We start from the raw sequence: 121,814 nt of genomic DNA on the forward strand, positions 1-121,814 counted from the left end.
TTCAGTTGAACAAAGTGAATTCCAACTGAATAAGTGGAATTGATCTGCTCATATTTACTGCAGGGGAATAGAGTGTGCTTTATATAAATCACGATTTTAATATCTTTAATGCCTCTCAAAGACTATTGTGACTGCTAATAAAAACATATTGCAAACCAATGGAGGAATATCTCTTTTTTCTCTCAGGCCAGCGTGTGTGTGTGTGTGTGTGTGTGTCTCTCTCTCTCACACACACACACCTACATGCACTACACACTCCTTTCCCCTCTCAGTGGGTTAATTTCTCCCAGGGATCAGCCGTGATTACGGGCCCAGTGGTGCGAGGCGCCGCGGAGAGATGGCCAACGGAAAGATCGATTTCTGTTTTTACCGACTTAATTCAATGCAGGCTATTTAAACTGGCAGGGCAGGGAGAAATTAGATTGTATTTGCGGGGTATGGATTTTTTTGCCTTGTGAAAGCAGCAAGAGCAAAGGGGGTGTGGGGTGGGGTGGGTGGGGGTTATAAAGCCCGACTCCCATATCGGCGCTCCGCGCATACGTAGCAGGGTAATCAAGAGAGAATAACCTTCTATTGATTATTCAATATTTTCTCAGATCATGTTGTTTTCATCTCTACTAAAAGTCTTAACAGGTTACTAATAGAGAGAAAGGCTAGTGGGGGGGGGCAATGTGTTAGCAGCAGTCACTTTAACCACCGCACATACACACACACATACCAGTGTCATGTAATAAAGACAGGAAATGAATAGGTTCCATGATGTTTTAGCACAGGGGTGAAGTGGGCGTGTTCCAGCAGAGATTAGAATATGGTGTGTGTGTGTGTGTGTGTGGCATGTGTGATCATGTGTGTGACAGACTAATAAACGGGTCTGTCAATGCTGACCTTTTGTTAAAAAATCAGATATGGGCCTTTCAGAGTTGTCTATCGCAAGTGTAATTGAGGTTTCGACTGTTTTTTAATCATTCGTCTGCAAAACGTCCAATAAACGTTGCTGAAGCCAAATTCTGTATTCATTCATTAATTGCTTCATATTTCCCAAAGGCTTGGACGTTTCAAATGTTTTTGCTGCCTTTATTGGAGCTATAAACTTATATACATGGATGGTATAGTTATGGACTTTAAATGGACCAAAACAGAGCTGTGTCTTTTAAAAGAAAGAAAAGTTAAATACAGTAAAAAAAACGACGAAGTTATGCTTCATTTGCAAAGTCTGCGTTATTTTACTGCTGAACGATAAAGGGTTACTGTTGCTTCATCCATTGTTTCCAGCGTAAAGACGACCGACTCTATGGAAGATTCTAAATGCCGAAATGAAAACGAATCAAAAACTGAAGTAAAGACAAATACAATACACATTTGCGTTCACTCTGCGATAACATGACCATGCTTTTTAACCTTGTTAATAGCCGCATGAGGAGTTTTTCAGTGTGACATGTATTCCCCCCACACCACGTTAAAATCAAATCACAAAGTGAAGGGGTGTGCTGCATTTCAGTGCCAATAATAAAGGCATTAACTGTCATGAGGAGGTGCAGAGGAGCTTTTTCCTTTTTTTGAGATGGAGACGCAACGAATGCTATGCTAATGCTGTTACACCGCTGAGTGGGGAATGCCTCGTTTATCTATTTAAAATCGAATCCCGTCTTACTGTACCCTGTGTCGTTTATTATGGGCTTAGTTTTAACCTTTGCCATCTCTGTACAATACGGGCTACGTGCCCCCCTGGTCTGTGGTGCCACCATTTTGGGAGTAAATAACCCCCGGACCCCGCTTAAATAAAAATAATAAGTGCTGCCTCGGCTGACCAGCAACTGGGTTGCCAGCCCCCTGCGGTTGGGTAGTAAAGTGTGTCAGCCTCTCTCTCCCAGCCAATGACTTTTGGTCCTTTCCCTGGGGACAGCCCCCTCCCATCTCTGTTAAGCGGTAACATTTGCGTTATGCATAAATAGCAGACAAACAAAAGGCAGACCCAGATTTTTCATTGCGGTTGTTGGCCCGCACTGTAGCTACTAGTGCAACTGAATTAAAACTTCTTTAAAAGTAACAGTACTTTTACTTGAGTATTCTAGTAATCTTTCCATCCCTGGCTGTCGCACACCACGGATATCTTGAGTACACTGCCGCTGCATTCTGGGCTCAGCGCCGCCCCAAGACGGCTGTGATTGGTTTAAATAAATACAAACAACTATCCGGCGTGTTTTGTTTTAAATGGGATATATTATATGGGTATGGCCCTTTAACAAGCAGGTAATGCCTGATTTTGTGAGCATGGGTTGAACTGAATCATGACATTTGGTTTGCCATGACGACGACGACGACGACGACGATACGTACTGTTTCAGAAGCTTTGAGGCCTCCCCCTAAAAATTTAATTATACACACAGTGCTTGTAAATCTATATTTCGATTGTGTCATAAAAAACTGTCAAAGTGAACATCGGCACAAGATACCAGCAGCTCCTCCATGAGAGGGCTGGCATGCAGAAAGACACCCGAGTCCAGTGTAAGCGTATTGGGCAGGCATCTCTAAAATGGAAACTCCAATGACTCCCAGTCCTCTCAGGTGAGTGATGCGCAGTGACACCAGCGTTCTTCAGCCGGCGCAGGGCCGCAAAACGACGGCGTTTTTTTGGGGGGGGGTTTAAAGCTTGCTGCCAATGAATGACTCTGGATAGATGGTGGAATTCAAAGAGACAGATGTTGCGTCTAAATCAGGCGAGCGTTGCAAGCGTCGCAGTTTCCAGAGAGCAAACACACTGTAAATTATCTTGGGGAATTAATTCGACCTTCCACTGTTGGGATTCTCGTAGAATTATGGATCTAATTTCATCTGGAGGTTATGTATATGGACATTCACACCTGGCACGGTTCACTCTGTGTATGCTCTTATTACAGAATTATTAGGTTCAAACACTATACCACACAATACTATACTATACATGTATGCATAACTCATCACTCCAAACCCTTTTTGACAGCTCAACCGTGTGGTGACCTAGGTCACTCTCCCCTATCGCTGCTCTTTCTATGCTGATTACACGCTGCCAGCCTTGGTTCTAATAGCTCTTAACATACAGTCCCAGTCATTCGTATTCATGCTATGGAGATGAGCTTGCTCCGCAGGCCTTCAGAGGAGGCTAACGGGAGACAGATGTACTGATGCCTGCTTAACCTTACATAACAAGGCTCTGACCTGCTGGGGCGGCGGGGGGGGGCATGCAAAAGGGCGCGTATGCATACGTGAGAACGCATCTGCTGTGCTTGTGTGAGGTAGCGTATATGTGAGGCTGAGGATGCTTTGAATATCAGCGACCAGACCATGATATATATGGAGTACTGCAGCATTATATGCAATGTGTATTATCTCACAGTATCTCAGGCACACACACACACACCTCAACAGCAAAGGTCAGGCTTCTGACAGGTCCAAAGGTGACAGCCCACTGCAACTCAGGACTGTAGATTTAAACGGCGCGCTCAGCCTCCTCATTTGATCCGACTGTTCTCTTCAGTGCAGTTCTTGACCCCTGCCCTGAGAGAAATTGATTTAACCCCTGCTGCCAATAGTTAGAGATCCAATTATGAAAATGTATTTCAAACAAACAGACTTTAAAAAAAAGAATGTGTGTCCCATGTGAGCAGCCGCCCCCCTTTGTATTTCGTGTTTTGTTTTTTTTTAAACTGGACCAGGTCTGAATCCAACAACCAGTCATTTCCTTTTTATACTACTTAACATTAACATGACTGTTCCTGCATACATTATTGGTTGCGTTGCTCAGCTTGAAGAATACTTCATATTTGCAGTTGCCCTCTCTGATGAGACGGAGACGGACTTCCGGTTTTTTAGGTGGTAATTGAATTTAAAGGCGCAATAAATGGGGAACTTTTAACTTCCTGGAAAACTGTGAATCATCCTGCTCATCTAATCCCACCCTTCTTCCTCCCCTATCATATCAAACAGCTTTTCTCTGTTCACTGCTTCCGCCCTCTGTTGTCTCTGTCGGTGTTTGACACACACACACACTGTCTGTCGGCCTCCTCCACTTTCTGTTTCAGTACTTCTTCTAGCTACTTGGGCAGTGTTGCCAGGTTGGTTCAAAAACATAATTATTAGCCAGAAAATAATATCAATATTGAAAAAAATAAGAACAACGTCAAACGCCAAAGTTTTGTCAACCCACCCAAGCTCATTTTTACTGACACAAAACCATCCTACAGCCACCTACCATGGGCGGAAAATCGCCCAATCTGGCAACATTTCTTTCCGTGTAGTATTTTCATATTACACACACACACACACACCGACGTCAGGGCGGACATAAGGGCGCCCTTTATCACACAGACAAAGACTGTAGGCGGCGCTCTTTTGTCATGGCACGTTTCTGTTATAATGTATGATATATGCGAGAGTAACAACTTAAACGTTTTTTCATTCAAATACATATTTCACAGTTGGAACTGCAGGAGGGGAGGCGCCCCCAACATATGCAGGTATGGGCCCAATATCACCATCTTGTGTCCCTAGCTGTTCTGCAGAGCTCCCCCTTCCTGTGTCAGGTGGTACTGTTGTAATCCCTGAACGTCTCACTGGTTTGGAGGTGTTTTGATTAATCTGCTGAATTTATACTTCTTTCCTTCTTTCTTCCCATTTCGTTGTCAAATCATTACTTAACGTTTGGCCAATTTAATTTCGGAATGTCATTTATAACAGTGTGATTTGCCCCTGGAATATTGTTAAAATGTCTTCTAAGTATGAACGATTTTAAGATTGTTGGACCTCTACACCAGAAGGTAATGTGCTGTGCTTCCATTAGCCTATTTGTAACACTTTGGTAAGTAATACAAATGACTGGAACGACAGTGTAGGAGCAAAAAAAAAAGCTTGGAGCTCCGAGCCTTTAGATGTTTTGTGAATACAGCTTCAGAGCTCAAATCATTTTCAAATCAAGCTTTGTGGTGCACATCGGTAAATAGGGAATGAAACTGCAGAGAAAAACAGAAGAATATATATCAAAATACATCCTAACAAAAAGACATCTAGACACCCATACCTTGAAATCCAAACAACTGCAAACCATTGCACACTCTCTCTTTCGACCCACATTCCACAATATTTAATTTTCCATTGAGCATGAGCTTTTCACTGATTTTAGAACAACTACCAGGTGTTTGTTAGGCATTTTGTGAGGCGATGCAATGTCAAAAACTGACCAACAATCAGTTACAATACCTTCGTTTGAAAGTTGGCTTGATGGCGCATTAATAGCAAAAGTACTGTTGATGCAGTGTGCAGTACGGGCAGTGATTTTTAGTGCTTAACAGTTATCCCATCACTGGTATTTTTCAGCTTCAGCTGTGACTACACCAGTGATAACTAAAGACCGGCCCTATCTGGTTAATAAATACAACTTGGCTAGGATGCATTCTCAAAGTTGAGTTTGACAGCCTATACATCTAAAACCACCAGAGCATGCATATTCATACATAATAATACGAAAAACATAAGCTCCAAAGAACAACTTGATGTCAACGCGCCCCTATGAAAACATCCTCTCATCAACAATCTTCAATAAACTTCTGAGAAGAGCAATTAGAAATCCCCCCGCCGATGATTATTCATCACGGCCCATGCAAACGTTGATGGTGTGGAAGCGCCGGTGTAATTGAAGACGAAGGGTCGGGCATAAATCCTGGCGCTGAGATAATGAGTGAATCTGGAGCGGATCCATTCATCTCAATGATCCCCGTCTCCAACCGTGATGGATCACTGCCGGATCCCTCGCCGGCCAATCATAAATCACCGCGCAAGCCTCGACCAACCTGAGCCACCCTGTGTGGTTCATTAGGCGCGTTAGTTAACTTGCTCAACGTGAGCAAACTCCGGAGGCGCCCAACTTGACTACCAACCGAGCCGCGTCTGCTTTTGGGTGTTTGTGTGCAGGTTTTTTCCATCTGCGCGCGGGTTGGCTGGAAGTTTTTTTTTCGAGAGGTGAGGCAAAGTGTTTTTGAACAGACTGGACTTCCAGGCTCCGCCATCAATCAGGGAAACAGAGTGAGAAAGAAAGAGAGGGAGCCGAACACGGCGAAAATGAAAGGGAGGCAGAGAAAGAGATCTATGGAAGGCACAAACTTTAACAGCTCTGTATTAATCTCACTTTCCTCCCCCAAAACGCCAGCAACCCTTCAAGGTCATCCTCCAATCACATCTCAGACAGCTCCAGCACTCCCATTGGAACGCGCCTCGGGCAAATTGACGACACGCACGTCCTCTCCCCCCCAAAAGCCCTCCCACCTACCCTGAAAAACGCTCCGGCGTCCATTACAGGGACGAAGTGGCCGGTAACGAGCACAGAGTGTCTGACCTCCTTGACCTAATGAGCTGTGTGTCACCATTAAATGTGTCCCCCCCCCCCCGTGCCCCGCTCAGGGCCGGAGCTCCCCTGAAGGAGGGCTAATGTGATTCATCGAGCGTCCGAGGAGGGGCCGGGGGCCAGCTGCTGGTCAATATCAACAGCGGAGCATGATGTTTTTTAACACCGGGATCACATTTAGGGTGTTTGCAAATATGTACAGGCAGAAACATCAATGATGAACATCCTGCTCCCATCTCATGCTGTGTCACCTTAGGACAACCACTTTCTAATAATCACAAGATAAATAATGGTCATACTATATACTTCTAACATGAGGCCAATTTTTGTGGTAATATTGTTTGCAGATGTGTGTGGTGAAACTGTGAAACTTCATCAGTTTGAGTGTAATTTTTAATGTTAATGAAAAGTTTGAGCTTTCAAGAGCTGGAAAAAGATGTCTGGCATCTGAAAATGTGCGTGGTGATCTGTCTGTAGCTCAAGGTTGTAATCGCTCTGAAGCCCTAAAACACAATTTACACATTTTAGGCTTCAACGTTGGGAAATGAATTTTACAGAGAGTATATCGAACAGTTGCGTTCCTATGATCCCAAGAGCAACACCATCTGGAGCTCCACCACCTTCCACTGACTGCACATTCCTGTTTTCAAAGTCTGTGATCTTAACGGGTCCAGCGAGCTCCTCCAGAGCTCAAGTATAGGCGGGCTTCAACTCCAGGACACCGAGGATCAAGTTGTGTGTGAAAATGTAAATGTAAATGTCGTGAAATCGCGGTCTACACGTCGTTTACTATTTTATGTGGCTGGCTGAATTTTGGAGAAATGTGTTAAGGGGTTAAATATAGCTTTACAAAGTGCTGATTTTGCAGGCTTTGCAATGTGGTCACGTGCAAGTTGGGAAGTAACTCAGTGACTTCAACTCTGACTCCATTTTTAGACTTAGCCGCAGCACAATACTTCAGTGGGTTTACGTTTTCACGGCAGATGCTCGGGTATCTCAAACTGTGAACCACCCTATAGATATATATTCTGTGTTCCACCATTCAGCAGGATCCTTCTCTGTGCCCCCCACTAGCCCCAGCCCCATCTATAACATTTGGAACCTGGAGCACTGAGTCAGAAAATTAAGTCTGTGCTCAAATATGACCCTTTTCACGATGGTAGATTGAGATTCTAGCAGTGCCCGTGGTTCACCATGAGAGAAGCCTGGTCTCAATGGTATCTGATGCAGGAATTAGACACAACAATTAATCTCCCTTCATTCAAAACGAATCATAGATTCTGCTAATGCTGATTAATGGAAAGGCGAGACAATTGAGTGGGAACAAAAACACAAAAATGGCACACACAAACGTGCAAACAAAAACCTATGCGCGTTTGCATTGTGTTGTATTTCCTCTGTGCAGCCCTTTCATAGATTCTGGCTTGCTCCTTGAAGGATGGGAGCTGTAAAAAAAAGAAAAGAAAAAAAAAAGAAAAGCAGAGAACGGGACAGTGTCTACGTGAGCTGTCATCAAGAAAAATGATGTTGCCACCAGAAGGTTCCACCAGGACTTACCCGCAATTCACAATGGCCGGCTGCGCAATAAGTGTTTATCAATAGCCCAGGAGTCGGCTGGATAAGAGAGGAATCCCACCGCACACAACAACCTCTGTGTGTTTGTGTGTGTGTGAGGACGTGGGGACATAAATCTATTTACACAGTCACATTGCGGGGACTCACCTTAGGCATAAAGCATTCAGGTCTAGGGTGAAGGTTTAAGGTTAGGCTTAAGTTTAAGCTGAGGTTAGGGCAAGGGTTAAGGTCAGGCAAGTAGTGGTTAGGGGTTAGGGTGAGGGCAAGTCCCCAGGAGATGAAAGTAAGTCAACGTAATGTCCTCTGAAGTGATGGAAACCCGTTTGTGTGCGACAGACTGACAGACTGACGGGGAGAGAGGCAGGGATTGGTTGTAGGAAAAGGTGGACAGTGTTTTTAGAAAGCAATGAGGAGACATTGAAAGAGCAAAAGAGGGGATGATGCAAAAAAAAAAAAAAAAAAAAAAAAACTCAAACAGGACAAAAATGCTCGCTTAAGCCCCCGGCTGCTGTTTCCATAACGACTAACAAACCTAGCGCCGGCGCACAATAACAACCCAGTTCTGACGAGACCAGTGCACCGAGCTCGTGCCAAATCTGCATAACTAACAAGGAGGATGAAGTAACACTCACACAGTCTCTTTTCTTTTTTAATAAAAAAAAAAAAAAACATTCCGAAGATGTCTGAGAGACTCAAACTCTGAGAGAGCCATTGAAAAAATGCAGTGCAAGAGTCTTTCATGTTGGAAAGCTCTTTCAGCACCAAGGTCTCACAGGCACACTTATCTGATGTCACGACAAGACGGTTACATATTAACAGCTCTTTGATAGATCTGTTGATCGGTGTCACTGACTGACAACTTGTGCTCAGGGTTATGGCTTTCGAATTCAAGTTTCTCTGTTGGAAATTTAAGGAAAAAGGACATTTAAAACACACGGGGGCACCTCAGACGCCCACTCACATTTTCGGCCGCGAAACAATTGAGGAAAGTGCTGCGCGGAAGCAATGCAAAATACTGATCCTGGCTGGCTCCTTTCAACCAGCTATATGCTGCTATAGGCCTTAGACTGCTGGGGGGGGTGGACTTCCCATGATGCACTGAGCTTTCCTCTTCTCCCCTCTCCATCTTTACACATTCATGTCCCTCCAATGCATGTTACTAACTTTACATCTTCCCCCAGAGCTTCTTTGCGCTTTCTCGTCTCAAGGGTTCCTGCGGATCGTGGTCCTGGTACGCCAGCTTCCGTGGATTGTTGTCGCGGACGCCTGCCACCGGGGGGCCTGCTTGACTCCACCGCAGACATTGCAGCAACATTCTCTGGTTCCATCGCCTCTAAAATAAGGACTTGTTTCTCTGTTTTATGTCATTATAAACTGCATAGCTTTGGGTTTTGCACTTTTATCACAAAAAAAAAAGAAATTTAAAGACGTCGCCCTCAGCTCTGCAAGCATTTTACATAGTAAACACTTCAATGATTCATTGAATCGATAGATTAATTGATAATGAAAATACTTCTCAGTCGCAGCCCTAGCAGCAGACCATCCATGTGAGGGATAGACACTGGTTTATTCCTTTCTCCAATTTTGGGCCAGAAGAGAGTTCAAGGAAAAGTTAACTATACCGAATATTTTTTGGCCAATTCTTTGTTGTGAACATTTACACATACAGTTGCGAAACAGGTACTAGACAACACAGTGAAAGCTTTTACACTGTCTATAACCCATCACAGTTTTGTGAGAAAAAATTAATAAAAAAATTACGAAAAAGAATAAAGAGACATTTTACAGCTTTTTCCCCATCCATCCTGGAGCCTACTTGTTGATTTAGTCCAGGTTTGATATGTGTAAGTATGGTGCTTTTTGAACTACACCTGGTCTTATGTAGTCTGGACGTTGGGTCTGACATCAACCTCCAACGTTGGACAGACGTGACATTTTGATTGGAAATGAATATCAAGTTGACGTCAAAAACCTATTGTTGTCTCCAACGTTGGACACACATTGAATTTTGGTTGGAAATCAAAACTCATCATTAGTCGATGTTGAAATTTGGTTAGTATGGATATTGTTGGCATGACATCAAACTTTTAACAGCCACGTTTTTTGTTGTAAATGAAAAATCTACATGCTACGAAACTTGGATGATGTCAAGATCCAAGCCGGGGAGACCTTGCAGACACTGTTTCCCTAGAGTGCAACCATAATGAACCTCATTGGCGGTTCCTTCCGCAGACCTTTTGATCAGCTGAATGCGTTCATGAGGTTCTCACAGATGTTCTACCAAGCCAGCGTGACAAGAAGGAAGGCAAACATGACTCCAAATCCACGTGCAACACGGTGGAACTCCTGGTTTACTGCAGTACAGTAGCATTCAGAGCACTTTGGACTGTACAAGGAGTTCATAGAGATAGCACCAGTGCCTTTGTGATTAACTTTGATTGTTTGCATTGGCATCTATTAATCGATGTGTTGCAAAAGCACTTCACAGTCTGTAGAGAGACTCCATGAAATGCTACAAAGGCTCGAAGTCTCCAGGTCCAAATCAGCATCACGGCAAGTAATTGTTCAGCTTCTGGACATCTTCCAGAGTAGACGCCCTGTATGACCACTGAGGACTTTTGACTACCTGGAGGATCTGCGGATTAACTTTGCTGCAAATCAAGAGCTCCATTATGAAGCAAGTGCCCAGTGCTTTGAGGAGCTCGACTGATGTCTCGCCATCAAGGCTACATCCAGGCTTCAGTGTTATTCCTGAAGATAAAGATGTCTATTTAATCCACTTGGGTCCAGCAGCACTCATTGGACTTGCAGGAGAGGATTCCTGTGCTGAGCATCTAGGCCATACGATGCAAAGATGTCATCGTAAACTCAGCAGATGCTGAACAAAGAACAGCATCAACAAGCTGGTGCTTGTCCAACCGAAGGACATCGATTACAAACAACAACTTCAAAAGCCTTGGGCTTCTTATACCACAACCAACGACTTACCGGTGGGGCTTTTGAAAGGGATGAAGTGGAGGAAGATTCCGAGGACATGGAGGACATTGAGGCCTAGTCAGCTTTCAGGATTTATTATCTGTCCTATTTATTAGGACAACAGACGGGTCTGCAGAATGGCATTTACCTATTTATTTACAAGCCATGTAAACGATAAAACAGAGAATTGGCACTCTACCTTGATATAGCCTCATTTCAGACAATTGTAATATCATCAGGTATCAATATCAAGTTGTTTTATTTCACACTAAAAAAACGTATATGGACAAATTCTTTAACTCAACCAGTTATTGTCATTTTGCCGTACTTATAATTTTAAATTGACAATATATGTATTTGCTCAGAAGAGCACGCCTATATTTTCACATTTGATGTTTATTATTCACTGCAAAATTGGCCTTAAATTCAATGAATTGGTGGCATTAAAAAGTCTTAAAGTGAACTTGCAATACATGTAGTCACCCTGAGGGCTCCTGTCTGTCTCCAAAGTTAAAGAAGTCAGCTGGCTGCAGGGCCTTTTCCTATCGTGCTTGCCCTCCTCTGGAACAACCTTCCTGCTGATAACAGGACAGTCTGACTCTGCTGGGGCCTTAAAATCCAAACTTAAGACTCATCTTCACTTTAACCTACAGTTAGCTGCTTATTCTTTTGTCACTTCAGGCCTTCTACCTGTTACCGTTATCCCTCCCGGCGGGTCGGGTCTCAGTCTCATTGAATCCGTCAAGCCTTGTACTTATAGTCCATTTTTGACAAGAATACTGTTAACTTTCTGAAAACCCCCGCGCCTCTTTAACCCTCTCCCCCTTGTCTTTTCAGTGCGGCTTCTCTGTGCTGGACCCCATCGGCCATCCTAGGACCCTCTCTCTCGCTCCGCTGGCTGTTGGCGCCTCATTCCAGATGTTTGTCCTCCAGGGGGTTCGGCCTCTCCCCTCCCCTCTCCCTCGGCGTGTGTCTGTCCCTTTCTCCTACCTTTGTGAATGGTGTGATTGTGAGTCTGTGTAGACTGTCCTCTTCCAGCTCTCCATGGCGGAGAGGAGGATGCGTGGCTCAGGTCTTAAGTTTCTTTTACATTTTCCTTTGTGTACAGGGTAAACAAAACATGACACAACATGATTAATCAGCTTCTTTTTTTTTTACTTTGAACAGAGCCAGGCTCGCCGTCTCCCCCTGCTTACAGTCGTCATACTAAGCTAGGCCAATCATGTCCTGATGTCCAGATCTGATCTTAACACACAGACATGAAATGAATACTCGATTTAGATTTTTTTTTAATCTATATTTGTTGGTGTGAGAGGGAAGCCCAAAGAAGAGCAAAAGATGTAGATTTAGTAGTAACACGTTAATGTAGTTAACACATTACATTAACACGCATACGCTCTGAGGTTTACTCTAACTTTCACTCTCATGCTAATGCATCATTTACGTCAAAGTCAAACCTTGACTCGCCTTGGACCTTTATGAAAACTGACAACAAATGTAATTTTAAAAAATGTATATTAAAAGACAAGGCAGATCAATTTCACACCATCAACAAAGCTCTCAAAAGCTAGGACACGAGCACACACACACACACACACACACACACACAAGGAGACAGGCAAGCTAGCAGGCAGGCCTGAGCCGGCCGACCCCTCTTCACAAACTTTATCATAAGTCGCCTTTAATGGGAAAACCAATGACAAGCTCAAGGAGAAGTCGCGGCCCCAGCGAAAAAACAATTTGCGGTCCCGAAGAATAAAAGAGAGAGGGGGGAATAAAAGACAACACAGAAGAAAGAAGAAAAGTTGCTCAAATGTGTTGGCAGGAGCCAGATATCATTTGAAATAGTTACTGAGTGTTGTATTTCTGTCAGGCAGGACTCAGGACAACCTTGAGCAGATGGGGCTAAGGCTAGTTGGAGTTCTGAAGAGTGGGACTGGCAGGTTGAGAATAAGAATACGCTTTCTGGTCGTATCAGGCGAATGCTGAATATGGAAGCCCTTGTGGCTGACATTGGGAGAAGTGTTGTGATGGTTTAGGAAGTTGGTAAAACTTTCACATAACGGAGAGAAAAAAAGGGGAAACAAAAAGTGTTAACCCCACATCAGTGTTCAAATAACTGGCACCGACTACAGGCGTAATTTGCACAAATTCAGACGTTTATTACCTAATTGTTCTCATAATGATACAAAATCATTGAAATGACATTGTCAGCAGGTCAGAATAGTAGTAGTTTTGTTATTACTGTTTAATTTTAGTCATAATTTTGGTTGAAATAACTAATTTTGACCATTGCATGTCACTAAATCTGAATCAGACAACCAATCAGGGCAATCAGGGGTTCTGTGTTCTGATTCTTCTCTTCCAACCGTTCTGACCATCCAGACACTCCAATCTAGAAGGTGGAAGCCCTCGTTTGTCGATGTGATCGTCCAGTTACGTGCTAGCAAAACCCTGATTGGTTGTTTGATTCAGACCTGGTCCAGTTTTATTTTAAAAGACTAAATACAAAGGGGGGCGGGTGCTCACAGACACATTTTTTTTAAAGGAGTCCATCAATTAAATATTGTTCGTGACATGCAATGTTCAAAATTAGTTATTTCTGAGGATGTCTTCTTTGCTCTGGTATTTTGGTGCGTAACAATAAACATAGCAAGAAAAAATAAAAAGGATTTAAAAAAAAAAAAAAAAAGTACTCCTAAAGTCAAGAAATATGAATTTTAAAACAGAAGAACTGACAATAAAAATATTAAAATGTGAAAAATTATTAGAAATGTATAGTATATTTGTTTTGATCATAAAAGAGCTGCGCAGTTTGTGAAGGAATTGGCAGAATATTGATAAAAGAATGTGCAAGAATAAAAAGTATTAAGGAATATGTGCAAAACACAAGATAAAAGACACGCGTTAATGTAACGCATTTAGACAGATGTGGAGACTTTAAGTTAACGTAACATGTGAGTCTGCAAGTCAGGGTCCAGCGTTGATGAGGCCAGCTGCAGACAGAAAGAAGCAGCCTGAAGACAACTTATGATTAAGATTTGTGTGTACGGTCGCAACAATCTGGGTACAGATGTGTATATATGACCTCCTCCCACTAAACTCACTCCAGACTGCTGTTTTCTACCTACCTACCCGTTTACTTGCCACTGCCTTGACCTCGCTTTTACTCTCCATCCCAGTCTCTCCTATGACCGATTGGAGTTTTGTTCCATCATCGAGTCTGTCACAGTCGAGTGACAAGAGCATATATATATATACAGAGACACACACACTGGACAGGCACACACACACACAGAAACACACAAAGGGCATAAAAACAGAAATAACCAAGTATACACACGAATGACAACACAGCAATGGCACAAACGAGATATAATACCTTATTTCGATATCATACGCTGTGTTGCTGCATTCAAAAATACATGCATCTAAACAAATGTCAGCATGCACACGCGCACGTAGCGTGAGATTCCTACTCCGTCCAAACTCTTCCAGCAGCGCTAACGATCCTGCTGCCTCTACAGGAAAGATCAAATGCTCATTAGCTCTTGGGAGCATCATTAGTCACACTTTCCATGAATCACAAAGCACCGCTGGACCCCAAAATAAATATATCTATCCCCATTTTCATCAGCCCACATGGTCCTGATCAATCAACCCTCAGCCTCGCCTCGTTATTCATTTTCTATCTCAACCAACCATGTTTACGAATTAAAGCTGTTGATATGGCTCTGTATCGCGGGCCGTGGAGCTGCCTGTCAGTCAAACACTAAAATGTGTGCTGAGGTGGAGGTCTAATTCTTTCCTGGGCCGGGTCCTGAGTGAGAGAGAGAGAGAGAGAGAGAGAGAGAGAGAGAGAGAGATCAGGGGTGTGGAGAAATGTCAGCACCCAATGAGGCTGCCAACCATGAGGTATACCTGATGAGACCCCTTATATGTCAGTCGTGAATTGCGGACCGTTGGACCTAGACCCTCTATCCACCCTATGCAAGAAAGAATTGCCAGGCACACAGCATACGACCACAACACAAAACCACCCGTATAGCCCAGTCCATTACATTTTAATTACATTTGAGGCCATACACAAATAATCTCATTCCTAAAATAATGATTAATGAGCTGCTGTGGTTGAATAATCAGGTTCAGTGCTCAAAGACACAATGATGATGGGATGAATCAGCCATTCTTTGACGGGACACTGCACATCATCCACAGTAAGAAAAGCCCAGTATGGCTTTAGAAATTACATTCATATTGGCGGAAGTCATCGTTATTTTCAGAATCAGAATCAGAATCAGAAACTGTTTATTGCCAAGTAACATACATTAGAAGGAATTTGCCGTGGTCTGATGGTGCTACATTGTTTTTTAACATATAACATATAATCTGACAGACAACAAGCATGTAAAAATATAAAAAGGTAAAAGAATAAGATAAGATAAATAGCAAACAGTGCAGTGACCAAAATAAAGTGTCCAGATAAAGTGTCCAGTAGGGGGTGCGTGCGTTAATGTAACGCAGGGGGGGCAGGGGCGGTGTAGGTTAATATAACGTATAACTTGGGTTTGTGTGTGTGTGGGGGGGGGTGGATCAGTGCAAGACTTTGGCCGTGTTCGTCAGGTTGACTGCAGAGGGGAAGAAACTGTTTTTGTGGCGGGAGGTTTTGGTCCTGATGGACCGCAGCCTCCTGCCAGAGGGGAGGGGGTCAAACAGATGGTGTCCGGGGTGGGAGGGGTCGGCAGCGATCTTCCCTGCTCTCCTCAGGGTCCTGGAGGAGTACAGGTCCTGAAGAGATGGAAGGTTGCAGCCGATCACCCTCTCTGCAGAGCGGATGATACGCTGCAGTCTGCGTCTGTCCTTGGTGGAGGCAGCAGCGTACCAGACGGTGATGGAGGAGGTGAGGATGGACTCTATGATGGCAGTGTAGAAGTGAACCAGCATTTTTTGTGGCAGGTTAAACTTCCTCAGCTGCCTCAGGAAGTACATCCTCTGTTGGGCTTTCTTGATGAGGGAGCTGATGTTCAGCTCCCAACGGAGGTCCTGGCTGACGATGGAGCCCAGGAAACGGAAGGACTCCACAGTGTCCACTGGAGAGTCACACAGGGTGATGGGGGCGGGTTGAATTGTTCAATATTAGTGCATTTTTTAGGATAGGACACATTGGGGGGCTGTAACAACCGGGTGCACAAGGAAGAGGATGCAGTCTAACCAGGCAGACGAATCCGACAGGGAGCAGGCAGAGGCGTCGTCAGGAGAAGTGAGGTCAAAAAAAGCCAAAAACCACGAAAGGAAGAGGGGAGCACGCAGGCTAAACATACCCAGGTGAAACCAATCGGGGCGTGGCAGGTAATCAGGCAGGCGGGAAACACATATGAAGGCAGGAAATGAAGTGTCTGAAATGAAAGGAGAGGAAAGTACTCCAAAATAAAACAGGAAATGTGCAACATACAACATGGAGCATGAAAATAAGAACAAGACTAGACGTTACAGGGGCCCCAACTGAACAAAAACTAAGAAGTTAACTAAAAAGGTTTTTGACTTGACTGAGCAGAACCAAAACTCTCTTCAAGAGGAACACAACTCTACAACCGAGAGGAATTTCATATTTTTTTAAAGGACTTACATTGAACTCAGGAATTAAACTCGTATGTTAACAGATATGTCAACGGGTTAACAATGACTTTTGGTTTGGTAGTTGAATTAACAAAGCTCTGAAAGGAGCTCTTTTTTAAAGGCCTATTCATTATTGGGCTAAACCTGGTAGTTACTGGATGGTTCTCACTAAACAAGACAAACGGGGGTCTCATTCAGAACCATTGCATACTCACATAATGGGGCCCGAAGGAGGCGTACGCCACGTCCTGCACTGTAAGTAAACTCTCACTCATGCATGCGGACATTTTGGCGACGGTTTTAATTTCATAATCAGCATCAAACGCTTGTCATAGAGCCACATTATCATAAACATTCAAAGCAGCAGTGTTACCTGTACTTGTAATGAACCATAAATATTCCATGAGAGCCTTTCAATTTGAAAAAGGTATGAGCCAACTTCACTCTTAAATCAAAGTCATCTCAGTATTTCATCAGCGCTCTCTCACCGTCACATCGCCCGGCCCTGGAGTGCAGAGGGGCCAGGCCGCACACGACCTGCCGTGATTTACCGCGACGTACCGTTGATCGGCAGGCTCGTTTACATGCATCAGCGTTCATGTGGGTGCTTTGCATCGACCGTGTATGGCTGGATGTGGGCGTGTAGAGGGCAGGACACTTCCACTTCCAGGTGGACTGTGATTTATGAATGGAACACCGTCTGCTGTCAGGTGTGCATATATGCACTGTTTTACAAGTTTCGGTTTTCGAAAATGAGGCCCCTGTACAGAACAAACATAGGTACTATATTTTATATACGTGGTTGGTCATGTATGTTCGTAAGAGGGATAATCTCATGACGGCCTGTAACATCTGCCCTTGCCTCCTCTGTATCGTATAGAGGTATATTTGTTTTGGACGAATCCGCCTCCTCGAAGACACCCATATCCTCTCTTTCACAGATAAAAATGAAATTGCAGAACTCATTGGTAATCAAGAAAGAAACTCCTGCAAGTGAGTTGAAACAGTGTCTCTGGGCCCAACTAAAATTATCTTTAAAATTATATAATTAATACCATGGTTGAGAGAGAAAATGATTACATAGTCAATCTGGATTCAAATTACGGAGAAGCTTGATGCAATTCCCCTACCTAGAGCGACTAACCCAAATCCAAATGGGACTATAGTTTCCATTATATTTCTTCTGGGTGTGATACAATAACCAGGTCAGTCGTAATCAGGTGGCGCTGCTACAAATAGGGACACTTTTTCTTGGACATGGATTTTATTATGGAGGGTGCACCATCCAATTTCGGGTGCAAACGAAAATCCATGAGATCCTATGTGGGAAACCGATTCATGGCGCAAGTGGAAACAAACAACAAAAAAGGAGCAAGTCAATAGCAAGATAGCATGGTAGGCTGAACTGTAGGCTGTCGCCACTTTCTAGATGCGCTGTTGCATGTTTGCACCATCACAGAAGCAGTAGGCCCTTAAGGATTAAACAAAAAAAAGCAGAATATGACAACCAATAGGGGATCTTCCTGCGTGGTGAGAAAAGAGACTAAGCTAGACAACAACATTGTAATTGTAATTGTGTGTAAATAGTCTCATTAGTAGTACTGATAAACAGTAAATTCATCAAATTCAGGTTAAAAACAACAACATATTTGGTCTTTGCAAACGGAGGTTATGTAAGTGTTTATTTGCATATAGAGACGTATGTGGAGGCGCATTCTAATACCAGTTGTGAACTAATATACTTGAAGCTGTCCACTTGTGATTGGACCACTCGAGATGCATGTCAATGCCAGGTTGCTCCACATCCCCCAACTTTTTTCATTTTCAAACTTAGTAGTCTTCAGCCCCAACTGACGCTGACTCAAGTGACATCACGCGAGGACAGTTATCAGACTTCACACAGGTCCCTCCTTGTTTGGTCTTTCACAACTATCATCTATGCAGCCCTGTTTCTTGCAGTTATGAAGTTTCCATCATCCTATCATCAACAGTCTTATGACCTAATAATATATCTACTGTCATAAGATTCTGTGTTTGATTCAACTGTTAGTTGCTTGATTATACTTTAAATGGCTAAAATCTATATTTTTATAATAGCAACGTGAAAACAAGGTGACAATGCGAGAGGGGTCACTTGTAGTGATGAACCTACAGAAAAGTATCACCTGAATCTTCAGCTTCCCTCTTTACGGAGTTTATCGTGAATTTCAGCTCATTGTTTTGCCGAGTTGGTAGAGACCAAAACAGAGCTAAGACAGTGGATATTAGATTCACATTTATCAATTGGACACAAACACCACTGCAAATTAATGATAATATTACTCTGTTATTGCTGGATGTATAAATAAGCAATGATTGATGTCCGACCAGTACGTCGTGGAGAGGATGTGAGACATTGTCCAAGATGCCCCGCAGCTTGGACAGCATCCTCCTCTCTGACACCACCGTCAGAGCGTCCAGCTCCACCCCCCACAACGTCAACGTGGCCTTGCGAATCAGTTTGTTGAGTCTGTTGGAGTCCGCCACCCTCAGCCTGCTGCCCCCAGCATGCAACAGCATAGAGGATAGCACTGGTCACCACAGACTCATAGAACAACCTCAGCATAGTCCGGCAGATGTTGAAGGACCTCAGCCGCCTCAGAAAATAGAGACGGCTCTGGCCCTTCTTGTAGAGGGCATTAGTGTTCACCGCCCAGTCCAGTTTATTGTCAATGTGGAGTCCCAGGTACTTGTAATCCCGTACAATGTCCACACTGACCCCCTGGATGGAAACAGGGGTCATCGGCGCCTTGGTCCTCCTCAGATCCACAGTCAGTTCCTTAGTCTTTGTCACATTGAGCTGTAGATGGTTCCGCTCGCACCATTTGACAAAGTTGTCCACAGCAGCCCTGTACTCCTCCTCATCACCCTTACTGATACATCCAACTATTGCTGAGTCATCAGAAACCTTCTGAAGATGGCAGGTCTCTGTGCAGTAGCTGAAGTCCGTGGTGTAGATGGTGAAGAGGAAGGGAGAGAGGACAGTCCCCTGCGGGGCCCCGGTGTTATTGACCACTCTGTCTGACAGTGTTATCTGATAGCAGGCTGTTTTTGTGGTATTAGTAATTAGTAAATTGTGCTGTGTCGGTTAACTTTTCATGTTTAGTCTACATTCTGTTTTGGGCTAGGGTTTGTGAAAGCTAGGGTTACATGCATCTAGGGTTGTGGTGAGCACCAATCAACAGATTAATTACATCACTAATTAGCAGCTTAGCAGCTTCAGCATCAGGCTCAGCATACAACATCAAAGGAGTCTTTCGTGAGAGGACAACTCAATTGAGGGGCTAACATTGTCAGGGATAAGTATCTTTTGCTTTGTCTATTTACCTGCTTTTTCCATATCCTATTCCTTATCTGACGTGTATATTTTCCACTCTTCTCGTAGATCCTATAGACACCTTGTCACAGAGGGTCTGTGGAACTGCCAGTTAGCTTACCGCAAGACTAAGTTAATCTATAGCAAACGCCTCCTTGTGATCTCTGGACTTCCTTGATCTCACAGAGACTTGGATCACACCAGAGAACAACTCCACCCCTGCAGCCCTCTCCTCAGCCTTTCTGCTGTCACATAGGATCCAGATCCTCCTCCCCACCCTCCAAGAACTGAGAGTGTGACGTTCTGCACTCTCCCTATTCACATCTTACCTCAAGGACGCACTTACGGGGTAACTTGGAGAAAATCTTTGTCTGAACCTTGTAGCCTCACTACTGGGGTCCCTCAGGGTTCTGTGCTTAACTACAAGTCACTTGGCTCTATTATACATTCACATGGCTTTCCTACCACAGCTATGCAGATGACACTCAACTAATTCTGTCTTTTCCCTGGTCTGAAACCCAGGTGGCAGCACAAATCTCTGCGTGTCCAGCCGACATCTGTCAGTGGATGTCTACATACCCCCTGAAGCTTAGCCTCAACAATACTGAGTTGCTCTTCCTTCCAGGGAAGGCATCTTGTAATGACTGGGTGCACAAGGAAAAGGACTCAAAAGCACAACTCAACTAAGGCAGGGTTTGAAAGTAAAAATAGTCTTTATTGAAGGCAGGCAGAGTTTGGTACACAGATAGGCAGTCAGATCATGCAGATAAATCCTGAAGGGAAAAGGCAGAGGCGTAGTCAAGCAAAGGTGAGTCAAAAACCAAATAACAAAAAACACACTTACACTAGGAAATTGCTGGAACCCTAGACCCGGAGGACAAACACGAACTGGCACAGAAGGAGGGGAGAAAATACATCCAGTTGAGTAACTAATGAGGGACAGGTGAAACTAATCAGGGCGGGGCAGGTAATCATGCTGACGGGAAACACATGAAGGCAGGAAATGAAGTGTCTGAAACAAAAGGAGAGATAAGTACCACAAAATAAAACAAGACAAGACTAACGGTGAGAACGAGATGTTACACATCTCCCGCCCATGGCCTCTCCGTTACCATTGAGAACTCTGTGCTGTCCTCGTCCCAGACTGCAAAGAACCTGGGTGGGACACTGAATGACCAGCTGTCCTTCGCTGCCAACATGACTGCAACAACCAGGAGGATACGTCTGCTCCTCATTCAGGACGCAGCACAGGTTCTGGTCCAGGCTCTTTTCATCTTGCATCTAAACTACAGCAACTATTATTACTTACACTTATTGTAAGTCGCTTTGGATTAAAGCAACAGCTAATTAAATGTAATGTAATGTAACGAGTTCACCATACCAACTTAAAAGATGATTATATATCAATGTTGTGTTCACTGCTTGTTTTAGCTGCTCCCTAGTCACCAAAGAAATTAGTATAGCAGCAAAACTACTTGCTATGTAACAATATGGTGGAGTAATGGCGTCCTGAGCAGAGAATGAAGTCACACTCCCTCTGTATGTGTTGTCAAGATATCAAGTTGTATGCCATAACATGGGAGAGAGGAAAACCTGGTTCAAGCCGAACTGCCACCTGGGAACTAGCACACCTGAGGATGCTCAATCAAGCCCCAGAGAGCTGTGCCACAGAGACACGACATGCCTCTCCGTCCTCCCTTCCAGTGCAAGTTCTCCACTGGCCATCTGAACCACCAGGTGAAATTTTACTTTTCCTGTGATAGTGGGGTTGGTGCTATAGATTACTAAAGGTATCCTAATTTTGCGTTAGGAGTACTTCAATATAATCACGATAAGGATTCGTAAATTATTATTTGATGCTGCCTTCATTTTGAAACATAACCATGTTACATGTTACCGCTGCTAGCTTCCTGATGCGAGGTGGACTTGGAAGAGTAACCTGGGTTGCTGTCGCCAGCAGGTGCATCCTCAATCATAGGCCTACCACTGGCAGAAGCGATTGGTGTCTCTCTGGACGGAAGACTAACACTAGAGAGGGTATACATGAGTGTATTTTCGACAATGCGACTGGGCTATTCAGAATATTTAAGATTGCATGTCTATTTGTAGGTCAGTTTGAAAATATAATGGGACTATTTGACTTTGTAAATGCAAGTCACTTGTTTTTTGGCCAACCCCCTACGTCACACACTTTGTGTACCCCAGTTTGAGAATAAATACACTAATGTCATCAGCGGTCCACAATGTACAAGCAAGTCAATGTAGCTCAATGGCAGGAATGAGGTACATCCGACTTTGATGACGCAGATACTACTTGTTTGCAGCATCAATTCATTGTTGGTTTGGATCTATCCCTGGGATTTGTTGATAAGAAAACATTTAAAATCAATCAATCGAGTTTATTTGTCTCATGTAACCATATAAGGTACAATCACAGTGAAATGTAATTCTGCCAGTTCCACACAGTGACTTAGTTTAGAATCCTAGTGGCCTGAGGTTAGAAGGTCTTCCTGAGCCTCTCAGTGCTGGCTTGGTGTATCCTGTAACTTCTTCCTGACCACAGCAGGGAGAAAATGCCGTTGTCCAGGTGGTTGGGATCTTTAATGATTCTCCTTATTAAGCCTTGCAGTCCGGTTTGGTGCTGTTTCTGTACGAGGCAGTGATGTTCCCTGCTCTCGGTGGTGCAGGAGTAGAAATTCCTCAGTATCTGAGGGGGTACCCGGAATTTCCTCAAGCACCTGAAGTGTAACAGTATCTGACTTAACTTCTTTCTCACCACTGAGTCAGTATGCAGCACCCAGGTCGGTCCCTCTCAGGTACTTGAAGCTGTCCGCTCTCTCTATCGAGGACCCGTTGATATGAAGGGGGGCTCCTTCCCAAGGTCCACTATCATCTCCTTAGTCTAGCTGACATTCAAGAGTTGGTTGCTGTCCTACTGACCCACAGGTGTCAGTAGGACAGGGTGGGGTGGAAGATGTGTGCAATGGTGTTTTCTGTAGATCGGGTTGGACAGTAGGCAGACTGTAGTAGGTGCAGTGTACTGGGTAGTGAGGAGCAGGTAATCCTTTTTTCAGGCAGGCTGGTCTTATTTTCTTGGACACAGAGATGATGGTGGACTTTTTGAAGCATGTGGGTATGGAAAACTGAGCCAAGGACAGGTTGAATATCATTGTGACCACCAGTGTAGTTGGTCAGCACATAGTTTGAAAACATGCCCACTAATTCCATCTAGTCCTGCTGCTTTCTTGGTGTTCACACCTGACATAAAAGAAGTGAGAAAGGTGCACCCACCCATCCATTAACCCCCAGCTGTTTTTTGCTTGTCGGCTGCCAATGGCCTCAAAGCGGGCCTAAAAGTTGCTCATCTGCTAGAGATGCATCAGCACTTGACAAGGAGGAGGGGGTGGGGGTGGGCTTGTACACATACAGACCTTTCCATTTCCCCAGACCTCTCCCTTCCCTTCCTAGCTCTTCAGATCAGCATGGATGTGAAGCCAAACGCTGGGAGGGGGAGCTGAAACAGTGCTTTGGAGCACCGCACTTGACAGACCACTGCCTGGGGCTATGAATGAGTCGGCAGCCTCCTTCACCCCCCCCCAACCCTCCCAAATTCTCATCTCTCTTTAGTTGTATCAAAGACTGCCCTCTACCTTAAACCTGGGAGAAGGAGGCCTGCTGTCTATTTGAACAGTGACCTTCTGGAAGGATCCCTTAGCGGAAAATTTAAAGATGGTGGAGTGATGTAGGACAGGAGGACGTCAAATCAAAGAAGATGATGGAAGTGCAGGTATGGACAACATGGATGGAGTGAAGTTAGGGAGTGGTGGAATGGTAAAGCCCGGTTAAACATGGGTGGAGAGAATGGAATGAGTCTGCAGAAGGGAGGAGATCAGGAAGAGAGGAGGAGAGGAAGTGGATGGTGGGGATAGATGGGGGGGTGGGACTTGTGAAACCTCACTGTCTGTTTCAATATTCCCGGCAGAGAGAGAAACAGACAGAAAATCGATCGCTTCATTTTTTTTTCCTCTGATATGAAAGAGTTACACAGAGGGCTGAGCTTCAAGTCTTACTCTTTCTCCCTCTACCACCTTGAAAATCATCTCGTCTCTCATCTGTAAGTCATAGAGACAGAAAAAAGCGTGTCTAAGGCAACGACCAGGGAAAGAATGAGAATGCAGGGTGAAAGGAGCACCCTACTTTATATCCTTTTCTTTCCAAGCATGACGAGTAGTATCTCATTTAGCTGTTTCCTCTTGCATTCGCTCACTCACTTTTGATAGTACAGTAGGTTCGTGGCATTTTGAGTTTTGCTGCTCCATTACTGATTGGTGTCACACCTTTTTTCCAGTTAAGTCAGTTCATGTTCTAAATGGCCAGTATTAGTGTTATTTCAAATGTATTGTTAATAGTTTTTTTATTTTGGAGTATAAATCAGGGAATTTCTGGATAAATATCAGAAATGCTCCTTTTCAGCTCAGCATCTGGATGGGTGTGTCAGTGTCTGTGTTTGATTGACAGCAGCTGGAGGGGCAAGGCAGGGTACCTTTATTTATACAGCACATTTCAAACACAGAGGCAATTCAAAGTGCTTTACACAGGCAAAGAAAAGAATTAGAATGCCATTTAAAAACAGTGAGCAATCAAAAAACAGAATAAAGTCAGTCACGATCAATAGAAATTAGATAAAAAAAATGAAATTAAATAAAATACAAAAAATGAAGTAAGATAAAATTGAAATAGACCAGGAGTACAGTTACAGTGCAGTACTAAGTAGTAAGTTACCCCAAATGCAACAAAGGAAATAAAAGTGCAGTAGAGAATCAGTCAAAGGCAGATTTGAAAGTGGCTAGGGTTGGGCCACATTTGAGATCATCAGGAAGTTGGTTCCATGTCTCAAGGTTCTACCAGTTGACTGCTTCCTAAGGATCTTTGGGCCGTACGGGGTTTATATTCTTCAAGGAGTTCAGAAATGTATTTTGTCCCAAGATTATAGAGTGATTTATAAGCTAGTAGCAGCACTTTCTAATTAATAAGTAACCGGAAGCCAGTGTAGAGAGAACAGGAGTAATGTGCTCATTTCTTTTGGTTCTCATAGCAGCGTTCTGAATGACATGAAGTTGTCTGGCTGCCTTTTTTTGGGAAGATCAGACAAGAGACCATTAAAATAGTCCACCCTGCCGGAAATGAAAGCATCAGTGTTTGCATTTTGTATTAAAAAAAGTTATTTAGTTGAATCAAAACAGGTTTCTCACTAAGGGGAAGATAAGAGATGGGTCTGTAATTATTCAATATTGAAGGATCCAGGTTGCCTTTCTTTAGAAGGGGCTTAACAACGGCAGTTTTCAGTGATTTTGAAAAAAAAAAGAAGCCAAATGAACAAGTGAGCTATTGACAGCATTTTTGAAAAACCATTCATTACACTTACTGAGATGTAATACTGAATGCTGAATGGAGTCCTTCCTGTGCAGTCAGTTTTACAGTGTTCTGATGGTCCAGGTTGGGGGAAAGTGGTCGCTCCGTCCTTTGTTCTCCTTACAGTTAGCAACTTGGCGCTAACTGGCTTTGTTTCTCCTGTTGCTTGTAAAGTTACCTGGCAGACTGTTTCTGTTAAGCTGCTGCCGCTAATTAAACTTGTTTACAGGGATCTGTATCTGATAGGAGGAGAGGTGCACCTGTTTATATTTAATAATTTATATAACTAAAAGTTCAGTTCAAGTCACAAAATGAATAAATTTGTCTGTGGAGCTCCAATGGTCCCTACACAGTCCTTGTTGAGACCAGACATCACCCTGGACTCTGAGGCCAGAAGACAGCTCATTTTGCTGGAGCTAACTGCCCTGGGAGGAGAGGATGGAGAAGGCACGAGAGAGGAAGAGGGCGAAGTACCAGGAGCTGGTGGAGGCGGGTGGAGGACCAGGTGCATGCCAGTGGAGCTGGGCAAACAGGAGTTTGCAAGTCATTCCCTCAGCAAGGTCTATGGAACCCTGGGCATTACGGGACCAAGCCAGAGGAGAGTCATCAACAACAACACAGAGGCGGCAGAGAAAGCTTCTAGGTGGTTCTGACTGAAAAGGGGAGACCAGTGGGGGACACAAGTCGTGGGTATCTCACTGCAACACTGATGATGTATGTCTGTGTATCAGAAGATGTATGTAAAAACTCCCTGTAGCCTTTTGCTTTCAGTCCTTATCCTTTTTTTGTGAGGATGAGAGCCTCTCCAGTTCATCTGACGGAGATCCAGGCCCCTGCAGCATTATTGCAAATCTGTTCTCAAGTTGTACACTCTTCCTTTTGCAGCTGTCCACAGCTGTGTCCTAGTACACACAGGGGGTACATTGATGGTAGTGCAGGCCAGCTAGCAGCATCGCAAATCTCAGGGCACTGGGCTCTGGCTACCACTTGTCCTCCCATTTCCCAGGGAAATAATTTATTCTTAGGCTTTGCACCAAGAGAGTTCCAGAGAAGACTACTACTTGCAGATGTCTTGCCCTGTTAGTCTTGTTGGTGTTAGTTAGCCATGTGTTAGCCTTCTTTTGTAAAGTGGTAGCATTCCCACTCAATCCATTCACTTCTAATCTTATTTACAAGCACTGCAGTTTTCTGAAGAAGTTTGTGAAATTCATCCGTAGAGAAGAGCGGCGTCTTGCTGCTAATCCCAAATTTTCAGTCCAATGCACGTGAAAGTGCTTGTGTTGTTTGTAGGCTACGTTTGCGCAGTGAAGAAATATGGCAGTAGCCTTCGGTGTTTTTCATAAATTAAAGCCCCAGTGATTTACAAGTGCACAGGATTCTCTGTCCATAACATTTAGCAGAAAAAAAGGATATCAGGAAAAGAATGTAAAGCAAAGCCCATGTTTGAGCTGGCAGGCTGAGCCCCAGCAGGGGAGCGAGAGACAAAGTAAACAACCTTGCGCTGTGGCCTACATGTCATAAGCAGACAGCGTGTTGTTAGTATTATTGATGTGGGTTAACGCAGGTTATTGTTTAAAGTGTGTGGCTGTCTGGCTGTTATTCAGTGTGACTAAGCAGAAAATATAGCTCACAACCAGAAATATTGCAGAATTTTGAAAATAACAGCACTACCCAAAAGTTACTGGGAAATGTGAGTAAACTTTTAACATGCTCCCAAACACAAATGCATAATATTGCAGCAAAACAGAGTAGAATATTGTCTGTATATTGAAACACACTTCCTTGCATTGCTTCTCTTAACACACTGCTTCCCCCCTGAGAGTACCTGGAACTTGGATTTAGTACCATCTCCTGAGCAGTGCTGAAATTTAGGTTCAACAAAGTAGGGGGAGTACAGTGGATACAAAAGCAGAAGCTGTGATAATTGCTACACTGTAGGGGGGGGGGGGGGCTGTATGATAGAACGGTGAAGTTACTGCTATGCAAATATGGTTTAATCTACACAGTCGGAGAGCTAAGGAGGACTACAGAGCAGATATGCATTTCAGGAAAAAAACATGGAATTTCATTACTGTTGGATTTTAAAACCGTGGTCACTACTGGAGCAGAATACAAGCCTGCTGTGTGTTACCTGTCCAGAGCAAAACAGGACACAGCCAGTGTCAAGATTGGCTGGTCAAGAAAGCTAAACATGTAGTAATTCAAAGAGAGGGGGCTATTTGTTACGCACCTAATGGACAGAAATACAAGGACAGAAAAAAGTTGCTTTGTTTCTGCTGACGTGTAAAACAAATTTGTTGTGCTAACACCTCAGCAACAATATTCTTATATTAAAGAGTTATTCCACTTTATTACTTTAATTCCCTATCATCATCTGGGATAATTGTACAGCAATATTAAACATAATTGGACAACAAGAAGACACATCTTTTCACAATTCCTCTCTAACACAAATAGACTACTGCATTATGCAGTGTTACACTCAACCCTGGGTCCTACTAATTTCATTCAGATGCAACTAATCCACATCAATTATTCATTTTTCGTGACAATGCAGGAAGGGGTGTGATGATTACATAGTGTCAGTGAAAAGATTTGAAACAGCACTGACATTTCTATTATGAAACCATAACCACGACCTTTCGGGACCTTAACCGAATGGTTTTAGATACCCAACCATACCACACTTTAAGCAAGCTAAATATTGTAGGAATAAGATTAAAATAGTAGATTGTATAGATATGCTCAGTATGAACACGTGGGATGTGGGATACACTGAAGAAATAACAATCAAGGCCGACAAATTTGAGTTGAAACTGTTTCATCGAATGCTGTTTTGAAGAACAGCACAGTTCAATGTTGCGCGTAAGTTTGAAGCACTGGCTCAAAATATTTTGAAATTTCCGTTATTTGAAATATTTTTTTCAAGTATCATTCAAATCTTTACAAGAACAGTTGTTTTTAGTTTTTTTTTTAATCTTCAAATAATTACCAGCCTCCCGTGTTTATTTAACGTGATATAATATCTTCATCCTAGAACTTAAGTGAGAGAGCGGTCAATTCAGCAATATCTGAAAAATCCTGGCATCTCAAAAACTGTGTCTCTGTGCTGTAGTTAAAGCCCCCGCCCGTCCTGCTGCATACGAGATAGGGCTGGAGTTGTCCAACTGTCCTTTGACTGATAAAACAAGGAGACGCTGCTGGCTTTGGGTCGTCTGGATGGAGTCTGACTGCCTGCCCGTCTCTCCGGTCCAATCCACTATCAGGTTTGGTGGTGCCACTCAGAAACCACTTGCACAGTCATACACACACACACACACACATGTGCACACTGACACACACCGGAAGAGAGAGACTCTGTCACGCTCTGATGCGTACGCACCCCACAGAAATAGTACCAAAAGCAGATTTGCGCTCGTACTCACTCGGGAGGGCGGGGGGGGGGGGCACTGTAAAATATTTAAATGTGCTTGAGAATTCCAACATGCATGTCACAGTCATGCACATCCCTGTAAATACTTCAACATTCATCCACACACACACACACACACACACGGTTAATGAAAAGCAGGATTCCTGGGAGTGTCTGGCCAGAGTTTGATCTTTCTCTCAGATCAATGTCAGTAGATTGCAGGGGAGCAGTGAGGCTCACATCTCCACTCAATACTGAGACTAGACCAAGCGGCTGTGTTTGCGTGTGTGTGTGTGTGTGTGTGTGTGTGTGTGTGTGAGAGAGAGAGAGAGAGAGAGAGAGAGAGAGAGAGAAGCAGAGCAAGACAGAAACCTGTTAAACAGTGATTTTTAAGAGTAGCCATATGACAATCTGCTTAACTCGGGTTTGTAAAACTGCCGCCTCAGGCCTCGGACACGGCTGTAAAGGTTAATATCTAAACAACTGTAACTGCTTCAAGTGCTTCATTTCGAAACAATCCGAGATAGAGAAGTTTTTTTTGGGGGGGGAGTAGTCGCAGATACTTAGCCCTGACAACGTTAACTGGTCATTTCACTCCTCCAGTCCTCCCGCAAAAGACTCTTTTGCCTCAATCGGCCACTGAACTGCTAACCACACCCCCTGTTTATTAGCAACGCCATGACTGCACTGGCGATGGCCTGACAATAGAAAGTTGGCTCCACCGCGAGATCAACAAAACAACCGGTCAAACAGTCAAAACAGATCGGGGAATTACTAAAAAAAAAAAAATCCCAAACTGTTATGATATATTATAGCAAATCATTTGGGGAAGAGGCTGTTGTTGCATGTGGGGGTCACACACACATGTGCACAAAAGTTCTGGTAAATGCTCTTATTGTCATTTGGAAGTGTGCTCAATAACTCATATGATGTGAAAGCACTCGCATTTGTGTGTGTTTTCTTCACCCCCAGTACAGTTTACAGAGCTCCCCAATAACTTGATGATCTACAGACTTGATACATCATTCCAGACCATTCCTGAGCAGAGTACTGGCCGTGGATTTTCCCACAGCCTAGTGGGAAACAGTGTTCTGAGGAAGCTCTTTAAGCTCTGCTGATCAAGCCTGCCAATGGACAGCAATCAATCCATGTCAACCAGCCTATTATTCATTAAAGCACCTCCAGTATGGCCGAGGGAATTTTACTTTTCTATTAAACCAGCAGACCAGTAGGGGGGTACTTGACCCACTCTGAGCCTCTCTCATATACACACACACACAGCTGTCAGCGGTGCCCCCCCTCCCTCCTCTCCCCTTACACTGCAGTGTGTGGGTTAGCCGCTGCTTGTAAATGAAATGAGACTTAACCATGCGTTGGCCCCTCATCAATCTGGCTGGGCTGGCTTGGCTGCTCCCCCCTGATTCATGGACAGACACCTTTACAGGCCCTACACAGCTGCCACATTCTATGACTGAGGACTATCAATCTCACACACACACACACACACACACACACACACACACACACACACACACACACATGTTCACACACCCAAAATCCCCTTTTCTCACACAGTGTCATGCAAATAGCTCGCCCTCCATTTGACAATACAGCTCTGTGTGTATGGGAAGCTGCAAGCTACCTGCAGCTCCTGTACCTGGCGATTAGCAGTCATTATTTCTACATACTGGGAGCAAATATAATTAGAAGTTATTGGTTAGATTTACATTAGATTTACATTTACCTTTGATTCCATGTGATAGCTGTATATAGAAACGAACCAATAAATGCATCATTTCCCCTCCTTGCTAATGAGCAGTAGCAGGTAACGCATAACACACATAGTTCTAATGACGGTCTGCACCATCTTCATCACACTTTTGGCAAATAATAATATATACAAAAACATGTAGTCATACATTTTGTGGTATCTAAGAAGAGAATGTAAATAATAGGCAACAGGAAGTGTTTCCAAATTGCAATAATAGTAGCAACTATATCTGTTAGCATGGAAATAATGTCTGTGCCCCCCCCCCAAAAGCAGCTGCGGTCGAAGGTGCCCATAATGGCGAGCTCCAACTTTGGACTCAAAAAAACAAAAGAATGAATGAAAGACGCAATGTGAGTCCTCTTCATCCCTGGTATTTTGCAGCACAATTGGTATACGGTACAGGTAAAGGAAATACGCCACAAACTTCAAGGGTTGAATGTTTTTTATTGAAATTGTTGAGTATTGATGAGATGTGTTTGGTAGATATTGTAGCCCAACAAATTACCTCAAGGGGGGGCCTTCTTCACTTGACTTGATCATCAACCCTATATCCTCAATTGGAGCCTCAATTTACTTTACCAATGAGTTCTAGGAAGAAGTTTGGGGTAGAGACAACGAGGCCCTGGACCGCCATGGACGATGGAGACTGCAATCCTTCTTTCAGTATGAAAGTGTTCATCGTCTTCGGCAGCCTATACTGCTGAGTTAGAACAAACTTTACTATCAAATGAGAGGTATTGGGCATTGTCTTTGCCATTGTCTTGACAGCGTCCGTCAAAAGGGTAAGAAATTCCAGAGTACGCCCACCGGTGTGTCCAAAGCCTCTTCCATCAGTCCAACGTCATCTGGGAACTTCACCATCATTGCCGTAGGTAGGGTCATGTGGATCGCTTAAACCCTCCTCAGACAATTGGCCCAGATAATGTTAAATCTGCTACAGGAGCTTGTCTTTAGCTTTAGCTGAGACCACGTCTGATAATAATACTTTCTTACTGCACTGTGGATATCAGAATAAAGTCTTATGACTGATTTGTAGAAGTCACTTGATCTACTGCGGTGGTCACTTGGGGTTTGATTGCAATCTTGGCCTGTAGTGTTGATAACACCACACAGCACAATAAGAATTAAAAAATCGCAAAATAACCAGGTAAAAGGAAGAATCTTATCCATTATGTGACTGTGATGTTGATGACTAACCCAAGTACCCCAAACAGAGAGCTCTGTTCTGTTTGTGCAGCCATATCCTCCTGCACAGCTGTAGCCTCGGCCTCTCTCAGCTGCGCTTGTTCGGGCGTATACTCAAATGAATAACTGACAAATATGTGGAATAAGAACGTAATTCAAAAACACAATCACAAACAGCAGTGATGGTATTTCTGTATAGTATAGTGGATGGGCAGATACTGAAATTTCATCATGTGGAGGGAAGAAAATCGGGGGAATTGAAACTCCAGGAGACCAGCACGGGAGAGGGGCGGGAAAATCAAAAGGGTTGGCAAGCATGGGATGCATATTTGATCATTTATCAGAGTCAGATCATTTGTATCGTTTGTAATAGATCATCAGTGTATTTCCTGGCCAGGAGAGGCGCAAGGAGAAAATAGAACCTGCAGATCGTGAGCTGGAGCACGCCCTGTCTGAACACCCCAATTGGTTAACATGGGTGGCGAAAGGAAGATACAGATCTTCATTCTAAGTCTTTTTGACAACATTTAGCAACGTGCCCGTCCCAGGCAGGAAAGGCGACGAGGCGACCCATTTTAGATCAAAACGGAAGGTAATGGCAAAGAAGGGGTTTGAAGGACAGATCCTGAAGGAGATGTTACATGGCATGAAACAAAGCCAATGGTAATTTGATTTGAAAACAATTTAGCCAAAAGCTAAATGAAACATTTCATTACCAGCATTATATTCAGTCCATCAAAGACAGGGAGAAGTAGGTGCTGATGAACAGAATATCTTCAAGTTGTAGGTACCAGTTACTGTATATTAGCCATAATTAGTGAGGAAAATAATGACATCAATTGTTTTGACACTTGTATGCAGGTGTAATTAAGGGAGGACATGATTGCCCAGTAAAGGACAAGGATACAACCACTTGATGCTGTTGAGGAAAAGAAGAACTGAGTTGTTGCCGTTCAGCTACACAAAAGGAACCTTTTTTTGACGGAGGATTCAAAATGTTCCACATCAGCGGCAGCCGTCTTGGCTGTTCACAGAATCGTATCCCACCCTGCCCCATATTAGATAAACAGTCGCGATTGGCCCGACCCAACGTTGGGTCGGATGGAAATCTGCACGAATGGGAGGGAGGCTCGGCGTATTCGCCGGAGCTCACAGATTTGTCTGGTTCCCAGGCTAAGAAGCGGGTGGAGGAGCGGATGTATAGAAAAGAGGCTTGGATAATGGGAGAGGAGAGGAAGGCAGAGGGGAGTAGTGAGGGGAGAGTGGAGGAGAGGAGAGGATTAGGTTGTGTGTCATTGTGGAGTGATCGCACACTGCCGCCATCCATCCACAGACCCAACAGGAGGGAGGCCCTTGCTGTCTGGTCGTCCACCTCACGGCTACCGGTAAAGAGACACAAGGACACGAAGAGAGAAAGAGAGAAGTCCCGCAAACAATGGGTTGTAGTTCCGGGTCTGCAATTAGTTCCTACAACTGGGTTTAGAACTGTCTGATGGGCCAGGAACTATGAGGGTGCTGCCACTCCAGGTATCAGCAGCAAGGTCAGGTAGACTACATCCAAAAGCGTGTGGAATATCTGGACAAAGTATGAGAACACCCACAACATTCCAGCCATATGTAACAGTTGGTCATGTTATTCAAAAGCCATGGGCGTCGCCATCTGCTGCTATAGCAGCCCCCACTCTTCTGGTTTCAGGACTCTCCACCAGATGTTGGAGCCTGGCTGCAGGGCTTTGCTCCCATTCAGCCACAAGAGCGTTAGTGAGGTCCTGCGCTGATGTTGGGCGATGAGGCCGTTATGGACCTGGTTTTGCACACAGGTATGGAAGATTTGAAATGCCTAAATGACAACAAATCAAACACAGAAATAAAATGCAGGCATTATATATATTTCCTTTTGTATGTTTGCATTTACCGTCATAAGCAAAACATAATGTTCAATGACAATTATTTAGCCTCGTCTTGAATAAACGTAATTGTTTTTTCACGGTGACATGAATTTTGCCACGCCACACACCACATTAAAATCAAATTAGGCAATTTATTCATTGATTTATTCTGTGATTTAGTGCTGCAGGAGGCTGTACAAACACACTAAGAGGGATCTTCTTGACTGAATTCTCAGCAAGTCTTGACAAGATAGTGTTAGCTAGTGCTAACTTACAATAAACAGCTGGTGTGATCAGGGGATAGGACAAGGACATTATTATTGCTACTAATGAAAGCAGAAAGTCTAGAAGGCTTTTTTTTTTAGCACATACCCGGGTACTGTACACAGTGTTCACACTAAGGGGGCTTTTGCATCAGGGACCTGGGCCCGGATCAGAGTACACTTGACCCCAAAGTCCAGTTTGTTCGATTAGCGTGAACATTGTGTACCATACCCGGACATGGCTCACTGATCTGCGCCCAGGTCCTCTTGAAAAGGTGGTCTCGAGTACTCAGGTACGGTTCACATCAGGCGTGAAAGCTACCGTACCAAAACACGGAAGTGGACTGCTATTTAGAATGCGACGCCGCAACCGTTCGACTGTACCGTTCGGGTCGCGCCGATCTCATCCCTTGAACTGCACGGCTGTGGCTGATAAAGTAGGAAGGACGGCCGGAGGGTCCTCTTGACACAATGAGGAGCACACAATAGCAATAGCAATAATAGTAGGCAGAGAGTGCTCATAGTACGCTTTTCTACACTGGAGCGTCAACATAACCAAATGTGCGTAGTCGATGACGCAAGTGTACTCTTCTTCTTGATGTGTTACGGCGGTTGCAAACAACGATATGGGGCATTACCGCCACCAACTGCTATGGAGTGTGGATCAAGTGCATTCAGTTATAGAACAATGTGAAAGCTGACCGGGGCGTGGAGGTATAGAGGGGGGGCAATCGTACTCAGGCACGGTACTCAATCAATCGTACCTAATGTGAATATGCCCGAATCAAACGAACTGGACTTTGGGGTCAAGTGTACTCTGATCCGGGTCGGGGTCCCTGATGTGAACCCCCCCCCCACCCCACCCCCGAAGTTATTCCAGTGTTATTGATTGGGACAAAATCCACAGTCAGTAAGGAAACACTATCCAGGGAAACAGAAAGAGGGAATTCTGCGCTACAATTCCATAAAGATACTCACTTAATATGGGTAACTTCTAACTGCTAAAGCATCATATTCACGGCCAGTATGGGCAGGGGGTATCCAACAATACCTTTACTTGGAAATTTGTGGGCTCCAAAGCTTAAGCTCTTAATATTTTGGTCAAATATTTTGTCGTTTTTTTGCTCCCACAGACACTGTGTGATCGCTGCGACTTCAATGCGACTTGCCCCAAGTGAAGGTTTCCCATGTTATTAAAAAAGCAGTATGAAGACATTAATGAGGAGAATGTTTGTGACAGTACTAGGGCTGAATGGTTATCTGTGTGTGTGTGTGTGTGTGTGTGTGTGTGAGAGAGAGAGAGAGAGAGAGAGAGAGAGAGAGAGAGAGAGAGTCTATATGTCTATGCTTGTAGCCATCCCTCAGAATCACATGGCGCCATCTACACTCACAAAAATGCACACGCACCTCGTCTTCCTCATTAACGGGCTTAAAGCGCCAGAGGCTGAAGTGGCAGAGCAAACAGGCAAAGTCGTTGCCACGACAATGCCGCTGACCCCTGGCACTGAGGTCACATGACAAGTTCACACATTTAACGAAAACAGTGTGTGTTGGTAGACACACAAAAATCTGACAACGAGTTGAAGTTCATCAAAAGTGGTTTGTATGAGAAATGTGAAAATTTGTATTTTTTTTTTTTTTTTTTTTATACATTGTAATGTCAGTGAGTGGGCTACATTACCTCTTTGTGTGTGTGTGTGTGTGTGTGTGTGAGAGAGAGAGAGAGAGAGTGCTGAAGTGGATGTAGATGAGTTTTCTCAGTGCTGTAGGGGAATGGGCTGCGGTTGGCTGGCCTGACTGCAGACTGCTCTGTGGAAAAGAATGACTTTTTAAATTACCCATACATCACTGTCACCGCAGCACCGACTAGGGCGACAGTGCTACAATCGCATACACACACACACACACACACACACACACACACACACCTTCTCCCTCTGCCCCTCCTCACTCTGCAAAACTCAATCTAATGTTTACAGACATGCAAACACATGGCTTTGCACTGCGAACCCGAACACACTTGTGTGTGTATGTGGAGAAAGGCAAAATATGGAGACACGGAGACTCTAATATTGACGCAACCTCCGTGAAAAAATGTGTAACTTATGAACTAAATACACATAAACACACATATATATATATCTGTAGTGTAACTGCAGAACCATCAGCAGCTGTCTTTCTCCCCGCTCCTCCCTTTGCCTTTCTGCTCCGCATTCTCTTCCTCCTCCTCCTCCTCCTCCTCATCTAACGAGCTGTGTCTTAATTGCAGGTAATTAAACTGCTCATGGCTTACAAAGCAGGAGAAGTGCTAGCACCATATGTGTCTGCAGTAAAACACTGAGACATTACACCGCTAAAGGCTAGCTCGGGGTTACAGATGGTCGGCACTCAGATGGATGTCGCTTCATTATCTCTCGGGTTCTTCCTCTCACTCAACTTGTAATTAGAATCTCGGGAGATGTGGAACGCACTCTGAACACCCACTCTGTGAGCACGCAAATACACACACCCACACCCAACTGCACACGCATGCTGTCCTGAGCAGGGTGTCTGAGCGATTGTTACAGTGGATATGCAGCAGGGGGCGACAGAGGGCCGGGGAAATGATGGAGGAGCAGATCAAAAATAAAGTAGAACTGTTAAAATGTGATGTAAGGCAATTTCTTTTTTTCCACAGTGAACTGTAGGTGAGTTTTAATGAATATGTTGAATTGTTAGGGGGGGGTCTTTAATGTGGGATTGTTGTGAGCTCCAGAGAGAGGGAGCAGCGACTGAAAAAGCCCTGTCACCGCAAGTGGAACTGAGGCAGAGGCGAGGGTGAACGGACTGATAGCTAAGTTATTGAGGGCCTTGAAGGTAGTAAAGAGGATTTTATTGTTGATTTGAAGTTTGAAAAACTGGAAAGATGTGGAAGTTTGTTAAGGAATGTGGTCAGGGAGGTGGTGAGCGTGGAGCAGGCGGCGACGGACAGGACCTTTGAGGAGAGGTGAAGCTGGGGGTCGTCACTGTGCAGGTACGTATATGTACACGTGCATTTACAGTAAGTTACTGGCAGAACACTGCTGTGTTTTCATTAACAATAAACTACTGTAAATTGTAATGCAATTTGTGCACAGTATATAGAACCATACTGTATTACTACTATATTAGCTACTGTTCATTGGTTTGGTTGGTTAGGTTTAGGCTCTTTTCTCTTTTTATGTAGTTCTTTTAGAATAAAGTCAACGCTGAAACCCAGCGTCAATTCATCTTAGCTCTCCTTCTCGGTTTAACTTTGTAGACTGACTTATTTAACTTAATACACATGAATTTGCTACCCATTTAATTCAAATATAGTAAAATACTTCCAAATTAAATAACCAAACACCACACAGGAATATGGCTAAAAACAGAATCTCTTATTATTTAGTAAATATAAGATAAAGTGAAATAAACAATTAGTGCAATGTACACTTTAAACCCAAATTCTTATGGACACCCACAATTCCCTCTTTCACACACAATTGGAACTCTTTTGCAAAATGATAACACAAAATACAGCCATACCAAATATCAGTGGCCCACACCCACACACATACAGCCCAAAACCACTTCACTACAGTGAACGCTGCAGGTCTGGTGCGTGGCTTGGGTACGTTGAGACCCGAAACAGACCGGCGGGTTCACTCAATGAGCACTGGAATAAAAAAAAAGGTACCTGGTAGCTTTGTGTTGTGTTTGAGGAACTCTGAGCCGCCTGGTAGCTCAGAGCGCTGTTCTGTCGGAAACCTTGATTAGCTCGGTTAGCTAACTTACTGCTGGCCTATTGTTCATTCCTATGAACGAGGGTACTGGCACCTTCTTTTGGTCCCGTTCAGGCACAGCTGTAGAGGACTTACAGTTGTTTATGGGTTCGAAGTGACGTCTGTCGGAGAGGCAGGACCTGAAGCAGGTGAGACATTTCTTCTTCATGTGAGGAGAACAGTGACAGAAACACTCTTGACCTATGACATCAATCATTATTAGTGCACAAAACCGTCTCTTACAGAGATGATACAGATGACCTCTACACCATCCAGGTTTAGAGGTAATGTGTGCCTTTGGTCTGTGCCTAAAATAAGAAACTGACTCATTAGACTTTGCCTGTAAACATATCCAGCATTAACCCCAGTCACTGGCCATTCCTCCCCATTGATTTCTACCAATACTCTGTGAGTCCTCTAAGGCTCCTCTCTGTTTGAGTCTCAGCCGGTCCCAGTAGACAGGACCTCACAACAAACCTGAATCCACGAACCGTTTCATGCATATGGATGGGATTGTCTCCTGTCGCATAAACGCCACCAGTGATCTCTTCTCATGGATTAAACATCAGCCTTGAACCCGGCTCGCCTCTGGGCCAAGGCGGGGGGAGAAACGGAACGCACCCTCTGTCAGGTCTTTGCGTGATGGACAGCTGCGGAAGAAGTGTATTATAACTACAGGGATACATTTCCATAGATTAATGAAGAACCCCCTCAGGTGGTTACATCTTAGACATGTACTGAGATGGGATGCAGTACGTCAAACTAGAGTTGAGCTGATATCAGCTTTTATTAAAAAAAAATGTGGTTGGCTCAGTGCTGTCTGATGTGGATATGCTGTCTTTTGATTGATCCCGTATTGTATCTCAGTATTGAAGCTTTTAATGTCAGTTTATTCTTCCAGTTTTATAAGACGCCATGATGACACGAGAACGCATGATGATGACCGTGATGATGATTCTCTTGTGATTGTGTTGAATAGTTGTTTTTTGTTTGTTTGTTTTTTTTGGTGAAATCCTATATTTTTCTTTTTGTCAATAAATCCCATAAAAAAAATTTAAAAAACACCAAATCCAGCAAAGAACTGAAACTACTAAACAAGTATGCATGTATACAAAACATGCTCACTGTTTAAATTAAAGTTCAATTATACACACACACAGTTCAAGCGATCATTTTTGTTAGAATGTGTTAGAATGAGTTGCTTTTTCCGATCTTCAGGAATCAGCTTCTATCCATCAGGTGTAAACATTAAAGAACTGTACAATATATTTCACCAAAATAAATATCTAATCTAGTTCAAAATGCTCTTTAGCGACGGGTTATGCAGAAACAGAGGATACACCCGTGTGCAAACATAATGTAACGTCTGTCATTGTTTCTCAAGTCTTTCTCAAGGAAATCATACAACACTTTTCATTAATACACGCGGACACACGTTACAATTAGGACGAATGATGAATGTTATCCTTGTCTGAGAGGTGAAAAGAGAGATCCAGGGAGCACTTAGTACTGATGGCCTGAATCGTAGCACTGGTTTATGGAGTGGGGTCGCCACCTGTTGGTCCTTTGAAATCATTGTTAGTCTGACTTCCTGTTGTTGTTGTTGTTGTTGCTGTTGTTGTTGTTGTTGTCGTTGTCGTGGTGGTGGTGGTGGATGATCTGGTTTTTGGTTTGGTATCCTTATATGGTTTTTCAGAAGTCCCAGGTGAGAGGTTTTGGGGCGCATTATGGGCTTTTGTAGTACAGGTGAATTGACTCTGCAGTCTCATGCGGTGGTGTGGTAACACGTAAGGTGAGAGGGGTGTCCTTATTTAACTGAACTGTGATTTTCATCCATCAGACGGCTTTCTGGTCCGTCAGGGCCAAAGATTTCAGCTGAGTGAATGAAGAAGTCTTGGTGGTAAATGGCCACTTCCTCCCTTATAACAAAGATATGACTCACCACCGTCACAGTCACTTTAAAAAAAAAAAAAAAAGGCAAACTAATTAAATGTGGCATGTAGCCTCTTAGGGCTCCACTTGATCAAGGATGTCCGAAACCTGACTTGATGTTGGGGGACAAGCTTAAATCGGATGGGTAAGGTTTTATGTGGTTAGAGCGCTTGTATTGTTCCATCAGTCCCCATTTTGACTGGCAGGGTATTTCTTTATGCTACCATATCAACTATTGTATTCACCAAATCTCTTTGTTATACCTAACTGAGGTTATTAGCCTGTTACGGAGAAATGATTACTCCATCCTTACTGCAAAGTACACACGAACATGTTGACAATGTATTATACATAAGTTTTATTTAGTCACTGCAGTAAACAGGTAAAGTAGAAAAGTGAGTCTCCCATAATAGTGATGCCATGGATTAGCACCGCCATATTCAAGAAGTTACTCAAAATGCATTGTTGTTTTTTACTTTGCTTTTAGTATAAAACTTCATAAGTGGATCCTGCAATTTAAGAGGATGAAGACAACGGGTGTCTGCAGAATTACAGACATTTCCAATTGATGGCAAAAGGGACCTTCAGACAGGCGTTGGTGAACAGTTAAGTGTGCTGTGTACTCTTTAAAAGGGCCAATTTTACCATTACATCACAGGGAGTATTACTCAGCTCAGTTATGTAATATCCAGAGTCTTAGTCTTAGCGATCATATTGATTCCAATGCTCAAAGCAGTTTGCTTAAAAGGTCCCATACAGTAGAAAGTGAGATGTCCATGTCTTGTTTGATTCTAAAGCAGCTCTAGGTGCTGTGTAAATACTGTGAAAGGATCAGAACGCTCAGTCCATGGATGAAACGCACAGCGTCTGAATACGGGCTTTCAGACGCTGTGCCTTTAAACAAGCCGTCGGGACTTCCTGTAAGGTTGTGATGTCACAACTATACAGTCACCGCCCCCAGCAGGTCATCGGCTCCAGGCACAGCACCACCCACCAAGTACAGGGACGCTCATCCACCCGCTCAGTCAGTCTGAGTTATTGGAGCGCTCTGCTCAGGAACTACTCTTCAGGTTTTTTGGAGGTGATTCAGTTTGTCTAAAACGGCTTGTTTCAGACAGAGGGGGGGGGGGGGGGGCTGAGGGGCAGCAGAAAGCGCCAGGACAAGATACATAAGGACTTTTTTGAACCATGAATCATGCAAAGCTGCTCTAGTGGAGTCCCAGAATAAAAATATGAGCAGAATACGGGACCTTTAAATACAGAGAGTAAACAGATCATATGAGAAAAGGCCAAGGAAGCAGATAAACTGTGGATTACTGATTCGGCACTCAGAAACTTTCAACCTGCACATACACAGAAGTTTAGTGTACAGTCTAGGTGTAAATCCTCGGTAGGGCTGCTGCTCTGCCTCACTGTCCTCTGCCTCATTGGCAACTCGCCTTGTGCTGCTGCCCCACTGCGGGACACTACAGGACACCGGCAAGCCGCTGCTCATCTCCTTCGAACAGTTCCCAGCTGGGGCTGTGACGAGACGTGGACACCCCTAACCCTGGATAAAATGGCCCAGGACAGGGTGAAGGCAGAATACGTCACACTGCCGTTCCACCAGCCCCACACACACACACACTTCACCCTGCTCACAAGTTTTCTGTAAAAAAAATCTCCAACTATAAAATAAATATTAAAATAAAATATCGAGGTAGGCAGGTGTACAGTAATGATAAAATTAATAAACTGTAATGTAGACAGGTTATAGACAGGACTAATATATATTCTGTGATAGTTAAACAGCTTGTAAACAGGTAGTAAAATATATATGAATATATACACATACTGTGATTTATGCAAGTATAAACAGTAATGATAGACAGAGATGTAAACAGGTGGTAACCAGTATGTAATAGCAGTATAATTAATGAGCCAATCAAAGCCAATTAAACATTTTCAAAATATTACCCACAAAAGTAAGGGCAATTCAGTATTGAAGGGTCCAGGGCCTTAACAACTGCAGTTTCAGTGATTTTGTGGAAAAAAAAAAAAAAAAAAGCGGAATGAATGAGTGAGCTAATTTTCAGCACATTTTTTTTTTTTTTTAAAAGGTGGTTTAGCAGGGTGTCAAAACAGCAGGTGGATGAATTAAGATGCGTCACTACTTAGAGTTTTAGGATTAGCAGCAGTGGTCTAGGTCCATTGTTTGTCATGGAGGAATTTATGGCCACTTTTCACAAAAAGAAAAAAAAAAAAAAAAGGATTCTCACTTATGGAGAGACAGGAAAATCGGGGGCAAATGGTAAATGGACTTCACTTACAGTATGTAATGTTGTGCCTTCATCCTATCAAGGGGTGGAGACAAACCCCGTGCAGTTTGCCGACCAGATTCTGTTCTCTCTCTTTCAGATAGCCCATGAAGAAAATGAGAATTTAGATTGAAAAAAAAAAAAACATCCCTGCAACATTCTAGCAAATCATTTTTGTGTATCATGAACTCTGATTCATACTCCAATTAATAACTGAGACAGACGGGAGAAAATGTGGGTAATTGGGAAGGAGAGCTGCTGAACGATCAATGAAGTGCCGGTTGATGGTATTTAGTGTAAAGTACTTTGGCTGACTGGTCATGTTGGGCAGCTACCAAGTTTGAACGTGTGACAGGCACACACACACATGCACATTTATAGGCTATATCAGGACTTGTGAAAAAAATGTGACAAATCAGGAAAGGTCCCATGGTCCTACAGAGCTGGGAATCAAAGTGTTTCCCATCCATGTTTCTAGGAATACTTCCATCTGTTGAGATTTTGTCTAAAGCTATGTTTTGGTCGGACCTGATTTTAATGCTACTTGTGAGGACATTTTCAGGTTTATGAGACTAATGAGGCCCATAGCAACACACACTGATATTTCATGTTTAAGTGAATTGTGAAGCCCATAGATACACTACATTTTGAAGTTTGTGACTTATAAAGACCTGGTAATACACAAAATAGGGCCTGTATTTGTAAATTTAAGTCATTAATTGAGGAATTGGTTCTCGAGATTAGTAGGCTGGTGACCTAAGTCAGTGATAATTGGGGGTGTTTTTATTTGACTGTGATTACATGGATTATGTGTATTGCAGTATTGCTAAAACTAGCATAAAATGTTGGAGTGTGTTGAAAAAAAAATTACATATGGAGGGCCGGTCATGTGACACCGAAACACGTGACTGAAAGTGTGTTAAATTCCAGAACTGACCACTAGTTGGCATAACGGCAGATGCAAAAACCATAAACACACCTACACACTTAATTTCATAAAATTATGATATTTTAGGAGATTTTTGGTTTAGGGGGATACTGGGGGGGGGGGTCTAGAACACTATAGTGCGCTCGGAAAAATTATGCCAAAAATGTCCTCATTTCTCAGAGAGTCCTGATAGTGAAAGGGTGTTATCATAAAATTGTCCTCATTTGTCATGAAAACAAGTACACACACCACACGGCAGGAGACGAGGTTGGCAAGGCAACCAATCCGGAACCAGATAACCAGGCAGCGAGGCAGACGAACCAGGAGGGAGCAGGCAGAACTCGTGGTCAGGGACAGAAGGCTGAGGTGATTACTGGGATTACAACGAGACGACGTTAATCAGAGATCAGGTAGGTTTGGCCACAGAAGATCCGTCCGGGAACGAGCGTTGGAGAGTCTTGCATCAAGAGAGCGAAGAACAGTCTGGCAATGAGTGAGGCTTATATATGCTGGCTCGATTGGCTGGAGCAGGTGAGTCAAACAGGTGAAAGGAGTTGGTTTGATGAGGTGGGCGTGGCCGACAGGTGGAGTGGAGGGTGAGAAAGAAATGGCAATGACTGTGACAAGTTCAATGGGTTGAAAACGATTCTCTTATCTCCTTTTTACACAAATACACACAGTCTCCCTATCATATCACTGCATTATACCAATAAAGGTATAAAACGTATGTTTATGGGTAGAAAAGGGCAGATCAATATCCCAAACAAACATTAATCTGGGGTGTATCCGCCAACGTTGCGCAATCGAGTCTCATATTTTCCTGAGGGTGATGCCGGTCAAACTATTGCAGTTAGAGGAGAGGAGCAATAAGGTCTTCTTTTAGGACATTGAGGGCTGCAGCGGTCAGATATAAAGGATTCAATTGCACATAAAGACGACACAGCAGAGAAGGAAAGTGGAAACCAGTGAATTTTCAGTTACAACAAAGTCTAAATCCTCTGTCATGCTGCTGCTCTGCCTTGCAGTCTTTGGCGCCATTGCCAGCTCTCCCTGTGCTGCTGCCCCACCGCGGGACTCCGTTCCTGAGCCGCAGTCAGCTTTCGCAAGGTCCACCGGAAGCAAGCTGCTGCTCATCTCCTTCGACGGCTTCCGCTGGGACTATGACCGAGACGTTGACACCCCTAACCTGGATAAGATGGCCCGGGATGGGGTGAAGGCAGCCTATGTTACTCCAGCCTTCCTCACCATTACCAGCCCCTCTCACTTCACAATGCTGACAGGTAAAAACAACAGTTTAGCGCTCGGCCCGTCTGGAATAAGAAGGCTATGCGATTTAACACACATCACAAACAGCAGCGAGACTATTTCTAATGAATACAGTGGATGGGCAGATTTTGAAATTTCATCAAGCAGAGGCGAAAAAACTGAGAGAATTGAAAATCAAAGGGGTTGGCAAGCATGGGATGCGTATTTTATCATTTATCAGAATCGAATATCATACATCATATAAGTCATTTATGTGGTTTGTATGTGATTATTAGCGTGTTTCCTTGCTAGATCGCTGCAGACCACGAGCTGGTCTCGCCACACCTCTTCCTAAATGCACACCATGTGAATGAGCAGAACATCCGATTGTTTCAGTTTTTCCCAATGAAGATGTCCTAACATGGACACTTACTCATTTGCAGAGGGAGAAATTACCGCGGTGCTGTGTGTTAGAGTCCACCACTTCAGGAAGCAACCCCCTTCAATTCATCACTTGCATCTACAAGGGGGTTTTTGGGAGGCCGTGACAAGCATGATCACCTTTTGACCACAGCAGCAGGGTCCATTGCGTCTTTGCCTACCAAAACCTCAAAATGATATGAGTTGGGTTGGGTTTTTCATAATCCTTCCTGACTCTTTGGTGGTTGCCACAGTGGCAATGTTTAAGATTACGGCCTGCAACGTACAGCATCATAGCGGTTAGGCCGAGAATCATCAATCTGAGGGTCAGGCAGTAGGTCAGACAGGCAGAGTCAGGCAGGCAAAACAAACGCAAACGCCGGAAAGCTAGGGTGGATGCAAACTAGACAATCTGGCGGGGTAATAAGTGGAAATGATGATGAGGGGGAAATGGGAAACAGGTGAGCTGGTGGGCGGGGAAGTTCAGTTGTGGCGACAGCGGCGAATGGACCGAGGGGACGCTGGCATCTCTATCGGAACTTGTGAGTAGGCAAACTACATATTTATTACTAAATGACTACGGGTTAACATTTGCGTTTGTACTTTGGAACAAACAGATGTCCAGGGAGAACAGTATCATCCATCAACATACTTTAGGCCTACTTATGGGGTACAACATTGTACTTACAGGGGACTTCAGAAGCCCGATGTGGTTCAGGTTTATGTGGGCTGACACTGTTGTTAAGGAGTACAGTAAGTAGAAAAGCTTTCAAGGCAGTTATAGAAGGTAGTCAAGCACATCTCTTCCATCGGTAATTTAAAACAATTTCAACCTGCATCTAAAACTGAGCAGACCTCATGCCAAGACAATCTACATAACGTCCTGTCAAAGTCCTCTTTGACACCATCAGCAACATTGTCCTTCCTGCACCTCCTGTGGCTAAAGATTAGAGATGTCGGGGCGTCATCCTTTCTTCTATTCCACTTTCCACTGATCCAACTAGTAAGAACTCATTGATCTTGTGGGCAGTATGAAACCTTCCTCAAGCCCTGTAGATATTTTACCAACTTCCATGCTTAAAAAATGTACTTGGGTCCACGCCTGGTCTCTGTTATAAATAGCTCCCTGCAATCTGGTTGTGTCCCAGCATATTTCAGCCTGTAAGCGCAGATAAGACTGAGGTCCTTATCATTGCTTCAGATAGCATAGCTTCCAAGGTTGCTCAGAGTACTGGGTCCCTGTCTTCAGCTGTACAATCTAATCTTCTAATCTGATCTAAACCTCTATAGATCAGGCTATGTACTTTGATCGACATATCAAATCGTACATGTTTCTTCCGTCTAAGAAACATCGCCAAACTCAGGTCTGTTGTATCACAAACCTGAGCCAGAGTTGATCACTCATGCTTTTATATCACCCCGGCTAGACTACTGCAATTCCCTTTTCACCTGCCTCAGCAAGTCGTCTCTGGACTGTCTCCAATTGGACGACTTGATCTTATCTTTTTTATATTGGCTTCCCATCAAGTTGAGGATTCAAGATTCTTGTTGTTCCTGCATGGTCAGTGTACCTGTGTACACCTCTGACCTGCTCCTTCGTTACACCACCTGTAGGTCACTTAGGTCTTCTGACGAGGGCTTGCTGGTTGTCCCTCGCACTGGACTGAAAACAAAAAGGTGATCGTGCCTCTGAAGTGGTGGCTCCGACACTGTGGAACACCCTCCCTATAGACATACGAGATGTGGTCTTGACGCCTTTTAAAAAGCAGCTAAAGACTCATTTATTCAGACTGGCGTTTGTCTAACTTCGTGCTTTCTAGTGTTTGTAATTTTGTGTGTTTTATTGTAGCACTTTGTGACCTTTCTCTGTGAAATGTGGTATACGTTACATACATATTTACTGTTAGTCAAAGGTGAAAAGGTTGACTTTACATCTTGTTTCCTTGTACCTAAATGTATATATCAGTACGACCATAAGTGTTTTTTCCTTCAGGCAGAAGTTTAGTAACTTAACTTAGCTGCAAGGTGCGTGGAGATGTAAAGCAGTTTTGAGGTAGTTGAAGTTCCAGCAACACTTGTCATCTCTTGATTCCCTTCCACACATCCTCTAGCTCCAGTTTTCTCTTTATTCTGTACCTCCCTTGCCATTTTAAAGGGACCTATTATGCGTTTACTTATTATAAGTTCATCAACCGCTCTGCTGGATCAAAAAGCAAACTTAAGGCAAGAATCAAGATGCGCACATTGTGCTAGTAGCTCGCAGCTATTTTAACTGAGCAACGCTTCAATCTCACGGAGATCTTCGTCCAAATCAAACATTGTCAAATCCCCATCACAAAGCAGAACAAGCAATATATAGAGACACGCTCATAAATTACTGCAAACTACCACCATGATGCTTTGAAGGTGGCGGGACACACGCAAGGTCTCAGTTGTGCATTTTGTTGTGCAGTGTACCTGGATTGTACAAGAGATTAGAAAATGACCACATTGACTGAAAACAGAAGAGCCTAATCTATCAATATATATCTTTCTTTCTTATTCATGCAACTTCACTTAATAATGTAAGTAATGGCAGTCTATATAGTGCCCGTGTCCCATGGGGTCAGACTGTCAAAAGGTCACGTTTAAACACGCACTAGTTTCTGTACTTGTCTTTTTTTCTTTCATCAGGACGTCACATCGAGAATCACGGAGTAATCCATAACATTTGGTTCAACACTACGACTCAGGAGAAGAAGCAGTACTACATGACTCAGTTTGTTGATTCCTACTGGGACAATGGCAGCTTACCCATCTGGATAACAGCACAGAGACAGGTTCTTTAGATCTACCTATCTTTTTTTCTACTTGCCTACCTCAAAGATGTCCTGTCTTGCAATAGTATCCAGTTCTATGTGGGATTGCAATATTTGAGTTTGTAATAATTGTTTTATATTCTTCCAGGGTCTAAAAGCAGGATCTCTGCATTTCCCTGCCACAGCAGCCACCTACAAAGGAGAGACTGTGAGGGTTAGGCAAGTGGAACCTCGTTTCTATGACCATTCGAATGAGACAGATTGGAGGCTGAACATCGACAAGGTGATTGGAGAGTGGTTCCATCAACAGGACCTGGACTTTGTGTCTTTGTACTTCGGAGAACCAGATTTGGCAGGGCACAAATATGGGCCAGTTTCTCCAGAATGCAGAGAGATGGTCCGGCAAGTGGACCGTACTGTGGGCTACATTCGAGACAAGATCCAACACCATGGCCTTACGGACCAGCTCAACATTATCATCACTGCCGACCATGGTATGAGTACAATTCTACAGGGTGGACAAGTTGAGAAGATCATCCTCTCTAAGATCCCTGGCTTCAGCTTCAGCGATATCCAGTTCCAACTGTTGGATTATGGTCCCGTTGGGATGCTGCTTCCTAAAGAGGGGATGCTGGAGAAGGTTTATCAGGCTCTGAAAGGAAGCCACCCTCACCTTCATGTGTATAAAAAGGAGGAGATGCCAGCTAGACTACATTACAGTAACCATCCTCGACTGCTGCCCCTCATCCTCATCGCTGACCCTGGATACATTGTCAATGGGGTGAGGGACGGCACAGTTGTGCATGTTGCCCATATTCAGTGGGGTGAGAGTTCAGAGAGTGCATTTGAGTTCTGAGGAACGTTCGTTTCTTCTAATTTATGCATTTGTGCGCTACTGGGTGCCCTGCGGCTGCTGTCCTCCAATAGACGCGATGGCGTCGCAAATGTGCAAGATGCAGTCACAAACCTGCACAAAGGTGTGTAGTTGAGATCGAAATGAAGGTCGAGCAAGGGCCCCGGAAGTAGAGGGGTAAGAAGTCGGAAAGTGGCGATTTGTAATAATGTAGTAATGGCCACCGAGGGTTGAAAATGTCAACATGTTGATGGGCGTCGCGGCTGCTGTGATCCCATCAGAAGTTGGTCTCCGGTTAAATTACTTTTGACCAGCTCCCAAATTATAATTAAATTATTCAATTACAAATGAATGATATTTAAAAATCAATATTATTAAATGAATTTCCATCTTTCATAGAGGCTCCTGGTTAGCAAAGCCAGGCAGTGAGTGACCCACATTCAGCCTAGGTTATGGGAGTTGAATATGTCGGATTTGTTTTGTTACTCACTGGGTGGTTCAACTTCTAGTTTACACGCACTTGCGCACAGTCCCAGCTTGTTCAAAGGCCACCTTCGCACTAGTCTGGCTCACCAGATGTAGGCTGCAGGCGACTACTTCAGGCTTTCACCTCCAGGACACAGAGGATCTAGTTATATTTGTCTTCTTTTAACAGTAAAAGTTGTAAAAATCAAATAGTCTACATACGTCGTTTACTATTTTATGTGCTGTTTTCATTAGTGGGGGATTTAAACCATTTTAATGCCGGGGCCCGCCTCCCCACGTGCAAATGTTCCACCAAAACAGACACTATTTTGCAACGGCATCGTCGCTGCATCCTGGGCTCAGCACCGCCCAAGACGATTGTGATTGGTTGAAAGAAATACAAACAAGCCCGAGCGTTTTTCCCCCCCTATCAGACCAGACTACCTTCACACAAACGTAAAGGACAGACATGCCTTTCATGCGGATGCCTTGATTGTACCACTGCATTTCATTTAATAAGGCACCACATGATCAGGTGGGTGTCACTATTCCTCTAAGACACATGCTACTTAATTGAAATGTCCCGTTTTGAACCTGGATATTTGTTGCTTGTCACCCCCCCCCCCCCCCCCCCCCCCCCCGCCCCCTGACCTCATATATCCTATCTTTACTGTATTCTATCAAATAAAAGGCAACAAATGATGACATGATTCATATGAAACGTCTGATTTCTGTGTCCATGTAGTTGCTACCTATGAACAACAACAAAGGAGATCACGGCTTTGATAACGAAGTCATGGACATGAAAGCCCTCTTCAGGGCGGTGGGGCCTGACTTCCAGAAAAACATGGTGGTAGATCCCTTTGACATGGTTGATGTGTACCCACTGATGTGCCATCTACTGGGGATAAACCCGGAGATCAACGATGGACACCTAGAAAATACCAAACACATGCTGGTGTCCAACGCAGGAGGAGACAACGAAAGTAAGTGTATAAATGTATATGCACTTGTCCCATTCACTCAGTGCTAGACTATTACCAATACACAGAGTACTGTCTCTGACTGCCACTTACTAGCTTTTAACTGCATCTCATGGTGCAGAAAAGTTAAGAAAAGTTGGGATTTCGATCCAGGACAGAGACAAAGTAGTGGAGGAATTAACTGAAAATATGTGGTATTTATTTCACTATTTACAATATCTATGAAGACAAAAAAATAAAAAAAGTTCTCTAAACCATGACACTCACATCTGATGACAAATACTAATATAGTGAGATGCTGTTGAAAGCTCCAGAAAAAAAAGTTAGTAGCTGGAGCTAACCGTGACTTTAATTGTGATGATTTGAGGTGAAAATACCACTCCCGTTACCATAATAATATATGATACACAACTCAACTTTCTCCATGTATTTCCAGTGGCAGCGGTGTTTAGCGGTGGTGAAGATACTTTGACCAAGTCCCAATAAAAACCCAACATTCGAAGCTTCACAAGGGTTACATTTATGGCAGGACTTATTGCATTATCTAACTGCTGTAAAGCCATACCTCATCAGTATTTACTGTCCCTGTCTGTTTTTGGTTGGTCATTTGCTTTTCTTGGCTGATTTGGCGCCTCGTCTGTTTGTATGCGTGTTTTCTGTCTGTCTGCAGTTCCGGAGAAGAGTAATGGAACGCAGGGGGTGCTGATTGGCTTTTCAGCAGCGATTGGGTTTCTTGTACTTGTGTTCACCATTACCACGTCCTACAACATGTGGAAAAGGAGCAGGGCATGATTATGTTTGACGTTTATATCAAAATTCTGAGGGGGGGGGGGGGGGGGGTAAGAAGAAAAAGGGAGTGGAAGAAAATGTTGTGACGCACGAACATTTACTTGGTGTACATACATGTTTTTAGCTGGCCGCTGTCTAGTAGCCTCCATCACACGTCAGCTCGAAGTGGTACTAAACTGTTTTCTGCAAATAAAAATAGTTACGGGGATTTTTGGTGGATTCCTTCACTTCTGCACTCTTCCTGTATCCTTGTGTGATTGCATATGACAAATAAAATTGATTGACTGTGTTGATTAGTTTATGCCAAGTTGCATCTCCCGCCCTCCTGTGAGCTCAAATTAAGTCCATTTTATTTATATAGAACCCAATATCACAAAGCACAGATTTGCCTAAAAAACAAAAACGTAAAAAACAAAACCAAAACCAAAAAAACCTTTAGCAGGGAATAAAATGGAAGACACTTCAGGAAGAGCAACAAAGGAAGGATCTCTCTTCCAGGCAGGACAGAAAAGTGCAATCGATGTCGTTCATAGTGTTAATACTGCCTGCTGCACACAGACGCACGCGTACCGTACACACAGCCTGTCTATCTGTGTAATAAGTCCAGCAGCTATAAAAGTATAATTCTGTTACAGTGAGTACAAAAGTTAAGAGAGCCAGCCATATCAAAGTCTTCCCTAATCTAATCTAAAGACAACTATTAAGCAAGAGGTTGATATCAGAGGTGGTTTGTGCTGTCACTAAGTGCAAACAGGCAGTCAGGCCTGTCGCAGTTATCGCACGATCACCTGAGCGCGATTATTTGAGCTGACCGCAATCATTTTTGCATAATCCTTAGATTCCACAATCAGTGGAGGTTTTGCAGTTGAATATTTTTGTCATTATTTACATGTTGATATTTAGTCATATTTGCTTCTGTTCTTAAGATAGTTTGTTTAATCCAGCTCTACTCTGAGCAGCTGCAGGTGCAGAGTGGAGCTGCACAGTTTTCTGCCCGTGTTGTGGACATCTGGAATATACAGGGATGAACGGAAGCCTTTTCTTTTTGAATGCAGCAAAGTGTTTATTTTTGTATGAGGGAAAGTAGATTAATAAACCCTTTTACTTTCATCTAAGAGGAGTCTGTGTGAGCCGTGTGGATACAGCGTTAAGAAACACTCCCAAGCACTTCCAATGTCAGGAAAACAAAGAGCTTGGCTGTCTAGACCTTACTGCTGTTGGGCAGGTTCTTTTTGTTTCTGAAGCAAGATGATGACAGAGAGGCGTCAATAAGGGGTCTCTTGATTAATAGCGGAGATTCTCCCCTACAGGTGCAGCAGTGTGTTTGACAGCGCTGGGGAAAAGTTCTGCTGGAGATCACGTACAGACCGTCCTCTGCTGCTTCATTTGAGGGTGTTTAAACCCAGTTTAGAATTGTTGTGCAATGTAATCAGACCAAACAGCTGATCTGTCATGTGATACTGGCTATTTGTTGTTTAAACTCTTTACAGACAAATGGAAAATAAAACACCTCGAGCGAGTGTAAAACCTTTTTAGCAATATTGTGGAGGTTTTGTCGAATGTTGACACTTCCATGCGGCTTTTCTAATCAAATAATTTGCATAGAAATGCTTGGATGGAAACATATCTTTGTGTTTCCCCCTTGCATATGAACCTTTTTAAAATACAATCAAACTTCCTTCTACATTAATTAAATTCTCTTACATTTGTCTTAGAAAAAAGCTATTTAGAGCCAGAGGTGAAACATTAACCAGGTTTCCATTCAAATGTAGCCCAAATGGATTGATGAAATGATGGCATTTATGTTTGTTTCATGTATTCGTGTTTTTGGGCATACTTTGTCACTTTGTCAACTTTACGTAAAAAAAAAAACATTTCCGCTGAGGTCTTTTTTTAAGCGCAAATCGAAAATTGGCATAAGAACAGGTTAACTGACACTCCTTTGCCAACGACCACATCATTTCAATGAGCAGCCATTGAAATGAACAGCATGGATTTAGGCCTAGTTGCTAAGCCAAACACAACAGCAATTAAGTGCTGCAATTAATTGTCAACTAAAACTGTAGTATTTTTTCAAATGTTTTTGTGAACTTTGGTCTTGAGTTACTTGGTTCCTCATTATGTGAGCAACCTCAGGAAGCAGTTGCCTTTGGATGTGAAACAGAAACGGGCGACACATTTTCTACACTCTCAGGCTTTTGGCGTAAGAAAAATACAAAGCATGAGAAATACAATATATTTGTATAGCATATAACAATGCATCATATTATATAAACTAATCACGTGTTTTGTAAAATCCTACTCCTAGTAATTAAATATTAATAATAAGATATTAAAGCTACAGTAGGCAATATTATTATAATATTTTAATATACCAGGTCTGAATCAAACAACCAATCAGGGTTAGCTAGCATGTAACTGGCCAATCACCTCGACTCTGTACAAACAAAGGCTCCACCTTCTGGATTGGAGTGTGAATCAGAACACAGAACCCCCCCCCTCCCGATTACCCCGATTGGTTGTTTGACTCAGACCTGATCCAGTTTTAGACTAAATACAAAGGGGGCAGGTGCTCACAGACATATTTTATTTTTTAAAAGGAGCCCTTCAATTAAATATTGTTAGTGACATGTAATGGTCAAAATTCATTACTTCTACCAAAATTATAATTCAATAATATTGCCTGTTGTAGCACATTTTAAAACTTGAGGTTTATCCATTACAAGACAGACATAAAATCAGTACAGAAATAAAATGGGGTTCAAATTGTGAAGAGAAGTAAAGGGAGGAAAATAATAACATAATAGTCTGCATAGTACAAAGTAACTCCAGGTGACAGATAAATGTAGTGGAGTAAAAAGCACATCCCCCCCCCCCTGAAATATAGTGTAGTAGTACTTAAGTGCAGTACTTGAAAAAAAGTAATAAATTACTTTGAAACAACGGGTATTGCTACTTTGACTTAAGAGCAAAAGAGCTGAGCGCTTCTTCGACCACCTCGTCACAGGACACACTCTCACACGCCAGATAAACACCGCCCTCTTGCGGCTCCACCTGTGTAGCACCGTCTAGGAACGACAACAACAACAGCAGCAGCAGCGCGGTGGGAAGAGGAGATACGATTCTTGAACTGGTACAAGCAAAACAGGCGGCAAAACGGAACTGCTGGAATAACAAACCATATAATGACACCGGTTGAATGTTGTTTTGTTTGTTTTTTTAACGTTTCCGCTCAGCACTGTGTTTTCTACAACCACCGCCAGGAAATCTCCGCTGGGTTTTACAGCCGAGAAGGCGTCTTAAAGACGAACAGCCGGGAAGGATAACCGTTACCGTGCACCGCAGCGAGACCGAATATAACTCCCGAATAACTGAAGGTGTCGCGGTGAGCTGAAACGGAAGCATTGCTGTCTTCGTGTAGCATTCTGGCGCAGTCTGTTTTGATATCGCGGGTGCGAACAAAATGGAGGGTATCGTTAATACGCTGCTGTTAAGTTGCCTGTGTGGCTAGCTTAAGACCGTGTGTGCGCGCCGTAGTTTCCCAGGTTGAATTCACTATTTTCAGGATAGTTTTGCTTGACAGAGAGAGATAAAGCATTTTTTTTTAGGACGGCCAGAGAGGAGAGTAATGCCAGGAATAAAGTAAACTCACATATCCGGTTTTTTCTCTTAACTGAGTAACGGCTTTACTTCCAAATAAAAGGCGTGAAGTTTCTCCCAGACCGCTTGTTAACGACATTAATGATGTGCGCGATGAAAACAGCATGTTCCGGGTGTGTGGAGCGCCTTACGCCCAGCCACTAAAACAAGTCCAGTATTATTAAAAGGAGGACCGCAAAATGAGCGACTCGGGGGATGCAGCAACTGTTCCCGGCCCCTCCGGCCTCAGCGGCGCGGCCGGGCTGGGCTTCGCCGCGGGCAGAGGGCTCCCGGGCCGGGTCAGGAGCCTGTCTTCCGCCACTCCACCCGGAAGACTGACGTCCCTCAGAACCAGGGACCTGACACTGGGGGGAGCCCTCAAAAAACCAAAGGTAGTGAACGACACGACAGATGTTTTATTGAGACGTGCATAAATTAAATGTGAAAGTCTTTGGCGATTAGAGCCCATCGTGACGCCATCATATCCTTGGGGGGGGGGGGGGGGGGGCCTTAGTGTAGGGGTCAGGGTCAACTTCAGGGTCTCAGTAAGGAAGTCACTCTGGTTTGATGGCCTCTTTAATGCAGTTTTGCTGATAGGAGGGCCACAATTTAGAAAGTCAACATCACTAACATGCAAAATAAGGGTCATAGTCCTATAACATTGAATCTGGCAGCTAGAAAATCATGCATAGCATATTAAATACGCCATCTATTTGCAGCATCTCTGTTTTGAATCTGAACCCAGAAATACTTGGCGTTAACAATGTTTTATGTTTCTCTCTCTGTTCCCCAATAGAAAACCTTTGAGCCAAATGTCCACGCCGTGAGGAAAAGCAAAGACGAGTGAGGGGCCGTCTCCTGTTTGATAATGAATGAAGGCTTTAAAGCATTTTGAATATTGTGCGCTGTCTGCGCGCGTTTCACAATTAGAAAACATCAGGTCCGATTCTCTCCCCCAGGTTGAAGGAAGACATCCACGTGGCTCCGAAAAGGGAGAGAAGGGAGAGGGATGAGAGGAGGAGGGAGAGCAGAGGGAGGAGGAGAGAGAGGCCTCAGACCATCCAGTCTCACTCCATCTTTGAGCAGGGTCCGGCCGACTCCGTGCGCAAAACAGGTGCGCAACCTCTCTTTTCCTTAATGTCCTCTCACTCTCAGTTGCAGATGTGTTACAGGTGCGCTTCTTTCCCTGCCCCACCCACCCACCCACCCATCTCTCTGTCCAGGCTGGCGTGGTGCTACAGACCTGCACGACTCTTCCACCTCTTCTGTGTGTAAACTGGTGAAGAAAGAGATGAAAGATTCAGAGGACGACGAAGATGAGATACTCAGTAAAATACAGAGGGATGATGTGAGTACTTCCTGTGAGCCACTGGCTGTGAAGGCGTCCCTTTTCTAATGTGCCTCCAGTGTAAGCGATGGGGGACAAAATCCACAGTCCTGTGTCTCTTACACAGCCAGTGTGAACAAGAGGAGCAATAACGGCAATCAAAAACTGTCAATGTTCATATGGCCATCTGACTTGAAAAATTGTGAACCCACACTTTAAAGCTGCATTCATTTCTTTGGCCACATGGGGGCAGCGCAACAAGCTGCCTCACATGTATAGGATGCTGCGCCTAACCTGCACCTGTGCAACAAAGCCCTCTGATTTACCGCAACACCAAAATGTCTCTTTTTAGACCTGGAGGACAGAATATAAGTGGACAATTGGTTCTTTTTATGGATTTCAATGTGGCTGTTTTCGGTCTCATCTGCAAGCAGAAAGCTGCCGTGTCTCACCTCAGTATTTTGCAGCATTACTTTGTAATGACTGACCTGACCGAGTGAGTCAGTGAGGTTTAATCGTCCACAATAATAATAATAATAATAATAACGCATCTCATTATTGTTCATAACTAATATTGTGTGTTGCATCTACAGTTCATAGATGATCCCGGTCTGAGGAATGATGACAAGCTGAAACCCATCCGGCTGCCTCTGAGTCAGTCCAGCAGCTTCACAAAGAGTCAAACACAGACGACCACCACAACAGGTGAGAAAATCACCTCTGACTACTGCTACGACGAGAGCAGGACGGTAAAATGAGGTAACGGTTGCCAAAATATTGTAACTTTTCGCCGCCCTCCACAACGGAATTTACAACCGGATGTTACGTTGCACCGAACACCGACGTGGACAGCGAGAAGCTAAAAACGCCTCTTTTTCAGGCAAACATAAACAAGGAATACACCAAGTGGAGTTCTGCTATTCTGCTATAGTTCTTTTATTCCATTCTTTGCAAAACGTCATCACCATAACAGCATACGTTCTTTCCGTCGGCCTGAATCCATGTGAATGCAGCGTAACAGTGTCACATTACTTGTCTGTTGACAAAACGCTCATTCAGTCACGGACACGCGTCAAGGTTTTTACCAATTTATTGCCGCAATGTGCCTTTTTAGTTATGCGGTGTAGCATTGCCCATGTGACGTAGAGTGACCCTGAGCTCACGCATAACATTTAATGAACATACACAATTCATGTGCGACTAAATACAAATACAGGAGGAGGCTGGGGAGGTGGAAGGAGTTGATCTACATGATCAACAAGTATTCTGTCGCAGTCCTGTTGAGGTCTTTGTGGTTGTCACGTCGGCAGGTCCAGAGAAACCGCCCCTGTTCAGACCGTCCTGCGGGGCTAAGAGCAGAGCAGGCCACAGCAGGACGCAGCCACCCAAACCGGAGCAGCCGTCTCTGGTAGAAGTGCTGAAGGATCTCAGCCTGTCTGGCAGAGAGGAGCTCTTCTTCATGCAGCTACCGGACTGCATGCCGGGCCGAGCGTCCGGACAGAAGGCCGAGGCTGGCGTCGGGCCGGCTGCAGAGAAACCCTCCAAGAGGGACGGAAAGCCTGAAAACAAGAGGCCCGCACATCTACAAGCACAAGTGAGTTTACAGAATAAACACTAGCGTCTGCTCCAAACATGCAAGTACAACTCTGGATCGCAATGTGTTTCAATGTATCCAGAGTAGCCCTTTTCTGCACATATAAAGCACTTCTTACTTTGCTGCATTCAATGCACTCCCCTCTTTTCTTCTTGGTGTTACTACTGACCCTCTTTGGAAGCCTCTTCCCACAGTTATTTGTGAATTCCTGAGCCATCCAACCATTTTGTTGTATTTATTTTGGCCTGAAAATAGTCAAATGTACAGATATTTAGCAAGATATCAGCTGATGTGTGTCACTGCCTCCCCTCAGGAGCCTGCAGTGAAGGAGGGCTGTCCTGTGCTCTCACAATTCCCAGAGGGGTTTTTGGGTAAACTGCAGATCAGGAAGTCAGGAAAGGTGGAGCTGAAGCTGGGTGACCTCGTCATGGACGTCTCCGAGGGAGCTGCGTTTTCTTTCCTGCAGGTACTGTGCGTTTGTGTGCCATATTAGAACGTATTACACCTGCATTACAATGAGGCAGAGTAAGCAGTTAGGTCCACCCAAAGTCTCTCAGTCACAGGGGTGCTCTTCTAAATGTATTTCTCTCAACATGTCATGTCATGAGGCAGCAGTAATAAAAAGCCTGAAAACTAGTTTTTTTTGAAAATGGCCAATTTTGACCACGGCAGGTTTTCATTGAATAAAAACACTAATACTTGAACAATTCCATCTAGACCTGGTATTCATTTACACCACGACGAAACAAAACAGTGTCTTAACGAGGAAACAGAGTCAAATTTTTCTTTCGTCTTCACATAATTAAAAACGTACTTGTTTAGCCAACAGGACAACAGTATTTAAGGCACCACATTGTTTGTGGGCACGCACTCAAGACATCCTCCTCATCGTCATTACAAAGAGAGAAAAAGCTCCTGGTAGTCCTGGCATCAGACACACAGCTAAGCTATACACCTGTCTCCAAGGAAACGTTCGTATCTTCCTAATACGTTCGAGTTAACTCATATTATATATATATATATATATATATATATATATATATATATATATATATATATATATATATATATATATATATATATATGTATGTATATATTATTTTCATTTTCATTATTATTGCCACTGTTTCAAACTGCGGAAATAATCCTGACGCAGAAGCCATCTCTCTGTCTCCCTTCTGCAGCAACTGGTGTCTGTGCGTCTGTCCGATGGTCGGACCGGAGACATAATGGTGTTAGGAAATGTCCACCACAAGCTGGTCTTGTCTCCTGACTTCCAGACTTTACTGAGCCAAGCTTCAGCACAGCAGCAACAAGGACCCTGATAATCTGCTCACGTACTGCGGTCATCACACCGACAGATCAGACCCGCACCTCTGCTTTCAGGATTTATGGCAGCTATGTAGACTCAACATCCTGATCCACAAGGACCCTGTTGCGTATTGTTACCCAAGCACTGAGTATCTATTCACAGACGGAACAGGTTTTCAATAGTGCGGTCAGATTTTTGTGAACCAGCGTGTTTTGGGTTTTTTTGCCTCTGAATCATGCATCAGCTTAACAGCAGCTGTAAATCCAGACGTGGCTGACCCCCCCAGTGGTCGAAGATGTCGCAGTAAAACAGTGATGTTTTTATATGGTGAAACTTGTCATTACAGTTCCTAGAATCCCTGTCAGATCCAGTACAGGAATCTCACTGAGACAGCTCCATTCATTGGACGTAAGTGTGGCTTTTCATACAGTAGATCACGGCATCCTGATAAACAGACTTCGGCAGCGGGTTGGAATATAAAGACTACTTTTAAGGCTATTTGTGGCTCCGGATCATATTTCCAGACACCAGGCTGTTACTGTGTCTAGATTATATACCAGAGGGGGGGCAGCGGCTCTGGAATGACCTGCTTTGAGGAGCTCAGGCTCCCCTTGTCATCACCTTCCTTTAAATCACCTCTTAAAATGAATTTCTATCGATTAGTACACCAGTAACTTGATGTCTTTTATACTGAAATGTCACTGTTTTATACGCTGTGCACTGTAGTTTCTTATCTAATGTCTGTTTTGCTGTTTTAATGACTTCTTTATTTTATATCTGAATCTGTTTTTGTTGTTTCTATGTAAAAGCACTTTTCAACATGAGGTTACGTACCATGTATTATTGTAATAGAGTAAGTGTGCTCAGGGCGTGGTCAGTACGTCCTGTTGTGACTGTTGACTGGTACAAGACAGTGCCAAGTCGGTACTTTATATGTTGCCACAAAACCATTTGAATTTCAGCAAAATCATACGGTGATATATCAGAAAACAGAATGTACTACTGTCCCTCTGTTTGTGTAATTTTTTTTGGGCCCCATAAAAAGGTCATTTTGTAAAAAAATAAAAATGTATGTAATGTATGTAAATGTTTATTCAGTAAATACACACAATACAAAGAAAACAAACCGTAGATAATAGTGTAGTACATTCTACAGGCAACACAAACAAAATGAGTTTGTTCTTCATAATGAACAGGTGTGTGGGTGACCGGGTAGAATCTGGCAGACTTCATACAGCAAAGTCAGGACAAACAAATCGGGGGGGGGGGGCAAACTTTATTATCAACCATAACAGGATTTTAATAGCTGTTAACAGAACAAATAAAAATATCTCTTATGAAGCTTGACTGAATGCATGATTTGGAACTTTCAGTGTTTTAAAAAAAAAATGACAGAAAAGACAAAAGCGGACAGACAAGTGGTGAGCTTTCACAGTTTGAGGTTTGCGACTGTACAAGCTTTTGCTTCACCAATATCAACAATGAGACAAATAATTCAGTCAGGTTGCGTTCATGGGAACCGTCTGAGGAAGTGCTGTCTGTGAATTTGCAACCAAATGGCACTTTTCTTAGAGGAGAAACTTACCGAGGAGCACACAATGGAAAGGATACGGCTGCTAAAAAACTAAATGTATTAGTTCACCTCTCAATACTTTCTGACCTCCCTACTCACTGTGCCCCACCGTTGCACTGGGTGTTCCTTTAATACCACACACACAGACACACACACTTTTTTACTCAATCAGACACATACAAATGAGGACTAATCCGCCACTGAAAATAGTCCCTAAAAAAAAAAAAAGCTGCACTATTTCCACCAGTGTGTATAAAAAAAACTACCGTGAGCAGCTGTTTTAGGAGATTACTGAGCCTTTTCAGAAATGAAACTATATCTGTGAGGTGTTTTGTATGCATGTCTTCAGTAGGAACGAATGGGCTGAGAGCCACAGACAAAGTATTGAGCGACACACTTGACACATTGTTGGTTTTGGACTTTTCATGCGTTTGTTGACAAGACAAAAATGCAGAATAACACCTGACGTACCAATACTCTTTATGAAATACCAAAAAAATAGAAAAGTGTGTCTGGGACGGCAACAGTCGCCTCTATATCCCCCTCAAGTAGACCGTGGTTACACTCAGGGATATGAAACCATTTAACTATTGCAGACAGAAAAGTATAAACTGTACCAACTATAATCACTTTAACACTTCACTCAAAATAATCTAAGCTTCTGAAATTTTTACATTTCATCAAGTAGCTCACTTCCTTAGCCTGGACCAAACCAACCAACCAACCAAAGGCAGGATGAGTACTTGTACAGAGGGTGACAATGAGCCCAAGTTGTGCCCTGTACAATAACTCAAGTGTCATTTTCACTGAACTGCGGCGTTAATGGGGTGTTGTAACGTTTTCTTTATCTGTCTGAATGCTGTAAAAGCTTAGCCCGGTTGAACTTGGTGACTTTCAAGTTAAGAGGAAAAAAAAACCAAGCAGAGCACAGCCCTGGGTTATCAGACACGCGTTTTTCCTCTTGACTCGGTAGATAAAACGCATCTTATGTCTTCTTAGTAGTCCTGACAGTTTTTGCGGAGCTACTTTTCGCCGTCGTCTTTGACTTTCCCGTGGCAGTGACCTTCTTCGCCGCTTTGGCCCTCTTTGTCGCTTTCTTGGCCGCTGGGGTTGCGGCGGCGGGTTTTTTCTTGGTCGACAGCGTCTGCTCTCGGATCAGGTCTTCTCGCCCGATCTCCGACATGTGGTCCTCCCATGACTTCATCTCATTCTTGTAGCGGATTTTGTCGTCCTCGGCCAGCTGTGTGTAGACCTGAGAAGTAGAACGAACGGAGGAGATCCGGATACTGAACACTGGCGTGAAAACTACAAGAATAAAAAGGATATGTAATGATTGTGTGGCCAACCTGTTTCTGATGATTGAACAGGTTCTTCCAGTCCTCTAACAGCGACTTCATCTTTGCCTGAGAGAACATCAGCAGAAACATTATATCATAATATAGAAATGCTCTTATTCTCACATGCATCCCAGTTACATGTCATGTGACCCATCAACTATTTAAGTACTATTTAAGAGTGTCAAAACACGGAAAATAAAGGCCTGAGCTTTGTATTGTAGATACTTCATGTTGTCATCAATAACCGGAAATACATGTCGTAACGTTGACATCCGGCTTTTCTCGATTCCCATTCGGTTTCCACTTCCAAACCTAAGCGCCCCCGTCTTTATAATCTGATGTAAGATTGTGTTGTGAGAGAGACCCTGACCTCCGTGCATCGTGGAAAGCACCAAAGACACTGCGAGTTCAAGTTTTTTTTGCTCAAAATCACCTTCAGGACAGCGGGACCTTCCAGGCTCTCACTGCCAGAGGGGGGGGGACTGACCGTGGCGCCGCGACTTTTCCACATATAGATTCAGCCATTTTTTTCCCCCTCATATAAGTCACAACGTGCTTCCACATCACTGTTGTTTGCTCTAATAACATTGCCGTGTGGGACATTACGCTCTTTTATTTTGAAAGCCTAGCGTTATCCAGCGGAGGGTCTGTTTTGTTGTCACACTCTGAATGTTGACTCAGGACAGGAGAGAAATGTTGTGGAGGAAGATGTGATAAATGATGAAGTTATAGGAAACAGCTATTTACAAGAGTTTCGGTGCAATTTGTTGTTGGAAATGTGTTGAATCAAACTCAGTCTAAAAAGCTACACATGCCACATGTTTGGTGTCAAATCAAAGAGCAAGTTATGTTTTTGAGATAAAGCCGTCTGTTTGGATTCAGGAGGAAAATGCTCATTTAAGTGAGGGGGGGGGGGGGGGGGGGTTCTCAGTGAACTGCAGCAGCATTCTAGAATTCTACTGGGGCCCAGAGGGTTAAAGTAGGAAGCAGCAACAGGTTTCAGTGCAGGGGACTGGCCTTGAAGTAGCAGAACGCCAAGTTCCAACTTGCAGAAGAGAAGAAAGTAAGAAGAGGAAAGACAAATGAGCTTTTCTGCACTGCTGCCGACAGCTGAGCACATTCGGCCTCTTGCGAGAACATTTTTTTTGTATTTTCATCCTTAACCCTTTACACCTTTTTCCCCGAGGTTTGCTAGAACGCCTGCCTCAAGTCAGACTCATCAAACTCCCTTAACTGCAACGATTACTCGATTAATCGAATATTCAATCTGGTTGGAAAAAAAAATGTTGCCAACTATCTTGATAATTGATAAATCGTTCAAGAAAAACAAATAGAACGTTTTATGGTTCCAGCATCTTAAATGAAGGGATCTGCGGCTTTATGTTATGTTTGTTGCTCATTTATGACAGTGAATGAAGAGTCTTTGGGGTTTCTGACTGTTGATTGGACAAAAGAAGCAATCTGAAGGCATCACTTGGTGATGAACACCTTTCACAAAATGTTTTGACATTTTATAGATTAAACGATTCATCGTGACAATAAACTTCAGATTAAGTCGATAATGAAAATGATCGTTAGTTGCAGCCCTACTTGTCATAAATCACTGAGTTTTATTTAATGAAACCCTGCTCATGGAGGAGCAGCGTGATTGTGAGATTTGATCATTAGCATAACGCAAGGCTGCCTGTTCGGCTCCTTCTGTTGACACATTTCAAGTCACAAAAATGTTTCCCCAAGCGTAAAAAGAAGAACTTCCCAGTGCAGAGCTTCATGTCCTGCTGTCGGAAATCAGCAGACGAAAACGACTGATTTAGTATGAGTGGTGGTATTGGGGGAGCGTCATCACAGAGGCATACTACAGATATAAAGAGGGAAAGGTTTCATTTAAAGTTAGGTGCCTACAAACCGGTCACAGGCAGACCAGTCCACGTGTCTGCCTCACGTCAAACAAAAAATCTGGACTGTCCCTTTATATGTTACGTCACGGTGCTGGGGTTACTGACCTGTGTGGTGGTTCCTCTGGCCTCCTCAAAGTGCTCCGACATGAAAATGTTGAACGGAGAGCGAGGACGTTTGGGCTTCCCCAGGTTGGTTAACTCCTGGATCACACACACACACACACACTTATTACTGATTCAAGAACTCATGTTTTACTCTCATAGTAAGCCCTAAACTCAAACACACTGCTTGCTACAGTGGCTGGCATGAAAAATACTGTAAAGTCAGACTTCTATATAGTGTGGATATCAAGCCTAAAATAAGTTTCTAAGAGCAGAAATAAAAACCTATATCAAAGCTCTTGACAAAAGAGCACCCCTGAACTTTTCTTGGTGCCCATCTCCTACTATCTCTCTTACCCTCTTTTTGCGGATGGCCTTCCTCTTGGCCTTCCTCTGCCTCTTCTCCAGGGCTTGCTGCTGGACCTGTGCTGGGGTCAGCTGGGCCTGGTAGCGCTGGAGGTCCACCTTAAACTGCTCCCTGGCCCGCACAGAGGCTTCCTGAAACGGCTACAAGGGAAAGAGACCAATAAAAACTTTGATCACAACAACAGACTGACAAAACATATGTGGGGAGACTGTATGGCAACAGCAGAGAAAGTGTATGTTTTACGCTACAATCAGTATTGCAGAGATGATTTGCCATTTGCACCACTGCCTTACCCTACTATGTATGCACTTAACTCAAAACTTAAATAAAAAGCATTGAGTTTCTACTGCGTAACAAGTGAAGGACTGAAATACCTGTTTCTGTTCGGGGGTTAACGTTCTCCACTGCTGGGCGATCTTCCTGATGATATCCACTGATTTGATTTCTGAAGGCAACAATCATAAGATGACAATTAACAACAGAATCAGAATCAGAAATACATTATTGATCCTGGGGGGGGGGGGGGGGGGGGCGGTTATACCGAATTGCAGCATTTGAGTCCTTGACTTACGATAGAAAAATCACAGACTGATCTAGCTTTAGCCATGTGATGTGAGATTACATTTCAAAGTGTTTTCAATGCACTTCTTTCCCACTGCTTATGTTTGTGTACTACGAGCCGTTATTGCCATATCAGTGCGGCAAGTTTATGAAAGAAATAACTTGAGCTGCCTTCTAAAGAAGAATCAAGTGTTGCAGATTTACCTGGGTTTTGTCTGACCATATTTGGCTGCTGTTGCAGAACGTATCTCATGTATCCGTTCAGAGGTCTCTTTGGAGGGCCACTGGCCTGAGAGGTCAGACATTTCACTGGGTTGACGTATGCAGCTGGGAGGACGCTGGTGCACCTACAGCATACATACACAGGCACACATGATATTATACAGAGAACATAACACAAATCTGGCAATTTAGTTTTGCCTACTCAAGGAAAAGCAGAACACACTAGTTTGAACATCTCTAGAGCTGAAACGATTGGCAGATTAGTCAATCAGTAGATCGACCAAAAAAAAAAAAAAAACAACAGCAACTATTTGGGTAATCGAGTAATAATTTCAGTCTTTTTACAAGCAAAATTTGTGGGAAAAAAAGCCAAACATTCTCTGGTTCCAGCTTTGAGACCATTTGTTTTGATTATTTGCCATGTATTATTATGTCTCCTTGGACTATGTGAAGTTGTAATGGACATTTTTTTTTTTTTTTTTTACTATTTCTTGACATTTCATAAACTGCACAATCCTGTAATCAAAAACATCAATTGATAATGAAAACAATTGTTAGTTGCAGCCCTTAACATCTCTTTTACTAATGAATTCAGCATATACCTATATACCCCCCCCCCCACACACACACACACACACCAATGCAGCACTTCTTTCAATTAATGTGCAACTCTTAAGATTCAGTTTTCCACTTGCTTCAAAAATCCACTGTGGAGATTTTAATCGGTTTCATTCGCGCCAAGCACTGCTTACTGGATCATCTGTGTGTTGTGGCCTTAAGTCATACTCCCTTACAAAAAAAGCACTTAACTGCAAGAGGCTAAAAACTGCTGCACTTGTTAAAGGAAATACTTATTCCATCTCCAGCCCTAACCGCACGTGCATTACTTTCTATGTAATAAGTCCATTTTGAATATGGCTTAACTAGCCGTTTTTACCATTAACACACACACACACACACACACAATAATTCCTGTTAGATATTAACACCCTAAAAGCTCCTTACAACCGTTCAAAGCCCTGCCACTCTCAATAAACGTCCATCACTTAAAGTAACGCGTCAGAAGGGCTGTAATTAACTGAATGTCTGGTTATTCAATAAAAAAGTTAATTGGTAGTCATACAGTAACTCATCTTTTTTATTTAACGTGCGAATAACAGTGAACCTACCCCCTTCCAAACACATTGTCAATATAAGTATCTAATTTCTAATGTTTCTAACACCCGCTAACTTACAATGTGCAGAATGCCAAGAGAGCCAAGCTAAAGCTAGCTCGCTAACTTAGCTCTGCTACGACTTCGGCTAGGCTAGCTAATACAGTCGAGTAACTTCAGGTTAGCTACCTTGCCAGACTGCTTGTGCACGAGAAGACACTGAAGGACTTAGCCAGCCAGCTAACACTTGCCGTCATTAAGCTGAACGGCGCCATGTCGGGTTTTAACAAACGTTAAAGACCTTTAAGCAGTGTGATAAAAGATCAACGTATTGTCCCACGAGATCAGCGTATTGTTATATGCATGCATTAGATGTTTTTCATTGAAGCTAAGCCTCTTCCACTCCGGCTTGTTGACATGCAGCTGCTTCAAAAGGCGCCTTCAGTCTCTCCCGGTGCATTATGGGAAAAGGTCAAACGTAGAAGCAGCAGCAGCAGATTCAACGTTGCCCGCTTCCGTTTCCGCTTAAGTCCCGTTTCGTCAGATTTAATAGGTTTCATCAGAGACAGTTTAGAAGTTTCATGTAGCAGAACGTGATAATTCATTATCTTGAGGCAGGAGACGTTCAAAGCTGCTAAAAGCTTTATGTGAAAAATTATTTTAACAGTAAACGGAGACTCTAGGTGTCCTCAACACATTGAGACTCTTACATTAGAGGAGATGTTGTTCATTGCCAATGAAATCTGTAGCCAGCAGGGGGTGCCATTGTCATGTCTTTACTGTTGGCTACATTGGGTTAATAGGGACCCAGGAGCTTATTTTTGCTCCTTGGACCCCCCAGCAGGTTAATTCGCTATGGTTAAGTCTGCGACTCATTTTCTTTGTCTATTATGCATATTTTCTTCTTTTATTTATATTTTAACATAGTAAATTACAACCTGTTGTTTTAGAGTTCTAACATTTCTTCAATTTCTCCATAAAGAATTTCAAACCTTTGTTTTTAAAAGAGTTAGTTGTTTTTTCTCAGCATTTATGTGTGAGCTTATATGCCACTTAACGCTGGTTACCATAGGCTATTTAGTAATCACAACTGAATTAGACCACATTAAACTGAATGAGACCATATTAATACCATGCAATTTGACCACTAAATTAGATGTCCACAGAACAAGATCACATAAACTGCCTAGCACACATTGACATGAAGCTATGCGATAAAAACTGAGCTGGACCATAAAGTCATGATAAAAACCGTACCATTCTTTAATTCAGTACAAAAGGTGCCACACAGGCCTCAAAGACACAAGTGAGAGACTGTTTACACAGGAACAGAAATTGGGATTTTTTTTTTACCCTTTCTATAGCATAGATAGATATACAGACTAGAGGTCAAACAGAACAACATGTTGAACCCTTAGATACAGGTTTCATTGGGTTAAAAAATCTGATCTTTGTGCCTGTGTAAATCCAACCAAAAAGCCAACATCACAGCTATTCTGGGGGTGGGGGGGGGTTACATTGTTTTAATGACATATTTACATTGTAATGACTGTAATTTAAACAAAACTGAGTAAAACAATAATGTAGTTCCAGAGGATTTTAATAATCTACAATTAATAATAACAGTAAGAGATGAAGAACACAGTAATACATGACTTGACTTGTAATCGCTCCCATTTTTAGGGCAACAATGTTTCATTCAACTTCGTCTGCTACAAGATGCAAAAGAACTCAACAAAAACCTCCCAATCACCCACTGCATAAAGGTGAGGTGAAGTTTAATATTAACGGGGATAGTATGACGTCGTCAGTATTCTTTTGTTTTACAGACATGTGTCAGAATGAGGGACTTACATATTTGGCATTCACCCTTCCACATTCCCACAGTTCAGTGTTTCTTGTTGGCTGTTGATGGACAGCAGCAGGGGCGGAACCTGGACTTTTCCGGTTCTAGAGCAGCATGTCTGCATGTGCGCCATCCTGCTGCACTATTACTCAGCTCCTCTGAACAAAGGCTTGTTGCTATGGTCCACTAGTTTTACTTAAAAAAAAAAAAAAAAAAACGAGGAATGCTGTAAAGCAGTTTGTAATAAACTTGTGTGTTATAAATAACATTTCTCTGATGCAAAAACAACATGCCAAACTTTAAAATGTCAAGATATCCATTGAAGGACTATCAGCTCAAAGTAAAACCCTCTGCTTCCTTTCAGCAATGTATGTCATGGTCTCAGATTATTAATAATAATAATAATAATAATGTGGATGACGGTTCAGTTTGATGGAAGATACCCAAGATTACTTCATGATCCCATACTATAATTTACAGTGTGTTGTGACTTTAAAAAAAGGAAGGAAAAAGAAAAAAAATTCAGGATGTTTTTTTTGTTTTTTTTTAATCTTTGATGGGGGTTTTTTTGTTTACATGGCGTACTTGTGGGTCCATTCTTTTGCTACTCTGTTGTATCTGAGGAGAGAAAAGAAGACAGTGAAGTGAGTGGATGATAACCACTGACAACATCAGGTACACACACACACGTCACCTGATATTAGTGGACAATAAAGCACCACCTGAGACCTGAGACCTGTGTGTGTGTGTGTGTGTGTACTCACTTTTCTTTGTCATTCTTGTAGATGTGTGCTATGTCTGGAACTAAGGGGTCATCTGGGTTTGGATCACAGAGCAATGAACATATGGACAATAACACTGGAAGGAAGAGGAATTATAAAGATATCATTGGTTAACATGTAGGGAAAGGATGTTAAAAATGAGCCCACTCCCGATAGGTCCAGGAGTGATGATTGAGCTGTATCCTGTGCACCCTGTCAGCATTGACAGAGAGGTGGGAGGGGAAGGATATTCATTAACACTGTGACATTTGCGGATTGAAGAGTCTATGAAAAGTATCATGTTGATCAAATAAGAGAGTCGTTTTCAAATGTATTTATATATTATACACTATATTGCCAGTGTATTTGGTCCACCTGGCTAAAACCACAGACTGTATATAAAGATGGATGACATGACAGCTCCCCAAAAGTGAAGCCAAAACGCCCCGACCCCCCCCCCCCCTGGTGGCTGGCTGCAGTATAGGTCATAAGCCCCATAAGTACACATCAAACGCATTTTTCCCAAAGATGGTTCCTGTCATTTCAGGTAGCTCTTAGAGGCCGTAGTTACCTTTAGACACTGTTAGTGCTGGAGACCACTGTGACCGTAAAATGTCCAAGCAGATACTCCCATTGCTGTTTATATTTGGGTGATAGATCTTTGTTGTAAATGCTACCTGTAAAAAAAAAAACAAAAAAAAAAACACATTTTACACATTTCACATTTTATTCCCACAGGTCTGTATGAGCAGAGAACATGCACTTACACAGTCCGAAATGTGGCTCTACTGCTGGTTACAATGCTGACCCCTTTCTTAATCAAGCCTTTATTATGAACATGTCTATTTCATACAGCAATCTTTATCTACTTAACTAAAGTATACTGCTTATGTGTTTTTTTCCCTACTTTTTCTCTGGTGGTGCGACTGCTGAACGAAGAAAGGAAACTGTGCAGAATTGTTGTGAACACAAACGATTAAAACCCGGCACAGCAGGAACAAATTCGAGTTCTTACTTACGTACTTTTAAACTGTTTTTCTTTTTCATACCAGTTTGAATGAAATACGAAATTAAACATATGTGTAAATGACAACAGGCGACAAATGCAGCAATCATATTATATATTGAATTTTTCACTTCGAAACAGTTTGCAATAAAAACACATTTTAAAGAGTTCAAGTCAAAGAACAATCTGAGTCAACATGCTCTGCTTACAAGACGTAATACATTTGGTTTATACCATAGCCACTGTACATTCTCAATTGGCTAGAAGGTGTGGTTTTACAAATGCATTAGTATTAACCTGTAGGCGAAGGCAGCAATAGTGAGGCTGAGGTCTTAGAGCTAGGGTTATTTGTGTAACCAACAAAAACAACCAAAAGAAGATACATTGATTGATTGATAAATTAATCTGAAAAGTGTTTTATATATTGTGTCCCAAATCTATACCACATAGAAACTGTACAATAACTCTATAGAGTATATACATCATTCTAATCGTCATAGTGTACCATTTTAGCAATGACTAAAAATATCAATATACTTTACCATTTTATACTAACAGGATTCCAATTCAACTTCACACACATACAGACATTTAATACTTATTTTTTGTTTCCAAAGATTTTATTGGACCCACAATTTATTTTATTGTTTTCCAGCCGTGAGCAGCTCCTCCACTTCCTTTGTGCATTGCATTGTGGGAGAATAGTTTTAATAATATCTTGTAGAGGGATGCTATTCTATGTTCAAATAGGAACAGAGGGCACCTAATTTAGTTTTTAAAAACTTGTCAGGATTTTAAAACTCTTGAGCGCAACCTTGTGAACCCCTTCCTGTTTCGCTAGATGTTGTCTAGTAAAGCATATGGCAGGAATTCTGAGGTTCAGGAACTATAGCTCATGAAGTTTCAAAAAGAAAGAGATCAAAATGAGTTATATATTTTTCAATTGATGACATATGGCATTTTGTTAGCAAGAGGCCATGGAAAAAGCTTGATAATATCTTCCAAGTTTGCATGTTTCCATGATTGTAATGGATTCTGGAGGAAAATCCACCTCGGCTTTTTCTTAGGCCAGGCGTCATCCATTAACATCAATGGAATGTACTGCTTGTCAGGTATTATCAGGTATTATATGTTTATTATAGGACCAGAGGGTTTCCTGCATAATTCCACAGTTTGACAGGGCAAAGCTTTGAACTCTTACCTTTGGTGGCTTGAATGGGTAGTCAGTGGGGAAGTGGATTGTGAGAAAGAAAACTCCTCCTTGGTATGGACTGTCACCCTGACAAAAAAAAGACATGCCAGACATTGCTGTCAGTGAAACGTTTCACACCGAAAGGCATTCAGCTGGGACCAAAAGACTGACAGCCAGTACATCAGCTACCTTCAGTGAGAACAGGGGCCAGAGTCAGAACGTTTCAACTTATTCAGGCTCCCTTTGAGTTATCTGGATTTTGAAGCCCAACACTGATGATTTTGTTTTCAGCGCTGTCACAAAGCTGGTTACCAATTCTGTTGTTACCAACCAGCGGTATGAGTGTGTCGTGATTACAAGCCGATCACACACACACACACACACACACACACACACACACACACACACACACACACACACACACACACACACACACACACACACACACACACACACACACACACACACACTGCTTACTAATCAGATCACGAACTGATTCGGAAAAAAATCTACTGTGTCCCACAATGCAAAGCGCTTGCGGCGGATTGCCATCAATGTCACGTTAACTTTCACTTACTTCACCTCAGCAGTCACCAAAATCTGTTTCTTAAAAAAATCTGAGGCGCGAAATAAGGGACCCATTTACTGAATCTGGTTTGTTCTGACTCATGAGGCAGGGGCAGAATACCTGCATGACTATTGCTTCTGCTTTCCAAAACAGAAACCCGGCGTACTGCAATATAAAATCGATTTGACAGTTTCATACTGCATACGGATAAGAAAAGCAGTATGCTGTATGTACTGCATACTGCATTTGCCTGACTAGTGTTCAAAATAGCTTTTAGAATCATATGAGCTGCTTAGTGTTAACCGTTCCTCCTGCAGCTTCCAGACGCTGGTCAGACGCTGGTCAGGAGCTCCTGTGGAAAAGCCAGTTGAGCTGACCAGGGATCAGGTAAGGCCTGCATCCTTTCTTGTTGTTGCCAATCCAATGCCAGTGTTAATTAAACCAAAGAACTTTAACCAGTGCTACCTGGGCCACGACATAGACAGTAAGCCAGTGATGGAATTATTATACTGGAGGGGTGACTGATTAGATTGCATTCATCATGAATGATATTGAATCACCATAATGAATAAATGTGAAAAATGCAGAACACCATAGTCACTGTCAAAAAAAATGCTGGAGAAAGGAAACTTGACTAATATGATCAGTTCTGTCCGACTAAAAATCATGTTATGAATCATGTTGGAATAAAAGAATTTCAGCTTAAGTAATGGAAAAGTACACTTTATAATAACTAAGGTCATTTGTTCTATTTGTTGTGATGACGTTGCTGAGATCTCAGAACGCAGCAGCATTACTAGAAATAGGTCGAAGGGGGCAACCGACATGAGCAGTTGGTCATAGAGGCTGTGCTCAAAAAACTTTCAAATAAAGTGGTTTCCATAATCTGGATAAACTGTTGGTTTGTTTCCAACCTGTCTGACTGCTCGTACTTGTTGCCCTGTCGGACATATTTTTTCCAAAGTCGCCACCTTCTCAAGATCTCAGCAGTAGAGCGCTGCAGGGATGACATATTTTTGTAGGCAAACCCAGAAGTTAGCGTCGCCCTGGTTCCCTCGACTGAAAGCCAATGGGATTGTTCCATGGGATTTTGGATTATTGCAGAAAATAAACTCTGTGGCAAAACAAAAGTTTATGATTCTTACACGTTTTGTTCAGCAAGATAATCTTCACTAATGAACACCACTTATATGATGTTTGAAGCGTAAATGGAATCAGCAGAAGTAAAAAGCTAACGTTAGGCTATAAAGGAACTACACCACGGTCGCGTCACTTCAGCGTCACCACCGCTGAGCTTCACTTTGAAGAGAATATAGATATAGATATATAGACAGATAGATATAGAGTATAAACACAACGAGGCTGTGAAGGCGGACTAGTGAATAGATGACTTTCCGTGTTCGGCATGAAGACGTTTAATGTTCGCGACAACCTCTGTAGTCTCATTTAGTCACTTGTTAGCAACCGCCTTTTATAAGACACGTAAAAGCTTCCAAATTCCGGAGTGGGGGGGGTATCTACTGACGTATTTTATGTCGTAGAACAAAACGTGCAAATCTCTTCAGCTTGCGTTAACCACAGACCTTATTTCAGGCATCTAACCAAGGGTTCCGGGTTTTAGGACTCATTCCTGCAGCACTCTATTACTGTGGTGACTAAAATGTATTGATAGAACCAATGACCCCAGCTATGAAAATAAAACCATAGTTTTCCTTTAATGGCTTTAAACATGGTTAACAACTGTAAAAGACTTATACATATTTATTATTAAATATAAATATATAAATAATCATAATAGACAGCAAAATGATTCTGTTGTTCTGTGAACATGCGGCTGTACACTTGTTACTTTATTTTGAATGCAGTAGTTTAGACCACGTCACGATTTCGTTGGAACAATATCTCAATTTTTCCACGGCGTTGGCTCGTCAGTACGTAGGCTGTTGACCTGAATGTCTGAAATGACTCATGGGTTACCATGGTGATCGGTTTCCAGTTCCAGTTAAAGCTATGTGACACCGTAAGATTAGCTTAGACTTTGTGAACAGCTCCCATTAGAATATGTTTCTATTTCTCAGTGAAGTTACTTTATTACAACACTCCCTTACAACGTTTGGATTCCAACACAATGCTATCCTGTTGTTACTCACAGGCAATCATTTTCACATTCATTGTGCACCCTTCATCTGAAAATATGCAAGCATACTTTAAAGCTCAACATCAATTCAATAGCTTGATCCCATGTCACACTTTGTGTTACACAATGTAACTGCATTGAGGCAAATTAATATGAGAGGATGCAAAGCCATTGAAAGGAAATGCAAAAGTAGTACATACAAATCTCCACTGTGGTTTTAAAGGCATATGTAAAACAATGGTAAACAATCTTAAGTACCCACAGCTACTAAGAGATCCCTTCTAATGTGGCACAAGCGCAGGAGTCTGTGTGCGAGGACTGAAAGCCTTAAGTGATGGTGTGATACTCACCGGACCCATTATGGTCGCCTGCCAATGAAACACTAGAAGCAATTGAGGGAGAAAGAGAAACACAGGAGAGGATGTAAGCACAATGTTCATCAGCCATCATCCATCAGTTGCAACACACTGTGTCTGGAGAAGCTCATAGCTCTGCCCAGCGTTCTCTATGTTTGGTACAGGTGAAGCCAGCCTTACTACTGTAACAACTCTTAGGCACATCAGCACAACAATAAGTGATGAAGTGATGTCTCCAGTTCAGTAGTACATTCAGGCTGTTGTTGTGCTCGGTTCAGTAAAAAAAAGTAGCCAATAAAAATCACTGTACATGAGGTTAATGGCCCAGCAGCCTATTATTTACGGATCAGATTGTGGCTGCTTCTGTTTTCGTGGTCTTTTTTATTTAATGTGCTCGTAATGAGGAAGTAATGTACTGTAAATCACAGCTGAGCTGACGACGGTTTGTTGATAATGATTAACGTGTACCTGTGCTTAACACCTCTAGCGGTGTGCATGGGGCACTAGCGTGGTGTTTAAAAACTAAGGGGGCAAAGATCAATCAAGTGTCATCATGATACTTGGACGAACACAGCGCCTGCAAGCAGAGAACTTCAGTATGTACCCCCAGTCCCACTAAAAGCATTGCTGTTAAAGAAGTGGCAAATATTTAACTTCATTTATAGGTAGAATAGAAGAACAATGGCAACAATAATGGGTATCTCTAACATTTGACATTTGAACTGCACTCAAACCCCTCTTTCTCCCCAAGCTATGACTGTCCCTCTTATCAAAGATATAATCATCTTGAAAAAACTCTATTTCTATTTGCTGTCATTTCTATTTCGAGGACAAAGTGTATTTCTATAATTGCCTTATTTGTTGGTTTTACATAAATCCGTGGAAACATTTTGTTTTGAGAAAGACCTTTTTTTTGCCACACTTGTGTACTGTTACTAGCTATTAACTATAAAATGTCCCACAGGCAGTAGGAAAGTTGCCACTTTCAAATACACTCAAGTGAGAAACTGTGACATGAAATGTGCGCGTATACTCACAGTCATCCCCCACTGGTCCAGCAGAGCACTGTGCTGGAGGGTCTTTCTGCAGGTCCAGGAGCTCCTGCTCAACGCAGCAGAAATAATGTTATTCAGTTAAACAGATACTGATCAAATGTAATACTCATTTTTTTTTATCTCTGTATGAGCTTAGCCACAGGTACCGATGCTGATAGTATCTATTCAGTTTTGTTTCTTAATTTCAAACAAACGTCTCTTCGTGTATGTGCGTTTTCCTGGAAAAATGTACAGAAACCTGCAATAAACCCCCCCCCCCCCCCCCCAAAAAAAAACAATCTTAACTCAAGGTCAACTAGCTTTGTCTGGCGTTCTCCCCCACATCTCAGGGTATTCCTCAGTGGTTGGAGTAGTAAGTGAACTCTGAGTTCCAGGGTCAGCTTTCTCGTAAAAAACAAAGAATTCTCCACTACCTTCTCTCTTCTTCTGACTGATGTTAGTGCCACTAGGACAACATACTTTTATTTAACTCGAAACTATTTATAAAAACTCTTGGACAGTATTTGTGGTACTCCAAGCGTCTTTACGCAACCTTAGTAGTACCCAAGCCCAAGCTGATTTGGGTTCTCTTCTCAGATGTTAGACAGCTTCTCCTGAGCCACAGAAAATATTATAGTAGTTCTACACATGACTAGAAAACTAATCTTCATTTGATTCGGTGGAGTGCCTCTTTAAGACATTTAAAACATTGAAAGTATTGCATTTGAGAGGTTTCAGCAAAGTAAGGTATCTGCACTGATCTGGTATCAAAAAGATTCAAACAATACTCTAATCCCTGATCCCTGACCAGCAAATCTTTGGGTGACTTATTACATTATGACATCGCCAAAAATAGGCCATAGTTTGCGAAGTATGGAAAAAATACAGCAGGATATTGTAAGGTTGTAAAAAGTATAATAGTTAACTTCATGTTACTAATTAACAAACATCAGCAGCATCAGGTAAAGGGCGGCACAAGGATTTTGGAGTGGTGGGTAAAAAAAAAAACTGACTAGCTACTTAGGCATATTGGCCTGCATCACCTTTCACAGTACCACTTCACCAATTAGCAGACATCCCCTTCTTGATGTTTCAATAGCAAATAACTTGTCCTAAGAGGCCTGCAGTTTACCTCAGGTCACTTCCTTATTGGAAAGGAGTGGCATGAGGGGAGACAAAGAGCTTTCAAGATCTTTCCTGAGAGCTACACCCATGTTGCAGCTTTCATCAAGTGCGCAGCTAAATCACTCCTTACATCATGATATTATACACCCTACTTTCCAATGCTAATGGGGTGGCCTTCGTGGGGACTTGCGGCTGTTTAGAATGGCGTGACGCTTCCCTGGTGTCTATGCACCTCTAATGTTCTATAAAAGGCAGGTTCCCCTGACAGCACTGACCTAACTAAAAAGCAGCAAAACGAAAGCGAATGGCACTGTGTTTCATGAAGTAACTTTCTTGGTCAATGAGGTACTTGTCCGCCGCCATGAGGACGAGTATAACAGGCATGCTGTCCGGTTACTTACACATGTTAAGGAACACAAGGAGCGACAGCTTGGTTAACAGTGACAGGATGACATGGAGGCAGCCCAGTGTAGTTACAAAGCTAACTAACTTGGCTATTTGTTAGCGAGCTAGCACGAAACTTTGAAGTTGTCATTGGCTGCTGTATCTGTTCCGGGAGGTGTCAACAAACACATTATTTCCCAAAACGTAACAAAGTTCGCCAGAAGTTGTTTTAGTGCGGAGATAGCGTTGAAATGTTTGTCAATAAACCCTTTTTTTCTTGAAATGAATTCTAAAGTTAGCCCCGGGCCAGTTAGCTACCATTAGCTGGCAACCATAGCTAGCTCGTCAAATTTACCTTATTTATTCTTTTCAGTGCCATGTTGACTGATGCCGTTCGCTCCTCAACTCACTTCGACTCGCTCTTTATTTGACTGTCAAATTATTGCTGGCGAAGTCAATGGCTGTTGTTTATTCCCTGAGTACTTCCACAGCCGGGGATGTGTTTGTGTTTTTATGAAAACCTCTTTTGTTTCCGCTTTCTTCTGTTTACGGTCGCTCTCCTCTGAAGTGGATCATGGGAAACGTAGTTCTGGATATTGCATTTGGGTGTAGGGGAACACATCCATGGGAATGACACTAGAAGTCTTAACACTGATATTATAAGTTCTTACATAGCTCTGTTTCTGACTTGTCTGAAGCCTATTGGAGGTTTTTGTATAATTTAATGCTAAAGATGTGATGAGGTCCTGACTGAAAGTTGCCATTTGGTTGTTTGACTGACTTTTAACACCCCTAAAAGGAAATGACTGTAATTGTCATGTAATATCCACCTGTTCATAAAACAGAGAATAATAAGTGTCATTTGGTCATTTGTGACCACACTGATTTTGATTTTTTGATTCTAAAATTGGCAACATTTTTTGATTTAAATCAGAGGCTCGAAATAAATTGAATCCTACCCAAAGGTAAAACAGTTTGTGAAATCATTATCGCAATACTTGAGAATGTTGTCCCCGAGCTTCACGCTTGGATTCAGGAACAGCTGCTGAAGCTGCCACCCTGGCTGATGTGTTTGTGGCCACCTGTAAAAAGAGCCAGCCATGGAGCAACTCACCCTAGTCACACGGTGGCCATTTTCCTCTGATGTCACACTCAGGGTGGGAAGACAAAATGCTGTTATCATGTCGTACTGCTGTGTTCCCAGTTGCAAGTCATATAAATGTAGGGACTTTTAACAGACCAGGGTACTAACTTTGTGCCTACACTGTTAAAGCAGGTTTACTAGCTGCTGGGGATCAAGAGTGAGTGTTTCAACCAGACCCTCGAACAAATGCTCCATAAGTTTGTGAATGACACTGCCTCTGAGTGTCAGACACTCAGGAAGAGACTGGAAATCTGGATCTACTTCACCTGTTCATATACTACCTCACTATTTATTCTTAAATGTTTAAGTGCAATACATATATATAGTCATACACTTCAGTGCAATACATACATACATACATATATATATATACACATACATTTACAGTATTTAAGTGAACAATGAAGTAAAAAATATATACAATAACAATGTATATGTGTATATTTTTTATTTCTTATTTTTGTATTTTGTACATACTTTTAGCTCTAAATTATGCTACTTTTTACTCTTGAATGGGAGCACCGGTACTGTACAATTTCCCCGCCGGGGATCAATAAAGTATTTCTGATTCTGATTCTGATTCTGGATCTGACTGGGATCAGTGGCTTCCCTACCTCATCTTTGCCTACAGGGAAGTACCCCAGGCCTCCACTGACTTCTCCCCTTTTGTACTGCTCTATGGTAATGAGGTGAGGGGCCTCTGGCTTTAGTAAAGGAGACTGGGAATTGGCCCAGGTTCTTCCACAAACCAGGAAGTAGCTCACCTCCTTCCTTGAAATGGCAGGCCTCTACCATCATTTTCATACCAAACCTTCCAGCCAGGGCTGCTCCACTGACGGACATGACCAGCTCACGATGTCGCAACCAGGTCTGGTGGACAATGGAGGCAGTGGCAGCTTTCCTGGACATCTCGCGATCCCTGAGTAAGAACCCAATTCCCCTCAGTCCAGATTTTAGGGCAAATTTCATCTTGTAGACTGATACATCTGAGAGGTGTATTTGAGCTGTGCTTCTTCACCAGACGACAGACATTCTGTTGCCTACCTCAGTCGCAAGCTACTCCCCACCTTTCCCTGCAGCCATTCCACATCCGCTTCCATTGTGGACTATCTGTGTGTGTGTGTGTGTGTGTGTGTGTGTGTGTGTGTGTGTGTGTGTGTGTGTGTGTGTGTGATACGATCTATCTTGTCGGCTTCCTAAATTTGATTGTCTGTTTTAATCATTCAACTTTCTTCGTATTAGTTCTTAGTCTTCAGACATGAGAGGCCTGTCTCCATCTTGATAAAGGTTGGTGGACTAAAAATGCAGAGATCATTATTGACTATCATTATTATATAATAATAATAAAGATAATATGAATGTAGCACCACACACTCAACTTACATAACACAGGCAGACATCACAGGCCAAATCAGAACAGTAATACTGCCGCTTACACATTATGTAAGAGAGATGTAGGCCTACAGCATAAACACTATCATTATGTTATTATGAGCAAGAGAACGGACTGGACAGTACTTCATTTCACTGTAAACAGAGCTGCAATCTGTTGACCTATTCCAGTATTTGTGTTTATGGGACTTTAGGCCAATAAGCAATAGCATGAACTTTCAAACAGATAAGTGTAATTGTCAGCGCAATTAGGGACATGGAGATGTTCTCAGGGGGGGGATAATTTGATGTCAGACCCTCTCATGCATTTCAGTTAAGTATTTAGATAAAACAGCATTCCACAGTCATTTTGTCACACATTTTTATTTGGAAAAATCCTACTGTTATTCATTAACTCTCACTAACACAGATGACTATATTGTAAGAAAAGGTTGTCTTTGATTCAACAGATTTATTATCGAAGGGTCATGCAGAACATCACACTTCAAATAAAAAGTGTTATACTGACAAACCAGAGGCGGACAGCAAGGAGGATTTAAATCCTGTCTCCTATGAATTGTGTTCATAAGCAACTCACTTGTAGAGGAGATTTACGTTCCCTTCACAGCATTTGGTTTCAATTCAGGACCTAGTGTGACATTCAAATGGCACAGACAGACCCATCTGCAGCCTTTTGACAGCTGGGCTGTGTTGATATTAATATTATGAATGGTAACATAGGTAAAATGCATCAGTTGTCATGGCTAGGGTGCACACAATATTGCACTGGTACTCTGGCTGATACACAAAAATATCATAAACTCGCTGTTGAGTAGCTGCGACAAAATATAAATGTGAATATATTCATGGGGTATATACAACACTGATGACAGAGAAATATCCAGAGGAATGTTTTAAAATATTGACATTAGAAATTACACAAGTAATTCAAGTATGTTAACCTCACTTTGTAATGCTATGAGATATGTTCGGTATAGGGATATTATAGAAATATTATAGCAATTATTATAATATTCCAGCCTCACTGCCCAGTGGATTGCCATTATTTCTTTTCTCTTTTAAACCGTCTGAGGGTTGTTTGCCAATACAGCAAGTCCAACTGCCAACTAGCATCCCGCTTTGCTTGGGGACCACTGATTATATTGTTCCCACTAAAAGGCTCCTGAGAGACTGCTGCACTCCTAATGTCCCACTGGTAGCTCCTTCAAATTTCACTACATTTTAGTTTGAATTTGTTATTTTTTTTTCACCTTTATTACTGAAGCATGTATTATCTTTGCAAGCCCATGTTACCTATGGCAGAAACACACTCATCAACGTTGGAAAATTAAGCACAGGGATTGGATTAACTGCAGCAGACCTTGAGACAGTCACTGCCCACGACATCTTCTGACCACCCAGCTAGTCCAGCCAGACCAAACGTCAAGTGGTGCAAGTGGTGAGATCGCCCCAGGAAGAGGGAGGAAGAGAGCAACCACAGACCATCTTGCAATGGGATCACACCAGCCACAACGCCTGTCAACATGTTGACATTCCAACCCATGAGTACTTAGTGCTCATGGGGTTGGACCACACGATGCGCAAACATCGGTTAAGAACAACCATTAACAGTGGCCCTGTTTACACCTGCCATTAAAATGCGTCTTGGGTGATCCAATCACAAGTGGGACAGCTCAGGTGTGAATGCACCCAAGACACATTGAGGACGCATTGGGATCTGATTGCTCAGACCACATTCAGAGGTAGTCTGGGCCGCTTTTGGCCACATTCCTTTAGCAGTATCTATGCGATTGTGTGCTGGGCCTCAATGAAGGGCCGCCTACTCAACTGATGTCCTCTGCAGAAGCGGTATGTACTCCCCTTCCCTACTTCCTACCCACCCTACTTGCAGCGACCTTACTTGGACCAAATCCATCTTTGAACTCGGCCTTCATTTTGATTTCAGCTACACACCTGTAAAGTTTTGTGACTGCATCTTGCACGGTTGTGACGCTGTCGCGTTGACAAAATCTGTCCACAGACAGACACATAAACATCTGAAGTACCCAAAACCGATTCTGTGGTTGTTCCCGTTACAGTAGGTGTCTCCAGTATGACAGCATATCACTGCCGGAATCCAGGAGTGCAAATGAGATCCTCGCGTGCGGATGTAGAGGATCACAACTCAAACAGCCGTGCGGAATATCTCTACTAGCCTGCATGGAGAAAACCAATGTACTTCATTCAGAATGTTATTACAACTTTTTTAAAAAACACGTTTTAATGTCATCTGGATGCAGTCTGATGAGGTATATGATATTTATCTCCATAGGGAAATAACGTAATCCCATACGTATGACAAAATATGTAAACCACATATACTTTATAGTGTATATGTCCATGTATGTCTCACACATATATGCTCATGGATGTGATGTACATATAAGTCACCATATATACTCAAATAATATCATATCAGAAAATCCAGACTGTGAAAAAAAAATAACTTAACATTCTCCCTACAATTACATATCCTAGAGCCCGTGCTCTTATTGTCTATGATTTGCTGCTCATGCTGTCTGTATTTATATTTTTGGTGAATTGTCATGTGGGTTGTCATTTCTCTGTCTTTGTATCTTGTAGTGCTGTTTCTTAATGAGGATCATTAAAGTACAGGCTGTATGATCTTACAGAGTTTAAATTGAATTTAACTTCATGGAATTACTGAAATGAATTGCCAATTGATGTTTGTAATTAATAATGTTAATAATATTATTAATAATAATGTATTAATATTACAGATCATTTGTGTATTTATTTAGTTACACAGTAAAGATACGTAGGCTATCAACAGTTGGAGGGACTTAGGCACAATAAATCTGTATAATTCACATTTCACACATACACTCACTGACGGCAAAAGAAGGCAAGGGTTTTGCCGCAAAGGTACGCTTTGCGACAGTAGTGGCAAGTGTCGCAAACGTGTGGGAGCTTGGGGCGCTGTTCGTCATGTAGAGAGCTAGCCGCCTACACTGACCTGGATATCGACCTCTCATAATATAATGGATTTCAGGACGACAATGCATCGTTTTTGTGCTCATCTTCAACGAACAGGCCCTCGTCTCGAAGGCGGTCGTACGGCAAGTGTGGTGTCCCTCTGGTCTGCTGGATTGTGACGCGAGGAAGGGCTCGCTTAGCAGCCTAATGGACAGTATCGATAAGTTAGCAATCAAAACCTGGACTAAATAACGCTAGCCTCTTTATGCAATTCCAGGACGTTATTGTCTCCGTTCGCCCCGCCTGCTTTTTTTTTTTATTTGTTGACTGAAACTGGATATCACTCTTGAGTGTGTCGTAACATCACCATTGCTGAGAGACAACAGTATTTACTTCTCTGAAGCGAGGAAGTGGATCTGCGACAGGCTAGTTAAACTTCGTAAGGAGAGGACCGGAGGTGTGGTGATTTTGCCTTCATAATAAAGGCGCCAATGTATTCGTTTTGACCTTGAACAATGAAGATTGGGATTGGATCTAGCCATAACGCTTGGACACAACGACAACCGATTTTTTATTAGCAACAGCACCCCGCGTCTTTATCATTACCGTGGTACACTGCAGTATCTATACGGGGGGGCCTTACGTTTTATTTCGGAAGCTTCGAACGGAAGTCGTGCTGGCTTCTGCTGTGGTTGACACTGGTTGGAAGAGGGATGTGGCCAGGATGTATTTATGCTGCTGTTCAAGATATGAAAATCATTGAATTAGCGCTGCTTCGGGAGCCCTGCTTCGCCACCGGACACAGCGGGGGTTACGACAGTGTGGCTGTCTGTCATTGCGGTTGCTGTCGGTGGTCGAAAACCGCGAGCACGACCGAAGCTGCTGGACTGGACTATTTGCATGAAGGCTTCTCAACCTCACGCCCAAACAAATTGTGTGCTGGGCTGTGCTCTGTGCTTACGTAATAAAAGTATGTGAATCGATACAGTCACATTGTTAATTTTTTATTTTATTTTATTTTTATTTTTGTCAAGACAAAGACGTGCCCCCCCCTCCCCATTTTTATTATTATTATTTTTTCAAATGTCAGCAACTCAGCGTCAAGTGGTGATGGAGTCCTCTCTAGCTCTCGGCAGACTGGAGCTGACCCCAAGTTCAGCCGACGTCGGGGTCAGCCTGACCCCGCGGCTCTCCGGCGGCCCCCCTGCGAAAGAGAAGTGCGCCCAGCGGCCAGCGGGGCCACAAGGCCAGGCTCACCTGAACGGCTGCGTCCCGCTGTCACATCAAGTGGCGGGGCACAAGTACGGAGTGGATAAAGTGGGTAAGTAAACTGGACTTTATTTCCCTGCAGTGAGAACTTCTGTCACAAAACATGACTTCCGTTACTAATTATTTTATTAAGACCTGGTAATCGAATGTTATGCTTATTAATTGAGGACATGATATTAGTTTTTTGTTTTTTTGGGGGGGGGGTTCAGTGCAAAAGTCTGCTTACAAATAATATATCTTAAGACAGACATTTCTTTACACTGCTTGTGTCTGCCACCCACGGTATATTATTGGTAAGAGGATCAATTAAGCTACAAGTGAAAGTGAAATGTGTATGCTGTATGATGTATCCCAAACCAAAGTATGGATGGCAAAGTAACAATTCTGAAAGGTAAACAGTAAATTGGGAGATTTTGTCATAGAAGTTTGGCATGGTGTCTCACTCTGTAACTACTCATATACCAACCAATTGCATCTTCATGTGTGTCCCTGCAGTTGATCCGATCAAACGTAGATTGTTTGTGGATTTGTGGCCACGGCATCCCCCGTTCTCTGTGGCCTCTCTCTAGTCTTCACTGACACTCACTCTCATGCACACGGGACACCTGACATTATCAAAGCCTCCATTGTGTGTGTGTGTTATCGGGCGAGGTGTTGAGCTGAATTGATCGTGCGTGATACAGTTAGCAGCTGGTCTCAGATGGATGAGTCATTGCTGGTCAGTCAGTTACCTTGATGCATTGCAACCTCCCTGGAAGATGTGTCTTTATGTTGTGGGACAGACAGGGCGGTCCTCTCATGGGTGGCCTGTGGCGGGCAGTCAGCCAGGACGCAGTCAGGACAAACCTGTCCATCCACAAAAGGTTTTTTTGGCTGAAGTGTTCCTCTTTTACCTGAGCTATCTTAATGTAGTGCACACATAGTTTTATTTGGTGTACCTGAGGATTCTGGTGACAGAGGGAGTTGGTACAGGCGTGACTTCAGCATGGCGGACAAGGAGAATCAAGTTTGAGTTCAGGTCCATTAACATTTAGATGCACCATAACATAACTTTTGTTTTTTTGTTTTTTTTTTTAATTATAGGCTCATTAACAAATATGCTGGCGTACGTCAACATGCCGCACTCTTTGGCCCTGTGATTGGTCGTCACATCTCGTTTAGCGTGGTTTCAAACAAAAGTTCAGGTTGGTGTGAATCGAACTGGACTAAACAACAGGACTGAGACCACTTTTTAAGGTGGGCCAAACTCTGGTGTGTTTCTTTTGTGGCGTGAAAGCAAAGCGGACCAACCACAGTGACGGGACTGTGTGATAGCAATAGTCCTAATAGTTCCTTCGCAGTGGGACATCTAAGGTTCTTACAATTAGATAAGACCAACTTTTAAGATACAGAATTTGTTATTTTTCATATTAGGCATCATTGTCTTGTCGCCAGGGATACAAAACCCTGGGTGTAAAGACGGAGTGGAACCAACCCAGTTCCCCACATCTCTGAGATTTTACACCAGAAGGGGTGAACCACGGAACACCCCCGGACCATGTGCAGATATGTGCCAGGCTCGCTCTTGCACTTCCAGCATCCATTGATCAATAGTTCTTATTAATTATAAGTCTAGTTGGTGTCCATTAATATCTGTGTACTATTTTATGTTGAATACATTTCCCTCTAGTGTCTCTGGTGCCCCCCCCCCACACACACACACACACACACACACACACACACACACACACACATTTGATATAATATCTTGCCTGGTGGTCCTTCTGCCATATTACTTTGAGAGAATTACAGAAATCACTTATGGAGTGAACATTTTGTTAAACGTTGAAGCTCTACGAACTTCCTGAGGTAATGCGAAGTACTCAGTTGAAGGGTTGCTTAGTGGTTCAAGATTTGATTTCCTCTGCAGATCCAGATATGACATAAATATCCCTCACTCATGTAAATCACTGATTTATATTTACTCCTTCAGACAGCCATTCTTTCCAGTACTCCATTCCTGTCTGTATTTCAGGGTTATTCCAGGGTGAGGAGTATGACCGGTTTAAATGTGACATCCTACAAGCTTTATGGGTCGTACTCCACACACTCCTTGAGTATCGTTTAGATTCTTATTTTCCACCTGTTGTGGGAGAATGGTAATGGGACAATATGGTGCAGGCAGGCTCCGTTCTATAGTTACCCAATCCAAATCCAGATCAGCTCCATCCCGATGTTTAGCTTAGTTTGGTTGTCTCGAAATATAGATTATATGCCCTGACATCTGGAGTCCTGCTTTGTCCCTGCCCGTGCACATCTCACTCATTTTGATTCTGGGCTTCTGTCTTATCCCACAGTTTTGTCGTACTGCTTATAAATCGAATCAGAAATCTTTAAAGGGAGCATCATAAAGAGATAATTAAACTGGGGAGCCACAACCGTTTTGATTACAGCCACTTTGCCCCAAAGCGAAGTATTGTCTTTTAAATTTTACACAGTGGTGGATCATAATTTAAAGTAATTATTTTATCCAGATTTAGAGTTTAACCCCTGGGTACTTCATTCCAACTGGCACCCATTTCAAATGTAATTGAGACCACTTGAATTGAATTACAAGATTTTGAAATTATGGGAAATTTTGACATTTGGGAAATGACGCCATTTGTATCTGAAGCCTTAGGGTTTTTATTTACAGTACTGATCTATGATTTAAAGGACGAGCCAAACCTAAAGAAAGAAAGCCTTTTTTGGCATCCAGAGAGATGGCAATGACTGGGACGCTACTGGAGGAGTTCAACTTCCTGATATCAGACAGAATTGTCAACTCATTTCACTCCCTTTCCATCTTCAGTTTGATATTGCCTCCAATCTAACCGATTTCCGTGGGGGAGGGGATTAGATTTTCCCTAACAAATCACTAGAGACCAACGCATCTGCCTGAATAAATGCAGTTATCTCCTTAAATTGTCAGCTGAGGACCTTCCTTTTAGGGATGCCCCCAACCAAAGATTTTCCTAGTCGACTAGTAGTTGTTAATTCATGCCATTAGTCAACTAATGACTTCTTGCCGGGTTTGGCTCCTGACTAGTAGGGAGCAGCCCTCCTTCCTTTGATGAAGCTAAGCCGGTCAACATTAGTTACAGATGGCAACACTTTCTCTAATCGTGAAGGTAATACTTCAGTCTGTATTTTACAGTCCACATTGATTAAACTTATAGGTCTATAATTTGAGGGATCATTGAATATCTTTTTCTTTTTTTTTTGGAATCAATGATATTAATGCTTCATTAAATGTCTTTGGCAAAGACTCCAAAGTAAATGCTTCCAGATAAATCGTTTGTCAGGATAGGAGCCAATATGTCCAAAAATGTCTTATAGTATTCAATGGCAGAGCCATCCACGCCTGGAGATTTTCCCATTTTCATAGCTGCAATGGCTCGTCCAACTTCGTCTTCAGTAATTGTTGCATCCAAGGACTCTGCTCGTTGAGATAATTTTATGTTAGAAAAAAAAAACTGATTCAACTTCTCCTGATCACGGGCGTCTGGCATGAAGTGCCCGCTTCAGGTCCCGCCGCAGTATTTCAGTTGGATTGAGGTCCGGACTTTGACTGGGCCGATCCAGAACAAATCTTCTTCTTCTTCTTCTTCTTCCTCCTCCGCCACCATTCTTTGGTTGCATTGGTAAGACTGCTTTGGATCATTATCATGTTGCATGATCCATTTTCGGCCAAGCTTTAACTTCACAACCGATGGCTTGAGGTTGTGCTCCAGGATTTTACAATATTCATCAGAATCCATAATTCTCTGGGATTGCACTCCTGCATGTGCTGCAACATCTCTTTTGTTGGGCTGAACAATAGTTAAGCAATAAAACTAAGTTAGCGCCATGAAACCCGTTTGCGCTCATTTTATCAACACAATCGCTGTTAGAATTGAGTGAATCAAATGTTGGGAACGTATTCTGTCGCATAATTCACTCTGTGAGTGAAGAACGAGGCGCTCAGTGAAGCCGTGATACAGTATATTTGACAGTGACGTGGCGTGATCTTATCTTGGTCCTTCCTTGGGTTTGGTAGTGAACAATCATTAACACATGCCACATAAGTTCAAACGAACAGGCAGGGAGAAGGTAGTATTGACACAGTATTGAGACCCGGCCAACAGTCACCACAACAGTTGCAGAACGAGCCCTGGAATCCCGTTCAGCTTGTAGTTCTGCTGGCTGCTCACCCCTCCTACTGTTTCCCCCGGGCCTCCAGTCTGCTCCTCCACCACAGGCCTGTGTCTGCATGTGTGCTAGCGATGGCAGTTATGTGCCACGGGGGGCTGAAAACAACCACACGCGGGCATCGGTATCATTCGTTCGTGCCTTATTTGTTTTCTGAAAAGAAAACGAAATACGTTGAAAGCAAGCCCAACTTTATTTCAGCTGATCAAGGTTGTTCGTTTACTGTTTGTTTGTTTTTTAAGTAGGCTGACATATTGTTATTGGAGTTTTTAACTCCCAAGTTAAGTTTTTTTAAAAGTCAGCACAGCAACATGCAAATCTGAGGCTTTTTTGTTTTTCCATAAGAGCACTGTTGGTGTGTGTGTGTGTGTGTGTGTGTATGGGGTTAGATCATAACGTATTTGCAACGTCTGATGCCAGACAGAACGGCAAAGGTGAAAGTCCAGCTGTGTTACTCACCTGTCGGATGCTCCATGTTGAAAGGCAGGACAGGACTTTTACAGTCTTTTCACGTGAAAGCGATTCAAAATGGCAGTCAGAAAAAAAAAAAAAATTTCACCACTGTACCTATGAACCAGAATGAAAATGTAATGTAGCTAGAGTAAAGGCTACACATCCTGCGCAGACAGGCGAAGCACTGAAGCTGCTGCTGCTGTTTCGCTAACGTGCTGCTTTCACCACGCTGGTTCTTTTTTCTTTTTCTTTTTTTTTTTGTCATGTGCATTGTTTCGTATATGCATGCGTACGTGTTTGTACATCTGTGTGTGTTTCTTCGAAGAATCCAGAGATTAGCCAAAGAGCAGACTAATCCTTTCCACTGCAGGTTCATGCAGTCCGTCTGTAATCAGCTGTGGTCAGCATGTGATGATGTAACAGCACACTTATCGGGTTTTTTTTGGTTTTTTTCCTCGCTGCGTCTTCCTTTCTACGCTGGAAATGTGCTGGCAAAGGGCGCCACATTTACGGGTTAACGTTAGGTGATTTTCCTGCTTAAAATTGAACTTTAACAACGCAAAACAGGGAAGGATAAATGTGTGTGTGTGACTTATTAACTTATTAGTTGTGTAAAATAAAGGACAGTGTTCATATAATGGTCAACTAACGGCGTGCGGTGTGGCCTGCGCAGACAAATAATGGCTTGTGTTTGCAATGAAGTCACATCACTGAAGCTTTAATAAGCTTGTCGTCATTATGCTTTCTCTAAACATCTGTCCTCTCGCCATGTCTCTGCCTGACTCCTGTCTCCTGGTGAGGTTGTGTTCTGACTAGGCCTGCAACCAATGATCATTTTCATTATTAATCTGCCAGTTATTTTCGCAATTAATAGTTTGGTCCATAGAACACCCCCCCCCCCAAAGAAATCACCCTAATTTTCAAGTCCAAGATGATATATTAAAATGTCTCTTTTGTTCTACCAAGATATTCAGTTTACAGTAAGAGAAATTCTCAAATTTGAGAGGCTGGAACCATCAAATCTTTGACATTTCTGCTTGAGAAACGACTTAACCGATCATCTGTCGATCGACGAATCGATTCATTGACCAACTGTTGCAGCTCTTGTTCAGACCCACTCATTCATTTCAGTGAGCTCTCCTGAATGTTGGTAGAGATGGGAATCCTTTTCGGAGGGGAAAAGACAGATAAAATGCTACTCCTAGTCCTAAAAGTAGAACCAAATAATGTGTCGGTCCGGACTGCCTACCTGCTCTGAGAAACTAAGTTAAATACAGGCCCTGATTTCTAGGTGTATTTTTTATATATATTTTTATTTTTATTCCTTTCGACATGTTCATGAATCAGATTGTATTTGTGAACAAAGGCTCATGTTTGCCAGGCGGTGTAAACGCAGTGTGAGTGGATGTCTAAGTTGTGTGCGTGCGTGTGTGTGTGTGTGTTCTGAGTGTGATAATTATCAGAGTTCATGATTCAGTATTTAACATTAAAGTTACAGTACTAACAATTGAAGGGCTCCTTTAAAAAAATGTGTGTCTGTGAGCACCCGCCCCCCCAGGTCTGAATCAAAGAACCAATCAGGCGGTGAAGAGTTTATGGTTAAATGAACAATATGTTTTCAATTTACGTTGATTTCCTTCTGATTGAACTGTTGACTAACTAAATTGAGATGTCTGCAAATCATCGTGTTACTGTTCTTCAGTATTGTATCACCGATATGCTAAAACATTAGCTGTTGTTTATTATTCTTTACTGCAGTAAACATCCTTACCAGGCTTTAATAGCTAAACTTTGCGTTGATTCTCGTGCCATCTTTGCGTTTGTTGCAGGTATTTTGCAGCATCCAGATGGAACAGTCCTGAAGCAGCTTCAGCCTCCACCCAGGGGTCCACGAGAGATGCAGTTTTACAGCATGGTAATGCCTATGCATTCATAGCCTTACAGTCACGTACTGGAGGGGGACACAACAATGTGAACACCTGTAAAATATGCTTTAATAGAATTATTGTTTTCATTCATTCATCTTCATAGATAACAAGTGTTTGTACATTTATTCACTTTAAATAAACTGTTCAAAATCTGATATTTGAAAGATAAATCAAAATAAATCATGCAAGAATCTAGTTGAAAATCAGATCCCAGGAAAGGTGTTTTCAAAACGATTTATCATTTCAATACATGTTGATATTGCGATTTATTGTTCAGAATCACATCGCATATCGTGACGTGTTTGCAATGCGTAATATCATTCTTTGAGGCATTGTTACTAGGGCTGACCCAAATGCTTCGAACCACAGACTGTATATAAAGATGGCCGACGCGTCTCCACTTCCTCCCACTGTACAAACATGAAGCCAAACTCTCCCGGATACGGCCGCCGCCATCTTGCGCTGGTGATGTAATTTGGAGCCTATTCTCTATTGAGGTCCCGCCCGACCCAATTGTGAGCACACTGCAGTCAATCACAGCTGTCAATCATGACGTTTCACCCCGTTTTAATAGCATCAAATAAGAAATTAAAACCAAACTTATCAGGAAAATGAACACCTGAACAAACATCAGCGTGAAAAGAACTACCTGAAATGACAGAAACCATCTTTGGGGGGGGGGGGGGGGGGGGGGGGGGGGGATTTGTTTGGTCGATGACCCATCTGCTAACATGGAGGGGGCGGGGCTTATGACCTATACTGCAGCCAGCCACCAGGGGGTGATCGAGATGTTCTGGCTTCACTATTGGGGAACTGTCATGTTGTCCATCTTTACACACAGTCTATGCTTCGAGGCTTCTACCGTTGCCATGGTAATCAACTTCCAAATCAGTATTCTAATGCTTTTTTTTATTATTGTTATATATGCAAATATGAATATATGTAATTGTTGAGTAGAGGAAAAGTCCAAATCTACAGGCAGATGTATGCAGTGAAAAATGATACAGGCTTAAACTAATAATTAGTGATGAAATGATTAGCTGATTAATAGAATAGTCGATCAACAGAAAACGAACCAGCCACAGCTTTGATACTTGATTAATTCATCATTTATTACATAAAAATGCACAATGCAAACAGCTGCTGGTTCTGTCTTGTTCAAGAATGAAGCCCGGTTCCAGACCACCACCCCTCATTTTCTCAGTGATTCAAATAGATAATCATAGATCATCTTGGACCGTTGGTCAGACCGAACAAGCACTGTTGGACGTCGCCTCGGACTCTGGCAACCGGTGATGGATCATTTTCAGGATTTTCTGACATTAGATAGCCTCGATAATGAATTCAGTCATCCAAAAAGTAACCGCCAGATTAAACCATAAAGTGTACACTAAACATGCAGCATCCACATGCATGCACAGTATAGTATGATGATGATGATGATGATGATGATGATGATGATGATGGTGGTGTGTGCGTATTTATGTCCTAGGTGTATACAGAGGACTGCTGTGATCCATGCCTTCTGGAGCTCCAGAACCATCTGCCCAAGTACTACGGCACCTGGTCCTCTCCTGACAGCCACAATGGTAAGGTGACTGACCTCATACATGCAGGTTAGGTGAAGTGCTATGATGCCGATGCTGATATTGATATGTGGGAGTCTAAAAAAAAATAAAAAAAAATAAAATCCAATAACCAATATTATACCATGGTCAGGGTGAATACTCGATTCTGATTGGCTGCAGGGTGTCCATTAATTCCTGACAACGGACACACTGTTTTGAATGAACGCACTGGCTACGTAGTATGTCGGCCTAATGAGTAACCGTAGCAACAGGGATGTAGTCAAAGCCTCCGTTTACAATTTATTGCAACATGTTAACAAGCTAACATCTAATTACATCTAATCACATGTATTTCATTGTATACACATGTTACAGTTGAAAACAACTTGTCAGTGTAACCAGGCAACAGTGTCACCAGATTTAATCGGGACGCTGTGCCAAATGACCATGGGCATTTCTGTCCTGCAATTCCTTGTTATATATATATATATATATATATATATATATATATATATACAGTAAGCTAATATCTGCCGATATATCGGTCTAGCTCTGCTGGTGACCCCTCCGGCCCAGTGTATGCTGGAATCGGTCCAGCCCCCCTGCAACTCTCGGTGGGACGAATGGGTAAAAGCCTCATCCGTTTCAGGATAGTATCAGTGCAGTTTCAGCTATACATTACACTTCATGTAATGAATTTCTTCTAAATGACTCCCATTCTTCTAAATATTACATATATTATTCATGTGATATGAGGGAGGATTTTACTGCAGGTTTGATAAACTGTTGGGTAAAATCCTCCACATCCACATCCGCTCTGTCAGTACTTCTCTAACAGGTAGTCAATAGTCAAGGAAGTCAAGGAATCGAACCAAATCAAAGCCCCTTGCGTGCAAAATCGCAATACAAGGTGCTTAACAATGCAAAAAAAAACACAATACAATGAAAATAAACAGTAATATAGGGAGATAATAACATAGGAAAGACCAGTGCAGCACAGTAGAGGAGACAATAAACCGATTCATGCTAAGCTACGAGCCTGCTAGTGATAAAGTGGAAGAACCTCCATCATGTCGGAAACATCGTTATGAGCAAAATTGACAAATAAAAAGCCAGCATCTGTCTCATAGGAACAAGCTAGTAATGACTCCACACCGGCACGTCATCATCATCATCATCATCGTCATCATCATCATTCTTGTATCTGTGCCACTGCCTCAGACCTGTACCTGAAGCTGGAGGACGTGACTCGGCGCTTCGCCAAGCCGTGCATCATGGACGTGAAGCTCGGCCAGCGGAGCTACGACCCGTTCGCCTCACAGGAGAAACGGGAGCAGCAGATCCGGAAATACCCGCTGATGGAGGAGATAGGCTTCCTGGTCCTTGGCATGAGGGTGAGTCTGACCCTTTCGTGCCGTCGTGGAGGATCTCCAATCTATCGATGTTTAGGATTTCGAAACTCAAGAGTGGGGTTTATGTGGTGTTCAGTTCAGTTCAGTTTTATTTATATAGCGCCAAATCACAACAGAAGGCGTCTCGTGGCACGTAGAGCAAGTCGATAGAGACACATAGAGACAGGCAGAGATGTATAACAGCACCAGTAGTCGCCATAGCAACTATAATTATAATAATAATGGATGTATGACTAATAATAGTAGTTGCAGCTGTAGTAATAACTGAAATATGACTTTTCTTTTCCATTAGTTTGAAGCTGGTGTACTTCAAACTGGCCTCTAATGGCACCCCCATTAGACCTGAACATCCGTTTTACTAACTGACATCAGAACAGCGCACTGTGACAATTACACATTTTGTCCAGCCCCTAGTCACGCGATAACAGAAGTGATTGATAACGCCTTTCACACACACGCGCAGCAACGATCAACAACCTGAAATAGAGTCAGTGTTTAACCCCCGTGTGATGCGTGAAATATGTTCAGGTTGAACAGCACACACACACACACACACACACACACAAAGTGGACCTCCATCCGCGTATATGGCTGTTTGTCGAGCCTCTGTAGAGTCCCTAAACCTTAAGCTCAAGCTGTGGGGCAGTAAACGCACACAAGCAAATGGCAGGAAGGAAAGACAGAGCTTCTTATCTGTTGGGAAGGAAGAGATCAGTTGGCGACCTGTTGTCAGCAGCAGCATCATCATCATCATCAGTCTCCTGGTTTTCCTTGCCTGCAGCAAGACACAAACAAACCACACCCAGTGAGCTGAATTAACGTGTTTTTTGTTTTTTTTGGTCAGCTTTTACATTTCTGCTGACCAGCTGTGCTCTGACGAAAAAAAAAGACTCATTTAGGCTAGTGACTAATTAGAGTGAACTAACCTTGAAAAGTGTACAAATTAAGCACTCTTTTATCTCTAATTACTACAAAATTACTTACTATTGTTGGTTGGGGGTTCGATCCCCGGCTGAACCCTAAGTCGCTCCCGATGGAGACCAGCACCGCGCACGGCGGCTCGGTTGCTATCGGTGTGTGTGTGTGTGTGTGTGTGTGTGTGTGAATGAGGAACCGTGAAGGTTGAAAAGCGCTACATAAGTGAAGACCATTTACCATTTATTTAGAAAACAACATTGAAATTAAAAGCTCCATAGACATTTCTTTTTATTTTCAGTCTACACCGCAGCAGCCTTGTGTTGAAAGTCGCCGTTTCAGCAGAAGAAAATAAATCACGGCAAATCATTTCCCAGGCCAAGTTATTCATCAACTCCTCAGAGGGAAGGGCAATCCAGTCCTGGAGGTCCACACTGCTAAGGCTGTAAATATCCAACCTGTAAAGGCCTGATAGTGTTTGCCTGATCCTCGGTGTAAATGACATGAGCTTTATGGCTACGTGTCTCCGCCCTTTGCAAACCGCTCATAAATGTACTACACAGCTTTACTTAAAGCTACAGCAGGCAGTATTATTGAGTTATTAGTAGATTTAATCAACTTTAACGGAGTTTTGGGAGTTTTAATTATGTTGGTAAAACGGGCCTAGAGGTGGGTTGAATGGAGTTGAAGAGGTTAAAGGCAGCCAGTGTTTTATTTATTTATTGTTTTTTAGTGTAGTACTAGCCCACGTTGTAATTTAATCAGACGGTTCGAAAAACTCCTTTGTACCTTTTCAGAACATGGAGTTTTGAACAGAATGAATCTGTCGCTGAGCTGGGAAAATACTTCCCATACTGACCTCTGTTGTGTGTTTGTTTAGATGATTACCACTAATTAGTGGTAATGAGCTTCCTGATGGAGGAACGATAGTGGTGGTGGGGGGGGGGGGGGGGGGGGGGCGTAAAAAGAGGTGATTTAAGTGTAGTTCTGAGGAGAGAATCTTCCTGGTCTGAATGTGAAGCCCCCCCTCACTCTAAAAAAAAAAGATCCTGCTCATTCTCGTCCAGCTATTTTGCTTCTTTGAGCAGCAGTCTGTGGATCGCTGTGTTGGAGTTATCTTGAGTAACAATGCGCTCTTATTTTGAAATAAAGGCAAATGAGTAGAGAGCTGAAACCATGATCAGTGTTAATATGATCACGTGGTTGCAGTTTTACATAGGTAGGTTTGTTGGGAGGTCGATTCATGGACACAAGTCTCGTGATTGGTGAGGTTCTCCCAAAACTACCCCCCCCCCCACACAAAAAATCCAGTCAGTTCACAGCAAAAGGAGTCTTTGTTGAGTCACGAGCAAAACATTTGCCACTTGTGTGTGTACACAAATAAACATTAGCATACTGTGTGTTTTAGGGATGAGGAGCAACGCAAATACAGCAAACACGCTCTGAATACAATGTGTTTTCCTTTGTTCCAGGTGTATAAGGTGTGCAGTGACACGTTTGACTCCTACGACCAGCACTACGGGAGGGGACTGGTGAAGGACATCATTAAAGATGGTGCGTGTGTTTGTTTATGCATTTGTGTGTGTGTGTGTGTGTGTGTGTGTGTGTGCATAACACATTTAACAAGTGACTCACTCTCAAGTGATCACATGTTTTAATGACATGTGCTGACACCACAGACTGTATGTAAAGATGGCCGACGCGTCTCCGCTTCCTCTCACTGTACGAACATGAAGCCACGGCTGCTGCCGTCTTGCACTGGTGACATCTTTTGGGAAAATGTATTTGACGTGTACTTTGATTTTTTTTAGTCTAGCCCCATGTCCCATCTGCTAACACAGAGGGGGGGGGGGGGCTTATGATCTATACTGCTGCAGCCAGCCACCAGGGGGCGATTGAGATGTCTTGGCTGTCATGTCGTCCATCTTTATGAGCAGTTTATGGTGCTGAGAGAGGAACAGCCAATCACAAGGATTTTACCCCTCTCCCCCTCTCTCCTCTCCTCTCTCCTCTCCTTGTCTCCTCTCCTCGTCTCCTCTCCTCCAGGCCTGGCTAAATTCTTCCATAATGGTGTTAGCCTGAGGAGGGACGCAGTGTCAGCCAGCATCCGCAGAGTGCAGCGCATCCTCCGTTGGTTTGAGTCCCAGCGCCAGCTGGCCTTCTACGCCAGCTCACTTCTCTTCGTCTATGAGGGCCTCCCCTCCTCTTCCTCCTCGTCCTCCCTTTCTTCCCTTCTTAGCACCCCTTCGATCAGTCCAACTGCGGGGAAAACTGCCACGTTGGCGGGCGACAGCGGCTGGGGTGGGGCGGGGAAAGCGAGACAGGAAGGGGCTGGGCGGGAAGAGGAAGTGGCGGAGTACAACAACAACAACATTCAGGTGTCTGTGCCCTGGGACTACAGCCTGGCCACCATTTACACCAACCAAACGAAAGGTGGCCACCACCACTGTGACAAGGGTCATCTCCATGGCAACAGTGGAGACGGCGATGCCGTGGCGATGACAGTGAGCTCAGTTTCTGGAGATAACATCTCAGCGCTGTGTGAAGAAGACAACTCCGCATGGAAACGGACAGGCGAGTTGCGAAAACAACCACCGAACGGAAACGGAAACAAATCACAACTGGAAGGGAAGGGTGAGGACGGAGAGGGGGAGGACAGCGGCAGGAGGAGGAGGAGAGAGGAGGAGGAGGAGGAGGAGGAGGAGCAGAAAGGACGAGGAGGTGACGCCACAGAGGGGAGCGGAGGAGACGCCGAGGTGGAGGTCAGGATGATCGACTTCGCCCACGTCTTCCCGAGCGAGAGCCACGATCACGGCTACATCTACGGCCTCAAGCACCTGCTGACGGTGCTGGAGCAGATCCTCTGTGACGCCGCCTAGAGCCTCCCTCCGCCCCTCCCTCCTCTTTGCCTCCCGACCCTGCTCAGCGACCCCGTCTCCGCCACGTCAACCCATCGAAGACCTTCGGAGGAGAGAGGGAAGAATCAAAGAAGAATCATCGTCATCTCACCTGTTTGTGATGGTCCATCATCGTGTGTGTGTGTGTGTGTGTGTGTGTGTGTGTGTGTGTGTGTGTGTGTGTGTGTGTGTGTGTGTGTGTGTGTGTGTGTGTGTGTGTGTGTGTGAGTGTGAGCAAAGTGGAGGTAGTAGAGGCTGACAGCTGTGATCAGCAGCACTACATGCACTAATCAATCCATGAAGGCATTGCGACCCTGCACTTAAACGCAAACACCGCCAGACGAGCTCTACAGCGTCACCCGAGGTTTTTGAAAGTCTCATGCCGAAAAACACATTTTTCCGTTTGAGTTTTGGTGAAGATGAGGACGGTCAAATTACAGAAGTCCCTTTCATTAGTCTCCACGGAAAAACCAGCAATTTGAACAGCTAAAATTTAGGGTTCAGAATGGGCCCCTCGAGGGTTAAACTCATACAAAATAGCTGGAAGTGTGCGAGCGCCGGGTCAAATCTCACGTCTGGAGGGTGTTGAGCTTTAAGTCAGGTCGTCAAATTTTGTGTTTTGTTTTTTTTTTTGTTTAAAACCACTGTCTACAGGTATCTAACTCAGGTAAATTTACTGTAAGAAAAGATGCTTAAAATATTACTACTATTATCCTCTCAGCAAGACGATCCTCACGCTGTCTGGTTGTTCAGCTCGAAACAATTGTTTTTATATAGTCTCATTCAGTGTTTATCTTGTGTGTCGTGATTGACCTTATCTCATCATCGTCGACCGCTTCACCTTACGATGACCTTTCATGTTGTGCGTGTTTCTGTTTCTGTCATGGCTGGTTCTAATTGTCGTACACGTCGGGCTGCCAAATCACCTCTTCCTCTCTGAAAGCCTGCGCTCTCTTGTGCTGTGTTTCTTCCGGTTATTTGGCGTAACCTCTTTCTAGCCCTAGTTTTAGGAACGGAATTGTATTGCTGATGTCATAACTTGTACTGCCAATATACTTTTTTTTTTTTTCCTTTCCTTTCCTTTTAGAAAACTTTATTTATATCAAAAGGTAACGTTGCTCGCGAGTGGGTCTGACTTCAGCGCCATGGCTCAAGCGTTATTCTGTGATTTTAAGTTATGTGCAAGAATAGGAAAAAAAAAGAAAATCAACCATTCCCCCCCCCCCTCCCAAAAATCTGGTGAGATGATTGTTTGGAAGTGGGGTATTTTTTTTTTTTTTTTGGTTTGACAGATGCGACATGCTGTAATAACATATGACGTGCTGTGACGTGTTAACATGATGTGACCTAATATGATAGAACTTCCCTAAGGATTTTAAGATTGTAGTAAAAAGAGATTGGAAAACATGCTGCTTTACTGGGAGTCGACTGGCAGACTCACCAGAGTGACAGAATGGTAAAGAGAGAAAGACAGCGACTGAATGGTTTCATGTCATGTTTTGGTATGTTTTTTTTTTTTTTTGTTTTATGGGGGGTGGGGTGGGGGGGTTGCTAGTAAAACAGAAGTCCCTTTTACACAATGTTAATGTTGCTAATGTCATATTTGGTAGGGTTGACTAATATGGGCTTTTAGGCTGATACACAGACTGACGCTGCGGATATTCTGTATTAGAGCTGCATCGATTACTCGATTGATCGATTGAAAGAAAATTAGTTGCCAACTGTTTTGATCATCTAAATAAATGGTTTCAGTCAATTTTCAGGCAACGACGTCAAACGTCTGCCGGTTCCAGCCTCTTAAATGTGAGGATTTGCTGCTTTTCTTTTTTTCGTTTATGGCGGCAAAAGGGACTGTTTTGGACTGTTGGTTGGACAAAAGAAGCAATTCGAAGGTGTCACTTTATGAAAAAGGCTCATCACGATTTCCCAGAGACAGTAAAATATTTATCGATTAATCGTGACAATCGGCAGATGAATCAATAATGAAAATAATGGTTAGTTGCGGTCCCATTCTGAATGTCAAAGGTTTAGTGAAACTGTATGAAGAGCAAAGTTTTTTTCCGTTGAAGCCAGTTGATTCATTTAGATTAGACTTATGGAAGCCCAAAGCAACCTTGGTTTGTCTCAAGGGTTTTCGTTTGACAAAAAAAAAGAAAAAAGAAAATCACAAGGACCGCTTGTTTTATTTCTGGAGCTTTCAGCCACATCTCATGACCTTCGTTCGCAGATTGTGCTCTGGAAAGTGGACCTTGTAATTCGATTTTTTTTTTTTTTTTTTGGTTTCCATTTTCTAGGATGAAATTTCGAGCTCCAATTCAGTTGTGCTTCTGTTTACACACATATCAGAATCAGAAATACAACCCTGGATCGACAATAAAGTATGGAAGTCTTTCATGTCGCTTATTTCAGGCAGGGGAATTTGAAAAGTTCAAAATTCGGTTTGGTAATATGCATCAATAAAGCACAATAGAAACAGAACGTTACAGACTGAAGCTCTCGTAGCAGTTTTTTTTTTTTAAACTAAAGACACGAAGGACATTTAGATCCGCACCTCAGTCTGATCTGCAGTCAGTCCCACATATCAGTCTAACCCTAACCTTCCAGTGAGACTCAGCTGTGTGTTTTTAAGCTAATTTGCTGTAATTTGTTTTCCTCAAAGCCGCGTGGTTTCTGTTCAGGGCCTCCGACTCCACCCTCAGCTCCGCTAACACCGGGGGCCGCTTTAAAATGTGACGTTAAGGCCCCACTCTGACTTTAACCAATAATATGCACAGGCCTCTTCAGTTTATGTAGCTCGTAATATGTGAATATAATGAAGAACATGAAAACTCGATTAGATGTGTTTATAATTTGAATTGGAACCAAAAGAGATGGCGGAATATTAGAATCTGATATTTTCTCTAACGTGTCTTTTCAATGAAATTGATCATTTGTTAAAAAATAATCAAGTGGGGGAAAGTTTAGGAGTCTTTTTAAAGGATGTTTACAGGGGTTCAAAGAATTGATTTCTTTTTTATTTGTTTTTTAATCACTGCCTTATTTTCTGTGGATGTCTCCATGTCGTCTCTTGTGTTTTTGAATATTGATTTATTGATCATTCCGGCAGCTTTGTGAATCTCCTCTCTGTGTTTCCAGCCTGTTGTGTGATGACTAACTAACGAAAACCATATCTTCAGCATTAGCATACAGGGCATTGATCGGTGGCATTGGTTTAATGATCGACTCACGGTGATGCGACTTGAACTCGCTTTCGAATCGGCGCGAGGAAAACCCCCACAACTTGTGTTACTGAGGCATTTTATTTCAGTGCAGGTGGGCAGACTCGGCATGTGTCGCACACAATGGAGCCTGAAGCGTGCCATTGGAATGATTATAGACTTTCACAGCGTATGTAGTAATTATAATTATATCAACGGGTAAGATCAATTCAAATTACATTTAAATGATGCAATGTTAAAGTAAAAAAAAAAAAACCAAAGAAGAATTAAAAGATCATTAAATTCGCCAATTAGCAATTCCGGTGCCTTATTCTGTCTTTAAATGAAGTGATAGCTGTTGGCGACGTTCATTTAAATAAATAAGATTTTGTTATTCCACGCGCAGTTTTCACTTCATGTTTCGCCACTTAAAAACCCCACCGGCCAGCAGGGTGAGCTCCGATTGGCCTGTTGTTGCGTGTCGGCAGGAATCCGACCAGTCAGAGCTCTTGCTGTGGCTCTCAGTGGGTCGGACATGATTTCTTTTTCCTTTTTTTTTTTCTTTTTTTTTGCCACTCTCCTCATACATCTGTTGAAATACAGTGATGAAATGAAAACTGTAAATGGAAGGAATGTGTTGTGGAATGGGAAAAAAAAAAATATATATATATGTTTATAGAAGTCATTCATTCAGCATATAAAGTCAGAACAAGGAAATAGAATCATTAATTGGCAATTATTTTATGATATTCAAATGTATGATACCTTTTGTAAAGGTTACATTTATTCATCGATTGTAACTCAACACTTGTAAAGGTCTATAACTAGTCCAGTGGCACACCCCAGGCTCATTCTGTGCTGTGTGAATCTATATAAAGTATATTTTCATGCCACAGTAAAGTGGATAGACACCAGTTGCCGCCTCCAGGGTAGAAGAAGATAAAATAGTTCCACAAAGTAAATGCAATTAGTAGTAAATGTAGCACAAACAGCACCGTGGTCACTTAGACCCTTTAGTGACATCTACCTGCGGCCTGTCGGTATTGCAGCAACACAATAGACAGCTGGTCCCTTTTTTTTTTTTTTCCCAAATGTACCATTTGAAGTCAAATGAAAACAAGACCTTGTTTTTGCAGATTGTTCTGCGCAGTCAGCGAAGAGGAGCACCGCCCCCGCCTCCTCTGCCTCGAAATGTCCCAGTATAATGTCTGGATGCACCCACACTGGAACAGACTGGATGCCATTGCATTGTAGTCACGCGGGACTAAAATATGAAACCAAGTTGCAGAGCATTTGCTGAGCAGACATGCATCATGCAAGAACGATACCACGCTGCAGTATCAGTCCAGCTGTGGTGGGGTTTTTTTTTTTATTTTGTTTTTGTTTTTGGTTTTTTTCGGACTTTTCTCCGCTGATTATAAGGATGCAAAAATGTCAAGACAAGACTGACAATGGCAAGTCAAAGTGAATCTGTGTCTCGATACGACGCTCTCCTCATTCGTTTACATCTCAGTTGCTCAACCTCATGACCAGGAGAAGGGTCAGTTAGAGGCCAGAACATAATTTCTATTCATAAACTTTTTTTTTTATTTCTTCTCCATTGTCTTTTATTTGTCTATCATGCACTGCAGACTAAACTTCAACGTGAATCATGCAGTTCTCGCAGGAAATCAAGCAGCTGCCCGGAAGGTCGGACGTCAGTCTAAAACTTGATGGTTTGCTTTGAAAAACGGGCCGCAGTAATCCGCAGTAAATGGGGTAAAACATGCCAAACTACAGCAGTATGCTCCCTTAATGGGGGGGGGGCGTCCTCCCAGTCAGATCAGAATCCTTTGCTTTTCAGTTAGGACCAGCAGAAACCATTTGACCCTTCCTTTGTTTGCGTTTGAGCTTTTTGAGGTTTTGGGTTTCTAATGCCGCATTTATGTCAAACGAAAAAGAAACCATCTCAACGGTTCAAACAAGCTCACCCGATGAATCGTACCTTTCACTACACGCAGCAACCCCAAGCTGAGACGGACTGCATTGTCCAAAAACACATATATACCGTCTTTCCTTTTTTGACACAAACGCAGCATTAGGGAAAGGAGAGAGATTTCACATTGTACACATTTTACTCCATATATCTGTTTGTTTTTGATTGGCTGGGATAATCCTCCAGCACTTTTCTTCTTCTTGGGTGACAACCTCTGATCCACGGAAGTGTCTTCATGTGATGCCTGATTGGAAACTCTGAGGTTAGTACGCGCAGTCGGTGTGGCTGGCTGTGACATGCCGCTCGTGTTGGGGTAAAAGCTGAGCGGTGCGAATGCATTAAACAAAACCTGTCGAAGGATCTAGAGCGTGCCGGGTTTCAGTTCGGCTTCTCTAGTGTCGGGCTCCTGTGAGTTGTCCGCCGACGGAGAGACGCCCAACCGAAGTCCAGACGCATGCAGTTCAGTGAGGAACTTGAACCTGGTTGGCCCCGTTTGAGCCCCGTAATGGAAACTGGGCTCTTAAAAGCTCCACATTGTGGATCATGGAGAGCGTTTGAATTTTTATATACTGGATTTAACATGTCTTATAAATGAGCCTGAAGCAGAACAGAAAATATCATCAGTGTACATAAGGAGAGGAACTCAAAACAGTTAAAAAGTCCCTCTACAAACTACAAACCTGATAACTCGTTATTTTTTCAACAATAAAAATATTAATCAAACCGTAGTAGTTTGAATTGTTTGTTTTGTATTTTGCTGAACGTCTTGGCGGTTCTCGTTCTTCTATTTTGTGGATCAAAAATACTTGAACCTGGAGTTCTCAACGCTGCCAAGAGGAAGTAGCCACAGGAAGTAGGAGGGATAATAATATGATGACATAATGACCACAGGCACCGAACACAACTGGGTGGGGATTCTGCCAACAAATGAACTGACAGAATAGCCGCGTTACTGATCTGTGGAGGGGATTTCGACGTAGCATTGAATCCCAGGCTGGATCCATCCAAGAACTGGTTACTCAGTAATGAGCTCATAATCGATACCTGGGGAGAGATGAATCCGACAAATAGAGATGTTTTTTTTCCCTCCCACGCACAATGTACTGCTGGTGTTTGGGGAAAGACGGACAAGGTTGCCGGTTGCCACATAGGAACTACGGACCTTTCACGGGTTACTGCGACGAAAAAGCAACACTCGAGTATCTTAAATAAAGCCACAGTTGAACAACTAACAGGAAATATGACTATAAAACTCTCAAGACTATTCTATACGTAAGCGATCAACCAGACCAGGAATCTATGGAAGCCTGTAAGGAAATTTAAACGTCTACAAAGGACACTTCAAATATTATATATATATATATATATATATATATATATAACTGCATATGGAGTCATTTAAACTAGCTCCACCTCGAGCAGCTACAGCAGTGAAATTAACAATCAAATAATATATTTAAATAATTTATAAATTGATCTGTCACAGGGACCATTTTTCTGAATATTTTTACTTTTTTTCCCCAATTTCAGTTTTTATTTAGATAGTAATTTAGATCTCATGACACTTCTAAGTCTGGACTATACTTCTAACGTACTCCTAATTATAATAATTTGACACTAAGTATATTTTGTGAATAATATTTTGACTAAAGTAGGACTTTAGATGCAGGGCTTTCACTCTATGGACTATTTGTACAGTGTGGTATCTAAATGATCTTCTTCCACCACTGTATATCATAATATCTCCATATTCTATGCTCCGTTTTCCAATAAGGAAAATGATTGGTAACTGAGGGTTCGACCAGTAGAAGGAGCCGATATTGACTGATTACTTACTTTTTAAAGTGTGGAGTTGTCGTCACTGAGCGCACACACACACACACACACACACACAGACAGAGGTGTGAGAATGAAATCATTGTATTAAGTCACACAGCCTTGCAAAGACTTTTATGACATGCCTGAGTCGAGGAATCACAACAGTTTTAATTCATCAAAATACAAAAATAGCATTTATGCAGAAAAGAAACCAATACTGGTTGGCACATAAGGAATGGGAGCTATGCTCATGTAGTGCCTGCTAAAATACCTATTCTCCCAAATATGTAGGTAAGTCCTCAACTAAAACTGCATTTATCAAGAAGACACATCTCAGCTACACTTCGGTCATCAAAGACAAATGTGACTCACAAAAATAGAAAGTGATCGATGTACACGTGAAATGTCTCAGTTTAACCGCCTGTGAATTTTCATATAAAAATATAATTATTTTTTTTAAAAAGAAAAACATTATCATTATCATCGTTATCTGCAAAGGTGCGCCATGAGCCAGTCGGTCAGAACAATCACTCACCCTCTGTTCATAAAACCTTTACAGGAACTCAGCGTGTCATGGTCCACTCTCACTGACCGTATGGGCGTGAAATTGTAAATTAAGTAGAAAAATCGCGACGCAAGATCAAAGACGTCCACTTGTTTCCTGATAACTGTGCTGCTAGCCTACTTGTTCTGATGCTACTTAGTGTCATTTTGCTCAAATTCATTAACTTCGAGCTGAAAAACGTCGTCTCGTTAATGGCTAAAAGTGTCCAGGAGGTCAATGCGTCCCGTCTGCGATCTGAGGTACCTGTGATTTAAACAGTTCGGCGTACTTGTTTGCCGTCTTTCTGAGAGTGAGATGTTCAGGTGTGTCAAGTGCGGAGCCGGGTTCAGGATTGTGGTTAGCCTAGCTTAGCATAAAGACTGGAGGCAGGGGCAAAGAGCTAGCCTGACTGTCAAAAGTAAAAAAATAAATGAATAACAGGCTGTGTCTCATTTATTTAACCTGTGCATAAACTGAAATGTAAAAAAAAAAATGAAGAGAATTTGTGGTTTTAATGCTGGAACTATTTTTTTTTAACAGCCAAGCACAGAGACTGGGAGCAGCTTCCTGAAGTGTTGTTGTCACAGTGAGGTTGCCGTGTATGGTACCATCTTGTCTGTACAGAGGCCAAAACCAAAACCTGTGCTCGCCGACTGTATCTGGTAACCTTCCCTTATAACAATGGATGCATCAGTTCTGGGCGGATGGATAAACTTGTTCGTCAAGAAATAGTTCCAGCACATAGCTTGGTACACGGGTTAAATAAACAACATACGATGTGTAAATAACACAGCTTTAGTCTTCTAGTTTTCACTTTGGACAGAGCCAGGCTAGCTAATTCCCCGTTTCCAGTCTTTGTGCTAAGCTAGGCTAACCATGTCCTGATTCCCGGCTTCATACTTAACACATGAGAGTCATGTTGATTTTCTCATCCGACTCTGGGAAAGTTAGTGTGTGTCATTCCAAAAAAAAAAATGTTGAAGTATTTCTTTAAGATCAGTTGAATCAAAAACAGCATCAAGGGAGGCGCACATGAAATTCCACATCAAAATCAACACCTTCACGCAGTCTTCTGTAAGTCATTAATGTCATTTTCTACTTTCCTTCTCCTCTTTTATAAAGGCATGATTGGATATTTGATCAGTGAGAATGTAAAGTGAAAATCATTTTTTTCCCCTACAACATGCACAACTATCCATTATTGAGTTTACTGCATGTGCAAAACAGGTCGCTCCTGCAAAGTCAGGCTGTTGTGGGTTAGCCGTGGACAGCTGGAGGTGGAGGGAGACATTCTTCTTGCTGCGACTTGAGACAAGTTTTTCCAAAATGTAGTCTCTGCTCACTATAGTCTCTTCAAGGCCTGTGGGTAGTACTTGAGGAAGATCCTGTGGGCGATCTCGTACGTGTCTCCATGAGGCTTGGTTGGGTACCTTCGGCCGTTGTAAATGAACCCCCTTTCTACCTGGAAAACCGCCTGATTGAAGGCGTCCTGCTTAAATGGTCGTCCACTGTCCAGACACTCTACCAGGGTGTGAACAAACAAGCTCCATCGCTGGGCATAGTAGTCCTCCATGAGGCCTCCCCACTCTTTGCTTGCGTAGTCCAGGATCTCACCACTGGGACCCCACAGAGTGAGCTGGTTTCTGGCGTTCATGTCATAGAGCTGCGCCTCCTTCTCATCTAGGGCTAAGGATCGGGCCCGCTCCAGCCATGTTCCCAACAGGAAGTTGCGGTCGCTACTCAGCAAACGATTGAGCTCAGGCAAGAGGTCATACACCAGCACCCCGCCTGCAGTCAGCAGCTCTGGCAGCTTTTGGTTCTGGAAGGCATCTGCGATGTCCTGGTAAAAGGATGTTGTCAGGACTTGTAGGACCTGCCGGGTCACATCCACAAGATCGTATCGGAAGGTCTCCTTGGACATGAGAGATGGAGCTGCCTCAATGATCAGTTTCCAGGCCTTGTACAAGTCAGCTGGGTCATACCAAAGGCCAGAATTCATGTGAAAAGAAGGCCGGCGCACCAGTGGGCTATGGTTGTGGTTTCGGTAATGCGGCACGGTGCAGTTGTAGACGCTGGCGATCAGGAGCCTCCACGCAGCGGTCAGGTTCTCTTGTGTGCTGCCATAGCGGCGTACCGCATACAGCGACACCCACTTGGACAGGTTGACTGGCTCCTTGCGCCAAGCCAGCTCGCTCATCAACTCGTACATCACGGGATTCTGCTCAATGCCCTCAGGTGTCATGCCTATGCCCACCAGGGTGGAGTTTGGGAAATGTAAGGCTTTAAAGGGCCCTGAATTGACCGTCTCCACTGTGCCAAAGAATCCACTGTTGCCCCCAAAGTTTTGCAGCATGCACCAGATGAAGGGCTGTCCATAGAACGACTCGGTGTAGGAGAAAATTGGCTCGGTCTCTGCAAACAGGTCCAGTACGATCATCCTTCCAAGGGGCACTCCGTGTAGTAGGGCCTGAATCTGGGCTGGCTTCCAGAACGCTGCATCACTGAAGAACAGCCAGCCTTGCATCAGCCAAATTGCCTGAGGATCGACTGGAGAAAAAGAAAAAAAAACGAGATTTGGATGAGGGACAAGAGGAGGACAGTTCTCAAACATGGCTGAAACTCACCAGGGAGCTCGAGGGAGGCGGTCTGTGTAAGAGAGTTGGACAACAGGTCATCCATGGGTCGTCAAACTGGGGCAAGCATTCAGACAGACACTGTCGGGTTTAAAACTCGCAATGTGAACAGAACGTTGTCACCCAGACACTCACCTGCGGTCATTGAGGCAAAGACAGAGCGACTGACTGCAGACAGGTAGGCGGTGTCCGAGGAAGGTGGAGTCATCTCATTGAAGGTGTCGGTGTTGTAGATGTGATCTGTACCAAACTGCTTCACCACCTGGGACAGATAGAGTGAACCGATCTGGAGGAAAAGTGGGTCCCGAGGGTCTAACATATAGGAGCATGAGAAGCTGCAGTTGAAATGAGCCCAAGGCCCCAATCTGGTTACATTGGCTTCTGGATACAACCTGAAATACAAGAAAGACAACAGTAGCACTACTGTCTCTAGCCATATCTTCATACACTGGTTATCAGGGAACTGAGTGGCCATAAACAGAACGTATGGATCCTGGGAGCAACCTGAGCTGGAGAGAAATGTCTGGCAGACTGAGCCCCGACCACAAAACAAAACACTTTGATCGAGACATCCTTTAAATATCACTACTGGTTTCGGCCTCAAAAGATCCAGAGGCAGCACTGTAATTCAGAAATGTGAAAAACAATAAACAAGCATGAGTCACCTGAGGATTCCCTTGGGAATGCTGCCAGAGAAGGCTGGCAGCACAGGGGTCATGCCAAAGGATCTCATTCGCTCTAAGATTTTAAACTGAAAAAAAAAAAAAAAAAAAAGAGAGAGTTAGAGAAATGTCACGTGGGAGGATTTCCATCCAGTGCTGCTGGCAAGCTGAAATTCATCAGCAAACATTCTAAATATACAGAAAAACTGTGATTTTAAAAAGGCCGAAAATCAATGGTAATTTGGGTTTGCAACAACTTGGGCCTCGTTTTTGTAGTTTTGGCTGTCACTCCGAGTCAGAAAGGGCAAGATACATGAGGCTGGAAACACACCCCAGATCAGTCAAACTTGGAACAGAAAAGCAAAGGCAACAGTAAAAGTATGGCCCCAAACTGGCCATTATAAACCAACCCTGAAGTTAGCATCGCCCTGGTTCCCTCCACTAAAAGCCAGTGGGATTTGTTCCATGGGATTTTGGATTATTGCAGAAAATAAACTCTGTGGCAAAACAAAAGTTTATGATTCTTACACGTTTTGTTCAGCGAGATAATCTTCACTAATGAACACCACTTTTATGATTTTTGAAGCGTAAATGGAATCACCAGAAGTAAAAAGCTAATAGGCTATAAAAGGAACTACACCACGGTCGCATTACTTCAACGTCACCACCGCTGAGCTTCACTTTGAAGAGAATATAGATAGATATAGATATATAGACAGATAGATATAGAGTATAAACACAACGAGGCTGTAAAGGCGGACTAGTGAGTAGATGACTTTCCATGTTTGGCATGAAGACGTTTAATGTCCGCGACGACCTCTGTAGTCTCATTTAGCCGCTTGTTAGCAACCGCCTTTTTTAAGACACGTAAAAGCTTCCAAATTCTACTGATGTATTTTATGTCGTAGAACAAAACATTGAAATCTCTTCAGCTTGTGTTAACCACAGACCTTATTTCAGGCATTTAACCAAAAAACCCACTGACTTCCGAGATGAGGGAACCGGAAGTGCATTCCTGCAGCACTCTATTACTTTCGTGAGTGCAATGTCATCGTAAACGATAAGAATTACACTGAAAACTACAAAAATAACACCCAAGCTGTGATAAACTGGAATTAACCGTTAGAGATTCTTAGTTAGTTCTTATTGTGAAAATACTCGTAGCCATAACTGTTCAAACTGAAGCCACTCTATGTAGAATAGTGATGTGATTATAGTATCTTTAAATGACTCTGATCGACAATCTTGATGAAAACGGGTGCAGCCTACGTGCTGCTTTCAGCCCATTCATCCTCAGTCTCTTTGTAGTTTAACACTACCAAAGAAGGACGCATGCCGAAAGATGATCCCATTCTACACATAGCGGCTTTTAACTGTGTCGACAAGCGTGGAGGTCTTAGTACTTGGAGGTAGAGCTGGTTCACATGCCAGGACTGTGGCAGAGGCCCACCAAACTCGAACATGTTCCCCATACGGTTCCAGGCAAGAAACGCCGGGCCAGAGAAGAACTCTTCGATCTCAGACTGGTTTAACCCAAGAGCTCGGTAAACCTAAAAAAAAAAAAAAGGCACACAACAAGTTAATAACCTTATGTTCACATATCAAGGTATGTGGAAGAGACACATTAGAGAAGTTAGAAGTTCCTCTTCCTGCTCTTATCTAACTGACTTCATTGATATTTACCGATATTGCATATTGATATTAGTTGTTACATCTGTTCCAGCTTTACACAAGCCGTTGCATTGATTCACTTGCTAAGGAACCTGACAGGTTTTGCGCTCACCTCTTGCCACAGGGCTTCTTGGCCAGTAAAAGCCAGCGGCAGATTGATTCCATTGAGCGCCATCCAGTCGATCTCTCTCTCCCATCTTGGCCAGTCCCACCACACCGAGGAGTAGCTAAAAGTGCAGACGTTCTGGTAATACCGGAATCTAGGTACAAACGCACAGATGTGGCGTTCATTATGAAAGAGGTAAGTCTTGCTCAGAGGAGATAACAAGGAAATCACAAACAGAACATCGTTTTTGTTGTTTTAAGATTCATTCAAAACCATGGTTAGTGTATTGTTAAATGACCTTATGGGTTTTTGAGAGATAGCATGTGACTCACATGCACTGTTCCCTCTAAGCTGCGCGCCTGCGCAATTGCGCACTGCTGACACGGTCTCCGCGCACAGAAAATCTACACTGCGCACAAAATAAAACTCCAAACTGAACTGAAAATAAAATAAAAATATAACAATTCATTCTGTGCTATTTTTCAATGTGAGTCAGTGAGTGGCCGTTGACTGGCTGCTCCAGCGAATGATGCGATTCACATACTGTAGGTATTTATGCAGTAGTCGCAGCTAATCAACGTCATTGACAGGCGTTCTTATGTGCAGCCACCGGTGTTTTAGCTAGCAAAGCGGTGTAGCCGATGTGGATGGAAGACACGCTAATGATGCTAAGTTCTGCTTATGTCGACCCTTTCTAATGATGGCAAAACGAACGGGCAGCGGCACATCCCCTCACCATGCCAAAGTAAAAAACAAATGTGGTTCTTTTAAGATGGAATGGCTGTCGGAATATGTCCAAACAGAAGAAAAAACTGTGAAACTGGGGGCACTTAATTAAAAGTATTCTAACAGAAATGTAAATGCTGTAATTTGATTCTTTTTATAAACCATGTAACTTGGATGGATGCGATGCTGGCGTGACCACAGTGCACACGTCTGATGTTGCTCACAGTGGTCCAAGGGACTGCTCACCGAGTTTGTGTGTTTGCTCTGACACATGAAAAATTAGAGGGAACATTGCTCACATGTAACAATACATTAAAGCTACAGTAGGCAATATTATTGAATTATAATTTCGGGTTGAAATAACTCATTTTGACCATTGCATGTCACTAACAACATTTAATTAAAGGGCTCCTTTGAAAAGATGTGCGTCTGTGAGCACCCGCCCCCTTTGTATTTGGTCTTTTAAAAACAGTGGACCAGGTCTGAATCAAACAACCAATCAGACCTGGTCCAGTTTTGTGTGTCTGTGTGTGCTCACAGACACACATTTTTTTTTTTTTTAAAGGAGCCCTTCAATTAGATATTGTTAGTGACATGCTATGGTCAAAATTAATTATTTAAACTGAAATTATAATTTAATAATATTACCTACTGTAGCTTTAATAAATATCATTCATTTTTATATATCGTCAGCTGGACTCTTGGATTCACTCCAGCTGTATGAACCAAACTACAACCTTTGATCACACACCGGAGATCAGTTAACTCACTACACCCATTCCCTTACTTACATATTTTAGTGTGTTTACAATGTGCATACTGCTTGAGATTCAACCAAAAGTACTTAAGTATCAGGCATTTCAACTTGCAATTTCTATTGGGAGTTGTTGTCATATAACATTGCTAAAATAAAATATAGGTAAAACCACATAGGCACTGTTAAGAGACATCAGCCTTAGTAACCTGCAGCTTGGTAAATGACTGAAGCTTCCGGCTGCTGGCTTAGAGCTGCTCGTCACCACTAAGTTATAGTCATGGGAAAACTTAACTGTGCCACGCTTGCCGTGGCTTTTTCAAACTAACTACTGTGCACATGACATAACTGGGGTGAGCTGATGCACGTCTAATGCACAACAGATAATTGAAAGGAAGGGTCCTTTAAAGGGCCCGGCCCGCGGTACAAGTGTCCATACTGCGCAGAGTAAACAATGAAAAATAATGTGCGGCAACGCTCCACTTGTCATGCACCCATGGGTTTTGCTGTGCTGTGCTGCAGTGGAGGGGGCTGGGGTTACATGCTCCCCAAATACTGCCATCATAGAATTGTAACACAGACATACCATGGCAACCCCCCCCTCCCATCAAAAAGGTTTGATAATACTTTGTGTCTAATTTGCTGGACAGTGTGGAAACTCTGATAAAACACACAGCATCTCAGCACCCCTATGGCTCTTGTGACAACTCGTCGCTGAGATTTCACACGGGAGCGGCTCCTCTTTTCTGGTGAAGATCTTTGGCTGCCACTGAGAGGGGTTGGCACACATCCAATGTACAAGCAGTGTGAAATGCATTTGGTGGGAAAACACCATTTTCAAAAGAAGGTTGGTTTTTTTTGCTGATGTCGGTGAAATCGCACGGCCAATGAATTCTACAGACAGTACACACAGGCCACAAAAAAAAAAAAAAAAGTGTATTTGCAAAAGCAACAGCGCGCGCCGGTCTTCATCTGCCGTTTTTAATAAATGTGACATCAAATGTTTTGTTCTTGAATTTTTTGTCTTTTGTGGGAAGTCTGAATTTAGAGAGAGTCTGGCATGTTACTGTGGGTTTTTTTTGTTTTGTTTTTACAGCTCACTAAGCTCAAAGGTTTGTTTGATTTCCCTCTAGTATAAGTAGTATAAGTGTAAAAACACTTAATTATTGGTGCATTATTCGATTATTAGTGTATTGGTATTACGCAGCATTTTAATGTTATATCTGGTCAAAGTGAAGATATATATATATATACTGTTGGGTAGTTTAATCTACAACAAATCTTGACCCCTCCCCCTCATTGAGGTAGACCCTGAACCCTAAGCTGCTCCTGATGGAGGCCAGCACCTCGCATGGCAGCTCAGTCGCCATCAGTGTGGGTGGGTGGGTGGGTGAATGAGACCTGAACTGTAAAGCGCTTGGGGAACTGTGCAGGTTGAAAAGAGCCAACCAAGTGAGACCATTTAACATTAACAACCAAGAACATAAAGGCACGACGGCATATAATGGAAATACTCATGCATGGTCATACCCAGCTCTGAGGTCTGACAAACTTTCAACTGAAGTTGGTGATGCTTTTCTTTTTGTTTGTGCAAAGGGTTCCCCTATATATATATATATATATATATAGATATATATATATCTATATCTATATAGATATAGATATATATATATAGTGCTTAACAAATGTATTAGACCACCTGTCATAAAAACACAAATACTTTAGAAATCTGTCAAAAACGTGTTTCAAACTAAAAATTGTATTGTTATTTATTAGGCAAATAACAAACTGGAACAACTAAATAGTCCTTATTCACATATATTAACCAAAAATCTTAATATTCTGTACGACCTCCTTTGGCCCTGATAACAGCTTGCATTCTTTGCAACCACAAAACAAATGTTTCTGTTCAGGAATGCAAGTAAATAATGTAATTTGGCATCTCAATCAAAAAATAATAATGTGCTTTACTATTTTTTTCTGCTTTTTTGTAAAACAGTACTGGGTGGTGGTCTAATACATTTGTTAAGCATTGTATATCTATATAGATAAACAGATATATATATACAGCCCTTCAATTAGATATTGTTAAGACATGCAATGGTCAAAATTCGTTGCTTCAACCAAACTTATAATTCAATAACATTGCCTACTGTGGCTTTAAAGTGCAGCACTTTAATAGTAATTGTACTTACACCCCACCCCTAATAAAACATATACAGTGCTGCAAACTCTGGGCCACTCCTTGGAGAATCACTTAAGGTCTTCTGGTGACGTCCAACGCGCACAAAGGAGTAATTAAGCACGTCGTTTTTAATTAACGAGTACTTATTAACTCGGCTAGCTTCCGAAAAATAGCTGGCGCTCGAGCCTTCTCGTCGACAACAAACTTCAGCTAGCAAAGTGGAAAGTCGAAAATGTCCGCGGAATTTCAACGACGTGAGCTCTGCTTGGTGTGCCGGGTGTACGCCGAATGAAAGAGCCGACGATAGCGGTTCTTTGGACCGCGGGTGCCTTCGCCAGTGTGCGAACATTGCGGGACCTGACCTGTGTTGGGTGTTGATGCGCAGGACGCCGGTGAGCTTCGGCAGGGGACGGGGCAGATCCAGCTGGTCACCAGACCAGGAAACATGGCAGTTGCAGAAGTATTTCAAATAGTTGTAAATGCCAGAAGCCAGGGCCACTCCGGTGCTGCCTGTGGCGACTATCTTATTGTTTTTAGTGGACCTGAGCTCACACACATCCAGGCTGTCGTTGGAAAGGCTCCTGTTGACTGACACTATGAACTCCGTAGATCTGTTCCCGAGCAGGCGTTTCAGGAGCTCGACCACAGCTCTCCCCTGTGCCTTGTCGCTGGCTTTCGGTTTGATGTGGTCCAGAGTTGGAAACTTACAATTGGCGGTCACAAAAAGACAGAACACGACGACCAGAGCCAGGCAACAGCCTCCCCTGGGTGACATTTTGCTCCCCAGTCAAACGAAGCCAGGGTTTCCCACCGCAGCGCAGGTTTAAAAACAACTTTATCAACTGTACCATTTGCAAATAACCAGGAAGCGCTGGTTTACAGAGGGGCTGCCAGCCAATCAGAAAGAGGGCTGCTGCCTTGATTGTACCTAACAGCCAATCAGAGGATGCGGTTTCTGAAAAGAAAAAAAAAAAAAAACAATTGCCAGGAGACGCCACTGTTTGTCATGTGATCCATCGGTCATATGATGGTTATCTTACAGAAGGCACCTGGTTTCAGGTACAAGCTTGATGTCGTGATCGTGTAATAAAACGCACGAGGTGAAAAATGTTTGAACTTAGTGAATCATTGAATGTCTGACTGCTGAGACATCCGGGACAAATGGTTCACATATGTGCTTGTAAAGGGTTATTACTTAACAGGCTCTTCTTTTTAGTGTTGGTATGGTCAGTCACATCAGTCACTTCACTTCTAAAACAAATTAACTGTTTTACAAAAAAGCAGAAAAAAATAGTAAAGCACATTATTATTTTTGGATTGCGATGCCAAATTACAGTTATTTACTTGCATTCCTGAACAGAAACATTTGTTTTGTGGTTGCAAGAATGCAAGCTGTCATCAGGGCCAAAGGAGGTCGTACAGAATATTAAGATTTCTGGTTAATATATGTGAATAAGGACTATTTAGTTGTTCCAGTTTGTTATTTGCCTAATAAATAACAATACAATTTTTAGTTTGAAACAAGTTTTTGACAGATTTCTAAAATATTTGTGTTTTCTCATTTTTATGACAGGTGGTCTAATAAATTTGTTAAGCACTGTATATATGTATATATATATATATATATTGGATTATTATTGGAGATGGGGCATTTTCTACTAGAGTAAAAAGAAGGTAACATAGTAGTAAAATAAAGTAGTAAAGTGGAGTATAAGAAATACTCAAGTAAAGTGCTGTACTTACAGTGCATCCGGAAAGTATTCACAGCGCTTCACTTTTTCCACATTTTGTTATGTTGCAGCCTTATACCAAAATGGATTAAATTCTTTTTTCTCCTCAAAATTCTACACACAACACCCCATAATGACAACGTGAAAAAAGTTTTGAGATTTTTGCAAATTTATTAAAAATAAAAAACCTGAGAAATCACATGTACATAAGTATTCACAGCCTTTGCTCAATACTTTGTTGATGCACCTTTGGCAGCAATTACAGCCTCAAGTCTTTTTGAATATGATGCCACAAGCTTGGCACACCTATCTTTGGGCAGTTTCACCCATTCCTCTTTGCAGCACCTCTCAAGCTCCATCAGGTTGGATGGGAAGCGTCGGTGCACAGCCATTTTCAGATCTCTCCAGAGATGTTCAATCGGATTCAAGTCTGGGCTCTGGCTGGGCCACTCAAGGACATTCACAGAGTTGTCCTGAAGCCACTCCTTTGATATCTTGGCTGTGTGCTTAGGGTCGTTGTCCTGCTGAAAGATAAACCGTCGCCCCAGTCTGAGGTCAAGAGCGCTCTGGAGCAGGTTTTCATCCAGGATGTCTCTGTACTTTGCTGCATTCATCTTTCCCTCTATCCTGACTAGTCTCCCAGTTCCTGCCGCTGAAAAACATCCCCACAGCATGATGCTGCCACCACCATGCTTCACTGTAGGGATGGTATTGGCCTGGTGATGAGCGGTGCCTGGTTTCCTCCAAACGTGACACCTGGCATTCACACCAAAGAGTTCAATCTTTGTCTCATCAGACCAGAGAATTTTGTTTCTCATGGTCTGAGAGTCCTTCAGGTGCCTTTTGGCAAACTCCAGGCGGGCTGCTATGTGCCTTTTACTAAGGAGTGGCTTCCGTCTGGCCACTCTACCATACAGGCCTGATTGGTGGATTGCTGCAGAGATGGTTGTCCTTCTGGAAGGTTCTCCTCTCTCCACAGAGGAACTCTGGAGCTCTGACAGAGTGACCATCGGGTTCTTGGTCACCTCCCTGATTAAGGCCCTTCTCCCCCGATTACTCAGTTTAGATGGCCGGCCAGCTCTAGGAAGAGTCCTGGTGGTTCCGAACTTCTTCCACTTACGGATGATGGAGGCCACTGTGCTCATTGGGACCTTCAAAGCAGCAGAAATTTTTCTGTAACCTTCTCCAGATTTGTGCCTCGAGACAATCCTGTCTCGGAGGTCTACAGACAATTCCTTTGACTTCATGCTTGGTTTGTGCTCTGACATGCACTGTCAACTGTGGGACCTTATATAGACAGGTGTGTGCCGTTCCAAATCATGTCCAATCAACTGAATTTACCACAGGTGGACTCCAATTAAGCTGCAGAAACATCTCAAGGATGATCAGTGGAAACAGGATGCACCTGAGCTCAATTTTGAGCTTCATGGCAAAGGCTGTGAATACTTATGTACATGTGATTTCTTAGTTTTTTATTTTTAATAAATTTGCAAAAATTTCAAAAAAACTTTTTTCACATTGTCATTATGGGGTGTTGTGTGTAGAATTTTGAGAAAAAAATTAATTTAATCCATTTTGGAATAAGGGTGTAACATAACAAAATGTGGAAAAAGTGAAGCGCCGTGAATACTTTCCGGATGCACTGTAGTTACATTCCACCACTGAACTGTAGTTGCTGACTTACAATGACAAAATAAAACATTGTCATTAGCCACTCATTACCTTATCCCCCTTAAATTGCCTAAATATAACTGATTTGACAAAATGCAAAGATGGATCTTGCCCTTAGGTGACTCCCCCTCCACACAAACACCCACACATAAACACACACACACACATGCGCATAGGCAACTCTAGTCTTTGTCCCTTAATAGTGAATCAATAGGTGAGATGAGTCACGTAGAAAAAAAAAATAAAAAATAGGCTTCTTTGCAATTGGTCAGAAACTCGTTCCACCTCTTTCAAAGTCTCTATATAAATACGAGCAAGACGGGCGACTGTCCCGTTTTCTGCGATTTGGGGAACATCCCGGTGGTGAGAAAAGATGAAACAGCTGCTGTTTTTACTGGCCTTGGTCTGCACCAGCCGCGCTGCACACCAAGGTGAGGCTGCCAATAACAGAACACGGTCGTGTTTTTATGCCTGGTCTTTGAACAAGCGCACTCGTGACCTACCTGGTTTCAAAGTAAGACGTGAGCTCTTTTCGAGTTATGTACGATATGTGTTTTTAATAGACCATATTCTTATTTATATAGTAGTTCAAACAGCGACAAACTGTTTGTGTCCTCTGAACTTGTGTACTGCGTTTCATCATGTGTTGCTACTGTGTAAATAGTACAAGCCATTTTAGATGTTCACTGTGAGCGAGGGTGCAGGTTTGGTTTCAGAAGGAGTGGCACCTTTTTCAACCTTCACGAATCCCAAAGCGCTTTACGGTTCAGGTCTCACTCACACGTTCACACACAGCGATGGCGACCGAGCTGCCATGCCAGGTGCTGGCCTCGACTGGGAGCAGATTCAGTGTCTTGCTCAAGGACGTTTCGACTTGACGGAGGGGAGCCGGGGATTTTTCTTTTTTTCTCTTTTTCACATAATAACACATCTATGTATCCCTGAGCAAGTCAGAGATGTGGGTGGTGACTCAATGAATGTCCTACATTTCTATAGATTTGTATAATTCCCGCAAATATTATGATTTAAAATGTGTTTTTGTGTTTTCTACGGCCGATGCAGAACGCCAGAAAAAGAAAAACAGATCAGTATCACATGTGAAAAGTGTCGTTATAACAAGATATTTTCACATTTATTATGACATACAAGCTTCAACAGCTTTTCTTGTTATAACAATATACTATCTCAGAACATGAAACGTTTCATGTTTCATGCCTGTGGGTAGCCTGACGTCTTTTTCATAAGTGTACTCCAAAGTGTGTCAGTACACCATGACGTCACCGCCGGGCGTGTTGTGATTGTCATCTGCTATTCCTTTGCAGATCTTTCAGAGAAGGTTTTTACCTTCCCACTGGACAGCGCGACGTCTTTTGTTAAGCTTAATGCCAGTGCTCAGCAGCCCATCACAGCTCTGACTGTCTGCGCGAGATTTCACTCTACAAAAACCCGAAGCCAGACTCTGTTCTCCCTGGCAGTCCCGTCTCAGTCCAACGCCTTCCTGCTCTACAAGCCCTCTGTCGGAGTATACCGCCTGCACGTACACGGGGTGGCCCTCGATATCAACGGGCTGCCCGACGACACGGACGAATGGAACTCCGTCTGCTGGACGTGGGACTCCACCCACGGCTTGACGACACTGTGGGTCAACGGGAAGCGCAGCGCTCGGAGTATTCTGGCGCAAGGTGCCACTCTCACTGGTGCTCCCATTATAGTTCTCGGTCAAGATCAAGACAGTTATGGTGGAGCCTTTGACAGAACTCAGTCCTTCGTAGGGGACATCACAGACGTCCACCTCTGGGACAGCGTCATCTCTCCGTGTGAAATTAGATTCTTTATGGAGGGTAACGCCATCACTCCAGGAAACCTCCTCAACTGGAAAAACCTGCGGTTCTCCACCACTGGCTCTGTGTACGTGGAGAAGAGTGACTTTGATAAACTGTCGTGCTATTAAGTTTATATCGACAGCTTGCTATAAAGATTCAACGTCTCATCAAATAAATGTGCTTTTTGCTCAGACTTGAAGAAAATCAGTGTCCAAGTCATTTTGTCCGGTATCCTGTGGCAGAGACACATTTATTCTGAAATGTTCGATCAGTGTCTTTTCTTCTGAATAAAACTTTTGTTTTTTTTACAAACAACATACACAAGCATACAAATACAAAAATATAAAAGCACAATTAATAACAATAAATGCACAAAAGCTCAATCAACCAAATGCTGTTGTTAAAGGAACAGTTTGGGAAATACACTCATTTGCTTTCTCTCGGAGAGCAAGATGAGAAATTAATAGGAATCTCTGTGAGTTAAGAGCAGGAGTCAGGATGTACTTAGCCTAGCTTAGCATAAAGACTGGAAGCAGGGGGAAAACAGTTAACCTGGCTCTGTCCAAAGTAAAAAAAAAAGACACCTACCTCTAAAGCTTACTAATTATCATGCTGCATCTCTACACAAACAGAAATGGAAAAACGACCGTTTGTGTGTGTGTGGTGGGGTGGTGGGGGGGGGGGGGGGGGTTAGACTTTAGACTTTTAAACCCTCAATGAAGCTCATGTGTTTGTGAAACAACATTAAACAAAACCAAGATACAAGAAAATACAAATCAGTGACAACAAAACACAATGGAATATGACTAATTAGAAAAAAAAAAAACTTTATTATCATGTCCCCAATTCCCAACACCAATCTTACAGCAAAATGTAGCATGATATGGAAGTAAATATGAATTTCCCAAACAGGCCACGGGCTGTACAGAAGGTAGCAAAAACACGAGGCAGCAGTGAGCTTGGATAACAGAGTTACACTGACGACAAACATACATTAAGTTGATTTAAAGTCAAACAAGAGAAGTGCTGCATTAGCAGCAACATCAAATAACTGGCTGGTTTGAGCATCAAAGTGCTTGTTCACTTTTGCTGATTTAGCACACCCCCAACGTTTGTCTTTCACCTTTTAATTAACAATCGGACAAAAAAAAAAGGACGAGGCAAAAAAAAAAAAAAAGTAGCGCGCGAGTTAGAAAAGTGTCCCATCTTACACTCGAGTCACCTGGCATTATTTGGTTGATTTCGACTCATCTAGCTTTGTTTCACAGTGAGTTTTCCTGAGGTTTGCTGTGTTAACTTCCATTCTAGGCGAGTTGTGTTTTCTAAAAAGGGATTAGACATTCCTTGGTTGAGGCTGGTAGCAGTGCAGTGTTAATGACGATGGCTTTCAAATGTCCTGTATTGACGGTGCTGCCCCTTAACAATCACATCTACAGAGCCTCTGTATTTCCACACAAAAGACTCTAGAAAAAGCTCTATATGCAGAGCAGGATGGGGGGGTGATTGTGCTCTGGCAGTTTCAGAGGCAGTGTACATGGTAAGCGAACACTTCTGACTGAAAGCAGTACTACAAAGTATGAGGTATGAGAATTCTCCTAAAAAAGGAGTCCATTGACAGATAAGACAGCACATACAAAGCACTTAAGGTTCCATTTTGACAACATACATTCGTACCACAGACTGTATATATAAACATGGACGACACGGCAGCTCCCTTAAAGTGAAGCCCATACGTCTCAATCGTCCCCTGGTGGCTGGCTGCAGTATAGGTCACATAAGCCCTGCCCCCCCCCCCTCCATGTTAGCAGATGGGACATGGGCCAATCGAATACATATTTCCCAAAGATGGTTTCTGTCATTTTAGGTAGTTCTTATCACGCTGATGTTTGTTCAAGTGTTTATTCTCTCTGTTCTGATAAGTTTGGTTTTAATTAGTTATTTGATGCTATAAAAAAAAAAGGGGGTGACATGTTACGATTGACAGCTGAGATTGACTTGCGGTCGAGTCGGGTGGGACCTCGATACCGCGGATCCAGTGGGAGGAAGTGGAGACGAGTCGGCCATCTTTATATACAGTCTGTGATTCGTACATGGAATATGTTCTAAGATTCTCTATGAATATTTAATAGTCATTCATCGTAACTGCCGCAGTCCCACTTCCACAAAGCAACACTTAGATGTTGGGTTGACTCTTAAGATAAAACGGTACCCGCTGGGTTAGGGTTTGACTGCCTAGGACTGGCTTCAAATATTTGAATCCGTGTGAGAGGACCGAAACAACACAACGGTCCCTTCAAGTCATTCGGTGAAATCGCGATTACCGATTGATTGACTTATCCTCCACTCAGAAACATGCCTCTGACTCCAGTGACGGAGCCTGCTGGTGGTCGTACAGTAGAAACAACATTGGTGAGGAAATCCATGGCCACAGATTGTTAACAATGAGTGAGCAGATTAATATACTCATGCGTTAAAAAACCAAACAGGATTTGCACAGTGTCTAATTTATACTCTGCTCTGATTGGCTGATGGTCACTGTATGGTGTAATAGAGGTGCTGCAGGAATGAGTCCTAAAACCCGGAAATGAGTCAGCATTTTTACACTTCCAGTTCCCTCGTCTGGAGGTCAGTGGATTTTCTGAATGGGGTTTTTTGGTTAGATGCCTGAAATAAGGTCTGTGGTTAACACAAGCTGAAGAGATTTCAACGTTTTGTTCTACGACATAAAATACATCAGTAGAATTTGGAAGCTTTTACGTGTCTTATAAAAGGCGGTTGCTAACAAGCAGCTAAATGAGACTACAGAGGTCGTCGCGGACATTAAACGTCTTCATGCCAAACATGGAAAGTCATCTACTCACTAGTCCGCCTTTACAGCCTCGTTGTGTTTATACTCTATATCCATCTGTCTATATATCTATATTCTCCTTCGCCGTGGTGTAGTTCCTTTATAGCCTATAACGTTAGCTTTTTACTTCTAGTGATTCCATTTACGCTTCAAAAATCATGAAAGTGGTGTTCGCTAGTGAAGATTATGCATCTTGTATGTGCATTCCTTCTACTATAATTTCCCAACTTGTAAAATACTTCAGTTTACTCTCGTCTTCACTGTTCTCTTGGCTTAGCAACCTGTGTGCATGCATTTCCACACCAGTATTTGACCCCTGCAGGCTCCGTGCAGCTTGCGACAACAGGACCTTTGTCAAGAACTTGAATGACTTCAGTAAACTCGGTTTGGAGGCTACAAATCTGCAACAGACTGGAGGTGTGGAGTTTGACAGACTCGGTTGGGAGGGAGATGCGACCGAGTTGCGTTTATGGGAAATGTAGGATCCAGTTTTTTTTTTGGAGCTTGATCTATACTAGGGATTTAAGTCAGGATATTTTGGCCTCTGCTACTTTGAGTTTCACCATTCTTTTTTGCTAAAATCTGTCTCTTCTGAGTCCCCTGACTTTATGAAAGTGAAATACTATAAACCACTGGAGGACTCCTTTAACACAATACAATGAACACGGAATGTGGGGCATTGTTGTTCTGCCGATAAGCCGGCAGCGGAGGTAGTAACAGAGCCGAATCGCGTCTGTCTAAAATAAGGCAGAGCTGGCAAGATGGGGCATAGGTGTAATGTTTTGATGACATGCTATGTATGCAATCCAACACCGGGGGGTTTAAAAAGCAGCTAGTAGCAGTTAGCAACTAACACAAAAAAAAGAAGAAGAGGAAGATGAAAGCAGGTAACCTACAGCACCGGAAATGTCGCGATGTATATTTAAAAAGGGTTTCTAAAGTACTTTGGGTAAACAAAGGCCAGTTAGAGTTACACTGACTGGTGACCGTCAGGGATTCCTTTCCACATTTCCAGGCTTCAAATTGAAATGACCAAAACAAATATCTAAAATGTTGGATCAGCAATCGCCAAGGCACCGAGGATTCGCGGGCTACAGACTATAACATCTGTATTTAATAAATTCAGGCACAGTAACACGGAACTGATCCGACAACGGTAAGCGATAACAAAAATGAGTTTTGCCATTTGACCATATTAATGTGACAATATTTACTGCTCTTCCCATTGAAGCCTAATCTGATTAGGCTGGTTAACCCCAATGATGCCTTGCAGGTTCTGCGACACATCAGGCCATTTTGTAAGGTTTAAAGAATGACCAAATAGCAGTTCAAATGATCATATTGTACCATTGTATTTAACATTTGTATTTAAAACTCAATCTGACAAAAGTGTTAAAATCAATAAGCAGATATTGACTTCATGTGAAAAAATTATAGCACCTAAGACAATTTGAACATTTTGCTGTGAGGCAGTGTAGTACAAAATGGCTATAA

General features: G+C 42.9%; 7 protein-coding genes across 9 annotated transcripts; 4 read left to right on the top strand and 3 right to left on the bottom strand.

Annotated features, from left to right (window-relative positions):
• The first annotated feature begins 25,645 nt into the window (after nucleotides 1-25,645).
• LOC139303671 (ectonucleotide pyrophosphatase/phosphodiesterase family member 7-like) lies at nucleotides 25,646-50,322 on the top strand. Its single transcript, XM_070927510.1, has 7 exons — nucleotides 25,646-25,950; nucleotides 31,259-31,362; nucleotides 43,792-44,046; nucleotides 47,105-47,250; nucleotides 47,378-48,010; nucleotides 49,293-49,537; nucleotides 50,214-50,322. The coding sequence occupies exons 1-7, from the start codon at nucleotides 25,646-25,648 to the stop codon at nucleotides 50,320-50,322; spliced, it is 1,797 nt and encodes a 598-aa protein (XP_070783611.1).
• Nucleotides 50,323-53,403: 3,081 nt separating this feature from the next.
• On the top strand, nucleotides 53,404-59,272 carry LOC139303025 (DNA-directed RNA polymerase III subunit RPC4). Its single transcript, XM_070926710.1, has 8 exons — nucleotides 53,404-54,350; nucleotides 54,755-54,801; nucleotides 54,918-55,072; nucleotides 55,182-55,306; nucleotides 55,879-55,990; nucleotides 56,596-56,879; nucleotides 57,193-57,345; nucleotides 58,064-59,272. The coding sequence occupies exons 1-8, from the start codon at nucleotides 54,159-54,161 to the stop codon at nucleotides 58,202-58,204; spliced, it is 1,209 nt and encodes a 402-aa protein (XP_070782811.1). The 5' UTR covers nucleotides 53,404-54,158; the 3' UTR covers nucleotides 58,205-59,272.
• A 908-nt stretch (nucleotides 59,273-60,180) lies between these two features.
• On the bottom strand, nucleotides 60,181-65,802 carry tfam (transcription factor A, mitochondrial). Its single transcript, XM_070926712.1, has 7 exons — nucleotides 65,595-65,802; nucleotides 64,234-64,376; nucleotides 63,843-63,913; nucleotides 63,459-63,608; nucleotides 63,105-63,200; nucleotides 61,111-61,167; nucleotides 60,181-61,016 (listed from the first exon to the last, which is right to left on the bottom strand). The coding sequence occupies exons 1-7, from the start codon at nucleotides 65,678-65,680 to the stop codon at nucleotides 60,750-60,752; spliced, it is 870 nt and encodes a 289-aa protein (XP_070782813.1). The 5' UTR covers nucleotides 65,681-65,802; the 3' UTR covers nucleotides 60,181-60,749.
• Nucleotides 65,803-66,644: 842 nt separating this feature from the next.
• ube2d1b (ubiquitin-conjugating enzyme E2D 1b) lies at nucleotides 66,645-84,003 on the bottom strand. 2 transcript variants are annotated; one of them, XM_070926545.1, is made up of 7 exons: nucleotides 83,974-84,003; nucleotides 74,309-74,372; nucleotides 73,266-73,297; nucleotides 70,220-70,297; nucleotides 68,584-68,689; nucleotides 68,016-68,109; nucleotides 66,645-67,869 (listed from the first exon to the last, which is right to left on the bottom strand). In XM_070926545.1, exons 1-7 carry the CDS (start codon nucleotides 84,001-84,003, stop codon nucleotides 67,824-67,826), a joined length of 450 nt encoding a protein of 149 aa, XP_070782646.1. In that variant the 3' UTR covers nucleotides 66,645-67,823. The 2 variants fall into 2 exon arrangements, with proteins under 2 accessions (XP_070782646.1, XP_070782645.1); XM_070926544.1 differs by lacking the exon at nucleotides 83,974-84,003 and adding an exon at nucleotides 76,170-76,337.
• On the top strand, nucleotides 82,031-97,474 carry ipmkb (inositol polyphosphate multikinase b). Of its 2 annotated transcripts, XM_070926541.1 has the most exons (7): nucleotides 82,031-82,296; nucleotides 82,417-82,647; nucleotides 89,087-89,172; nucleotides 90,678-90,774; nucleotides 91,975-92,147; nucleotides 94,553-94,634; nucleotides 95,127-97,474. In XM_070926541.1, exons 1-7 carry the CDS (start codon nucleotides 82,227-82,229, stop codon nucleotides 95,957-95,959), a joined length of 1,572 nt encoding a protein of 523 aa, XP_070782642.1. In that variant the 5' UTR covers nucleotides 82,031-82,226; the 3' UTR covers nucleotides 95,960-97,474. The 2 variants fall into 2 exon arrangements, with proteins under 2 accessions (XP_070782642.1, XP_070782644.1); XM_070926543.1 differs by having other exon boundaries at nucleotides 82,220-82,647.
• Nucleotides 97,475-104,853: 7,379 nt separating this feature from the next.
• On the bottom strand, nucleotides 104,854-113,023 carry naglu (N-acetylglucosaminidase, alpha). Its single transcript, XM_070927569.1, has 6 exons — nucleotides 112,611-113,023; nucleotides 108,590-108,737; nucleotides 108,210-108,356; nucleotides 106,810-106,895; nucleotides 106,280-106,536; nucleotides 104,854-106,058 (listed from the first exon to the last, which is right to left on the bottom strand). Exons 1-6 carry the CDS (start codon nucleotides 113,021-113,023, stop codon nucleotides 104,854-104,856), a joined length of 2,256 nt encoding a protein of 751 aa, XP_070783670.1.
• A 2,999-nt stretch (nucleotides 113,024-116,022) lies between these two features.
• On the top strand, nucleotides 116,023-117,600 carry LOC139303542 (C-reactive protein-like). Its single transcript, XM_070927390.1, has 2 exons — nucleotides 116,023-116,080; nucleotides 116,972-117,600. Exons 1-2 carry the CDS (start codon nucleotides 116,023-116,025, stop codon nucleotides 117,598-117,600), a joined length of 687 nt encoding a protein of 228 aa, XP_070783491.1.
• Nucleotides 117,601-121,814: the final 4,214 nt, after the last annotated feature.

Source organism: Enoplosus armatus, chromosome 20, assembly GCF_043641665.1.
Source record: "Enoplosus armatus isolate fEnoArm2 chromosome 20, fEnoArm2.hap1, whole genome shotgun sequence".
Lineage (NCBI taxonomy): Eukaryota > Metazoa > Chordata > Actinopteri > Centrarchiformes > Enoplosidae > Enoplosus > Enoplosus armatus.

Bases quoted from the DNA above. Each gene is read 5' to 3' on its own strand.
- naglu (XM_070927569.1), bottom strand. From the start codon at position 113,023: ATGTCACCCAGGGGAGGCTGTTGCCTGGCTCTGGTCGTCGTGTTCTGT. The intron at 106,896-108,209 runs GTACTAAGACCT...TTTTTTTTTCAG, and splicing joins TGAACCAGCTCTACCTCCAA to TTTAAAATCTTAGAGCGAAT. The intron at 106,537-106,809 runs GTGACTCATGCT...CTTGTATTTCAG, and splicing joins ATTCCCAAGGGAATCCTCAG to GTTGTATCCAGAAGCCAATG.
- ipmkb (XM_070926541.1), top strand. From the start codon at position 82,227: ATGAAGGCTTCTCAACCTCACGCCCAAACAAATTGTGTGCTGGGCTGT. The intron at 90,775-91,974 runs GTAAGGTGACTG...CCACTGCCTCAG, and splicing joins CTCTCCTGACAGCCACAATG to ACCTGTACCTGAAGCTGGAG. The intron at 92,148-94,552 runs GTGAGTCTGACC...CCTTTGTTCCAG, and splicing joins TCCTGGTCCTTGGCATGAGG to GTGTATAAGGTGTGCAGTGA.
- ube2d1b (XM_070926545.1), bottom strand. From the start codon at position 84,003: ATGAAAAATAACAAATTCTGTATCTTAAAA. The intron at 74,373-83,973 runs GTTGGTCTTATC...TGCGTTGAGCAG, and splicing joins ACAAATTCTGTATCTTAAAA to GAGCTCCTGGACCTGCAGAA. The intron at 68,110-68,583 runs GTAACTACGGCC...TCTTCCTTCCAG, and splicing joins AGCACTAACAGTGTCTAAAG to TGTTATTGTCCATATGTTCA.
- LOC139303671 (XM_070927510.1), top strand. From the start codon at position 25,646: ATGGTCCCTACACAGTCCTTGTTGAGACCAGACATCACCCTGGACTCT. The intron at 25,951-31,258 runs GTGGTTCTGACT...TTGTCTTGACAG, and splicing joins GCGGCAGAGAAAGCTTCTAG to CGTCCGTCAAAAGGGTAAGA. The intron at 31,363-43,791 runs GTAGGGTCATGT...TCTGCCTTGCAG, and splicing joins CTTCACCATCATTGCCGTAG to TCTTTGGCGCCATTGCCAGC.
- LOC139303025 (XM_070926710.1), top strand. From the start codon at position 54,159: ATGAGCGACTCGGGGGATGCAGCAACTGTTCCCGGCCCCTCCGGCCTC. The intron at 54,351-54,754 runs GTAGTGAACGAC...GTTCCCCAATAG, and splicing joins GAGCCCTCAAAAAACCAAAG to AAAACCTTTGAGCCAAATGT. The intron at 55,307-55,878 runs GTGAGTACTTCC...TTGCATCTACAG, and splicing joins GTAAAATACAGAGGGATGAT to TTCATAGATGATCCCGGTCT.
- LOC139303542 (XM_070927390.1), top strand. From the start codon at position 116,023: ATGAAACAGCTGCTGTTTTTACTGGCCTTGGTCTGCACCAGCCGCGCT. The intron at 116,081-116,971 runs GTGAGGCTGCCA...ATTCCTTTGCAG, and splicing joins CAGCCGCGCTGCACACCAAG to ATCTTTCAGAGAAGGTTTTT.
- tfam (XM_070926712.1), bottom strand. From the start codon at position 65,680: ATGGCGCCGTTCAGCTTAATGACGGCAAGTGTTAGCTGGCTGGCTAAG. The intron at 63,609-63,842 runs GTATTTCAGTCC...TTTCCCTTGTAG, and splicing joins TAACCCCCGAACAGAAACAG to CCGTTTCAGGAAGCCTCTGT. The intron at 61,168-63,104 runs GTCAGTAACCCC...ATGTTCTCTCAG, and splicing joins CCAGAGGAACCACCACACAG to GCAAAGATGAAGTCGCTGTT.